A 143,968-nucleotide genomic window follows, 5' to 3' on the forward strand; every position below is an offset into this window, starting at 1 on the left:
TGCAATTCCATCTAATGCAGGTGATGACCGAGATGGAGCCAAAGGATGAAGAGCGTTCGACCCTCTACTTCAGGAAAGGAAAGCTGATGGCTATAATGGAAGAAGGCTGCTTATTCTCTCATGTCCCTGGGTTTGCAGACGGATATGACGCATCATAGCACAAAAGGAGAATTGAAAAACCACAGTTATGACATTTGAAGCATAAATACATTGTACAGGTGACCATACAACCCTGTGTTCCCAAGGGAAATTATCAATACCGGATGATTTTGTAGTAAACAATTTTCGTCCAATGCCAAAGCAGGATATAGAGTTAGGCAGCACGGTAAGACATAACAGGGAAGGATGTTCAAACCCTGTGACCCAGAGCCGAGTGTTAACATCCAGGCTTAGACATCTGTCATATCCAAACCTAAGAGCCAGATTTTCATTAAATGGTGTTGACAGGTTGGACAGATCCTTCATGCCTTTGGTGACACTTTGGCCTATTTACTGAAAACTTGGTCTATCAATGTGCAGTTCAGCCCAGATCAGATATTGATCCAGATATAGTAGATTTTACAATGTAAGCTGTGTCAAAGGTCAAATTTCTGACACTGGCTGTACATAGTAGTCTATAGTCCATAGCAGTACAATGAGTCTAGGAAAATGGTGCTCCCACTCAATGTGAAGCTTAAAGGATGCCGATTCAACAGAATGAAAGGGTTTGCACAAATCTCCAATAGTCATGGATAAAGATCCAGATGAAGATCACACAAATGTACCATGATCAATAGTTATACGTCTCTGATTTCAAGGTAATGATAGTAAATGGATTCATACTGAGAAGTCAAATCAAAGTACTGTGCTTAGACTCTAATTAACAATACCTTACCCATATTGTTGTTTTGACATTATTACACATTTACACTGAATGATCAATGACAGTGGGAGTTAATTTTTTGTTGTCTGTTATGTCAGTCTATAGAAGCTCTTCAAACTCATACATTTACTGGGACGCTTTAGGGTCTCATAAAAGTACAGGAAAATGCAGTTGTTAATGTCAAATTGATAAACCATACTTAGAAGTGCCATTCACATAAACCTTCAAAAGCCACGTAAGCTTTCAAACTGTTTCCCTGGCAATCAAAAGCCACTTAGGCCCTGCAAATGGTTTCAAACAAAAGGCATTTGTTCCTGATACTTCTTTCTTTTTTCTACAGAGGACCTTCAAGTATGTAAAAGAACACAGGCATGGCACATGAATCCCTATGCGCTCTCATTAACACACAGAAGACGTCCAACAAAAGGTTGACCTTCACGCCATGTTTTTAAGGGGAACCTGCAGTTTTAAAGTCTTAACGCCAGATAAGCAGTAGTGTGTTTTAATCCTCTCTCTGCTGAGTGGGGCATCTGGCTAAATAAGTGCCTTTTCACCCCTTTTTCTTTGTAGTAGGGATTTCTGTTACAACTGTGCTTCCCTCCGCAGATCCTCACGACCTGAGATCCTCCAATTGTACAGGCACATTGTGACAGGCTTTAAGCTCTCGCTCCAAACAGCCTTCCGCGGCTCAAGCAGCATATTCCTAACCACGGAATCAACCAATCCTTATTTGCAGTGAGTTGAGATTATAAAAGTTCTTTCAATTATTTCCTTTCCCCTGTACATGTTTACAAAGGCTCCTCTTGGTCAGTTATGGTTGAATCTCAAAACCAATTAACTTTTTTCTTCTCACATTCTAACAACACTTCTAACATTATCTTTTCCCCCCTTTTTTAATGCTGCTTGCCAACCAATGTTTCCAAGGCAACAAGGCATCATGGGAGATGCTGCAGGCTTGCCATTTGAGGTAACTCCAGCTCTATGTCCAGGTTAATTACTTATTAAAGATTTAGAAAGTGCACACATACATGGGGAAGATGCGCTCAGACAAGTGTGTGGTTCCCCATAATGAACCTCATTATTCTTTCCATACCTTGCACTCCACTCTCTTGATACAATACAAGCCAGGCTACACCCTATAAATATGCATGCTCTGAATGTTTGACTCCACTGCCTGGCATGGTGGATCTCCAATCAAAGCGGTCTCCATGACACATCTCAGAGATCACAGGAGATGTCAGTGTGTGATGGTTTCTGCGCTTGCTGATTTTGGTGAGGCTGTGATCTCCCTCGGGCAAAAGATCTCTGACTAGTTTCATTCACAGCTGATACGCGAAGCCAGCAGATGATGCAAAGTGGTTTAACTAATGGTCCTTTTCCACCACAGGGCTGAGTCGGACCGAGCCGGCGGCCTGTTTCCTGACACCATCACACTTAAAGCTGAGCTGAAGCGTTAGTTTTTGCGGCTATCCTTCGCAGCAGGGTCGAGCCGTGCTGGTATCGGCCTTCAATGGGGCCATGATGACAGGGCGACGCACTAATTGGGTCAAACATTGCATCATGACAACACTCTTTTTGTGGATTCTACGAGGGCGCAGCAGGAGGTTAACTTCTCTGTTTAACAAACCAACATGAGCCAACCAAGCTTACATTTGACTACACTGAGACCATGAGACTGAGCAGTTATCACCTTCTGCATGACTTATGGAGTCAAGATGAGGAATTCCTTTCATTCGTAAATTATTTGTTACTTTAAATTGCAGCTCTGAACAGTTTGCCCTTTTACATTACAGGGCTGTGAGCTGTACAGCGTGTTGGATGATGAAGGTGCACGGCCCTGATTAATGCAAAACTGCAAAATTAGCATAATGAATCATTTGCCTGTACGGTGAACTAGCATGCAATGTGTAGGTTTAATGCTGCAGTCCAATGAGTTATGCAGAGAATGAGTAAGTGACAGTTAGGAAACCTGTTTTTCCGTGGAGGAAACTAACAAGATCACGGCGCGCTCCATAATACATGCAGAGCCATTCATGGTCGCACCAATGCACCAGTGCACGCTCCTTACTGGAACAAAGCCCATTTCAACACGTAGCAGTCCACTATCTTCCATCTGCATTACAGCCAAAATAATGCAGAGACAATTCCCTCCTCATTCATGGCAAATATGTGAATGCATTATAACTGTGGGAATCTTTAATACCATTCAGAGAATAAATGAGAACACTTGCAGCGGAGCTAACAGCACATCATTTGGAATGGACATAATGAGAAAGTGTGCGGAAAGGCAATTAACATTTAAAAGAGGAGCCCGGCTCGTTGGTAATGACCATGATGCTTTGCCTCTGTATGACTCGGCACACAGCAAATATTTAACAAGCTTCCAGCGGAAATGGATGAATGTAAAGACGTGATGGAAATTTCATGTCCCACAGAGGAAATAACACAACCGCTCTACGTGATGGTTATATCCAACTTTTTAATCTAACAGGGAGAAACGAAAATGCTCCGTCTTTATGATTAAACTGATAATGCTAATACTCGTGATGAAAAAGAATGACTGCAAACCGCACGGACACAAGCTTCAGGTTTGACTAAGGGCAAGGCTAAGTTTCTCATGAAGTTTGGTCTTTTGGATTGCAACAGCTTTGGATCCCCACTGTATTGTGTTTGATGAAATGTGTTCAGATCAGTGACTTTTCAAACAATGTGGGATAGTAAATCAAGCCATGAAGACGAGTAGTTAAGCTGAGGTTGTCAAATATCTTATACATTTCATTCCAATCCATTCTATCTTTGTCTTTAATTTGTCTATTTCATACCAACATTAATCCTCGGTGATTATCTCACTGTGAGCGACTTCCACTTTGTCTGAATTTGCAGAAGCACACTCAAGTTTCCTGCATCTTCGGCACTTTTGGATGAGCATGGAAAAAAGCTAAACGACACTGTCAGAGTAGGGGAGAGGCGGGTGTGTGTGTGTGTGTGTGTGGAGGGGGGGGCGGGTGTATGGATCCAGATCTCCTCCATCCATCATCATTTCCAGCAAGAGCCTCATTCCCAACTAAAGTCAACACAGTGGATTTAGTTCAGCAGCACTAGCAAGAGCTCGAGCCCGGCCCGGCTTTGCTGTCCTTCCCTGCCCCCTTTTGCGAAGGACACTTCCCCGTTCATGACTGGCCAATCAATCAGGGTCCCGCACCGAGAGGGAGCCTCCTCGTCCCTGTCAAAACAAGTGATGGCTCCAGGTTAATGCCAACAGAGTGTCCAGCTCTCGGCAGCTCATCATCGTCCTTGCCTGACAAAAGCTATGGCACAAGATTCAGGAATGGTGCAGCAGCAGAAGGAAAAGACATTTTTCAAAGCATACATTACTTTTTTGATTCGTCAACACACTTTGCTTTCTGAAATCTAGTTGGTTAAAGGTTCCAGCTGATGCATATTAGAAGCTATCTTGCCATGATTGATCCTCCTCTGTGTTTTTGTCTTTGTGCACTCTCTGTGTCACCTGATATGATTTAAACATCTCCCATCTTTTATCGACATATTTCTTATCCATTGTCCTGTGGCAGCGCTTACAAAATTGCTCCTCTACATGAATTATAATGCTCGTTATTCAGATTAGTATACCGACTGTGATGTGGCTGACACAGATTGGCCAAGAGGAGGCGCTAGAGTAGTTACTGAACATTTAACAAACGTTGAATTTCAAACTCTAGTGTGGATATAAAAATACAAACATAAATCCCCAAAATGACTTAACATCGCCATCTGATAATCGAGCACTTTTTCTGTGCAAGAGGCCCGCAGACTGATAACGTGCTTCATTTAGCACCAGGCGGTGTTATAATGGGCCACACTATCAACAGAACACGCTGCTGATAATTTGAGTTTTCTTACTTTTTGTTTGCACAATTTTGGGGAAGAATTGATTATTTTATCAGTAGGCACCAGAGCCTAATGAAGGGATGAGCACAAACTCCATATCTGTCCCACCTTTCCCATGTAGGCAGGAAAAACTCCGTCTGTCAAACAAATGGCATTCTAGAATTTCATTCTCCATAAAAAGGGGCAGGAAATAATTCAATCAAATGATAATTTTCAAAACACAAGCCTTTGCCTTCACCATTCAATGAACCATGGTGACAAAGCTCCGGCTGCATCTCCATATATGTTTGGTCGTGTTTGTCCATTTGTCTGTCTGTTAGCAGTATGTCTCAAAAAGTTACTGGCAGATTTCAATGAAACTTTGTGGTTAAGTTGGTTATGATGCATTCAAGTGCCTGTCAGCCCGATGGTGGGGATGAAATGATCACATTTATCTTTTCTGCCTAAAACCTAAATCATACAATCAAAACTTGTGTCTGCCTGTATGATGGCTCCAATTTGACTGATGATTTATGATTTAATTTTACTGTCATTGTGCAAACACAACAAAGTCACAGTTGTAACTTCACCATCAACGCTCAACATGCACACCATTTGTATGATAACCTCTGTTTTCAGGTGTTTGATGTGTGAGCCTTCCATAGTTCAATGGTTAAAATGACATTTAGTTCCGAAAATAAATACATAACTAAAATGACATTTAGCTGTAATGTCTTGTTTGGCCTGTGACTGTGAAGGATGCTTTTTTGGAGAGAAGGCATGGTGTGTGTGTGAGTGTGTATGTCATGAAGGTAGTGTAATGCTAGAGACAGGAAACAAAGGAACAGTACAAAGTAGGAGTGAGAGCTTTAAGTGCTATTTCTGTCCTTTTTGAATCCAGGTGAGTGATGTCAAGCTGTTGGTTGTCTGCTCTGTTCAGCTTCAGGCACCATTACCCCCCACCCCTCCATCCCCCGTATCACTGCACCCCCCCTACTGTGGGAGGCAAAAGCCTTTGCTAGGAAAGTACAAGTAATTATTTACTAAAATAATCTTCAGCTGCACTAAAGCAAAGCCCGAGCAGATAATATAGGGTTATTTTATTTATCAAACATTTATTTATCGTAGATTTATTTATCCTGTCCTGTGGCTAAAAGCATCACTTGTGCTGTGGCATGTCTTACGATGGCAGTAATCCAACTCCAATTATTAGCTGTTGGTCTCAGACAATGTTCCGCTCTATACTTGCTCCATAGGTTTATACCCTAAAGGTTTCTTGGAATTACCAAAAGATTCTGCTTTCATTTCCCATCCATGAGCCATCAGACCTCTGTTGTGCTCACTGGAAAAGAGAATTATGGTCACATAAGTGCAGCATGTGCATGGTGGTAATAATGAAAAGCAAAGCTGAAATGAGTTTTGGGGAGAAATGTTTTCCTGTTTTTGCTTGGCAGTGCATGTTATACAGGAGCACGAGTGCGATCCAGATAACCTTTACTGCACACCCGACAGGAAATCCTCTTCCATCAGGGGAGCGGGAATGGAAAGCGTGTGTCCCTGTATATTCCCTCATATCCCAGTGAGGACGACTGGACAGAAAGATCTGGGATAAAACAATCCGGGCAGAGATGTAATATTTCCTCAGAATATTTCCTCTACTCTATTGGATCTTTAGCTGTGAATTACAAAGAGAATTTCCTCGCTATCCAGCTTCCATCTGTAAGCGCAAACAACGGCGAGAAGGGTCCATGTCAAGTTTATTTGTTTCACGTTTGTTCTCCTCCCCCCGTGGGTAATAGTTTGCAGAAGTGTCATTGAATAAAACAGACAAACATTTAAGCTGAGAGCTGCTCTGACTGTAAAACAGTCTGTGAAACCGACTTTATCGATTTTTTCATCCTGGGCACACAAACACAGGGTAGAGTACCGTCTTTATCTCGGCCTTCCATCGCTATGGTGACTGATAGGAGCTGCCCCGGGCTAACAGGCCTGTTCTCTACATACATGGACAGTTCACACTAGCTATACATTGTCCTGCCAGCCCCCCTGAGCCAACACTTTACAGTATTTGACAAATGGACTGATGCTATCTGGCTCAACAATACTCTGACTTCAACAAAAAGCAATTCACACGGACATTTCGGTATTTATAAATGTCAACTTAAGTAAAAGCTAAGGTCTCCTGCTGCAAAGGTTTTGTAATTAAAGGTCAGCTTTTGTGATAAAGCTGTTGTTTTTTCATACCGTTCCATTTTCTCACACAGGGGGAAAAGGACCAAAAAACAATCTGAGATTAGACGCAAAGGTCTGCAACACTCAAAAAGCAGGAAAAGGCAGCAACAGATGCTACTGTATGTTAAAATGTTGGAATGATATTTGTGAGGCGGTGATAACAGAGTCTGCACCCAACCTGGCCAATCTGTGTAACATTTGTGAATCCTTCAACAGATGCTATCAGCTCAGATGATGGATGAAGTTTGTTGGGTTCCATCCTGGTTGGAACGGATTTTTGATATCGTTCGCTGAGAGGTTTGTTGTGTTTTCCTAATGGTGTTCCGTTGCCTTCCTTGTTAGATTTCCTCTTCCTCTGTGGTTACATCCCTGTGGACTGCACTGAAGTCGTGCGTACCACTTTACCATATGGTATATACAGTACCATCTTCCCTAGAGCTGCTTTATTGCTCCACTGGACTCCACTGTACACTACCTGGATGTGTTGTGACAGTTATGCCTTAAGTTACAGGCAAAGTTAATCATTACGACAACGACAAATAAGCAATTATCCTAATTGTGTACTTGCGTATCACTGTTCGCAGACACGTATTGGAGCACTTCACTGATAATGACCTTCCGAGTAGATTTACATCGTCTTGGGGTTTGTGTGAAATCTCATCTGCTGCCCATCAAGCTTTTCCCCTGGACGTCTCGGGAGCTGTCAGCCGCTCGGCAGACAGCACCAGAGGGAGGAACGTCTCCATTTGTGAGAGGAGAACGTGTGCGGCATCGAAACAAATAAATAAAGTCAGAGGAGCCCGGTGACCGTCACATCAGACACCTGATTTCACTGCGGTGACAGCACAACAAGGCCTTTTAGCTAGCCACAGTCAGACATCCAGAGCCACGCTAATGCATGAGCAGCAGAGTCTCTAAGGTAAATCTGCCTTTAGCCCCTGACTGTGACCTAAATGTAAAGAAACAAAAAGCTCCCAGCTGACTGCACATATTACACACGACTCTCCGCTTAAATTAGCTTTTAAATGATTTCACTCTTTGGCACATCAACGTGTCAAATCTACCCTTTGTTTTTTCCGCGCTTCAGTCAACTCACTCCTTCGCGGTAATTGAACTCTCCTGCGCTTTGACATGAAATTAGTGTCTGTTAAGCGCAGCAATTAAAGCCTGAGGTGCATTGATTGTAGCCTACATGTGTATTTTCATCTGACATCAAACGACTTAATCATATCGTGTTTTCCTCTTCGGAATTATAATGAGCGAGATCAATACTGATAATACAGTACAGGTAACTACCACAGCGTATGCATGTGTTATTGAGGCAGACAGTGAGTGGCATCTGCTGCTGCTGAGCTGACAGCCTGCAATGACGCTTCTCGGCTCTATCATATTGCATTTTCTGACTCTGGCACGAGGGAGGAGGCAAGTTGTTTTTGTTCGTCAGTACTTTTACATTTGCAGTAAGTATTTCCCCTTACTGCCAAACAAAACTAATGCAAGGAATCAATAGGATTCCTCTGTTCTCTGAGATGTTACGCCCAGAGAAAAACACATAGTTTCATTCTTCAATTTGTTCTGATTCATCGCAGTTTAATCAAACTATTAAAGTGCTTGTATACAGACTGACTGGTTACTAAGACTAGATCAACATCGTCCAGTGAAACAGGTCCTGCAATTGGGGAGTGGATGGGGAGGAGTAAAGGAGGTAACAAAATAAATGGTTGCTGAAAAGCTAGTTTTATATTTATGGGCAATGCACTCTGCACAACTACGCCCGGTTTTGTTATTAATTCCATCGAAAAGACTCTGATTAATCATAATATTCATGAGGCTGCGGTGACAGAACGAGTGTGACCTTGACTCCGGTTCTCAATGTGCTTATGAAAGCCCTTGAGTCAGAGAATATCAAAGGGGACACGGTCCTGGAGATCTGTGGCAGAGACATCTCCCGCATCCGTCACAAACCCCGGGGGCTAAAGCAACACTAGGACAGTCTGTGCTGCACTCTGGCTAAAATGTCAGAGTCTTAACTTTAGGTTTGGGTCACATCCTAGAACACTGAAGCAGGCAAATACACCAGAACACAACATTATGACACACATCTCAATCTAAAGTACCAATCATAATAACCTCATCCGACTCCTCAAAGATGATTAAACTGTTGACACACTTGAAAATGGATATAAGAGGGTATCGCTTGGTACTTTTCATGTCATGTGCCACAACGTCAGTGTGTCTAAAGCCTCCCTAGAGATAACAGTGATCTCACCTTGTCACACCTCGCGAGATGCTGGAGTAAAATCTTAGATGTTGTCAGTGTCAGAATTTACAATATCAATTTTCATGCACTTCAGCTTGTGAATGACTGTGAGTGACGAATGTGTGGATCAGCATGTCGAGCTGAAGAGACCATGCAGGTGGAAACACATCATGGTCTTGTGAACCATCTGCTCTGATCTTCAGACATGGTTTGTTTGACCGAAGATTTCATCATGATTCTTAACTTACTTCCAAAATTCTACTACTTAAGGTTTATACATCAATGAATCGAGACGATATTAAAATAAGATAAAACTCACAAGATAGCTCTAATTTAAATTTGTGAACATAAATCTAATGTGTAAGTAACCTCACCTTCCATTTCACTATAACTGAACAATGTGTGATTTGCTGTATCCATCCCATTAAACCAGGAAAAGTTCATATCTTTCCGCACATTACCTGTGTCACTTGGTTCTTTTCCATTTTTCACCCATTATGCTGCAGCTGAAATAGAGCACTCTTAGTTTCAGGGTTAATTTGAGTGGCCACTCTTAAAAGAACAAGTGCCCCCAGTCTGGCCCCTGTGGATTAAATGGCCCAGAACCCCCACAGCACCACTTTGGCACCTAAACTGAGACGCAGGAGAATAGACATCCTGATTAAATTGCTCTTCTTCTGCTGTTTTTCTCAATAAGCTGCATGCAAGCTTGACATTTCTGAAATAAACGTTTCAAAAGAGTATTTTTGACATGTGGGTCCCGGCAGATTTAAGGCTACAGGACCACAGGCCGCTTTGATGAGCGAGCGGAACAGAAGAGAGACTGTCACACTCACTCTCACCCTCTTACTGTCATGTTTCTTCTCAAACTTTCTCTCCAATACCTAGCACTCCTTCTGATTCTTCTCTCTCTCCATCTGGTCGCCCCATGGGAGATTGTTTTTCTTCTGCACTTGCTCTCCGTGAGCAGCTTTCACTGAAACAACTCCCACGTTTGAACATCTCATCCATACAGGCCGTTCTGCACTTCTGGGTTGGCGCTCATTTTACTGAATTACCTGCACACATTTCTGTCAATAAATAAGTGTTGTATTTTTTGCAAATGTGTGCCAAAAAAGTCAATGTACTTACTGCCATAGACTAACCAGAAATAGATTCCAATAAACTACAACGTGCCAATTTTAAAGACAAGACAAGACAACAAACGACTGGAAAATGTTACATGACATTACTTGATAAACAGCAAATTCAGATTCAAGTTTCCAACATGGGCCTTCCTGACATGTAGCTTAAGTGAATGGGCTTAGGCGAAATTGCCCTTAGGTTAAAACGCTGTATCATCTTGCCCTTGTATGATGTAATTTGTAATCATCTACAAAACATTCCAAAAATGATGAGCTTGGTCATCACAAGCAGCAGGCATAGCAACAGCTCCAACACCACCAGCTGCACCACAGTGGATCAGATCCGACCCGGCTTGCTCTGTATATGTGGTGTAGTTCAGCTGTACAGTTTGTTTGTTGTTTTTGCTTTACTGGCTATTTGCGTCTGACAGTGTAACATTAAGAATGTTTTTCAAAGAGAATATCACTCATCCCGGCTGTATCATCTATTCTGCAGCGCCTCCCGATTCTGTCAATTTCTAGCACTCCAAGGGAGACACCTGATGACCAGATAGTCCAGCTCAGCCTTTCTTGACGTCCACGTTGTGCAGCGCCAGCATTGGCTGTCAGGAACATTTAACAACGAATTTGCATTATTTATGAGGCTACCTATAAAATGCTTTCCTTAATTATGTTTCAGATTTCTCTGCTCTTGCTTTTCCAGTTAAAACATCTGAGAAATACACGCCTAACACAGCGTTTGTAGGAAAGGGAGCTGGGTGTCGTAACAAATTGAGTTGTGTCACCGTCGCTGATTGATCGTGTTTACCTCAACCATCTCGCACCTCACATTACGGATAAACGAGTTTTAACCAATTTACAACACTTAAAGCTCTATTGTTTCCTTGGTTACTTTTTCGTCCAATCACAAAGCACAACGGCTGCCGCTTCCCCCCCAACACTCAGCCTGTAAGTGGCAGATTAAGTTAGGGCACTTGGATAGATCCATTCTAAACAGCCTGAGGTTACACTAAAACAAGCAAAATAAGGCAGGAACTAAATTACCTCTGTTTGTGGCTGTGAATGATATCAGTCACTTTGATACAGTACATCCCCCTGACTCTTTAGAAACATTAGGCTTATTCTGGCCAATTTCACAAAGTATCTTAACTACTTTGTGGATAATCCAACAAAGTCCAGTTTTTACATTTGTGGAGATTTACTTCTGTAATTCACTGACACAGAGAAAATAGATTAGGTCTTCATGGTCGTTTCATATAAACACCAAAATTCGGCAGAAACTATCATTGTCCTCAAGTTTTGAATATTCTAAGCAGAAAAGCATCTTTTGTGTGGAATGCAAGGATTTCTGCTTCTGAAAGTAAACTCTAACAAGCAGAAAGACAGAGTTCTGTTCAGAGCCTCTTCAGACTGGATCTCATTGCCAACTCATTAGAATCATTATTCCTAGAAACAACAGTGTCTCCATTTTGAGCCTTTGTTTGGTTTCCCTCGGTTACTTCAGGTTATGCTGTTGGGGAGACAGTTTTAGCTTCCTTCCTTCCTTCCTTCCTTCCTTCCCTTTTATCCACAGGGGTCATTAGGGTTTAAGAGTTAAAAAATCCTATATAAACCTATATAATTTCAAATGACAGAATAAAACAAAATGCATACCACAGTCCTGTCCAGTTCTAAATTATTGAACTATGCTCCTGAGTTTACAAAGTATACAATGTATTTAAGATTTAATAAATGCCAACGGTGTTTTGGTGAATAATGTCATCTTATCAGTTGTTTTCTTCGCTGTCTGCTGTTTGCCATTTAAAGGTGCCATTTAGTTTCTGTCACTGTGAAAATGTCCCTGGCAGGAGCGAAGTAAAGCAAAGCTGAGGCGGCAACAAACTGCTTGTACGAGATCTGATCTGAAAATGAGGTGAGCTGGCAAAATATGCAGTACTTTCTGAATAAAAATATGCCCCCGAAAAACCCAAACAAACAAGTGTTTATGTGCTGTGGTTTATACTGCAGTGTGTGCGAGTGTGTGTTAAGACAGTAATGCTCAGAGAGAAAACAAATGAGTGAATATTCCACCATAACAACATTTGGTTGTAGATCCCTGACGTAGGCCTGAGTATCGCCTTCTTTCCAAAATGCAAAGAAGTAATCAGCAGCTCCTTCAGCATCTGGCACGATGATTCATTGGATCATTGCATCCTCAACCTAGCTTTTAATGTATTTAATTAAGTGGATTCTATTTACAAACCGATTCGTTTTTTGGTGGGTGGCAGCTGGGCGGATGTTTGGTTTCATGTGACATTCAGGGTGATCCCATCAAAATGCAACAAATCCTCAGCTTATGAGAGGGAGAGAGACACAGGTATTTAATTATGAATGAGAAATCTCAAAATATTTGCACTGCACAGGCTGTTCAAGAGTTGAAAGCAAGTCATTTAGATCATATGTAACTATAATACACTTTTGCATTTTGAACAAATGAACCCTACAAAACTATAAATAAGAGAGTGTGTTTTACTCTGCTGGAGGGAAAATTCAAATTCATCCAAGATTCCAAAAAGGTCAAATAAAAAGCAGAAGAGTATATCATAGTAAAGAAAAATATTCATGTAATTTTGTGGCCAGTAGGAGGGGTTTGTAACAAAGACTAGATCCACACACATATTTCTTTTCAGATCGATTAAAAGGTAATTTGCAGTACGGGATAGTAACAATGATACTCATGGCACTACTCAATTTCAACTATTTTCCATAAGAAACTGTAAAAAAAAAAAAAAATTCTGTACAAGAGACGGCTGAAAAATATGCCTGCGCGTGATTTATCTGTGATTATTTATCATTTTGCAGAGATGTGTAAGGGAGCTCAGCAGATGTCAGGCTGCATCTGCTCTGTCAGCGTGGCGTTGGCTTTGACGGCGAGGCCACTTCACTCTCGTTGAAGCTCCATCACAGGAAACAACTGCGAGCCCCTTCTTCCCAAGATGGCGCTGCACACGCACGCACACTCCCAAATGACAGGATCTGAGAAGCGCCGCGTACAAAGGCGACGCGAGAGACGCACGGATCCACTGTGAGAGTGGGTGGTGTGATTCTGCACAGAGGAGACGGGGCCCCAGAGAGAGGAGGGAACGTGAGGAACAGACGAGATGGAGGAAATGGACAGAGCGAGAGAGAGACAGAGAGAGAGACAGAGAGAGAGAGAGAGAGATGTGGGAGATCTAAAATAAGAGTGACATTGTCTCCAGACAGCACTCATTATTTCTCTATTCTGTGAGCTCAGGGCCGAAGCGACATGGCTGAAATACAACTTCACAACAGATCTGACAGTGGGAGCAGAGATGAGACGGTGGATTTACTGTGCCATACAGTATCACCATAATATTCAACCCCTGTCATCATAAATCACAGTGTAGCATCCACGGCATAAATCCCACAACTTATTTCCAGAGCAGAGATATTTCCTGTTTGTTTTAAAGGGAGAAGGGAGCCGAGATAAAGGGCGTTTGATTTAGCTCAGCTTAGATCAAACACAATGCAACAAACGGCGGAGCAGAGTTGAGATGATGTTCCTCATGATTTCACGACCATCACAGCAAAGAGTTTACAACATCAGTGCCAACAAAGCATAACATCCCACTGATTATATAGACCTTTAACGTCGAGCCACAGAAACACATTCCCAACAATTAAGTTTAGATTGAAGATACTGTAAAGACATTTTGACTCACAGGCTGGGGGTCCTGGGTTTGTCCCTCGTCCTTTTCTTCTGGAATTTGCACGTTCTCCCCTCAATGCTCCTGCCATCTCCCTTGAACAAGGCACCAATCTCTTTAGGTCTGGAGTTGGTCTATGTGTGTCTCGATACCTCAGATGGGTCAAATGCAGAGAGCGGATTTCCCCACGGGGCTCAATAAACTAAAAGCACAGCTGTGATAAAAATTAATGATGGCTCCGTTCCATTTAGCTGTGCCAGTGACCCAGCATGCACAACCAGAACCCTGCCCCTGCAGCAACTAAATGGAATGCAGCCAGTATGAGCATTTTTGTTACACCTGTGCTTCTGATGCAATGAAACTTCAAAGTATCTGTCACAACAAGGATCAAATGGCAAATGTGACACAATTATCTGCTCTTTCCAAAGGGGCTTAGTCATTTTTCTTGTGGGGAAACCATGAATGTACAGTCGAGTGAAAATGCCAATCATCTGCACAGCATACAATAAGATTGCAGGGCAGATTTCTAAATGTATTTTCATCTCTCATGGGCAGCAATTAAATGGAAATGAGGTGAAAAATTTATTTGAGTTCCCTGTGAAAACACTTGAACCTTGCTTGAGAAGTTGACTGAATGCTCCTTTGGTTTGGTGTCTCATCAAACTGCACCTAACATTACGTAAGAGCACAGAACAGTTTAGTTGCTGTGCTGCTGTGCTGCTGTGCTGGCGAGACGCTCCGGGGTCTGAAATCTGACAGCTGGCCGCCAAAAAAGCACCGCGATCAGCAGCTGCATGTGAGGAAGCAACCTAGAAGACACACAACAAACAAACACGGATGTCGTGAAAATGATAATGTTAATCTGACAGCTGCTTGCATAAAAAGGCTGTTCGGCAGCCAACTGCTGTTATACTGTCACTATACTTCATTATTGTAATGGATGACTGTACAACAATGACTTAAATGCATCAATGTCACAACAGTAGGACAACAAAATGCAAAAAAAAAGAAGAAGAAGAAACTGTCTTGACAAATGTAAAACACAAAAAAATGACATCTGCCCCTTTTCAAAATGGGGGAAAACAAAGTGAAGTATGAAGATGTTGTGGGACAGTGAGTGTTTCTGTGCCACTCCACGCTGTTTACAATCCACCAGGAAGGTGTTGCAGGAAGGTAAGAAGCACAGAAGGAGCCGGTACGATCACCCTCTAAATCAGGGCAGGAAGGAAGATTTTTATCATTTTATTTGACGTGTTGCTCCAACAGCAGCAGAATACGGAATGAACCCAGACACAAGTGGAGCTCAGTGTGCTGGAGAATCACGGGCGCCACAGAGAAGGGGTCTAGACGACAAACGAGCCAAGAATCATCACACGCCGGGAACTTTCAAGTATGTGTTTGGGCCTTTTTTTCTTGTCTCATTGGCAGATTTAAGGTTGATGAAGTGTTTGTCTCGACATGCATAGACTCCTGTCACATCAGGGTTCAGTATGTGGAGAGAGACACAAAATGGAGGACGAGGAAGCAGTTTAATTTCAGTCCTTGGTACCGAGACGTTAGCTTTTTGCTTGGGTCTGTTTGTTTTATTAAAGCAAGATGAGTCAAAAGGTTATTGACGGATTTTTAACACATTTTGTGGAGAAGGGGATCACAGGCCAAACAAACAAATGATTCAATTTTGAGGTGGATAACTGAATTAATCAGTTCATTCTTTTGGCCACGTACTTATGTGTTCTGAATATTTTCAGCAACAAATACCATTCAATCTGTCCAACCCTGAGAAGATGACATTTCTGTAACCTAGAGGAACACGATAAGACACAGACAATTCCTTTTGTTCCAAGGATTTGTTCTTAACCAATGAATCAACAATAATGCGGGAAAAATACAGAACGTTCTGGAGGACGGAAATGCATTTTCAGACGAGGAGCGCTCACAAACATGCAGCAAACCACCATCACCTACATCAGATTGTGTCTATTCAGTAAAATACAAACTGTTTTGACGCACTGTATCTTGAAACGCCACAGAGCTAAATCCAGAACACTTAGCCATTATCGACTAACTGATTCCCATTCACAAATACCATCTAAGTTACAGTCAAGTTACTGTACGAAGGTTTTGAAACCCAGTGAGTCAGATTATAAATGTCACATATACTTAGACTCTGTGTGTGTTATGGCAAAAGTGTTTGACCTTGGTGGAGGTTTATGCTCCTGGGGAGTTTTCCTGTTGACAAATAACATAGAAGGCATCAAAATGGATTCAGTGCAGCTGTAAATTAAGAAGGAATTCTTGAGTTTAAAGTGCTGGAAACAAAAAGGGTTTGTCTGGGTTTTAGAGCCTCCACACCTAATTTTAGCTCCATTGATTCAAACTGGTGTTGACGACACCAAGGAGCCTGTGTGTCTGAGGTTAAATCGTTTCCCGTGATGACATGAATAAGTAAGTAAAACAAATCCGTCCACAAGAAGTGAGCGGCTGTATTAATCAACTAAATGCCTGCGTGTGAGTCGGCCTTTAAATCCCAGCTGTCCCTGGGGAAGAGCGGGCTGTTAATATTTAACACGTACACGTGTAGTGTCACAAATCAATCTGTCATACAAATTAGCTCAAATTAATTCAATTGGTGGTCAAAAAGCCATCGCATTAACACAAAGTGCTGACATCGGCTCTTCTGAGATTTATAGAGTGTTTGATGTTGTCAGGCACAAACAAAACACAAAGTCAAACCATTGTTTTCCCATTTTCTTCCTCTTTTAACGAAGATGAGATTGGAGAGTCGTTCTGTGGTTTGTTAAGTTTAATATGTATCTCTCCCTCCCTCCCACCCTCTCTCTCTCTCGCTCTCTTTCTTTCTCTCTCTCTCTCTCTCTCTCTCCCTCTCTCTCTCCCTCTCTCTCTCTCTCTCCCTTCGACCAGGCCAGGCCGGGTGTTAAACAGATATTTCTATCCAGCGCCAAGGTGGCAGCGCATCATAAATATGTATGTAGCTGAAGCGCTCATGGAAAGCAATAAGACATCATCATCACAGAGATCACGCTGCTGTCACTCCCCTCTGCAGGGCCCATTAATAAACACTGACAATCAGAGCCCTTGACCTGCCCCTGCCACCTGGGGGGTGAGGGAGAGGAGCGACACCATCCCCCCCCCGACGCCCCAGACCAACACTTAAGACGGTTTATCTCTTGACTTCTTTCAATTTGTGACCAGGGAGGAGGAAAACTGAGCAACAATTTCTAGCAGAGGAATAGCAGGTCTTCCTCCTAGAGTTTGTAAAAATTCACTTCAGACATTGTAAAGTATAAATATAAAAACACATAAAACATATAGGCTGGGATATACTGTGTGTGACAGAAAACACACACTGTGTCCTATCAGAGCCGTTTTAAGTCAAGATTAGTTCAATTAAATAGATCTGATCATTTGTTAGAATTATGTCGACAAACAATCAGTGGCATCCGTGATATTGGACGTGATAGATGCACACAGCTGGTCCAGGGTTTAGACAGCTCCCAATTTCATTACAATTGCTCACTGTGGCAGCAGAGAAGCCATATATCAGGATTAACGTCACCAAACAGAATCAGAAAACTAAGAACTCAGAAATATATTTCCCTAATTCTGTAATAAACGACACTGGCCTGAAATACCAAAGGCGAGCTGCTGCCATGTAAAGACACACGTGTGAAAAATGTAGATACAGCAATAGGAGTATTTCTGCACTTATTTGTTCATGGTGACAGATACTTAGGCGAGCAAACAGGCACATCCCCACAAGTCCGTAGCAGCATTTCAAAATGAATTTCCATTCAAGGACCACAAACGTCTCTCCGTGTTTAAACAAATAGTGTTTGTGGAGCGACGGGGAGGATTGTGCCTGCAGGTAGCAGAGGCCGTGGTGGATGAATAGGAAGCTGTCACACCTGAGCGTCCCTCCTCTGCCTGTCTGTGAGGATTAACCTTCCTTTATCCCTGACTACACTCAGAGAGCCACCACGGCGAACCCGCTGCCCGGGAGCACCGGTGGCCCGTCCTCAGGCCTCCACCTTGACTCATCTTCGTGAAACGGTTCATTGGCGTTTCAGTGTCTCGGAAGCTGTGTCTGACTTTTAATAGCTTTTTACTTGTTATTTCAGGGAAGGAGGTAACAACATAAACATGCTCCTCTTGGTTTGCGAAAATGCATGTGTTTGCTTATTACTGTAAGTAGATCTGCCATAGGGTAGTGAGGCGTGTCACATGATGATTTGTTGCAGCACTGAGGGAGCCTCGTGGCCGCCTCGCAGCCTGGCCCCAAGCTAATGGAAGAGCCCAGTAACTGCTTGGTATAAGAGCATAAAACAGCGCAGCCACAAGGGAGCAGCTTGTCACACTATTGAACATGCCTCAGCTTTTACACCATCCAGTATGACGATATGATGATTCATCTTCAATCAATTTTTGGGGGGCGTGTCAGCAGCAGGGCCTTCGCTAAATCATTATGGGGGGAGGGGCTCCATCTTTGTTTCACGCTGAGCCCGTTCGCCCCCCTGGTGGAAAACATATTGATTACACTGTGGCTGCAAAAATGGCTCTAACTTTAAACTTAAAATAACAAGGAAGCTAAAAACAACTAAATTAAACTTTGACTGTTGGAAATCTATAAATTCCTATCATAAGTAAGAATAAAAAATATAATATTTTGTTTGTTTTCTGTCATTTTCTCCGCAGGTTTGGCTTGTTAATGTGTTTTTGCAGAATTGTGATTGAAAGTCAGGTGAACACAATAAATGCTATTAAATCAGCCTGCGTATATCATAGTGCACCAGGCAACACCTACATGTATATCTGAGCTGCATAAAACCCATGTACCCGTAGTAAAATTATATGGGACTGTAAATCAATGTAAATCTTCGCACAGTTTGTAATTCAGAAGTGTTGCTGTGATGGCCGTGATGAAGATGTCTGCAGAGATGCTGCGGTTTGCTGACTCACACAAAAGTGCTCTGGCCGTACAGCATGAGGTCCAGCACCAATCAGCAACATTTATGCAATCAGAGGAGCGGAGGCGTGCAAAAATATTCCTACCTCATGATTAATATCTCCCAATGGCAATTAAAAGTCAGTAACATTCACCATGTCAGAGGGATATTTTTTATGTTTTGTATCTAGGTTGAGGATTTGAGTTCAAGCCTTGACAGCTGCGTTAGAAACTGTCAAATTAAGATGCATCCTGGTGAGATACAGTGACACTGAGATGTTCTTTATAATATATGAACCGGCCGCTTATATGGAGAGAATCCTGGTGGTACCACCAGTCTTTCGTCTTTCAGCTCAACTCCGCTCCCTGGCCTATTAAGCTCTGATTTATGGCTTCATAACTGTAATTGGTGAAGGGCAGCTGCTCCGTTGCACGATTCAACCTCGTTTCCAGGGCGTCAACTGCATCACCTGCTGTTCCGCATGGAACTCGACATCACAGGTAGCAGGCTCCTGATAAATAACACCGGCTTTATCGTAGCTGCAGAGATCATCCGGATTGAAGGCACAAATCACCACTCAGTCTTTCTTTATTTTGTGTCATCTATCAAATACGGACCCTGGACCCCCCTGTGTCAACTCTAAGATTTAGAGAAGTAATTAATAAGATCACTGTATGCATCCTAAAAGGAGGAGCGGGATAGAGGGGATGGCTGCCTGTAGAGTGCTGTCATACTCACACACACACCTACATTAAGGAATAACTGATAAGACCTTGTTTGTGAAGTTGGCTTTACCTTGCAAACTGCTGGCAATTTAGCAGCCCGTCTGCTTTAAAACACTCCTTGTTTTGCATTTCAAATGCAATCATGGATAATTCTGCCACATTTTATATGAGTGACAGCATGAAGGTGAAGTAATGACTGCAAAAGAGCAGTTCATCACGTTGTCATTTCATATTCCAAATGAAAGATGACATCAAGGGATCCAGTTTGTGCCAGTAGAAACTTTAAGCATATTGACTGTATTGGAGGGGAGGCAGTTCATGAGCAGTCTTAGGCTCCACTAAAGGTTTAGAAATTAAGGATGAAGTGTCTAAGCAAGCCAAATGTCATTTAAAGAGGGAGCTAGTACCTCCAAACCCAGTTAAAGTGATTTAGATGAAGCAAGTGCTTTCATTTTGCTTGTTCTATGCACCAGGTAGGTTAATGAATATGGCAGCAGAGTGCAGTTCAGCCAAAAACTGTTCTCTTCCATTGAGGGAGGAACAAATGCGTGTTGTTGTGCATCCTCTTTAAATGATGTTGTTTGGAGATCTTTATCCATTTGTATTCATTTTGGAGCAGCAAACCACCACCAGTGGAGTGTGTTCTCATGACAGGGAAGGAGTTAATGGTTCAATTACACTGGTAAGATGCAGCAAATACGCCTGCATATGTAAAATTCCTTACTGTCACTTTAAACTGGATTGATGCTTCTGCAAAGCTACGCATAAATGTCTCTACGTCTGAAGGGTTGTATGGGAAAATTTACAGGTGCACATCGCTCTGCACGCCTGCCAAGTCTCCTCAACGTGTCGTGGTTCAAACCAGACGTAAAAGCAGACAGCACAGAGGGGGAAACGATGAAATGGAGCAGATGAAGTCACCGGGGAAGTTTCCTATTTCGGATTTCATCTGTGGTTTCTGTACATTCTGGTTTAGTAAACGTGACACTGCCTCCCAGTGGACACGTACATGTCAACGAAAGACACCTGCACATCTTCACTTGACATGCACAACCTTTAAAATCAACAAGCTCGGTACAAACTTCCATCTACTGCCAGCTGGTTGGTTTGCGACCCTTTGCAGACGCCTCAAAGAGATAATCGAGCGGTTAAACCAACATAGAAACCAGGTCATAAGTACAGCTCATTGTAAACTACAGAACTCTTGGTTAACCATCAAACTCTCTCGTTCCAAAGGTCTTATGCAGCTCCATTGATGATCTAACGCATTAGAGGGATGCTGTGACTTCCAAATATATCTAAAATGAAGTCCTTATTGTGCATTTTGCTAATGCCTTTCACCTTTGAAACATCTCAGCTTTAAATGGCAAAGTGCTCGGCAGCGAAATAAAACTCATGACAACATCAATTTTCAGGTGACTAACTGCAATTATGCATTTAGTCCCCGAAAAATGATTAATTACAAAATTTAACGGCATGTTTAAAACATGTAACCTGGATAATATGTTCTCAAATAAATCAGTCCATATAAAAGTGCTGAAAGTATTAAAATGTGAAGAGTCGACTCTACTGACTCCAGCAAAACGGATGCATTATGTGCGGCTGTTGATGTGTTTAGGCCAGACAACATAATTAATCACTGCAGATAGGCTGACAGTTACAACGGCTCCAAACCCAAACAGGATAACAGAGATGTGGAATGATACTTTTTCCCCAGCATTCTGGAGACATTTTGACAGAAGTTACTGATCACTGACAGAATGATATTGGCACACGAAAACTCATCCTGCCTCATCCTGCCTTTCCACACACAGTTCATATTTCCATCAGCAAAAAACTCAACAAAGATGAAGCGTAAATTTGTGTCAAAAACTAGAACATACTTCATCTTGTTTACGTAACAGCGTTGTATTTTCTGTCCTGGTAAATATGTTTTATTTCTCAGTTTGTAACTCGAGCCGTAATGTCACAGCAGCGTGATTCTAACTGGGTCAGGCGTCATGGAAGACTAAATGACAAACAGGTCTGTGCAGCGTTTATGTTCTGTGGAATAAGGTGTGTGTGTGTGTGTGTTGGGGGGGGGCGGGAGTCTAAAGAGCTTCTGGAATGTAATACATCTTATCTATTGATTCCTGGGCATCGGAGCCTTGTGTTTAAACAATAATTGATTTCTTTCCTCACTGCGTTTCTGGATTCATTGATTTGAAGACATCAGCAGCTGCTATTGTACAATACTAATCTGTTTGCGGGGGAGGGGGGGTGTTCAAAATGTCATTATGAGTAAAAATACAAATATAAATGGAAGAAAAAGTAGTTTGAAACCTGTGTTTGATGAAGCAAACAAGTCAAGGGGTTATTTGCAGATAATTCAAAATCTGATTCACACTTTAGAAATCATTTTGACGTCTGTCTCTTGACCCGTTTACCCTCATAGGCTGATCAGCGGGGCAGTTTATGGTGGCGAGAAGCCGGAAATAACTGCATGAGTCAGACGGTAATGAACATGATGATGGGGTCATTTAAAATCATCTCTCCCCAGCCTCCACTGTTCTGATCTGAGCATGTGACGAGGTCAGAGCTTAAACACCAAGAATAACTCTGTTCTGACTTTCCATTGACATAATCACAAATGGCTCCTCTCCTGTCTGACTGACTGAGCTCCATCAAACTAAATTAAACTATTTCAAAAGGGCAGCAAATGTCTCTAAACACAGACGTCCAAGTCACAAATCCTCAGATAAAACTGACGGTGTATTTGTAACCCAGAGAGGCTGTCCTGTCCGTGCAATTGACAGCATTGCTCCAGCACTCAAATGCATTAAAATGACTTATGCTTTCTGTCAGGAAGTAGTGTGAGATGGTTATAGTGCAGCAGAGTGACAGAGTGGACAGGCTGGTGGATGGATGTGTCTTAACTTATGAGTCAAAAGATTCTCAGTCGGGAGCAGAACATATGAGCAGAAGAGTGTGAGGCTACAGGAGTGAGTGCATTACAGCTATCACACACAGATGGAGTCATACGTGAACAACAGTGAGAGAGAGAGAGAGAGAGAGAGAGAGAGAGAGAGAGAGAGAGAGAGAGAGAGAGAGAGAGAGAGAGAGAGAGAGAGAGAGAGAGGATGATTTAGCATCGTGCTACTGCATCCTGCTACATCTCATTTCCAAAGAAGCCTGACTCACCGGATGTGGACCACTGCCACGACAATCATACTGGCCGACTGCTGCATTGTGTTTCCGTCTGTTCTCCTTCTGCTCTCTGTGTGCTGCTGCTGCTGCTCCCTCAGTCTTTACGGGGAAACAGCGACACATGCTCCAGGGAACAGGCTCCACGCTTAAGATGGATGATGTTAAGAGAGATTCTTTGGACTGGTCCGAAGCAACTTTCGTCTGTTGACAAAATGGATGTTCTTGGATGTTTGCTGAGGGGTTTTGGTAGGAGTGTAATTAGGCAAGCATATAATGTTCCACAATAATCTGCTTAATTAACAACAATTAACTTAACATTTTGTAATTGTAATGTAACTTATTGTACCACTAGTTCGGTTAGAATTTGTTAGAATTAATCTTTATGACATCCCAATAAGAAACCATAAATGATGTTCTCTGAAAAATAATAATTGTCCCTGTAGCGCCTCCTGCTGATGGGGAAATGTAAACCCCCGAAAAAGCCCATCTTTAACCACATGGGGGGATGACTATCTCAACTGTCAATCACGTCTCTCAGGTGGGAGGAGTTGTGGAAGCAGGACTGGGGGTGCAGCAGGTTGGCAGTGAGGAAGAGGAGGGAATGGAGCAAACTAATCACGATGCAAGTTCGAAAAGAATCGCAATCCCGAATACATTTTCATGTATCACTGGATGAAGATGGGTTCGGAAGAAATGTTGGTCCTCCGCTGTCATAGCATGAACGCTGTAAGTGGATCTACAAAGAGGTCTGAAAATGCAATGCTAATTAGTTACTGGGATATTCAGAGTTGATTTGGCAGCACAAATAGGCTCTGAAGTAATGGAATTCAACACAGGCCTAATGTGTAATGATTCAGTTTTAGAGGAACAATTACTCTGAATCTATCCTGACATTTAAACTGGCAAACACATAGATGTGAGATAAACACTGCAACAAATACTTAGTTTGATTGGTTGTTTAATACACATTGGATACATTAAAGGGAGTTTTATGACAAACTATTATAATGTGAAATAACGGCTTTACAGTCAAATGCGACCGTCCCTGTGCTGTGTTTTATGAAATCCTACATATCTGTTGTGAATTTGAGAGCAAGGTCTCTTTTCCTTTGGGAGGCTCTAATGGCAGGTTTCCATACAGCCTGGGCTGTGACGCCTGCATCCCTCAAGCAGCTGGGGATTGGAACCTGCTAATTCAGTGGGGACCAGATGCATAAGAATTCTGCAGAGTGAGAAGTCAACAACGACCTACTGTTAGCAAAGCAAGTCACTCGTGGAATGAGCCAGAAGGACGCGCCTCATTGTGCCAACAAACACCATTAAAGTGCAGAAAGCAGTTGGTGCACTATAATTCAGACAAGCTGTCAGGTCAACAAGTCAACAAAGAGCAGGAGCAAAAGAAATACTTCCGTGCAACATATTTCTGCTAAAACTGTTCTTATAAATGCACCCTTCGCTCAGCCTGTGTTTGTTAACACAGCCTTCTTTCTTTCTGGTGTTAAAGGCTTTTTCTCTGTATACTTTAGTTGTGCCTGTCGTGTCATTTGCTGGGATTGAAACCTTCATTCAGACTGTGCACTTGTGGGGGGGCTGTGGTCAATCAAATCTGTAACAAGCTGGAACAGACAAACTGACAATCACACCTACCTCATGCAGAGAGAAAGTGAAAGTGTGGACTGTTATCCCTGTTGATATAGCCAAGGCTGAGGGTGGAAAGCTGGCAGAGGGGTCGAGACTTTGGGCTCCTACTGGTGGGTTATGGCACATGCGTGAACACACATTATGGCCTTCCATGGAACCCTGGAGTCCTGCAGCTGGAAAGAGGCGGCTGGCAAAATTGTAACATTGAATGAAACACAAACCCGTCAAGAACAGGTGCAGACATGGCTACTTTCTGCATCTTTTTTGTCTTATGCATCATCTTTTATTGCTACAGCTTTACTTCCTTTTCTATCTGCTTTTATCTGCCATTTGGGGAGAGGTTGAGTTTTGGCTTGCTGTGTGGGCCTGTAGAGCGTTTATGTGCTATTGAGCGCTACAAATAAACTGGGCCTGACTTGGCAAAGACCCAGCTCAGTTGCATTGGTTTTTATTGATCCATTTATCCGTAATTACAGTTGATAAGATAAAACTAGACACATTGTAGTTGTCGCAAGTGTTGGCTTTTAAATTACTGTTCATTGAATCAAAGCTGCATCTCAGCACATGTATCATTAGTTCTATACAATGTTCATTTAGTTTCACCGCCTTAATTATGAGATCACTGACAGCATCATTTTTTAAAAGGCTTTCGAGTATTCACAGATCCAGATTCCAAAGAATTCAATGGTATTGTTCACAACCTTACATGTTCTCTGCCTGAACATCTCCTTCAGGATGTACTAAGTACTACTTAAATAGTTAAGAGAGCAATACTCCGAGGGGTTTAAGTTTATGGAAAATCCTGTAGCTGTGACCGAGCTGCTATCCTGCTTTCCTGCCAGGAGAGTTACTGCCAAGCTGAGGCAACGGCTGCTGTTCAAGAAGCTCCATTAAATGCTGCAACTGATTCTGTCGCTCTTTGCAGTTATTGCATGTGGTGTGATTCCGTTTGCTTCAGCAACTTGTGTTGTGTTATTTTGTCAGTTTTGGGGGATTCTGTTATGGCATCACAGGCCATAAATGATCAGTTATGAATTACTATTGTTGAACTTTAAGTTTGGATGGATGGAGTTGCATTCATACCTCCGCCAAGGACGTTATGCTTTCGGTGTGTCTTTTTTTCTGTAGCAGGATATCTTCAAAAGTTAAGATTTCATTGATACTTGGTGGGCAACTTGGACTTGATGCAGGAAAGAATCCTTGGCATTTTTGCCTGTAAAGTCTGAACTGTAAGTGATCTAAATCTATTTTTTCCTACTATTACTTTTTTCCCTCTCCCTATATTTTCATGCATTCCATCTACCCGTTGATTTGTTTGCAATCATCAGTTTAAAGTCATTGGAATTGATGATTGCCGTACAATAATAAATAGCACAGGAACATGAAAGCAGCACAAATGAGTGCAGAGAAAGATAAATATGTTAACTGTAGTTGTTTTTCTCCAGTGTATGATCAGACAACACAGATTGCGCGTACACTTGTTCTGCCTTGGTGGCGGTATGAGCTCTAATGAGTGCCCAAAATATTCAACAAGTAAGAAATATTTTTTTAACCATGTACATTATAGAAAGATGTTTCTCTGATGAAATATTCATGTAACTCTGCTCATGTCCACAGAAGTGTATCCAGAAGAAGCTCTGCATTGAGGTCTGAGGCTCATTTGAATTCAATAAGGCAGACGCGTAAATGAAAGCGTATTTACATGGACACCCAGTAACTTCACAGACTGGAGACTATTTGTTTGAAATACCGAAGAAAAGGAAAACCTATCCATTTGAAATAAAGCTTTCTTCCAGGCCTATCAAAACACAACTACAGGCTTGTCACCACATGATCCAAGCATTTCAAAACACGTGTGAAAGGTCAGCGCACTGTTGTAAACAAAACCAGCGATGAGCTCCTGTCGATGTTGACAACTTTGACGCCGACATGTCATAACAAACCACAGAGAATCGGAAGGAACCACGTAGGAGATGCCGGTCCAAATGCTAATGTCTGAGCATGTGTCTGTACACGCGTCAACGCTTACGATGCAATCAGCAAAATTAAGCTTGGAGTCAATGGACATGATCAGTTGTCACTAATCTGACAGGCTCATTCATCACCCAGTGGCAGAGAGCTTCCTGTCAGTGCCAGCCTCTCAATCTGTTCTGCTGCACTGCGCTGATTGAAATATGAAAGCTTTGTTTAGTGCAGGTATTCCGACGCCTTATCAGCTAAAAAAAAAGTGTGAATCCAGTAAGATATTTAGACTTATTTTCTCGAAAGTTGATGAGAGGGAAAATGCTTCTGTCGCCTATCATTTACTGGTAAAGAAGGCACAGTGCAGAATGCAGAAGCAGGGCTACGTAACTTATCTGAGTCCATTTTGTTTGTTTCATTTCTTGTGCCCAGGCTGTGGACTGTAATCTGCAAATGAACATTAAAATTACAAAATTAGAGCATCGCCAACTGTGCATTCAGTATTTGCTGCTAGAAATTAATTCCTAACCTGAAACCCAAACCCGGTGATATGCAGGTCGAAATAAACATTACTTATCAAATAATTTACCTACACCCTTTATATCCTAATTAGGCATGTTTACTTTGGCAATAATCATTTTCAATTTCACGCCATTTTAACTTGAAGTTAATTAAAACAAGGCTGTTCATTAGCGTGGTTCCAGACCTTTCCCAAGCCACTGCACCTGCACCATAATGCAATGCAAATAGGTAGCAGGGGGGGAAGCAGAGGTACTTTCACATTTCCAGCGAGGAAGTCTCCAATGACACGCTGAAAAATTGGCAAAGTGAAAGCAAACAAAAGATTAAAATGAACTTCAAATATGTCCTCACAGATGGCAAAAACGATTAGTGTTTGAATAAAACTTCACATACAGTAGAAGTGTTCACATGTATGAGGAAAGTGAACCTTATACGCTTGAACCAAACTAGGTTTTATTCCCGCCGCTAAAGAAGCAGAGCAATTTCTTCGGCGTTAGATCATAAAAAGGCTCATTAGCATATTCACCACCGCTTTCATGCCATAACATCACGCAAATAACAAGCACGGGGGACAATCAGGCGCTTATCAACATTTGAAATGACACAGGCGGTGCAGGGCTGTATGTCCCATGGAAAACACAATTAACAGAGACTTGACAAATGACCTTTGTGAAGGTGAGCGTAATGAACAGAGGCCAGCGTCAAGGTTGCATGATTTACAGGAGCAGTAATGTAGAGTTTGTTTCTCGCTCTCTCTTTCTCTGCGGATGACGGGTTTGTTGCATTTCGGATTGTCTGAGCTATATTTGGCCTGCGATCGAGCTCTGCGCTGATCTTTAAAAACAAACACACAAAGACACAAGCTAGCATAGCAAACGGTGCGGGATATCTTGAGCTAAACCGCTGCATTTCAGGGGGGGAGGGTTATGTGAAATTGCTTTATGGTAACGAGCTCAGGTTCAACCGAAATGGCAGCTAAACCAGACACACCGGGAAGATACCTTATGCCGAGCTCAGAAATACAAAACCTCACTGAAAACTCAAATTACACCACAATCTTCCCTGTAATCTTATGTCTGGATGGTATTGTAGTATACACACTATACAACTGAAGGCAGACAAAGCGCAGAAATCACAAGAAAGGCCTTCAAACACTTTGTGCAGATGCGCTGTAGATTGCCGTCATCAGCTGTGACAAGCCGAGTCTGACTGGCACAGGATCATCTCGCACTATGAAAGGAAGGAAATTCACTCATCTCGCCAATGTTCTCTCTGCATTTCAGTTTTTGCCGCACAGTTTGCTGTGAGAAAAGCTGTTAAATGTCATGTCATGAAGTAATTCACCAAGCTGGAATAGAAACAGACTTTGTGGTGACGTAGGACATGAAGTCTGAGTGTGTTATTTCCCACTTGGGGCCATGATGGATGATTACAGGAGCACGCTGCCTTTTGTACGGACAAAGAAGAGACTGGGATTTACATGAGATTAATGGTGGTACAGTGGAAGTCGAGAAACAGCAGGAAACTGTTGCGAGTTTTACATCCTAACAAGGCACAGTGCTCAGACAAAGGGAGCTGTATGGGAACAGCCGATGAGATCTTGTTTTTTGAACCAATGGGGGAGACATCGTTGTCAACAGGCAATAATTACTCTGCTCTGTTATGTTCAGGTGATGTTGACGTGATTCATTTTTGGCTTAATGGCCTCGGTGCAACATGTCACCGTAAACCAGCCTAATGGCCGTTTCGCTCATTACAGCCAAAGCATTTGGTCTGTATGACGCACGGACAGATTTGAGGATGGAATCATTACCACGGTGATACAACACGGAGCTTCACTTCAATGGAAACACCGACGCTGTGCATTTAACTGTCGCCTTTCTTTAAAATGCACATACATCTCTCTCTCTCTCTCCCCCTCTCTCACTCTCTCCAATGCAAATGAGAGTTTAGTGGCGAGCGGTCAGGACAGAAGTGTGTTTTACCTTTGGGGGGTGAGCACACACATATATACCTGTGTTTGAGTCCAGCCGCTAGTTTTAAAGGTTGAGACTACATAAAGATGATGTCGTAGAAACTACTGAACGTAAACAAAACATCCTGCGGGGTTCATTGAAGCTACAGTTCCACTCTGGGCACACTTCTGTCCCTGCCGTCACTGGTTCATATTCAGAAACAAATACATAAATCCAGTCTATAAACGTTGCTGCTGCACTGTGAAAACGCCACTCTGAGCCTCATGATGTTGGTTTGTAAACGACTACCGGTTCGTGGTTTGTGTGATCATCCCCCGCTTTGATACGCTTCTTTTCTGTATGTCGCAGCTTTGCATGGCGTCAGTGTCTTCATTAAGCGACCCAAGGAACCCCGCTTCCTTCTGAGGCGAGCCTTGTTCACAGAGTGGAGGGTGGGGGTGGTGTTCCTGTGGTGTTTCACAACCCCTGGCTTCACAGACTGTGCACCCTGATTGATGTTTTTATAAGTAAGACCTTGCACTGCTTTCCCCCTGGGCCGTGCCTCTGCTTCCTGGCATCAATCACACATCATTTCCATTCTTGCGCCGTCGCCTGACAGAAATACTGTAAAGGTGATCTATGAGTGTGTGTGTTAAGTAATTATTAAGTGTCCAGCTACGCTAATAAATCATTCACATTGTACAAGCTCCCCTCCCCCTAACCTCTCTCTCTTTTGCCCCATCCCACCACTTGCCTCTTTACATTTTCTCTCCTGATTTCTGAGCCGGGGAACAACAGAGGGGAGCAGGTATAGGAGGTGAAGCCCTTCTATCTTGCCCTTAAGAATAGTGAGTATTCAGGGGAATTTTAATTGCAGTGCTGCAGCCTGAGTGAGGGAGGAGGTGCCAATCGGACATGTAAGGAGGCCTTGGGCTGCTGTGGTGTTAATGAGATGGCTGCCATCAATCAAGGGCTGTGGGAGATGACTGTAAATAAGGCTGTGATCATGGGAGGTGTGCAGTAGCTTGGCCCACAGTACTCCCTCTCTCCCTCCCTCCCATGTATGTTATGTAAACATGTGATATCAGGGGTCTAGGGCCAGTATTGGATCCTGTTAGTGAAAGTCCTCACACCACAACATCCCCTATGTCCTCCTATGAGAGGTCTGGAGGGACTTGTGAGGAATCTGTTGCACAAGCTGCAGAGCAAAGGTGGGTCAGAGAACATACAGCCTCATGTGTGGACCGCAGGCTTCAAATCACCTTCAGAGGTTGAGTGTTACATATTCAGTTAGGTGATATATACTGTGTAACGCAGGAGGACAAAGGCTGAAGGGGTAAAACACACTCATGGAGACTTGGGTTTGCTTCCCAGTAGCGGTACCCCTGGCTTGGTTGTGTCCACAGGTGCAAAGCAGCCAGGAGAAGCATCTAATCATGGTTGTCAGGCATCTGGTGGTTCACGACCTGTAGGGATGAGGGAAGGACATGGGGTGATAGAGTGAGTCTCCATGGGAAGCCCGACTCCCGCAGGTGAAAAGGGCCGAGTAACAGCATCTGGTGTCACAGAGGTGATGTGCGACTGTCTGTACCCCACCTTAGAGAACCGTGGGGGGCAAGCAGAGGAAATGACTGCAAGAGGAAATGGAAATGGGTGGGGGATAGGAAAAATCCAGAAAAAAACAAAAAACGCAATGACAAACACGAACTGTCGGACATTAAATCAGTAACGATACAGTATATCATTAATTTTCAAAAATGCTTTTCTTGTAGCATTAACTGAAACCCTCATTACATCCTGATAGGAATCCATAAATTAAGAGCTTAGTGAAAAATATCAGGTCTCCATTGCGTCTCCTTCTGATGGAGTATATGTAATATATGTACCGTCATTTACCACAAGGGGGGGCACAACCTCAATTGTCAATCAAATCTCTTGTTCTCTGGTGGATGGAGTTCTGGAGGCAGGAGTGGGGTGCAGCAGGTACTGAGTTTTGTCCTCGCTTCTAACCACAATCTCACAGACTGCTGCGATAAAACAGATTTTCTGATTACCAGTGTTGCTAGATTCACCGGCAGCCAAGCGGTCAAACAGCCCACTAAGGAAAGCCCACAGCACCAGATGGCCAGTCCAGCCCTGCTGACAGATTTGTACAGCTTGTTTCTTCGGCTCAACATGATCATGAGGACATTTACATTCCTTGTTTTGGCAGAAGCTTGAATCCAAAGAGACCATCAAGTGAGGTGCAACACGGGAAGCAAGCTGATCAGTAATCAAACATCTAGAATCATCACACAAAGCAAAGTTTCGCCTCCACAACACTTTTTAGGAACTGCAGGATATGTTATACGAGAGTGGTTTCCTCCTTGCTGCATGGAGGATCATTTTTCATGAGCTCATTGTTGTCCCCTCTACAGCAAGCCAGGGCTCCTGATTCAAGAAAATTAATAACTAAGATGGAGCAGGGTTTCATGATTCGATTTGTGGGTGGATTTGTGAATGTGAATGTGTCCCAGCTGTACAAATATAGAAACCTGGAAAGTTGTGACTGAGACCTGTTCAGTGTCATCCAACCCACATCCTTATGTGCCTTCTGATTGCACAACCTCTTGTTAACATGCATGTTCCCCTATCTAGATACAGCTTGCCTTGCACGGCAGCTTATTGTTAACCGTGTAAATTCTGTCTTAAAATACTAATATTCCTAACAAAATCCATTGAAACCGTATTCTCCTCAGACTTCATGCAAGAGTTTTCCTTCCTTTTGCAAGCAGACAGTGAAAATAGCTGAGAAGATACTTCCAAAAGGAGGAAAAGTGGAAAGTGGAAGGAAATGCAAACGAGATGGTAATTATGGACTAGAGTTCCTCAAAGTAATTAAAAAACAATTAAACTACTCAGTGTTTACTCTGCAAATGTGATTTGTATAATCCCATTTCCACCTGAATTTTCTATTATTGGGCTTCAGAGATTTGCTTCAGCTGGGATGTTGCCAATGTGGAAGCACACGCTGAGTCTCAGGGGAAATGTGGGATTCTGGTCTGTTGTGATGAAATCCTGAAGTGTGTCTTTAAAGGGTCAAATCCCAGTCAGTTGCGACTTTTGAGGAGGAATTAGATTAAATAAAGATTTCACCAACATACTGTAACAAATTGGGCTTTACTAAGGCCCAAGCAGAATGTTGAATATACACAGAGGCAGCCAACTCCACCATACTTCAGAGACACGCCCACATCAGGAGAGGCACGCAGAGAGACAGAGACACATCCACACCAATTAATGCTGACTTTGATTGACCTTGGAACTCGGAAATGTTCCAACCTCAAACTTGAAAAAGTGCAATGGAATGGTCTTTTTGTCATAATTTGAAGCCAGATTCTCAGGGTTCAAGATCTCCAAGCTCCAGAGCTCTGCCAAAAACAAATCAGACATGAAAGCAAGATGGCAACCTTGACATGTTGTTTTAACTTGAAAACACATTTTAGGTTCACATGAGGTGTGCTGCTGTTGTTGATGTAAATACTTCTGAATTGCTTCTAGAACTCAAATGCTCGCCAAACAAACAAAAACCTCATCTGGAAGTCAACATTTTTCCGAGGCTATGGAACGCATTTAACCTGGAGGCGGGAACTTCCAAAGCGGAAAAACAGACTTCCGCCAGACTTTCGATACTTCCAGACTTCTACAACAGGACAAACACCATACATGAAAGAAGACAAACCCACATTATTAGACACTTCCCAACAAGAGAGACATCATCGGGCCCTTTCTGATTTTAGATCAATCACCACGTTTTGAGTGGATTTGCTGCACTTCTGTGGCAATACACCAAAACTAAACCAACAAATAAACAAACACACACACACACACACACACACACACGCTGTGCCGCTCAGTCATTCTTCTACTAAAATGCCCAATTGACAATATGACCACTTGAGATAATTATACATTACTGTTTAGGCCGTCTGTTTTCAGAGAAGCTTGAGTGAGGTGATGAGGTCACTGGAGAGGGGTTTATATCATGCATTAACATGATACTATTACAAAGCACTCAGCACTCAGGGCTCAGGATTCATGACCAAGTGTGCAAGCATGCTATTTCTCATGCAAATAAGCTGGTGACTTCTCCATTATCTATTGGAATAATAAAGAACAAAAATGTGTTTGTCCACTCTTGAGATCACAAAGCACTTGGATTTCCCCGTCTCCCGCCTGGGATCAAATCAATCAAATCAAATCATGATACAAATGTTTGCTCCAATGATGTACAGGGCGAGCACAGAATTGTTAGCGTGGGAATTACACACTACCAAGAGTCCAAGTGGGGAAATATTAGGAACGTTGGGAGCTGTCTTTCCTTTTGTACAAAGAAACTAGGAACCTTCTTGGGCCCCAAACTTTCAGAATCCATTGTAGCTCCTAAGCCGGTTACATGCTCTCAGTTAGCTCAGAAACAACTTAGTGGATGTCACAAAACCAAATATTGCTCTTTAGTCAGATCCCCTCTAGACAAATGTCATTTTCACAGACCCACATTAATAACATGTTTGTACATTGTGAAACCAAAAGATGTCATTGTGTTTTCTGGAACTCTTTACTGGAACTACAGTCACTACAGTGAAGCACTAATTACACAATAATTGTATGAATCTATACACTGCTTCCACTATTCAGCAGCCCTTCATTCAGAGTTTCATTTAGAAAATGGAAATTGTTCCTAATTGCTTCTTCCTGTTCATTCCTAGACAAAGAGCCGACCACCGCTGTGTGCGCATCTCATCTCGGAACGGCTTCCAAATGGAAATCGGAAATTATTTTCACATTTTCACGCGTCTGAACAAATGTGTCGAGCGCTCAAGATTTACTGATACATGTAAGAGGGAAAATTGGAGCGCACTGGTGAATGTGGTGGAGCGTGACAAGCTTCCATTTCATCCTCATGGTTGGTTTCGATGGATGCGGGGAGGTGTGTGTTTCAGCCACACAACAGGCTTTAATGTGTTTTCCTACGGCTCCAAGGTCACAGTTCAGGCTCGGCATGACCCCACTCCTCTAACCGTGACTGCACTGGGTTTGCTTTATGAAGCATGCGGCTCCGTGTGATGCAGGCCCGTGTGAGACCACAGCGTACACCACCGCTACACAACCGTCCCCTCTGATGAAGCCTGCTCAATCTGTGCTCGGTGCCCGCTGGTTCCTTCTTTTCACCGCTGCCACCGTGACCCTTCATCTCCATTAACATGAAGATGATATCCCTTACACATAGATGCGACTCATGCCTCAGTCTGCATCCTCCTCTCCTCGCAGCATGCATCTCAGTCTGCAGAAGAAAGAGAAAAAAAAACAAGAAGCATTGATTTTCTAAAGCTGCCGCCTGATGTAGAATGATTTAGTAGCCCCCACACCCCTCCCTGGGTATGAACTCGATGGTCGAGCCTGTCCAGAGCAGGCCAGGGCTGAATAACTCAGACGTGCTGATGGATTTGGATGAGACCTTGTCCGCCCTCCTGTCTCCATGGCAGCAGTAATGATGACAGCAGCGCCGGTTATAGTGCACACCATGCAGACGGCCATCCATATAGATAAGAGGGACAAATCACAGCTAGTGTCTTTCAGCGTAAATTTGTGTCCGTCCTCTTGAATTACTCAGCCAACTGGTGCCTTATCTGCAATTATCAACACACAATGACCACAGGGTCTGCTTGAACAGCAAGAGTACAATAAGCAAGGGGCTGTAATCTGATTCACTGACTCCAGGGCCTAACTGAACAATTCACTGCATTTACATTCAAACTATACTCCCATTTGTGTCTGCCATGTGATATGGAAAAAAGGGAAGTAAGTTTCCATTGATGGAAGTAACCCTTTGAGCTTCTTGGCATCACCAGCAATCAACAGGAGTGTGTCTCATGAGTGTCTACTCTGTGTTAAATCTCCACCGCACAGACACAGCAAGACAGTGTGTGTTAAAGTGCAGCTTGTAGCTTTGATGCAACTGTTTTTGTTTTTTGACTAATCGATGCAGCAAGTTGCACCATCTGGCAGTGATGAATTTCCAGGTGTGTCACATGATGATGCGGGACCACCTGGTGTGATGCAAAAAAAACAAAACAGGGCCCCACAGCTGGCTCTCAGTGAGGATCAACACTCATAAAAGTGTCCAGAAGTTACATCACATAATTGAATAAAAGAGCTCCGCCAAAAGGGAGCAGCGTTTCACAGAGATGAACATGCCTCTGGGCAGATATCCACTGAATATAATGATTCTTTTTAGTTCATTTCCCTGGTTCTTGTCGGCAGCGGCAGAGGGGCTCCATTCATTCAGCTTTATTTCATGCTGAGCTCCGGTCGAAAGTACCAAACCTGCAACACTCACTCTAACTTTATGAGGAAAAGGTTGAGAATCAGAATCTGAAAACACCTAAATGGAACAGTTTGGGTCTATAAAGCTTTAAAGTCCGGGTAGAGTCTTAACATAGAGGGCAAAATCAGTGTGTTTTTATGATAGATTTTCATCATTTTGGTTTATTTTGAAAGCTTGACAAACTGGCATCAACTCCCAGACCTCAAAAGCCTGACAGGATTCTGTTGTTCTCTGAATATACACGACTTGTTGCTTCAAGAGAGGAAATACAGCCGGTGAAACAATTCCAGAACATTTGCAGAGTGTGTAAACCCACAGAGAGTTTACGCGCTTGTGTAAAATCGATTTCCAATCACGTAATCAGGGTCAGTTAAAGTATTTAGAGTACATCAACATATTTGATTCGACTCTGAGTAGAATCAGTTTTAACACGCATGTAAACGTAAACGAGTGGTATTGGCATTATCATAAAGTCAACACCTTCTGGAATTACACATCTACTGCTTAAACTAGTGGCAAATTGTGACTTAATAGCTTTGGGGGGGATAAGTGGTTTGTTTTTAAGCGTATTGACAGAGCTGCTGCCTGCATGCTGAGCTATGAATAGTGGATAATAATGTTTCACAGGAGTAAAATATTTGGGCATCTTTTTAAATGGCTACATTTGCTCACAACTGCAGAACACAAAGATCAAACTCAAGAGGACTTACGAGGGCAGAATGCAAAGAGTGAATACATACATGTTGTGAATAAATATGCCATATACAGCGCTGAGCATTGTAGCTTTAGGGAGGATTGGATTGTATAGAGGCCTGGGAAAGTATAATCACTCTGGATGTTTGAGCTGTTGGGTCTTCATCCCCTTAGCTGCTCTAAACACACTCAGACATGAACCAAAAGTGGGTGTATGGTGATTTTCCAGTTCTAACGCAAGGGGAAAAGGGAGGAAGCTTTAGAAATGGGCTGTATTCTTTCAACGCTTTAACATTCTGAGCAGGCAGTGGCACAGAGATGAGAGAGAGAGGCTCAAAAGGTTTAGTTTGGGCTCTACAGACTGAAAGAGCCTCACCGGCTGTATATGTAGGAATATAAATGTTGAGGTTACTCTACAATGATTGGAGAAAGGATGGTTCAGTGGGTTTAATAATATTTTCCAAATCAATTTAGCATGGCTATAAATGAAACAGACTGCAAAACAGACAATAGGTCATGCAAACCTCATTAGACTTTGCTTTTGTGAACACGTGTCTGCAGTAGTTATTGCATTTACTATAATACAGATTAATGTGATAATAGCCTATTAAATTCAAAGTTCACTGTGGTGGTGGAAATTAATTTCAAGCAGCGAGCGCACATTTCTGCAGTGTTTGGGTATGGAAGACTTCCTTAATTGCATGACAAACAGAATTAGCTCAGCAGATAAGCTAATATAGAACTACAAACCTGCAGTGAGGTGAGCGGCGCCAAAAGCCTTACCGTAGGCGGCAGAGACGAATCAGATCATCTAGAACTGTTGCTCCTCTGTGGTGTGTTAGCTTTTAAAGAGAATCAAATCTATGAAAATTGTGTTGTTGTGGCAAATATCACATTATCTGGAACCCAAATTTAAATTCAAATTACAGGCTGAAATCTCCCAAATGATACTTTTTTCTGTAGTTTTTCTGTGACAAAGTTTGGATTTGTTCCACTTGCTTGCAATCATAAATCTGATCGCTGGACCCGTGGTCATGTTTTTGTTTTACTATAAAGTCTCATTTCTCTTATATATCAGCGTCATCATGGTTCAGAATCGCCAAATTGCAGCACAGAATAAAAAGAGGACATTTACTTTGTCAGCTATGTATGGAGAAGCTTCCATCCAAGCCAAGATGGATGTGAAGTAAAAGCAGCATTTTGATTGACAACCTAAGATTTCATGACGATTCTCTCATGCTCGTTGTTGTTGCTCCTCACCACACACAGTAAGTTTACATGCAGGTTTAAAACGATGCAATTAACCCCCAAAAAAGTGTTGATTCTGCCGTTGTAAACGTCTTAATCAAAGTAAGCCACCTCTGCAGGGGAGAGGCCTCATACAGCGATCACACACTGCATTCTGTATACTGAGGAGCTCTGATTACGTCCGTGTGCAATAACCAGCATAATAGCACTTTTACTCTAATTGCGCTCAGGACAAATAATGGTACGGCATGCATGCAAACTTAGTGAATCTAACAGAATAATGCTTTAAGCAACACTACAAAGGTTTGTAAGCACGGCAGTAAAACAGATGGATATTTTCAATTAGGAGCTCACAGATGCACGTATTCACTCTGTGCCCATTAAGTTCACGTGTGTGTACTGTATACATATGCAAGTTTAGACACCCGTGGAGGCTTTTTGCTCAGATGCTACGTGGAAGGTCTCCTCTACTTGTACCCATCTTGGTGAATAACTATCACTCAGGAACCCATTCAGAGCTCTTACAGTGGAAATGATTTTAATACAGCTGAGGTCTTCTCGGACCATCGCTCTTCTGAGTTTTCTGATTCAAGGCTAAGGAGCTGAAAGCCTCTTGTGCTCTAGGAGGACTGCCTACCGCACATCTCTTTCCATTAGTTGTGTCAGCAGGTCCCTCTGTGATCGGGGCTGTACACACACACCCACACACACACATACATACACATGCACGCAAATGAGCATATACATATACACAATACAGTTGGGCCGTGTCAGATAGCCTTCCCTGACAACCATGCTAGGTGAGATGACATCATGCCAAAACAGGACATTAAATGCTATTAGCCTGTCATTTCATCTAAGTGAACCTCTTCTCCATCCCTCAGGTCGGAGCTAAACGACGGGCAAATAGAGCAGGACCACTCACCCGCACGGTGCTCTGGGGACGGATGTGCGGGATAATGTCTTGATGCCGGTGATCACGGAACACAATTTGAGTGCAATTATGCAGAGAGAAAAGCAAAGGACTTTGACATGATCGGCTGTGTGTGTGTGTTTGTGTAACAGCTTCCAATGAGCTGTGTCACACAAATCGCATGTTTGGCAATTAGACAACATAGTCACGGGTCAAATGCAAATGTCAGCAGACCACAAAACCGGAGCCCTTCATCAGCATCTTTCAGTGATCAGCAAGTCTATTTATAGAACATTAGTAATCCATAAGCAGATGGAGCCTCGTGCATATAAGAACATGAAAAACAACAGACAAAACCACAATGCTGTTCAATTCCATATAAATGAGTTACGGCCTTCATGCATCTTTCAATGGAAGGATAATCTATAGACCCACGACGCCTTCGATACAAGCCGAGTCAGCAAAAACAGTCAGCCCTGAGGTACATCTTCATTACGGGAAATTTACTGCTATTCTACCGCCGTCTGCACTGCAATTACAAGGCTGCGGTAGTGGCGACATGGTTAGAGCATCTGTCTGGAAAGAGGACGGCCCGGCTGACATGGTGTTGAAGTCGCAGCTGCATCTAATTATCAATTAAGCACAAACCTGTTTTTGTTTCTTGCGCTAAGAGTCCTGGAGGCTGGAGAGACTAAGTGGCCTGCTTCCATTTTTTAGAGCACCACTGTGTCTCAGTTTGAAGTAGTGTAGTGAATAGTGTGATGAATGAAGTTTGGCATGCATCTCATCCCCCCTGTGTGTGTGTGTGTGTGTGTGTGTGTGTCTGTGTGAGTGTTTGTGGGGCTCCAATGCCACTGAACCTGTTCGAACAAAGACCAAAGACTCTATTCTGTAAAATATAAACAAGCACATCATGCGAGTTTTCAGGTACTTTCTCCACAGCATCACAACATGATAAAACACACACCATCTGTCACCCACAGGTCCTGGATAAACGGACACAAACAAAACAAAGCCTTCATTATCAGCCTGATGATGGAACCTATTATTGTATCCTGACATATCGGTTGCGATGGTGCCATTCAGCCCAAGTTTTGAAAAGCTATTGTCTGGTGCCTCCATGCAGACTGCATTATAAATCAATGTGACTCCAGAAAGTCAGACCGCAGCCTAAATGGAGACTAAACATATGATTAATATGGCTCAAGGTTTTGATAAAGGTCAATTTGGTAAAAGTATGCATTGGTTTGAAGCAATTACCACTCAGGATCTGGGCCCCACCTGAAGAATCAGAGTTGCCATGGATACTTGCTGAGCAGGAAATGGTGATGCTTACCGTGCGTGACAACATCCTAAATGTATTCATTACATCCTTATTTACGTGTGGGCAAACCTGGACGTGTGGATTTCTCCTACATATTCAACAAGTGAAAGCGGCTGAATTGTGAAATGATGGTGTGGTTTATCTTTGAACAAAAGTTGGGAAGGTTGTGGATGCGTCCTCATGCTGCAATACCAGTGTCATAATGTTATTAGTTACACCTGAGTTTCATTCGACACACGTCCACCTTGAGAAAAGTCAACTTTAGAGCTGTTTGGGTAGGACGATGATTCCCTACGACTCCTCACCGCCTGAATGTTAGTTGTGACATTTGTGTCCCTGTGCAATATTCCTAAGATACGGCTCTCATCAATATGATTTACCAACATTGTAATTCAACCCATATTACCACAAGGTTCTGACAATCATGATGATAAAACCAGTTTTTTTGGGAGATATCTCCGCTGCGCTGACACGGGCTTCTGAGTAAGCGGGCTTTTAATTAAACGCCTAAACACAACAGCAACGGATAAAGTCTTCACAAGTTAATGCCTTGTCAGACGCTGCCACGGGTGTGACGGGGTTGGTGAGGTTATTTACACCATGGGGGCAGAGTTAATCTGCGTTGATGCTCTTAGATCTCTAATCAAATACAAAGAGGTCGTAAATACCAGCGAATAATCCACCCAGACGCAGCGGCAATGAGTCAGATGGCTTCAGAAGTTTACATTTAAGAAAAAAAAGACTTAAAATCTGACAAAACAGGGATACATCCAACATATAATTTGTGCAGTAAACACTTGAGTGTGCTGTCAAAGTACTTATAGAAATTAACTCTTGCCCAAAGCAACATCAGCATATATACAAAGAAAACTCTGCCTTATGTTGAATGTGATCTGCACATATCAGTAAGTTACTATAAGCAGCTTGACCTACAATGGACCTATAGAGGCATGTAGAAGTCAAACAGAGAGACCAGAGAATAGTCAACACCTTACAATACTACTTAGCGCTCGCTACACTACTACAGCTCTGGCCTTGGTCCATTCACTGACTCATGTGTGACGATGATGGTGAGCAGGAGCCCATCCCATCGTTCCCACAGGTGTGGTAAACAAATTAACCCACAGCAATGAGCAACAGGATATTAAAATGCAAAACTCTAAACTAAAGGCCAGAGAGCTTATTATTCCTGCCTGTGACATGCTGAGGTGAGACAACCAGCTCAAAGTACGACAGGGCGATGCAGACGTCCTGCAGTAGACAGTGACATCAAACAGATTTTCTTCTTCTTTCGGTGCTTTGAAGTCCAGTTACTGCCTCGCCGATGTTGTCAATTGTTCTCAGTGATGTTTGAAATGAGGCAATGTGCACATTCTCTATACCGGCAGAGAAATACCACCCCATTGTCCATCTTCTATAAAACCAATCACATTCTGAAACCAAGTAAAAAATTAAAGCGGAGGTCAGTCTTTGATTCTTCAATATAGTGTGACCTGTATGCATATTTCTTGGTTTATTCATATCGGCCAGACAAATGTGAAAGCCTTGAGGCCGGGACCTCTGCTGAAAGGATTAAGTTCAAAGGCAAGCGAGGAAATTACTCACACACTCAGTCGTCAGCCATGCAGTCGGCCTTCTTAAAGTGACAAGACCACCGTGGCCCACAGGCTGCGAGCTCAGCGGTCACACGGACGATTTCCAGCCAAACTGGCCACAGCATGAAAGCTTCTGCTTTACATCCATTCAGCAGCTGTTTCAAACCGACTCTATTCACATCATACATGCGACATCTGTACGCTCTGCGGGTGCAGCTCAGGATTCCGTGTCACAGCGAGAGGCAACGTATTACAGAAACACCCAGTGCTCCCAGTTACCAGGTTCTATTCCGATTTCAAAGATATCAGATATCAGTTTACATTTGAAACAGACAAGATTTGTTGTGAAAACAGCTCCATGAATTAAAAACAGTTCAATTCAGGATCCCTTGTTGTGACCATATAGATATGGCTTAAATATGTAGAGCTCTTTTTGGCAGGAAGAAGGCCCAGATCTCTTGTTATGTATTTAATAATCATCCAACAAAGTTACATTTGCATGAGAGCACTTTTGTGTTTTAAAGGAAACACCTTTGCTAGTGGGAAAGAAACAACTAAAGGAGGTCATTTCTATTCAAAATGCATTATCGATATTAATGACAAAACCCTTTTATCAAGGCTCCATCTCACACAAACAGGAGGCCATGTTCAAATCTATGCAGCCTATTATCGAAAAAATAAAAGCCAAGTTTATGCAAAAATGGAGGCCAATAAAAGCTTCTGTTAAAAGCTTTCTTTTGTTTGAGTATGAGCAAGGAATTTGCAATAGTTTTTGTTCCCACCGGTTCTGACAGAGAGGCATGATGAAGGTTCATTGATCGGCCATTAAGTTTAATATCTGTACCCCGGCAGCAATGAATTTCTGCATTCGAAAATGTAGTTTTAGCCTGAAAGCACTGCGGGCAAAACAAATGCGTGGCGTAATTGTTTTCACTGACAATGGCGTTGGTAGAACTCAGGCTTAATAAGAGTAAAGTCTTAAATTAAAAATGCATTCACAAAAAGCATGCATGTGTTTGTGTGTCGTAGAGTGAGAGAGTCGTGCGCACACACACACACACACACACACACACACACACACACACACACACACACACACACACACACACACACACACACACACACACAGACACACTGTATACTGTTGAGTTACTTCCATCTATAGGCAGGTGGCATTAGATTAAAGTCCTATACATAAATGCAAATTCCTGTCTATAAAGCATTGCCCAAGGGTTTGTGCCTGCAAAATGACAGCAAAGCGCCACAGCTGGGATTGATGCCTTGTGTATTTTAGGCTGTTCCAAATGTAGAACCTGAAAAACAAAAGAGAAGTTGAAGAAAACAAACTCTCACAAATGGCCAATGAAACTCAAAGGGAGAGGAAACCCGTCAGAGATGTAACACCTTAGGAAAAGTCAAAGTTCATACATCTTGCACCACAATACTAGAACTCAATCCAAAAAGGCCACAGTGCAATAACAGCTTTATTTCCCAATCAAATCTCTTCATTACTGCTTCCGCCTGTGTCTTTCGCTTGAATTCACATGTGGCAGTTTGCCAGGGCTTCTATAGTTCAGGCAGACAATCGTAAACTTCAATCGTACAGATTTCTTTATATCTCCTAACACCAATAATCTTCAGTGGAGGAGTGTAAACATTTAACATTCGCCTAAAACCTCCTACACTGCTTTTTCATAATTCCATAATCCAGTTTCTGACCTTTTTGATGAGCTGACAGCAGCAATATTTAACCAATACTTAACGGCAAATTAGCCTCCTTCATGCAGGGTGAGTACATATTTGCAAAACTAAAATAGAATCAGACAGTGTTTTTCGATTTCAGTTGGTGGAAAACACTCTGGCTCTTGTCTGTTGCCACGGTAATCAAGACTGCTGAGTCAAAGCAGCGGTGTGAAAGATTGTGGACTTGGGGGAGTTGGGGGTATTTTGGGGGTTCAAAGGTTTCACCATCAGTGGGAGGTGATAAACAGACGTGATATTTCTCACAGAGCGCTCAATTTATGAGCAAATACTAGTGTCTCTTTTAGTAGATTTCAACTTATTTGCAGGCCAAATAGTGCAGTCTGAAGGAAGGCCTGAGGTTACTGTATGCAGGACCATTGTTCTTTATGTCATCAAGATAATACACTTACAATGTTAAACTCAACCAAGTTTGTTTTCCTCTTCGGTAGCCGTTGTTAATCCGCATCCCAGCAACTCATCACCACCATTTAGTTCCCAGGCCTCTTGTCATTCTGCAAGTCTTTTGGAAATTGCAGTCGGATACACGGCCCCAAAAACAGTTTGCCCACCAAGACAGGAGTTTAATAGAAAGTGTGCTGGAGCTGGTACGGCCTATATAGAGAGTGTCTGATCATAAGATGTGCAGGAAGAAGACTGATGCTTGAGCATGTCCTGCTGACAGGGCAGTCCATCTTCAGAGTATGAGAACTCCTGCAACCTGGCAAGAAGTGAATTAAAATAAATAGAATGGGATGCTGGTAGTCTGCTGGGATGAAAAAAAAGCAACTCAATGTTACCTCACCGGTTAAAGGATGTTGGTTTATTCAAAATGAAAAGGCGTCATTTTTGAAGTTACAAAAGACCTGCATAATGGCCCTGAACAAAAACTGTTAAAAGGGAAATTAGTTTGTCAAATAAACGAGACAGACGCTATCTGGGAGTGTGAAGCTGTGGAGCTGCACCTTCTGCTGCACTATTTCAGGGTAAAATGAATTTGAAAATGTCAGTTTCAATCGGTTGGCGATAAAGATGGGAGTGTTTCTCATGCCATCATACATCAGAGATTTAACATTTTCAACCCTTACAAACCATCCAGACGGCGTGTGCCAGTTCTGCTTCAGCTTCAGGCCGACTGATGCAGATCGGGGTTACGCCAAGATCAGACGGCACCAAATATCATAACAATCATTCAGACAATATGACTTCATGAGGCAGAGGAGCTCACGACAAACAACTGAGCACAAACAAGGTGCACAAATTGGAAGATCTCGCACGCCGTCTGGAATCGGCCCACGCACAAGACACAACACACACAAGACACAAGACGCCCCTGTGATTTTGCCAACATGGACTCAAACAAGACGTTGCTGTTCAAGTCTGCAGGAATAAATAATTAAAAGTCAGAATATAGATGCTCTCTTGCTGTGTGTGGCTTCTGCCTCCTCACACACTCTGGCTCCTGATCACTGGACTCGTACTCATAGATCTAATTCAACTAGACAAGCATCTCTGACCTTGTAGCAATAAATAGAATCGCATACTGTAGTCTTGAGCTTGGCATTAAATAGACGATGATGAATTATAAACTTATGATTATTGTTATGGGGGTTTGACTAAGGCATTATTTCCACTTCCATTATTTCCATATTTGCATCATTTCTCCAAGCGTAATTATTTAAAAAACAGAGCGCAGGTTTGCTCTCTGAGGCATGAAATTCTCAACATGAATCTGTGCTTCCTGTTTACATTCCATTTTATAATTCATTCCGTTAAGTCAGGCCATGGACTCTAACATGGCTTGGAAGACCGGGCAGGAAAATGGAACAAAATAAGAACGACTAATCTTCTTACTGTGTTTGTTTATTACTGGTGCATTGTGTAAATATTAAAATCGCAGGATAACAATGCGCGTTCATTAAACAGCGATAATGATTTTTTAATCTCTGTCAATTTGACTTTCTCCATATTGTTCTAAAATTACCCTGGACTCGCAGTGCAGAGGCAAGCAGCTTTCTGACTCCTTATCGTGGCCGCTAAGAGAGGGAAAAGCATCTTCTTTCAACGTAATTAGTCCCAGAAAATTATAACACCCAGCTAATTAATATTTCCATATCTGTTCACAGCAATAGCATGATGAATTGGATGAATTACGTCGTCCCTCCGCCAGACTCTCTACTGCCGAGGACTCATTACCAATATATGCGAAGGGAGGATCTGCGGGGGATATTTGAAAAGGTAATCAATTTGTTTCTCATGTAGTTTCTAGGAAAGTGATGACTCAAAGCGACCAAATACTGCAGGTAGCAAACAATACATTTGCTCCCTTAAAAAGGCTTTCAGATGGCTTTTGTGTTTGTCTGTTTGATGTATGACAGCAAAGTATTCCACAATTCGGGGGCATTCAAAACACGGAAAAAGCTGAATCCCCAATAATTTAACCTACAAGTGAGTCTTCCACAAGCTGAAGTCTCATGCAGGGACACACTCAGGCCGAGCTGCTCAGCCTTTTACAGTTTTATAAATAGAACTTTTATAATCAATTGTTAACCTAAGAGGGGGGCCGGTGTAGTGATTGTTTTTTTGCTTATTTAAAAAATGTTCCTATATTGATCTAGACCCGCTTGGTTCAAATAAATTGGTGAGTCATGGAATTGGACAAAGGAGAGGACAAGGACAAGGACAAGGACAAGGAGAGAAGATTCCCAGCATTCTCCAGTGTGCAAATACCTCCGTGCTCTTAAATGCCATAGTTAAGTGGATGTAAAAGCTCAGGAAATGGGTCCCCATGTTTGCAAAATGACTCATGTTAGACTAATGTGAGTGAAAGTGTCTCAGGATGAGGAACTAAACCAGCTGGAGTGTGAGGAAGCTCTCCTCGCGTTCCTGCCATCACTGTACTTTAACAAACAAGACTAGAAATGTGCAGCTACAACCACGTGATGTTGACCCATTAGAATAGAAGTTTAGACTTATTTTCACAAGTTTTTTGTGTGGATATGCAATAACTACATGAAATACAAACCTACTGGCACGTTCAGCCAAGGAGAACATATGGTTGAGTTCTGGCTCCAGTCATGCTGAAACTCCTGGAGTTCCCCAAAGCAAGGCAGAGATATAAACATCATGGCATTCAACAAACACTGCCTCTTTCTACACGAAATGAGCTTGAGCCAGAGTTGAGAAATTATTCAGCACTCGCTGACTCATGTGAAAATGAGACCCACAACATGACCCCAACACCCAATGGGACTCATTTAAAAAAACAACCACCAACAACAACAACAAAAACTTATGCTATGTTGAGTCTGCCACAGTTTGGGCTTGGAAGTGAGGTAAGCAGAGAGAATACATCTGAGCAGGAACATTTAAAAGCCAAGATGTGTCGACTCACAAAGACTCCAGAAAGAGTCACAACTCACATTGAGGTACACTACCAAGTACCTGAGTGAAAACAACGGCAAACTACTATTACTTTGGAGAGCAAAAAAGACAACAGAACCAAACCCATGAAGCAGCAGCAGTAGGATGCAGGAAGCAGGACGCTGGCTGGAGTTTGAGATTGACATCTAACCCCAGGGGGCAGAGTTGAGGCTTTGACTGTTAGGTTGATCACAAGTTCATCAGGATTTGGCCAACAAAACTGATCCATTTCAATCTTTTATTTTGTCTCCCTCCAATTATCATCTTGTATGTTTGTTTCATTTCTGTTCTTATTGGACACAACACAAATGTGTGACAGCAACTTGTGCATTAGCAATTAATAATTTGCAGTAGAGGGAGTATTCTTTTTTTGTGGACTTGTACATAGGAACCAGGGGTATCTAACAAGTACTGGTATACAAACAGTATTGGGGTCAGACCTGTATTATATGGGTACAAAGTGCTCATCAAGAACCAAAATCTACCAAAAATGGTATCAATGTTGTGAGAGTTATTACGTTTGCCACATTTTCCTTTCTCGTGTCATCAGTCTTTGGAGCCTGAAAGCAGCACAGAGCTGAATTTGGGTCCTATAAGCCACCTGGAAATCTGCCATCATTCGTGAATTATATGTGAGGGAAATTTCCTCCTCCTGGTCTGTGGGGATCATAACTTAAGCAGTCTAATGTAAGTGGTCTTGAGCTCCACTCAGAGGTGGCATATAGTCTGGAGAGCTCATTGTATTTGGAGATGTGCCCAAAGCCTAAAGGACCGACTTTACATACTGTATCTGGAGTGCTGTGTCTGCACAGAGCTCCAAGAACAAAACACACAATACTTGGAAATAGACACAAACACGTCGCCTACAAAATAATGTAGGCGTGTGGTTGTTATGCTGTTTTTCTTCCTTGAAAAGAATCCTCACTGCATTTAGAAACAGATGTATTACATTTTCACAGTCTTAGTTCTTTTGTTTAGTCATCAATAGTGTCTTGTTAACCAAACGGGACGGCGAATACCATCACTAAATACGACTCTCCTAGGATAATGTCAAACACGCTATTCTCATAAGTCATTAATATACACACCAACACCTTCTTTATTCAAGGCTGAACAAAGACATCTAACAAAGATTTAAACGGCTTCTGCATACTGGTGGTTAGGAATAAATTATCAGTCTTTACGTCCATTCAGTGGCCGATCCCTTTGGCCTTTGGTCCATTGTTTAAATGAGCTTTTGCAAAAATTCTTTTTTTCTAAAGCAAAATTGATATTCTCAATAGAGATGTCTCAGATGAACACAGAAAATGTGATTGATAAATCACCGATACCTCAAAAGTGGCCTGACTGAGTCTGAGCTTCAAAGTCAACGATTTGTGTGTGTGTGTGTGTGTGTGTGTGTGTGTGTGTGTGTGTGTGTGTGTGTGTGTGTGTGTGTGTGTGTGTGTGTGTGTAACAGACACAGGACAGCTTTATACAGGACATTACCTCTGCCAAAAGCTTCTGCCCACATTTGCTCCATGATGGATCTTTTCTCGTTCTAACTCTCGGGACACTCATATCCATCTGAAGGATTACATTTATACCCATCAGCAGGGGGCAGTGTAAGGCCTGATTCAAATCAATCATGCAATGGAAAGACTTTGGGAGCGACCTCTGATTTTGCTCAACAGTGACACGTACCGCGTGTGTGTGACTGACCAGTGGGAGACGCTGGTGTCTTCCCAACCACAGACACACAAGACATAGTGAACAGGAACAGGTGAGACCTCTGTACCATCTGCAGGTAATTACACCCAAACATATGGAGATCTTCATCAAATAGGACCTGTGACTTTGCATCTTTGTGATGTGATTGACCAAATTGAGTCTGGATCCCTACAAACATCTGTGGTTTTAACCAAAGCTAAAGCTGCAGCCGCACACATTAGATGTTCAAAGCTTATTCGAATGTTCAACCTCAGCCCCTAAGCTTCTGATTGATTATTTTGAAATGCATCAGCTTTTAAAAAAACACTTGTAAACTCACCTTCTCTCCTTCCCCCGAGTGCAGTCAGTGTGTTGGCTGTTGATTTAAAACTCGTCTAATTAATTATTCAGAGGTATTATTTTCTACATTGAATCCATTTCCTGCATCAGCGATGCCAATAATGGCTCCCAGAGGACTGTGGAGTGCCATGCTTTCACCTCCTCTGCTTATAACACACTGCTTTCATAATCGTCCTGCAAACAAATTCCACACACACACACATGCACGCACAAACAGTTCAATGTTTCAAGTGCTTGCGGTGAAAAGTAGATCTCTAAGTGAATTTTCTGTTGGTTGGCACAGAGAGGAGTTTTTGCCAATGTTCTCCCACCGACTGAAGATGTTTCAGAGATTTGATACAGCTAGAGAAGCCACTGCTCGGAGCAATTCACACAAGCAAACATGCTGAATACCAAAACAGCCTTTTGTCCGAAATAAAAGTGTGTGAGACTCACAGGAAAAGCCTCAAACTTTCTCTGAACTTCCTCTTTTCACGGAGGTGGGATCACTTTCAGATCAGCATCGCCCACATTTTAGACAGCTTTTTCTCATAACTTCTTTTGTTGAATATCTCATTGAAATTTCAAACTATACTGTTCACTCAACTCTAGGGCACTAATTTCAATTTAATTCTGTCCAGATTAATATCTTGTGTTTTGTGCAATTATAAATGTGGGCACTCGGGATCGGGATTTTACATGCAAGCTGTGAGTGTGAGGAAGCAGAATCACAATGAATTAGGTTGGATGTGAAGCAAAATACATCAGCTATACACACACACACACACACACACACACACACACACACACACACACACACACACACACACACACACGCCATTTAGTGCATCAGCTTGCAGATAATTTGTGACAGAAGTGCCATTTTTACAAATAAATCAGCACAACCATCAGCACAGATATGAGCAAATATTTTCCTCTAAATCTGTCACTGCGGCTCTTCTCTAAAAGGTCAAACAGGCAGAGCACAAAGTGGGAACAAATCTTTCATCATATTTCCAATAAACTCTGCTGCCAAATCAAACTGGAGTCTAATTAGAAACTGTCCAACTGCTTATGTATCAAACAAAGTCTGAGAGTCAGTGTATGTCATACTTCACATATTAATTATCATAAAGACAACAAAATCATACCTCCATCAAGGGTGAACAAGACTCAATGGCTAGGTTTGTCGGGGAAACAATAATTTAGAGTTTATGTGAACCAGAACCAGTTTACATCGATTTCTGTCTCATTATTTTCGTGACATTGGTGCTTTAATTTGGAAAAAATAACACAAATATTAAAAACTCACCAGTTGGCCGTACGTTAATGAGTCATTCATGAAAGTCCTGGATCTGAATGGGCTCCTCTCCAAAGCTTAATGGACTCTTCCCTGTGCCGTGCACCGGCCTCCCGTCAAAGTCTCATCAAAAATCTGTTTCTGTCATCCATCCATCAAACCATCAAACAAACAAGCGGATGCAGGTGAAAACATCACCTCCTTGGCAGATGGACCAGAGGAACAGAGACAAATGAGTTATAGACACACAGTTTGAAGGAAACAACAAACAAACAACAAACAAACAACTTGTGTCTGATCCTGCACGCCGACTTTTTAATGAATTTATGAAACTGCCCTCTACACATCAGTCTGCACCTTTTCTAGACATTCTTTCTTGCTATAGCAGACAGACATTCTAGACATTGTAAGTTGCTATAGCAGCTACAGCAACTAAGAATGTCTGGGGAATCTGATCACATATATTTAGTTTTGTTATATTCCGACCTTTTTATGTCATTTATGTCAGGCCAAAGCCAAATTTCCACAACCCTGGACTGTAAAGACAATATACTGTATTACATATTACCCTACATTATACTTATGTAAAGACTCCAAGCAGCTAATATTCCCACAGGAGGACGAGCCGAGATAATAGAGCCAACATCGTCTCTGTTGGTCTTTATAATCATCTGATATAACCCGTTTACAGTGTGTGTGTGTGTGTCCAGGCGGTGTGTGATGACACAGGCAAACACTACCCCTGTTAAAGACTCAAGCGCAGTTAAGAGGACGATAATGAGCGATGTCAGTTTGCGCAGAAATCATGTTTCTCTCATTTCGTTTAGACAAAGCTGTCGAATGAATCCGCCGTCTTATTACTGTCAGCTGATTGTTTGGCCTGTTCACTAAATCCAGGAGCGTTCTGCAGTCCACACAACCGTCCCCATCATCATCATCATCATCAACATCATCATCATCATCATCACCGTCATCCCAATCAACCCAGAGCCTTTAACATGAGAAAACTCTGTCTCTTCAATAACGATGGCCGCATACACTTGGAAGACAGATAAGAATAATAAGAATAAAACCAAAGTGAGATCGTGTGTAATTACGTGCAAATAAGGAGAGCTAGGAGGTAAGAAAGAAATAAGTGGGTAAAGAGAAGATACATCAGAAATTGCACTTTTCAGAGAGCCTGCTTGTATCGCTGTGGCCGATTCCCATTTCTACCTTACAGCAACATGCAGTCTTATCTGGGGAAGTTAACCGGATGCTGAGATAGCGTTCCAAACCAAAAGGTGAAAATGCTTGCAGAAGGCATTGTGCTCAGAATGCTCTCTGATAGAAAGGATCCATACTTAGCTCTGTGTTAGTAAGGCAGTATAGTTCCCTTTGGTCTCTAAACAGAGCAGAGAGGAAAGTGTTCTTCCTCACACACTCAACTTCTGCAGCGTTTCCAGCCCCTCAGTTTGTCATTTTCCAAAATAGCCTGTTACGGGTGTGGGCGTTGACAACATGCAAATGAACTATGGCCCTGATTGGTTCTCTCCAAATTCCTGCCCTCTGAAAGTGACACTGACAGTAATGTGTTGTCCATGTACCCGTTTGAGTGACAGGTTACACCAGCAGGCTTTTCCCTCATTGCAGGTTGCTAAGTAGTAACATTATCAGATCTAAGTGTAATTCTCAGACGGTCCCAGGTGAACAGCACCGAGTTGGGTGTAACTCATTTTCACAAAGGTGGGGGTCCTGGACCAGCATTCCCGGGTTGTTGCAGACAAGGATGGTCGACAAGGATGGGCGACTTGTGTGCAGAGGGACGAGGAAGAAGCGCTTTAGTGTAATATGGCTCCTTACACCGATGTGGTCCAGTTTGCATTGTGATTGGATCTCTGTCACACATTCATGAGATAACATCTTCCCATCTCGCCTTCCTGGCTCCACTCCTGCTCATTCAGTGGTTTGAATGGGAGTTGAGACTTGCTGTACGTGAGCACCTTCACCTGGAACGACGGCGACAGCTCATACATAAAATACATGATGATCATCCACGGAGGGAGGAGGAGGAGGAAGGTCGGGCTTAAATATTGCAATGAACATTCTTCTGACATCCAATCAGATCATGTAAACGCCAAAAAATGCACGTCCTGTGATCGGATGTCACAATCCAGAAAATGCATCCAGATAGTGGGATTGTTTTTAATACAAAGTGTAAAAGCAGCCATAGTGGAGACTCGTCTGCCACACTGAGACTCAAAATGCAACAATTTTACTCAAATAAAAAACAAAAATCACATTTTATTGACGTGGCACAAGCTGGCACAGCATCTCACCGCCAGCAACTGTTTAGGTTTGATTTGTGTAGGTTTATGTGCAGACATGCGAAGCGATGCCGTGTGTGTTTGCACTTTGGAAAGTGCTGCAGCTGTGTCGTGCAGTGTAAACACACAACTGCGGGTGTTTTATAGCGAGCTGGCGGGGATTGTTGTGAGATGGAAATGTAACTGATGTGGTCAATGCTGGACGATAGTAGCCGCTGGGGTGTGTGTATGTGTGGGTCAGTGTGTGAGTGAAATACATTTATGTACGTGTGTGTATAAGTGCATGTTCATATTGGTGTGTGTTTGTGTGGGTGTGTGGGCCTTCAGGATGTCTTTATATAACAGTGGAGCAGTCTAACTGTGTGTTTTCCTCTTTAGGGAAACATGTTCTTAGATTGTAGCTGTGTAGGTTCAGGTACTCTCTGAATTTAGCTACATCTACATATTTATAAGCAGTAGTAGGTATATGAATTTGTAGTTCGCCTGTGATAGTAGAGCCTAATATTATTCATTTAAAATGTACGTTTTGTTTGGTCTTGGATATTTGTGCTGTTGCCATCTAGAATGAGTCAAATCCTTCTTGTCTTACACACATGTGTGTTGCGTGGTGGAGTCCAAGCTGTATGATCTGCACGACATTAATGAATTGGAATTTAGAGGAACTAAACTAATTTTGGGAGCTCTTTTAATTTGCCCTTACAGGTGTGGAGAGATTTTGATAGAAGAAGAAGAAGAAGAAGAAGAAGAAGAAGAAGAAGAAGAAGAAGAAGAAGAAGAAGAAGAAGAAGAAGAAGAAGAAGAAGAAGAAGAAGAAGAAGAAGAAGAAGAAGAAGAAGAAGAAGAAGAAGAAGAAGAAGAAGAAGAAGAAACCCGTGATGCTTATTTACAGAGTGGCACAAAGTCAAGCAAATACAACACAGCTTTGCTCAAACATTGTAATCACTGTGGGGTCTCTCTCTGTCTCTCTCTCGCACACACACACACACACACACACACACACACACACACACACACACACACACACACACACACACACACACACAGATAGCCTGGACTGAATACCCACAGTGCCCTCTAATGGGGACAGAGGAACACACCTTGTAACCTCCCATTTGTCAGGAGCAATAATGGAAAGGTTCCTCACAACAATACAGAAGAACAAACAACGGTTAACTTCCTACCTGTAACTTGTATCCAACCTTATTTGCAGCAACTTTGAGGCAAAATACACTTTGGTTCGGCAGCGGAGCGGAGTCTGGACCTCTGGCAGAGCTGAGGAAATGAACAAGAAATGAACAGGAAATGTGAATTATTACTGAGAATTCTTAAATGACAAACCCTGGTAGAGTTCATCTTCTACCAGGAGGAAATAAATACAGTGGAGAGTCCAGCAATTTCATACATTTCTTTCTCGTTTGGTAGAGAGGTGCACTATTTGGCAACTGTATGACGGCTGTGCAAAGTCAGGCAAACTGACCTCTATGACATCACAAAGAACCAATTGAGAATTTGATGTGTAAAATTCCTCTTATACGTTTCAGTTTATTGACAGTAACAAACAATAGATCATAACTAAAATGTCAATATGATAACAGCGTATTATTAATGAATTATTTAGTTCTCCCTTCTCAGCTTCAAGTCAAATCTTTTTCATGGCTGTCAAAACCAATATTCTCTTCCAAAAATCAGTTTCAATCATAAAAACAGAAAGTAGATGAGAAAATGAAGTTGAAAGTGATGAAGTATTTCCTGGTGTTTAGTGGAAACTTTTGGTGCCTCCTTCTTCCATGAGCAGCTTGCTAAGCGGACGAGAATCTACTGTGTGAACACACTTTGACAACACATCAGTGTAAGTGAGGCTTATTGTAATGCAGGAGCGGTGTGACGGCTGCTGCCAGCACAGCAGAATCGGCTTCTGCCCCGCCTAGGACAGAGGCTCTCCCTCCCTCTGACCCTCTAATCTGAAATGTACAGAATGTGCAAAACGGTGATCTTATGGAAATGGTGCAAATAATCACACTGCCATCCTCCATAAGTATGCGAGCGCCTTGCATGATGCGTTGCAGCGAGCGGCAGTCTGTCTGCCCGCCACTATTGCACTGAGAATGCAGAGTGATGGTGTGCATGTCTAATAAATATTGCAGGAGGATACATTTGGACCATCTACCCCTCTGCATAAATCAAAGAGCTTTTCAACACACATTATGGAGGCTTCACTTAGCTGCATGCATGGCTGCTTTGGCCCTCTGCTGACTCCACACACACACATGGCCAGGCTACTCACAAGCTTCTGGTAGAGTTCGAACAGACCTCCATTTCACTCCTTCTATCGAAATCCACTCTTCTAACGAGTTGTTCAATATAAACTACCCAAGGTTTGTGTTTTATTGGTCCATTAAATTATTTTATTCATCCTGGAAAATAACCAGTTCGGTTTCGTTGTGGGCATCAAGCATATGGACTATAACTGGTCTGGCCTCTGCTGTTTGACTGAATACTTGTTCACTACATTAGCACCTAAGAACAATATGATATTTGGAGTATTGTGTGTGTCTTTCTACTCTATGCTGGACCGTAGATGTGTGTTGAAGTAACACACATAGTGTAACTTAGTGTATGCACAAGTTACTCTTACGTGTCCAAATTGTGTCCAATCAGTGCACAGCTCATGGTGGATGGGCTTGTCTTTTTTGTAATGCTTACTTGACGTTTGACTATTGTTGCAAATGACTGTTACATTTTAGCATGTACTTACACACACATGCACAACAGGTGGAGTTCATTCATGCCATTGGTGTAGAGGCTTCCATTATTGTTACATCATGCTGGACTTATTGAAAACTGCAGTGATCCAATGATTGCAAAAAGTAAAATACTCAAAGCCTTTAAAATGGCAAACTCCACCATTCTAACATCTCGTATTTATGTCATTCTGTTTCTAATCCAGAGAACAGTGATTTGTTTAACAAGAAATCTGTCTGTGCACATTTTTGTAATCATTTTGTTTTTGCTTTAGAATTACAACAGCAGAAATGGAGAAACAAAGATGGAATTTAGGAGCTCGCTCTGTCACAGAATCAAAATATAACCTGATTGTGTCATTGATGTTTTCCTTTAATTTGTCATGTTCTAGACAGACTGCATGATGAGATGATACATGGACCACACAATTATTACTCTTCATATTTTCTCCAAATGGAACAGGCTAAAGATACGCACGAGCTCTATATTTATTTATAGAAGTCAAGTGAAAATGAGCGGATACATGATAATGGAGATGTTGTTTGCGTTACTTTTTCAGTTTTTTTTCTTTTTTGTTGTTGCAAAACATGGTATGAGTCCATCAGTGGTCCAATATCCAACCTTCACTTATTAGAATACCAATTATGCACTAAGATACCTGTGACTGTTGGACAATCTCAGACTTAGATTACTTAGATTCGAAGTAACTTCCATTATAGTAAAGCACCAATGTTGTTATTGCGTTGCTGTACCTTTAACGAATCTACATGTGGCATGAACAAAAACTTCAAGGGCCAGGTAAGACCTAAGCCTGGCCGAGACCGAAGCCAAGCTGAGGCGAGCTGTGACTGAAACCTGCCAGCCGCAGCAAAAACAAATGAGTAACAGTCAGAGCAAAAGACTCAAAACAAATTCACAACTGAAACAACAAATCCCTTTTCCTTTGACACTTCTGCAGATGAGCTCTTAACAGCTGTTGCTCTGACAGTTAATTTCCCATGGCAACGCCCAGCAGCCAGAACGCTGACATTCACAAAAAAACATTTTATTTACAGAAGTTTGTACACTAATACACTTTACCTCTCAAAACAAACTACAAATAGCTCAGCAATTAATCCAGTGTATAGTAATGTGATACAGTCCAAAGTAAGGCAGCTGGTGTTTACAGTGTGGAGGATGGATCAGTGCTGCTACAGGGGCGGACAGGTAACAAGAAGTGCAGCAACTATGAATACCAATTGAATCAACACCTTTCTGACAGTATGGATGTATTTAAAACATAATCCACTTTAGGAAAAAGGTAGAAGTTGCAAAGATGCTGCTGTGGTTGTATTCCTTCTCCTCCTGCAGATCTAACTGGTAAAGACCTTGATCTCTCTCATTTGTCACACAACACAGAACATAGTGTGACTTTGTATTACAACTTCTCTTTGTTGACCTTTCCAGCGGCTGCCTTTATTAAAGCATTAGTTCAAAGTGACACCAGCATGTGAGAGCTTATACAGTAATGGGTGCCGGCAGGTTTCACACACAGGAAAATGTATTAGAGTATATAAAAAAAGCGTATATAAAGAATGGTAGGAAGCTAATTAGAGGGTTAAAAGGGAAATTCAAATAAAATGTCAAATCAAAAACAATTCTCAGTATTTGCAGTGCTTTTTATTTTAGATTGGAAGGTTTGAGATTTTACCTGAAATGTCATAATATAGGGATTGAAAGTGTACTATTGGAGATGTGTGTTTGACATGACAACCACTTTACACCTGCACAATACAATCCAGTCACTTTGCAATAAAGGCTATTATAACTACTACACAATGTGAAGTTTTTGTCAGCGCTGTGTGAGAAAAACTCCCTCGGGTTATATTTGCAGCTATTGTCAAGATCTGTGAGTATTGGACGCCATTATTTCTGATGGTTTGTCCACCTACATTGACCAATACAGGATTAGTATTCCAGGACAGGGCTTGTTTCACACAAAACACATTGTGATGTCATTTGAATTTCCAAACTACTACATAGAAGAATAACAGAGACAGACTGACAGATTCTGACAGACTAAGAGGTAATCACAGCAATTACAGGGGCCTGCTTGGGTAAAACACGCTTTTGTGCTTTTGTCTGGTGGATAAATATAACATGCGATTTTCCAAAGGGTCTTTCATTTTTCACAGAATGAACATCGACTTCAAGCAATTAGAAAGGAATCCAGTGTAGAGCGCATCAGCCCTTTGTACCGACAACACACAGTGTCAGTACAAAGCAGTCTGATGCGTTTGTGGGTAATCCGAGTCCTGATTAACACCGTATTATTTTTCCGCCACGTCTCTTGGGAGGGGACCAAACACTTGATTAGGTTGTTCATTTACGATTCCCTCTAGTACAACGTATTGCATCCATAAGAGCCCTACACTGGATCTCTTAGAGCCCTGTGCTTTACCTGCCAAAGGAGTAGAGACGAGAATATACCGTACTGTATATTGTGCCTTACAATACAACTTTGTCACAGTATTGTGAGGGGGAAAACACGATGTTCACCCAATTTTAAGTGCTGGCACTCAGAAGAGAGATTATGCTGCTCCGCATTTAATGATTTCCCTTGGTTTCAGGGATTTGATGTGCTAAAGCGACTGCTCACAAGCATTCCGGCACAGAGAAAAAGGAGAGCAGCTGAGTTGATGAAAGTTCTGTTCAGTCTGCTGAGAAATGAAACCAAGTCTATTTTTTGCTTAGCCTTTCAGTTTTGATCGTGCCAATGCATACAGTGACGGGCAACAACACACAAATAGCAACCCTGGCTACTAACAATTACATTTATATACAAGTAATCTGCTTAGATGCCACTCAGAACATGTTCTTCATCAATATATGGACTCAACATTCAGGCTAGATATATTGGAGCGTATCTGCATCCTAAAATCCTGACTGATCTTCACACACTTGCTGCTGCGACACTGTCAATGTCAAACTTTCAATTTTCCAATTTCCAAGGACGGTCACTTTAACTCAACACTCTTTCCCACCAAACCTCCACGCTCTTCATCCTCCACTCTTCATGCACGCTGTCATATATTTTTCAAAATTGTGTCCCGTATCAAGAGGCTCAAACTGTGTGAAAGAGCTGCTTAAAATACAACAACGCAATTTTGGAGGCAGGGACGATTCGAAGCACTGAGTTGCTTTTTAGTTTTGAGCATCAGTAAATGCCACATTCAGGGTGAGAGAAAATGATTTGGGAAGATTACGGCTGGCGTGCGAGGCTTCGATTGAATCTTGGCGGTGGTCTGTGGCTACGAGGCTTTGAAAAGGCAAATTATAATTATTTGAGTTGTCCTGACATAACATCACACTGGTGAGAAAATGAGGAACGGAAAAGAAAATGGTTATGAAGCTTCTCTATTCATGCAGCTGCATGGAAAATAAATGGACTCCTGTGATTCTCTAATCACGTTGCCCCATTGAGAATGAAATATTAATGCAGTCACAAACATCATCAAGCAGGAGTACAGAATTACGATGTGTGTGTCTGTGGACAGCGTATCCAGACCATTATACACATACAGTCTATATGTATGTAGAGGTAATGAAGTGATAAATATTGTGCAACACGCGTCCACTTTGCGTACAATCAGTGCACAGCACATGAACAGAAGAGAGTCCAGAGGACGACGAAGAGAAAGAGGAAGAGGCACTCACTCTTCCTTCCTCCTGTGAGTGCGGAAATCACATGCACATGCACAAATGCACATTATCAGTTACAATCACACACATGTCCGATATTTGCTCATATTTAATGGGAGAAGAAACGTAACCTATTCGTTTCGTGGTGCCAAACATCTGAAACTCTCTCAGAAAGATGTTTTGTTTTATTCAGAGGGTTAAGATTGATTTTTAAGGACATGCAGAGGTTAAATTGCCCTGTTTTGACGTTTGAGAAAGCTTCAATGCGGTTTGATGATTTATGTCTTCATGTTAATGTGATTTTACACAACTCTAGGAAAAAAATGTGTCCGCTTGGCATATCAGTGTGAGAGGGCACAGCCATTGCGTTTAGGAAGCCATAAACTCTGACGGAGCATTCTGGGAGAGAAACGTTTGCTTTACACCTCTACAGGGAGCTGGGAAATGGCAGGCTGCTGTTCAGAGCTCACTATTGCCCAACATTTGCATTCGGTGGTGAAGCGTGACAGCCAAATCCTATTTTTCTTTACCATATGAATTTGGCGCTGTGAAAGTGTCGCTTTCTGTTCGACAGCTCATTTGTCAGTCCTTTGCTCTTGTGTTAGGCATCATGCTCGCAGTGTACAGACAAACCTTCCACCGCTCCTCTCAGGTGGAAACATCCCTGGACCTTTGCCTGGAGTCAGTCTGCCCGCTACTGGCACACATCCATCCACACACACACACACACACACACACACACACACACACACACAGGCATAGGATGGAACCAACAGCTACTCAACTCAAAGCTGATTTAATTGTTCATTTGACTTTTACTCGAACAGAGAAAGTATTGTTTGTCTGTCGAGGTTGCAACTTTTTCATGCACAGCTCAGTGTGGACGCCATTTTCTCCCCACCAAAATATAGAAAGGTCACATTAGAAACATGTCACAACCTTTAAACTCCTAGCATCAAGAATCCTGAGTTCATGACTTACAAATATGACTTTCGCATTTCGATAGCAATTCCTTCCAACCCCTTCCTCTTACTTATGCAACTCATTGTGTCTTCCTGCCTCAAGCTGCTCCACGTTGCACCTTTTCAAAAGGGGTCTGGACTTTGATCCACAAAGCAAACAGCGTTGTCTGTTTACATCTGGTGAAATCCTCCCAGTAGCTACACATTCAGCACTTGGCCTGTAATGCCTGTGAGTGGATTCCCCTTTAATAGTTTGGCTTTACACTCTGTTGGAATGTGGAAAAGTGAAGCTACATCTTCACCTCAGAACACCTTAGTGTAACACCAAGGCTCTTATTTGATCGTTTCTCCCTCCTCAATACTCACATGACCTGGACATCGACCATCATCTGTAAAGAGTTCTCCACCGCTCTTCTTCTTTCTGCTTTGAGGATGGAGGAGGCTTGCTGGACGATCGATGAGCGAGAAAGTACCAGACCGTCCTATGTGGAAGAATTGTTATCAGACAGAAAATGGGCTGTACAGACGCCTTCATAACAACACCATCAAAACGTGTGATTGGGACAAATAAGAGCAACAACCCAGGTGTTCCACTTCTCCCATTGTCTTGATATTGATGAGGTTTCATAAAATACCCTAAGTGGAAAAGTTACCTGATCAATGGCTGCGGCTGATGGCGATCCGAACATCTGAAGTCTGTGAACACGTGAAGTTAAATCCTGGATCGTTAGGGTTTTCTCTCAGATTGGCGCTCGTATGTGGATGCCTGTCAAACTGCTCCAAACTCGGCACCCAGCTGGGCCGCTGTCATCGGTAATTGATGTCGCTTCAGACGACGCTGGAGGACTGCGGATGTTTCATTTCTCTTAAATTGTGGTTTCTTGGCTCTCTTTGTGTCTTTCCATCTTTACTTTGCATCTTAATTGGGCAGGAATGATACGCAAAGGAAATATGGAAACCCGTTATAGAGCTTCAGAATGCACCGTATGTTTTTGAGGAGATGGAAGCGCATTACAGCTTACTCAACCTAATCCTGCCCTGCACATAGACCAATATGTGTGTGTGTGCCAGCAGTCTCACTAAATTGCCTTTGGTGTAGAAAATTTACAGCCACTTTAGCTGGTTTAAGCCTTCATCTTCTTGTGTAGTTACATCGTGCCTGCACTGTCACATCTGTGTGACCTCTGATCAACCGCTAACAGCTACATGTGTCCACACCACAGATCTGTGTTAAACTACTGAGCCCAGTGTGAGCACGATGTATCTGTGCATATGATCTTTACACTAGCGCTAATAGAGACACTCTGGCTTTGCTCGTGCTTCATTTACACTAGAGACCCGTTATGTCGTACTGCTGTTTAACACAAACTCTGGCACAGCGATGATTTGTTAAGGAAAGCTTGAAATAGCACAGAACTGTACACACATCACGGGAATAAAGAAAATGTACAGAATATGAATCAAATAATAACAGACCTCTCCAGCGGATACTGTATAAAGCTGATACCTTTGTTTAGGCGTGACGGGGGGTTGTAGAATTAATGTTGTGTGATTGTGATGTGATTTCAAACCCCTGTAGGTTGAAATTTGCCTGCAATCGATTCACAATCACATCATCCAGATCTGTTTGGAGGAGTAAGCTTACTTTGCTTCATGTCGATTTCAGTCAGTTTCTGGTTTAAACATGACATTTACAAAATACACCGATGGCCTTAATCCCACTATTATCAAGGTTTTAACGTGCATGTAAACGTACTGAATGAGCGGCTCAGAATCTAACCTGGGGATTTACAATGATTGTTTCTTTTTTGTGATTTGAGTCATTTGCATAAATGTCCCCCCAAAAAAACAGAGAAAACATTGAAATACAAAGAAATTTAGTGTGCAGGTGGAGACAAGAAACCCAGAGGGGTTCCTTCATGACTTCAGTTTGGTATTCAAATCTTAGTAAACAGACACACACACCTGCCAAGGCTAAACATTTCTCCAACGTGCATGCATGTGTATATTTGTCAATCTGCCCGGTATCATTGACTTTGACATCCCTGGTAACTTGAATAATATCTCTGACTTCATTAGTTTAGAGGAGAAACCAATGGAAACAGATAAGCAAATAATGGTGGGACTGTTCAGGATGGAGCTCTGCAGCTGTTGGAAGATAAAATACAACTGTTTGTACTTTACTGAACTAACAAGATGATGTCAACTAGACGATGGTGCTAGTTGCAGTCCATCGTCGCCGCCATCAACAACTATTGGGTTAAGGGACGATGAATCTGTGTGAGTTTAACTGAAGCTGCACACAGGGTGACTGAGGCTTCTGATGCCCTCCAGGAGGAGATGACACACACACACAGACTGAGCCCAACGTCTGCATGTTTGGACTGTTAATGAGAGGAGCTATAACCCAACATCACTTGTACCCCTGTCTGGAAAGGCGGCAACGGCGACACCGGTGAAGTAATTGCTTTTAATTGCTTCCAGGAGCGTCTGATGGTTGCTATACGTCGTCAAACAAAGCGGATTTGTCTTTCCTTTCTTTTACCCCTCATTTACAAAACGATTGCGCAGGAGAGGCAGACAGATTTCATTTGGAAGGCAGAAACTTTCAAATTGTGTTATCCTGAACAACCTCAGCGTTTTACCGAGTCTGATTGCATTTCAGGTCTGTTGTGTTGTGTTGTGCTGTGTTGTGTTGTGCTGTTTCTTCCACGGTTTGAGCTCTAGGTACAATTTTGACTTGAGAATGTAATCTTTATATTAAAGCAGATATATTATGGTCACAGGTGAGGGAGAAAGGTCCAGTGTTCATTCAAATAAAGCCCTCCTGTGGTTTTGTTCTTGTGATATTATGTTCGCCTCTGACAGGTTAAATATACAGCAGCGCCAAGTGTGTCAGCTAGTATGGTAATAGTTATTACCATATTACATATTAACATAACACTATGGTAATAAGTGCATTAATAATTTCCAGAATTAACTTGTTACTTTAAAATTGTAACAGGGTTCGTCTGGATTTACGTCGGCCCGGCAACATCACAGATCTATTTGCATTGAGTTCATTCTAGTGAGAATATTTATGTTTGTGCACAGGATACTATTTAGCAGTGTTTAGTATTCAGGATTGACATTATTTGACATGATTGAAGCAGAAATATGTCCACGCCAGAGTAGAAGGTTCTTTCCTGGTCTGTGGTCCTTGTGGTTGATCTCTGCTTCACTCGACTGTCAAGTTCGCCACCAAAGTAAACAGTGTCTGGGCAAAAATGCATCTCTTTGATTTACCCAAATTCATTTTGGAATTGCCTTTCAGTAGAGGAAAGTTGAGAAACCAATGAGAGTTTAGATTGAGCTGGATACAAACTGATACTTTGTGAAGACACTTACCCATGGAGACATGCTCCGCTTTTAGTTTCCCCATTTAGAGACAATTCTTACATCAGTAATATAAGTGTTTTGTGTGTTTAGTGTTGTTCTTTAATAGACACGTTCATTGTCATAATTAGAACAAAAGCATTTGAAGTGTTTGTGTGCTGCAGGGCTTAATAAGTAAATGTTAATGTGCCTTATCCATTAATGGAAACATTTTTCCGGTGATTGCAGATACACACACACAGGCCGGGGCCCCTCGCTAAGTTCACATTTTAGCAGGCGACCAGACTTGATTGTAACGTAAATCTTAAACTGACTGATTTATTTTGAGCGCAGTCACTGCATGAGACTAACATTGAAGGTGATGAAGCTTTTAATCAGAGCCCCTCACAAATAATCACCTTGATAAATTAAACACTGCAGCCACTGACTTTGATTTTTTTAATTCCTCCTCTCACGCTATTGTTTGCAGTAACAGGTTCCTGAGCGGCGATGCCCTTGGAGAAACAGAGCGTGATCACCTAGGAAGTCTTCGCTACACCGTATTACTTCCCCCGCTAAATATATTACACTAGAGTCTTCAGTCATTTTACAGTTCGGTAAAGTTAATAAAAAAATCCAATATAAACTTATGGGCATAACTGCACTTTTCAAGGTGAATCAACATCGGTGATTAGCTTGACTTTAATCACTCTGCTACTGCTGCCACCCGATGATACATGGAGACTTAAGGACAAATATATAAAAATCAATCTCTCAAACCACTACATGAACGTCCCATATCTTCTGTTTGGACATCTTATATACAGTAACTCAGAGGTCGGTGTCGGTGCGCCCTTCAGCCGCATCCTTCATCCGCTGACACTAAGTGGACGGGGCAGGCGCAGGAATTAACTAGAGAATAATTTGGTTTTTGAAGCTGCGGTTGAGGTCTTTGTGTGGGAGGACGATGGAGTTGAGTATAATCACCTCCGAGGGGATGGTCACATTACAACCTGGGGAGACAAAGAGAGACGGCGTTTAATCTGCAGTGCGGCGCCGCGCGGAGGAGCAGAAGATTCCATTTGCCTCACAATCTCTTACATCATAGAGTTACGGGAACAAGTATGGAACCAGGAGTCTGTATACACTGAGTGTTGACTCAAACTATTAGTTTTGGCGTCATAGGTCCTTTGGTAATAATCCTCTAACTAACACACACACACACACACACACACACACACACACACTACACTCCAGTTGCTTCATAAGGACGTACAGACAGACAACTTTACAGGAGTGTGAGTGTGTGGTAATTGGAGTATGAGGTGTGTAAGTGCATGTGAAGGCGTCTCACTCACTTTGTGTTTACATGCCTGAACAAATTCATTTACCACATAATCAAGGTCTGTGTGTGTCAAGCGTGTGTGGAGGTACGCCTGCTTCAATCTAATTATTTACAATCATTTAAAAAGACATTTGAAAAATAAACAAATCATTCCGTCGTTACAGTATGATTTACATTTTAAATACAAGTTTGCATGTAATTGTTTAGAATGAGCGTGTATTCGACGCATGGCAGAACTGTTTCACCTAAAGGTCTCGGCGTTCTTACCCAGAATAGTGATGGAAGGCGTGAGTTTGCCGTCTCTGAAGAGGGTTTCACTGTCAATCTTAGCGTAGGGGTCGTTGGGGTTGGGGTCACTCGGGGTTCCTTCTACTCTGGACCACTTGCCGATGGTGCTGTCCCATCCCACAATGCTGTTCAATACACAGCAGTGATCCTTAAGGGAAGACACGGCGTCAAAGAACACAGGTTCAGTTTGGAGGAAAATCATCAGCAGATCAAAGTTACAAACTGAGACATAGGACACGGTTCTGTTGTGTGGAAAGGTGGAAACTGTTCCTTCTTGTGTCAACACTGCTGAGAGGCTCACCTGTAGAGTTGCACCATGGAGGATGACTGATTCTCGAACTCTGACCCCGGCGCCGATCGTCACACCGGTGCCGATGGAGACATTGGGACCCAACTGCAGAGAGAAGAAATGAAATGAGCTTTAATGACACTTATTACGCAGATGATACTCTCGAATTAGTTCTGTGTGTGTGTGTACAGTGCAGCATAACAGGGAATGATCCTTACCATAGCGGTGGGGTCAATATTGGCAGTAGGATGAATATAGACGTTACCTATAAAGACGGAGGATAAGTATGAGGGGACTTTGAAAGCACGGAGGCAGAAAGCTTTGAAAGGATGATGAATGTACCGCTTATTTTAGGCCCTCCCTCCTTATTAGTGGCCAGTCTCTCAGGATGGGTTGTGTGATACTGGTTGAGGTACAAGCGGCTGGCGTAAATGGCAGACCTGAGAAAAGATGAGGAGCCATCACATCAGGAGGTGCCAACACTGAGCGCTGATGCGATAAGTGATGAGTGACATCCAGCTCCACATGAATTACAATCTGAGCCTTCTCACAGCGGCACAGAGCTCAGACGAACTGGGTCAAATGTCCGCCCAGCTCCACACCTACACATTCATAAAGGGAGCCCGCTAGTACAAACACACACTCCTGCTGTTGGCCACTGTGGACTTGGGAGCTTGGGTGCTTGGCTGAACGGCACATTGGCACATTCACCATTTCAATCAGGCTTCTCTAAACTAAAGCATACACACACGAAAAGGTGCGTTCACGCTTGACCTACACGGGCAGCACAAACGGGTACAGAGTCAAACTGACACACAAATTCAGTTACACAAGACACACATCTGCTAGAACTTTGTATCTCGTTGATGTGACACACGCACACACGTACACACACTCACCCAGCAGATTTGATCTGGCTCCAGAAGCTGAGGGTTTTGTACACATAGAGTTTGCCCTGTCCTGCCATGGCGGTGAAGATGTCCTGCTCCAGCCTGATGGCCTCTGCTCGGTGCCAGCCGTTGGTCGGCTCCTCTCTGGAAGGAACGGATCCTCGATTAATGAGCGCGAGTGAAACGGCAGGACCAGGGGCCTCGTTCGAGTAAGAGTAGGTTCGTTAGTGGAGTGGAGTTAGTTTATGCACAAAGTTTGAGATGAGTGAGGAAACAAGTCCAAAGCTTTGTTTGAGACAAAGCTGCACTGAAGTGACTCAATCTCCACTGCAATATAAAATGACTGAATGAAACCAAGCCACTGCCAAGTAGGAGTTGTGAAAGCTGTGTATCATTTCTCCATTTTCGTGGAAGAACAACATGGTTTAAAAAGAAATGAGGCACCTGGTTTCCCAAAAAACTCATTCAGCTGTAATCACTTGAATAACAAGAAGCTGAAGGGTCCCGGCCCAGGATTTCCATCTACACTCATGCATACTGAGGCCCTGTGTGGAGCAGCTTAACCCAAACACACCAACAGTCAACCCCCTTTTAACTCCTTCATCGCTGCTTAATCATTCCCTCTGACCATCTAATGACCTGCTTTAATATTTATGGATTTACAGTGTGTGCTATGCGTCATTTAATAGGAAAATGAATAATGGAACGTGTCAGGAATGCGTCTGTATTTAAGAAACCAACACCGACGTTTCTGATTCAGCACAGAGATAAATCAGGTCAGTGCTGATAACCTGAGTCAGGAGATGGAGGCGGTGAAGACGTGATGGTGGAACTGTAAGGGCGCCGGGATGAAACGGGACAGGAGCGTGAAATATTGATGAAAAGAATGAGATCAAAAACAAAGGAATATGCAGAGTAATGCCTGCGTGGCGTGGCGTCTCCGTGGCGTTTCACATCTTGCTGAATTGTTGCTTTGCTAATCAGCGGGTCAAGTAAACGGGCGGTGAATTAGGCCCCTGGAACGGAACGCGTCGGGATGAATACAACAGCAACAACGAGGAGAAACGTGGAAAAAAGTCCAAACAATCACTCAGTTTTATAGAGATGTATGCTGGAGATGCTGCAGCGTTCAGGCTGTGATCGCATGGGAGGCTTTTTTCCCCCAGATAGAACAACAAAAACAGAACAACAACTCATAGGGAGGGAGGAAGAAGAGAGCATCATTCTCACTCTGTGCTTTATAGAATTTCAAGAAGCATTTGTGAGCAAACCCCAGAGATGGAACATAAGCACGGACGAAAGGAAGGTTAGTAAATGTTCTGCTTTCCCCCAGGAAGGTGAAAGAGACAGTGGTACTTGGAGTGCCCCCTGGTGGCGAGCAAGAGGAAGTGTGTGGAAATCCTGTTAGTAAATAGCAGAAAATACTGAACAGGTAGTCAAATAGTCACATATATATGTTTATAAGCATATATATGGATACAGGTTTTTGTATATACCCCAGATTTAAAGTTGGTCTGTGACTTTATATAAGTTGAAGCATTTCCGATAACATTTGGCGCTCATTTGCCAGATTTGTAGACCTTTGAATGGAACCTACAGTGGTGAAAATATAAGCATCTAACTAAATGTATAAGGTCGTGTAGTGAAGCTTTAGAGGCTTTTCCACGTGTTGTTCCATGGATCGTGTTCTGTGGTTCCACAGGTCTACTTACAGACCTAATATGTTCCAAATTACAAAAGAAAAGAATGTCAGTGAGCTGTTTCGGATGCAATTTGCCGAAAAATCCTAAATGTTTGGTGGCTTGTTGATGAGGTGGCTTTGCTCAGAGGCACTTAGTTCAAAAAGAAACGATGCAAGTGGAAAGCAGTCCACTGAAAAAGCATCCGATGCGATCACAGCCTCCTCGTGGGTAAACTCGTCTACCTGGCACCACACAGGAAGTATTCTACTGTAAGCCCACACCGTGCAGTCTAACCAACTTACCCATCGAAAGGATATCTGATGATTGAGTGAGGAAACAGAAATCATGGCAGGGAGGAGAAGGGGAAAGGGAAAAGGGACAAATGAAAGGAAGAGAGCAGAAAATGGAATTAATGGTATTCACATGCATTCCCACCCACGGACCACCAGGAAGAGTCCGCCCACTCACAGCAACATGTCTTGCTGGTTTTTCTGGAAGACGGCGCCGATGTGCTGGAATATGTCCGGGTTAAAGAGGTACACGCCGCAGTTGATGATGTCGCTCACAAACGTGCTCGGCTTCTCTACGTAATGCAGCACCTGAGGAAGACGGAGCGGGGTTTAAGTGTGGATTTAAGGGGAAATCCTCACAACCTTCGCATGAATAAGGCTGGGATTGGATCCATACCTCGTGCGTCTCTTCGTTTTCAACTATACAGCCGTAATTCATGGACTGCTTTCTGTTGGCCTGATAGAGGAAATGGTGATAAGATGGAAGATCAATTCTATTATCCACACTAACATCACGATACTCATTATTATTATTAAATACATTACACAGACTCAAAGCTGAAGAAAACAGATAAAACTTCTAATAGAACACTTCGATCTCACCGTCGTCCCGAGGATCACAAAGCTGTTTGGTTCTCCGTGTTCTTTCTGGAAGCTGAGCATCTCGGTGAGAGGAAACGCCGAGCAGACGTCGGCGTTCAGGACGAAGAAGGCCTCCGGACCGCCCGAGACGATCTGATCTCTGAAGTGATAGATTCCTCCTCCGGTGCCCAGAGCTGCATATTCCTGTAAGTACCTGTGGGGCAGGACATTTTACATACAAATCCTTTTAACAAATGCATTTCAACAAATGGGAACAAGCTTCCTGGACTGTGAAAGAATTGTGAACCACACCGTCGCAAGACATTTACAGACGACCCAGAATGCCTTATGCTCAAGGAGAAATGTAATTGCTGCAAATCGTATGTTGCAGACAAGAACCTTGCATGAGCAGAAACGTTGCTGTTTACCTGCTCTGATGTTGTTTACCTGATCGAAATCTTGTATTCCTGCTGTGCGTTAAACAGGAACCTGGTCAGCTCTTCGTTTGGCTGATAGAAGCCGATGAGCAAAATCTCCTTCATGTTCGGTACCTTGGATGAATCATGAATCACAAGACAAAAGTCATTTTTGCATGTATGAAAGGGAACCGGGAGATGAATTAACAATGTGGAGACATTTTTGAAAGTGCTTTTGCCTTTTGTGTTAAAACGTTTTGTTCAATTATTACAGCTGCAGCGTAACTGGTGAAACGTTTGAATTGACTTAACAGTGCAGAATATAAAGTTAATCCTGATCAAGACCGGGACATTTAAGGCCTTTTAATGCAAATGTGAAATCTAATTTAATTTACACCACTCCAAAAGATTCAGAGGAGAGCTTCCACAGTAGAGACAAATGCAACATCTTGAGAGAAGTGAAACTTTCAAACACATTTAATGTAGTGTGTGTTGTACAATGAAGCCTCCTAAACACACACACACAATTGAATCTCTTGTGTGTTGCTGTCACACTCACCCTTGCACATGCTTCGATGTGATGCTGCAGCATTGGCACGCCTGCTACTGGAAATAAAGGTTTAGGGACTTCAAACGACAGCGGCCTGAACCTCGTGCCTGCAAAACAAACAGTGATTACAAATCTGATCGTTTCCCTCACGTACCTGCTGCTCACTGAGAGTAAACAGCGTCTCTGCACACTCAAACAGCGACTATCAAACTTTAAAAACAGTACAAGCTCTGAGCAAACCTTGTGTTGCATGAGGGTAGGGATGGAAGGTAAACAACATATCATGAAATGCTCAAAGAAATGGTCCTAAAGAAGGTCTTATGTTTATTTAATGGAATAAACATAGACACAGTGGAATATGTTTCTGTTAATGTATATTTCTATAGGATTCTGATGCATTTACAAGAATTTACTCGTGAATAACAGCACTCAAGTAAAATTGAGTTTACAGTCCAGAAATGTTACCTGAAAAAGAATTACTATTACAAATTATTAATTATAAAGGAAAATATAAATGAATAATTAATAGATAATGATATTATATTAATACATTCTATATTTTATTATAATTTGACAAGATAATGCAGAGTTCTCAATTGTTTTGATTCTCAGCAGTTAATTTCCAGTGACACTTCAAGTAGCATGAGTCATACATGTACCAAAGATTGGGAAACATTCTCTCAAAATCCTTCCTCATCCAAGAAATAATATTTTACAATGGTCTTCTATCATATTATATACATAACCCATGTAAATAAATATAAATGTTAATGCTCAGTCCTTCATAGTAAAGTAATATTCCAGGTCATACCATTACACCGCATGAAAGTAGGTTAAACTAGTCTTGTTCCATGAGTTTACATGTACAAAAATGAGCATAAACATCACATTTGTAGATATTTAGTTTAGTATAGTTTTGTGTCACTTCGGCAAAAGCTCAGAGGTCGAAGTTTATGTGGTTGTTCCTGCTCTCAGACAGTAAATGAGGATTAAATCAGTCGACAGGTGATCTGATCCGGCTGCTGTCTGTCCGTTACGCCACGTCAGTGTAAACACGGAGCTCGTTAGCGTTAGCATGATAGCTCGTCTTTAGTGGTAGCGCGCGCGGCGGCACTGAAACCATGGTAACGCGTCGGCTCGCGCTCACCTTTCTGCGGGCCTCCGATCAGAATCACAGCCTTCAGCATGATGACACAGGAGCCTCACTGACACACCGAGCTGGAGGAAACCTGCTGCTGCTGCTTCTCCTCTACACTTCCGCGTCCACTTCCTGTCTGTGACGTGACGGGATCTTCGCAAAAACGTGGACAAGATCACAACAAACTGGACTGGACTCTTTTTGGACTTATTTGAACCGAGTGTTCCCTTTGTTTGTGAGCAGGATTACTCCAAATTGTGAGCAAACGTGGTGATGGGATCCAAGGTTAACCAAAAGGTCTTAATTTTAATTGTGTAAGAATGACAATATTCATTCCATCTTAAAAGTAAATTCACCAATATAATGGGGAAGGGGAGGTCTGGTATATTTATCCAATAATCGACTATCAATATGTCTAATCTGGCTTTGATGCAGATATGAATGATGAATGAATGAATCATTTCAATATCCAAACAGTAATAGGCTGATATACATATTAATATAATAATCTCTTCTCATTTATAGACTATTTCCGATCAGATACACAATTTTAAATTATTTTTTTATAAGAAATGAAACAACTGAATCATGTTATGTGTTTTTCTATTAAGGGCCAACGAGGCAACATCAGAGACATTGTGTACAGGCTGCTTTGGCCTTGGTGAATATACAAGCTCCTACGAGTGACTTTATAATCCCAAGTCATACATTTCATTCATTCAACACTTTATCTGGAGCACTAAGGACTTGTTTCATTGCCACCTGCACCGTCAATAATATCCTATTTTTGTGGCGATCTACACATTCTTTCCTGTTGTTCTTTCCTGGCGGTACACACCTGACATATGTAACTATAAATGATACACCAGTTACAAAGGGCAGCACATTCTCTCTGGGAGCCGTTTAATGTTTTTAATAATGCACTTTCTAAAGTATTGGGAGCCTCTGAATACTGGAAGGCAAAGCCACAGACTGTTAACTTATTCATGTGAAAAACGTATTGCTGCTTTGTACTTTCTAAGGGTGTTATAAAGGTGAGAGGAGATCTGCAGCCTTTTCTGCCGCTCGGTTTAATTGTACCATAAAAAAAAACAGGGAGAAGGACCCAAAGTTTGAGACTCAAACACCATAGAACGAGTTTGTAAATCCACTAATGTGTTGCTCAGATGCTTTATTACTTTGGTCAACAACCACAAAGTTCAATTAACCTTTTCCCGCTTCCAAAGTATCTTTTTGTTTATGTTGTTGTTGTCGGGAGTCGAGAGGAATTATAGCAGTGAGGAAAATAATTCAGTTGTGTGCTACAGTAGGAGTCCTCGTAAAGACAACACGCACACTGCAGTAATGTTGTTAACTTTTATACCGCCTCATTAAAACATAACCTGAAGTGAAACAGGCTCCCGTGTGTGCGTGTTTCTATCTCAAACACATGCAAATGAAGACGAGTCTGCATCAAACACACAGAATCAAGTTATAGTCAACAATCGGCAGGGGAGCAGGTACTCTGCTAGAAACCTTCTGGAGGAGCAACTCAACAATCTGAAGAGCTTTTGTCTCAAACAGTACAAAGATTTATTCCCTCACATTCCACATTCCTCTTCATCTAAAAATGACAAATATATCTGAAATATTCAAATATAAGTGGTGATAAGGCTGCGTGCCTGTTGAAGAGGAAACGTTCCTCCACTGTAAAGCACAATCGTTTTTCAATGTCTTTTATTTGCATATAAAACATTCCTTCTAAAAATTCCAAACAATTTGACAGTTTGTATCACATTCAAGTTTTCAAACGATCCCTTTATTCACCAGCGACATCATCCCCAATAGTTTACAGCTTTGAAGCATCAGTCAAGAGAAGCTCAGAGCCTCTGATCGCTCCTGAATAGTACATTTAACACTGTTGGACAGTTGTGAGTAAATCTATATAGGCTAAGAAAAGTAGTAATTAATTCAAAATCAATTCTGCAATTTTACACTTCATACAATATAATGCACCTAGAATCCCTGCGTACCTTAATCAAACTCTTATTCATATAAAAATCTGAACTAAAACCTGTCTAGTTAGGAAAAATGTCTTCAATAGAATAGAATAGAACATTTTACACCCCAATAAATCTTCCTTTCTTCAGTCAATTAAGAAAAACAAAAAGCTCCTTGATAAATACACAAACAGAGCCAGCAGTAGACATAAAGTAGTTAAAGAGGACTAATCTTAAGAGTTATTGAATAAACATAACAAATACTCTGGAGGGCTGAAAACAAGCCTTCACATGAAAGAGCAGACACATAAAGCGGCTTTAGTTGAGGGATAGTAAGCTTTTAAACTGAGATTAAATCATTTTGTGATCGATCTTTTGCAGCTGCCTGTAGAGCAAACGAAGCAGGTAAGAGGTCAAACACAAACGCGTGCAATCAAGATCAAAGGGTTGCTACAAACTACGCCGACATACCGAACAAGTACAAAAATATCTCAACACATATTGTGCACGTCTGTAAACACAATGAACCTGACGATTTATTATTTTAAACCAAAAGCATTGTATCAACTTTAAATGGTACCATTAACCGTCACGAGAGCGAAGACCATCTAGGGTCTAGACGTCTTCCAAGGCTCAAAATGCAGTTTCAGGCTCTTTCTGCAGGGCTCCAAACACAAACTGACGCCGTTTTCGTCCAGTGGGAGGCATCAGAAACAGGACAGACAGCACACAGGAAGAGTGACAGGAACCAATTACCTCTTCCTCCAGTATATAGACGGGGCTAAACGCATTAGTACCACCCCAAACAAACTTTCATGTCTCCTTACAACTTATCATTTTAAACAATAAAACAAATGAAAGTCAAAGCTCCAAGCAGCGAGCCTTGTGTTGTTCATATGTTCATACGCCTCTCATGCACGCCTACATGTTAACGTCTCTATATGAAAGGGGAAATAAATAAGTATTACAGCACACCGTCCCCAAAAACACACAGTGATCATGGGCTTAATGGTCTACTGAATGATGTCATTATTAAAGTGGGACTTAAGTGTCCATCCAGTTTATGTAAACGGGTTGAACCTTTTACAAGTTTTACCTCAAACCAGCAGACAGCGCTCCCTGTTTCACTATCACACCTGTGCTGCAGTACCAAAGTCCACCAGAGGGTGAGCTCACGCCACTGTGCCCTCCCGGTGCTGTGTTACCTCCACTACCTCCTGTTGAAGAGGTCTTTGCGATTCCTCAGCGCCTCCAGCACGCGAGCTCGGAACTGGGTCCAGTCCTCGTCCTGGAACTGCTGGAGGCCCAGGGCCAGATGGAGCTCAGTAGAGTGGCTGCGCAGAAAGGGGTTGTAGGCCTTCTCTTCCCCGACAGTGGAGGGACACTGAAAAGGAAGTGGAGAGAGACGGTCATTCCCTGGAGAGGAACACGAGCACAGACCAGCAAACCAGCACAGATTGACACTTTGCATCTCTGGCTGCGGTCTCCTGCTGCACAGCTCCTCACTAAATGTTTCTGATGTTACTTGTCAGTCAGCAGTGTTAACTTACTTGTTACAGAGATGTACAAAGCAAGTCGAAACAGCAAATGGAACCATTTCTGTACAATACAGCAGCAATGTTTGAACTTTATCTTCCTTTTTCGTGACTGGATACAGAGTTTGGATGACAGAGGGGTTTTTATGTAATTTTAGAAACGATTTAAATTCTATAATGAGCTGTTATCTACCAAGTAGCACTAATAGGAGCATAGCCTTCCTCACCTCCTCCTCAGCTGTCTCTGCTGCAGCCAAGGACCGTGTTAACGTTCCAAAAAAAGATTTAAATATCTTACAAAAAACCTGCTTGTTGCACGGCACCGCATACACCATTTTGTGTACTCGGCCTTCACACCATAGAGAGAAACCAACACAGTCCATTATTGGAGTTATCTAGGTAGAAACCTTTCCACGTGCTGCTCAGGTAGATAAAGCATTATCTACATCTCTACACATTGCTTGTAATGCTTTTCCGGTATGAAAGATGTCAAGTATGAGTTTGAAGCCGTGTGTGCGTGTGTGTGAACCCGTCGTGCCATACAGATGTGACGGATAAAAACTCATCTGGATTCCGGATAGCCCTCTTCTCTCAACACTGAACATTTGCACTGCTGCCAACTGTATCATAGATGAGACTCCACTGAGACCCTGGCAGAGGAGGGTGAGTGGGTGGTGGGGGGCGGGGAGAGAGAGAGAGAGCGAGCGTTCAGGCATTGACAGCACATACGCTGTAGGCTGCTGATAAGCCCCTTCTCCCGGGCACGCTGGACAACGCGAATCCCCTCCTGAAATGCTGTGCTGGAGACGCATAACAATAACGATAGATCATCCTCACCGTGCACAGCTTTTGGCCTCGCTGCTGCAGCACCCACTGATATTTGTTTTCTCTGGCAGTGTTGCGCGGCTCGACCTCACCGGCAAACAGCAGGTTGTCCTCTGCATACTCATGACCTGTACACACACACACACACAAAAGAAAAAAGAAAAGAAAATCATGGCCTAAGTGCATAACCACACACAGATTCAAACAGATAGCGAGGTTTACCTACCTGGCCATAGTAGGGTGTCGTCACTTAAAGAGCCGACGGTGTCCAGAGACGACAGCATCGTTGTGGCGCTGCCTTCGAACATCCTCCCTAAGACGACACAACAACAGGTTCATACTGGAGTCCATGCAAAGTTGAGCCGTGTTGAATTCATACCAGAGTATCTGCAGGTAAGGTCTTTATATTGCCATCAGGAAAGAAGTCTGGAGCTCCATTAAAGCCTCAAGGATCTTTATCGTTGCGTTGCTTCGGCTCCTTGAGGAGTTCTTGATATTTAAGTGTTTAATTTGCTGTTCGGCGTTACACCTGTAAGAACCAACCAGACGAGCCTCTGAAGGAAGTCAGACTAACATAACACACTCAGCCATAAAAGAGAATAATCAGCAGATAATTGTTGATTTAGCAACGCCAGAATGCTACTTTTCCGTGCATTTGTCAGAGTGGAGGCCAGAGGAAAACTTTCACTCTGTGGTGAAATAGGCAACGGTATTGAGCCTCATTTCCTGCGAGCGGTTTGCAGGTGGGATTAATGTGCATCCATTGTTTCCATTACATTACTATCATTTGGCAGACGCTTTTATCCAAAGCGACTTACATTGCATTACCACCCTTTGCAGAGGGGGAAGCAATTGAGGGTTCGGTGCCTTGCTCAGGGGCACCTCGGCAGGGGCTCGAACCGGCGACCCTCCGGTTCCCAAGCGGAAGCACTACCCACTGAGCCACTGCCTCCCTATTGAACTCCTTGTTTACGGTGTTAAACCTGAGTGGATGTGACACAGAGCTGCTGCTCTCTGGTGACTGTGGAGTAAAGTGCTCAACAACACTGTTTGTTTCAGTAAAATATTAATCCGCTCGCTGGCATATTTGTTTGGCCGTGAAAATAAAGGATCTAAGGATGATGGGATGAGTGGAGACGGCAGTTTTAAATGCTTTTTTTCCCCTGAATTAAGAGGTAGACCGGAGCTGTAGGTCTATCTGTAGTGTGGACACGCTCTGTGTGCAGTCACATGGTTTATATATAACTGTCGCTCTGATCGGTTGAATTGCTTAACTTCCTGTCTGGATGCGAGTTCGAGCCCGGAGGACAGGAAGACAAAGAACAAACAAGACGGAGCTTCTGATCAGTTCAATCATTTCCAGTCTTGTTCTGTTTCATTGATAAAATCCACAATGCAATTCCTTTCACTGTTTCTAAAAGGTTTCTGTCCATTGTGTTTTACTAAATGTGACACTGCCCCCAAGTGGACAGATAAATACCTGCACTAGTCGACACAAAAACACCTGCGTACGTTTGCTTCATGTGCCAGAGGAGAAGCAAAGCAGCGCCTGAGGCCACTGTGCATCTATAGCTGCGAGGGAGAACATGTGGGCTACTCACCACATCCCGATAAGAACACCAGGTCTCCGGAGAAGAGGCTGGAGGGGGCATCGAGGGCCCGGCCATCCAGGAGGTAGATCGTGTGGCCCACCGTGTGTCCGGGAGTAAAGAGGGCGTTAAACTGCAAAAGGCCTACTGTTATGGAGTCCTTGTTTGAGACGGGGCTGAGAACACAAGAGAGAAGAACCTGTTTGGATGGGAATGGCCGACCCTCATCACTGCCAAACTGCAAACTATTCTAGACCCTTCTAAGCCACTGCTGACTGAAGCCTGTATACAGCGGTGAGAGAGGTGCTGATTCATGGAAAACACACAGTGAGCTTTAAATGAAAACTATAGCGTGAAGCCGCCATCATTGTAAGAAACTCTTCTTTCCTAAGATTTGGATTCCATTCTTTGACATTTGACTGTTGCAGGGGACCAAACGGGGCCCGGGGGACTTACTGTGTGAGACCAGGAATGTTGTCCGTTGCATTTCCATAAATACGACACGAGCTGTGGAGCCTTTTCAAAACTTTGTTCCCCCCGCTGTGATCCCTGTAAATAGAAGAGAAAGCTCAGCACTGTGGCTCCGGCCGTGTCCACAATAACGTAGCAGGCATATCTTTCACCAGTTTGGCTTTAAAAAATGAAATGAAGGCAGTGTTTAACTTTTTCGAAAAACTCCGCTCCAGAGTGGATACAGAGCCGGCCTGCCTGGAGTGCCGATGAGGAGAACAAGCTTCTTAAAAATGTATGCTTGCAATTTCCTAAAGGTATAACCCTTTCACATAAATGGATAACTATTTCTCATCTTCATCTCTATGCATTTCTTCAACTCAGTAATCGTGCACGATAGCACAACATGCATTTTGTAAAGCATGCAGGTTTTTAGCTTTCACATCTTACTTGAACCGTATCTAGTCTGCACCACACACCGTTCTTACCAATGTTTGTGCGTGCAGAGGATGGCCTCCAACATCACTCCCTCTTCCTCAAGCGCTGCCTGTTGAGTCAGAATCCTGTTAACACCCTTCATCACAACAGTGAATCCAAAGCTCAGAAACACAAGCACAGAAACGTGCAAGAGTACATGCACATAATAAGTACAACATAATAAGTACACACAATAAGGGGCGAAGTACGTTCAATCGGGGTACAGTACATGACAGTACAAATACATAAGGAGGACAAGGGTAAGCTCAGAAAGGCTCATTTAGCTGTAAACAATTCCTGCAATGGATACCAACAATTTAACTGCTGAAGATGTCATATAGGTCAGTTTCCCCATTGTTTTGCAGGCCCCACTACATTGTGATTGAAGCTCACCAAGACCAGTTACAAACACATTTATTATAGATTATATGAACTGTAAAGTCACTCACCTGAACTATTTGAGGGTCTGCAGGGTCGATGACCGCTGCAACGCTGGAGGTCGTGTCAATCACAAGATAGCTATAGTTGTCGGAGAGCACAGACATGGGAATGATTTTGATACCTGCGGGAAGAAGAGATGTAGAAATCAATGAAGATACATTGTTTATTGTACTGTTCATTGCCTAGTTTGCATCAGGATCTCAGTTGTCCTTTCATCGGTCTCTTTCTGGCTCTCTTCCTCATTTCCACTTTATTTATAAGAGAAAAAGGTCTCTCTCTACATCAAAAACTCCAAAAAATCTCCAAAATGTCCCATAACTGTAAGCGCACTGTCAAATGTTTTCTTCAATAAAAATATACAACAAAAAACTATTCATTTTCATTTTGAATGTTAAAGCATTCATGTCCTTTGAAAAAATCTTTGTAACTCTATACTGATGACAAAGCTGTTGAGGAAGAGTATGACCCAATGAACTGGGCATTTTTTGCTGGCCTGTGTTTGGGAGCCATGGCCCACACACACATAAGCTCCCACACACTCAAAACAAGTCTAGTTCCGTGAGGGTTCCTACCATTGAACTCCACAGGCTGCACTCTGGAGTGTCCGGCGGGGAAATTCTCCCTGGCCTTCCTCATCTGCCTCTTGTAGAACAAGTAGCCCAGCCTGGTCTTGGTGTAGAGTGTGTACCTGCAAGCCAGCAACAAACAGCATGCAGGTCAATACATACATATACCACCAGGGGGCGCTACAGGGACTACTGGTGGTACACATAGCACAGTTTGAGAACTCCTATGTTGAGGTGAAATCTTGAAATAATGGGAATGTAATTTTTCTTCACAGGCAAATACGATTCATCTTTACGTGCCCCACAAATCTGACGTCATTTAAGCCCCTTCAACGTATGTAAGAAAGCGATACAACTTCGTATAATACCAAACAAACAGGTTCGGTTTATTATGTTAGTGCCGAAGGAAACAGCGGCTGTTATACGTTTAGGAAATGTCCCGATTCGAACTTTTACATGCAGAATTGATGTCCTGCCGGTACCGCAAAGTTTAAACCGGAGCAAACTGGATGGAGTTCGGCGAAGATGCGGCTAAGCTACGCTAATGCCGGAACCACAAATATCATGTTCAATGTTTCACCGCCTCCGCCCGCCGCCCGGGCCCACAATTCACTTACGCAATTCGGAACAATGGCTTCTCTGTGCGGGCCATTATCTTAGAAATAAATCTCCTCCAGAGTGTTTGTCCTGCGCGGCGGAAGCGGAGACATAAGCCCAGGACGCAGCAGAGGGATGCAGTGACAGCCAACGTTAACAACCAGTCTGGACCCGCCATTAGTGATGGGAGTATCGATTCCGTGGTATTGATATATCGATACTGACATGAGTATCGATTGAGTATCGATGACTCTCATAAAATATCGATACTAATTAATAAATGAAAACCGCGCATGTGTCACTTCCACATCTTTTAGGGTAATGTTAATACACACAGGCTTCTGTGCTGCAACACCCCCACCCCCCACAGTTGCGTCAAATTGAACTGATCCATTCATGTCACGTGACCACTCCACGGCGAACGGAGAAAGTGCAACAGCAATGTCCTTGCACCAGCGAAAACGAAGTGCGGTGTGTGGACCCACTTTACGCACTTTGCGCACCCCGAGGCTCACGACACGACACAACAAGACTACTAGTTGTGATGTTTCAAGCACAAATCACATATTTTTCTATTTTTTCCCTGTGCAACCTACTTTTTTATACATAATTATTTTTGATCAACGTCAGTTTTGATATTAAATACCAAATATTTGATTTCAAATATTCTAACCGTCATAATCAGGACTGAAGTTGATCAAAATATATTAAAAATATTATTATGGTTTTTGAAGAGGATATCTTTGTCCCTTAACGGTAGCAATTAAACTATTTAGGTGACATTGGGTTAAAATAAAGTAATGTAATTTGTTATGACTCATATGTCGTGAAAAATACACATTTAAGTTGTTACGCCAGTATTTGTCATGTGTTTTATTGGGGTAAAAAAAATCACCCAAAGTAATCGGTATCGGTATCGAAAAAAAATATTCTATGTATCTTATTCTATGTAAATGAGGCACCATTTATATTTCATTTAACAAATTACTGTTGTTACATTCAGCGTAACAAGCTTCCTGGATCTAAGCAAGGCTATTTTTTAAAAGACGGGGCTCTTCTATTATGACCGGCGCCGCTTTTACAATGTTTACGGTAATGGCTTAGCGCGTAAACCGCAGAGACCAATTGCATGCGAGTTTAAACCATCCCACGTGATACTACTCAAGCCAATCAGGTTTGTGCCTTTTGGCTGTAAAGAAATGTGACTCTCCATGCAGACAGGTGACGTCTCCGGTAATAGTTCAGCGAGGAAAAACTCAGAGACCAATTGCATGCGAGTTAAGCCATCCCACCTGATACTACTTGAGCCAATCAGGTTTGTGCCTTTTAGCGGGAAAAAAGTGTGACGCTCCACGCAGACAGGTGACGTCTACGGTAATAGTTCAGCGAGGAAAAACTCAGAGACCAATTGCATGCGAGTTAAGCCATCCCACGTGATATTACTTAAGCCAATCAGGTTGTTGCCTTTTAGCGGGAAAAAATTGTGACGCTCCACGCAGACAGGTGACGTCTACGGTAATGGTTTAGCGAGGAAGAACTCAGAGACCAATTGCATGCGAGTTAAGCCATCCCATGTGATGCTACTCAAGCCAATCAGGTTTGTGCCTTTTGGCGGTAAAAAGTGTGACTCTCCGCTCAGACAGGTGATTGCTGAGTCACAGCGAAGTTGAAGACGGAAGCGGAAGAAGAAAGAGCGACACAGGTAAGTGAAAATGTTGTGCTTTAGCTTGTAATTCTCTGCTTTAGCATAAAGTCGGAACATTTTGCTGACGTGTGTTAAAACATAGAGATACAGACGACTGAGCCGGAGAAAGTTGAGAAATAGGAGTGAGGCGGAGAAAGGGAGGCAGTGGCTCAGTGGTTAGTGCTTCCGCTTCTGCTTCTCCCTCCGGTTCCGCTTTGGAACCGGTCGCCGGTTCGAGCCCCTGCCGAGGTGCCCCTGAGCAAGGCACCGAAACCTTAATTGCTCCCCCCTCTGCGAAGGGTGGTAATGAAATGTAACGTAAGTCGCTTTGGATAAAAGCGTCTGCCAAATGATCGTAATGTAATGAAAGGGAGACAAAATGGTGCTCTCCAAAATTTTGTAGGCGACATACTTGTTCAGAATTGGTGTTCCGTATTAATAGTGCCAATGTGAAACAGCATTATGAGACAAAGCATTAGGGTTTTGAACAAATATAGCCGCTAAAATCCGAAGTGAGATCGTAGAAAACAAGTGGTCTTAGAGCCCAGTATAAGCAGAGTCCACCGGGATCGCACATTCAATGTTCCCTCAGAGCTGCTGGTATTATTCTTTCCTCGTTTTGTGTTGAGATTTATTATCTGTGAAATCAGTTGAGTCAAGATGTGAAACAGAAAATGGGAGTTCAAGCATTTGCTTCCCTTTATTTTATATAAGTTGAGCATTTTATTTGAACATGCTGAATTATATTTTGAAATGCAGCCCTACTTTAACTTGGTACATATATGTTCTATGTTACGTTACAATGAATATTGTCAAAACGTTTTTGAATGTACTAAATTCATCTGATTTGACAGTCGAGTATTGATTACAAGCAGATGTTGATACAATGGGCTACTTAAATATCACACTACAAAGTTAGACATTATGATCTTCCAGACCTTTGCTCCAAGAAATTGTCTCTACTGGCTCTTTAAATTGTAGTTGAATCCCCCTGCTACTCTACAACATAAACATATCTGCTCCATGACGGAGCCCAATCCAAACAATTTTATTTCATTGTTTTATTTTGTTTTATTAATATATTTATAACTTTAATTATAGGTATGTATTTAATGTATTAAATGCATTTTGTATTTTATTGTATTAACTTAAATGTCTTTTATTAGATTAAATTACATTTAAATTACTTTATTTTCATTAAATTTATTTCATTTCATGTGGCATGTTGAGCTTGAAATTCTCTGCTTGAGCATAAAGCCAGATCATTTTGCTGACGTCTGTCTGTTTTCTTCACATTTTCCAGGGTTGGTGGTTCGGTGACCCAGGGACGAAGCAGCGGTACATCGGTGTGATGATGCTGATGCTGACGCTGACACAGAGGTAAATGCTTCGAAGTCATGCTGTCTGGTGGCTAAGCTGCACAATATCTCACCATCAGCTTTGACGCGTTTTGTGTGTCTGTCATTTCACTCCAGCATTGTTGCCGAGCTAAAGCCGAGAGACCCGATGTTCCCAGACGTGGCTCACAGCATCCTGATCCACAGGGTCATGATGGGCTCTCCAGCCAACAGGTTAGCATGTTTACAGATTTGTTTAGATTGTTTACAGATTTGTTAACGTGTTAATTTGTTAACGTGTGCATCTCTGCCCTTTAGGCCGACCCGACCTCTGCTTCCCCATGCTCAGATTTCAAACTAGACCTGGTTGAGAAGCTGTTTGCCATTGATAGACAATCCAGGACGCCAGTCACCACACAGGTATGTTACGGTTAAGACAACTGTACTGAGGACATCCTTGATCTAATGTAGGAAAGGCTTCCTCATCCCTCATTCACTCATTGTATCTTTGTCTGTGTCTCAAAGGCAATGGAAGGCTTGGACCTGGACATGTTGGCTCCCTACATCCCCATGGACGATGACTTCCAGCTGCGCAGCCTGACACCGGAGGAGCCCATGTCGTGTGGATCACTCACATCTATTGAAAGCTCTTCTGCTCACAGCACACAGGAGGTGCACAGCTCCCATCTCAGCTCGCCATTCAGCGGACAAAGCAGTCGCGCAGCATCACCGGCCAGGCGCCGCCCGAGTCGATGGATGCTCCCGATCCAGCCGCAATGATCGCTAAGAGGTAAAGTAGGTGTCGACAACCTCTACTGCATTTCCTGCGGCAGATCTAATTTATGTTGCTAAGTCACTGTTGCTGTGTTGCAGGGTCTCACAGTTAAACCAAGAAGCGTCACTCAGGACCTTGGCAATCTGAAATTCTTGGACAGGTGAGTCATCAACAGCCAGACATTGTTCACACATCAGGCTTTAACATCTACACATGCAGGGTTTGAGCCTCTGTGTTTGATGTTTTCCCCAGGGAGCATTGCTCAATGACCAACAAGAGCAGAAGAAGATTTTGAAGGTCTTCGAGTCAGCGGGAACCGGCTGCAGTCTCCCATCGGACCATGCTTCTACTGCCCACAGGTGAAGTAACCCATCATCCTGACAACGCTTTACATGTTTCAGCAAAGCTCTGAAGAATCACAGTGATGATCTGTGTTTTCATCTCTTTCAGATTGGGTGAGTCGTCTGCTGGGCAGCACATCAGAGAGCAGCTCCCTCTTCATCTTGCCGCACCTGACCCGCGACGGTCAACGCCCCCCTGCAGGGCCGGCAGTACCTCCTGCTGGGAGAGGAGCTGCTGCTGCTCTGGACCATGTTCACTGAGTCGATGCTCAGCCTGCTCACTGCTGGACCAGACTGGACACTACAGTTTCTCCCCACGTTCTCAGTCCCTCTCTAAGGCCCCGCCCCTTATTTATGTATCTGTATGAGTCGGACCTTAGTTTGGCTGCTGCTTGTGCGCTTCATGTGATATCTGCAGCATTCCACCGTACAAACGCCACAGCAGTGTCTTGGGTTTTGGTGCAAAGGATTCCTTTTTGCAGCAGGTCACCACTGAGTCTGGGGCTGCTGACAGCAATGTATTGTAAGCTAAAGTCTCACAATTTCTATTTTCTTAAAAAGAAAACTATTACCAGCAATATATATCAAGCCTTTTTATAAGTAGTTGTAATGGGATTTGAACTGTTTTATTTTCCTCGTAATTGTATGTTGTAGTACTTGTTCTTAATAAATGTGTTTACTCCAAAATTATAAACTTATTGTTTAAACCTTGAGTGGTCTGAATGTTCTCTCCATTTAACAGTTATCAGTCTGAGGTAAATACATTGAATTGTGTAACAGTCCAGTACATGCCTCTTTAATACATCACTGTAAGTGTGTAACTGTACAGAAGTTCATTCATATTTTACTTGTGTGCGAACTAGATTGTGATGGAGGAGGTGAGGATGGACTCCATGATGGAAGAGTAGAAGTGCACCATCATTGTCTTTGGCAGGTTGAACTTCTGCAGCAAGTGGGAGCTGATGTTGAGCTCGGGGTCCTGGGAGATGATGGATCCCAGGAATCGAAAGGACTCCATGGTGTCAGCTGGGGAGTCACACAGAATGATAGCGGGCGAGGCTGCGTTGAGTCAGAAATCCACAACCATCTCCTTTGTGTTCAGAGCATTAATCTCCAGATTGTTCTGCCTGCACCAATTCACCAGACGGTCAATCTCCCGCCTGTAGGCGGACTCGTCCCCATCAGAGATGAGTCCAATGAGGGATGTGTCTTCCCCGAACTTCAGGAGCTGGACTGACAGATGACTGCAGGCGTTGGTGTATAAGGAGAAGAGCAGAGGAGAGAGAACGCAGCCCTGATGGGAACCGGTTCTTAAGTAGCATTTGTGAGTTGCTCAGTTAATGGTGGTCAGTATAATACCATTGATCCATGCCCTGCTCTACAACATAAACATATCTGCTCCATGACGGTCTAGAAGTGTGTGCCTGTAAATACGGTGTGTGTTTTGGGTCTAAATCCAAAGGAGAAAATGTTATGTCATTGTTTTATTTTTATTTATTTATATATTTATAACTTTAATTAAATGTATTTTAATGTTTTTAATGTTTTTTTTAAATTTAATTTATTGTATTAACTTGTGTTAATTTATATTTCTTTTATTAAATTAAATTACATTTGAATAACTATTTTCATTAAATTTATTTCATTTCATGTGGCATGTTGAGCTTGAAATTCTCTGCTTGAGCATAAAGCCAGATCATTTTGCTGACGTCTGTCTGTTTTCTTCACATTTTCCAGGGTTGGTGGTTCGGTGACCCAGGGACTTAGCGGCGGTACATCGGTGTGATGATGCTGACGCTGACACAGAGGTAAATGCTTAGAAGTCATGCCCTCTGGTGGCTAAGCTGCACAATATCTCACCATCAGCTTTGACGCGTTTTGTGTGTCTGTCATTTCACTCCAGCATTGTTGCCGAGCTAAAGCCGAGAGACCCGATGTTCCCAGACGTGGCTCACAGCATCCTGATCCACAGGGTCATGATGGGCTCTCCAGCCAACAGGTTAGCATGTTTACAGATGTGTTAACGTGAGCATCTCTGCCCTTTAGGCCGACAGTGGACTACACCTCTGCTTCCCCAAAGATTAAAACATGAGCTCAGATTTCAAACTTCAGAAGCTGGATCACTCACATCTTTCTAAATCTCTCCTGCTCACAGCTCCCATCTCAGCTCGCCATTCAGCGGACAAAGCAGTCGCGCAGCATCACCGGCCAGGCGCCGCCCGAGTCGATGGATGCTCCCGATCCAGCCGCAATGATCGCTAAGAGGTAAAGTAGGTGTCGACAACCTCTACTGCATTTCCTGCGGCAGATCTAATTTATGTTGCTAAGTCACTGTTGCTGTGTTGCAGGGTCTCACAGTTAAACCAAGAAGCGTCACTCAGGACCTTGGCAATCTGAAATTCTTGGACAGGTGAGTCATCAACAGCCAGACATTGTTCACACATCAGGCTTTAACATCTACACATGCAGGGTTTGAGCCTCTGTGTTTGATGTTTTCCCCAGGGAGCATTGCTCAATGACCAACAAGAGCAGAAGAAGATTTTGAAGGTCTTCGAGTCAGCGGGAACCGGCTGCAGTCTCCCATCGGACCATGCTTCTACTGCCCACAGGTGAAGTAACCCATCGTCCTGACAACGCTTTACATGTTTCAGCAAAGCTCTGAAGAATCACAGTGATGATCTGTGTTTTCATCTCTTTCAGATTGGGCGAGTCGTCTGCTGGGCAGCACGTCAGAGAGCAGCTCCCTCTTCATCTTGCCGCACCTGACCCGCGACGGTCAACGCCCCCCTGCAGGGCCGGCAGTACCTCCTGCTGGGAGAGGAGCTGCTGCTGCTCTGGACCATGTTCACTGAGTCGATGCTCAGCCTGCTCACTGCTGGACCAGACTGGACACTACAGTTTCTCCCCAACGTTCTCAGTCCCTCTCTAAGGCCCCGCCCCTTATTTATGAACAGTATCTGTATGAGTCTGACGTTAGTTTGGCTGCTGCTTGTGCGCTTCATGTGATATCTGCAGCATTCCACCGTACAAACACCACAGCAGTGTCTTGGGTTTTGGTGCAAAGGATTCCTTTTTCCAGCAGGTCACCACTGAGTCTGGGGCTGCTGACAGCAATGTATTGTAAGCTAAAGTCTCACAATTTCTATTGTCTTTAAAAGAAAACTATTACCAGCAATTTATATCAAGCCTTTTATTTTATTTTCCTCGTAATTGTATGTTGTAGTACTTGTTCTTAATAAATGTGTTTACTCCACAATTATAAAGTTATTGTTTAAACCTTGAGTGGTCTGAATGTTCTCTCCATTTAACAGTTATCAGTCTGAGGTAAATACATTGAATTGTGTAACAGTCCAGTACATGCCTGTGCGATGACTTCCAGCTGCGCAGCCTGACACCGGAGGAGCCCATGTCGTGTGGATCACTCACATCTTTTTAAATCTCTCCTGCTCACAGCGCCTATCCCAGCTCGCCATTCAGCGGACAAAGCAGTCGCGCAGCATCGCCGGCCAGGCGCCGCCCGAGTCGATGGATGCTCCCGATCCAGCCGCAGTGATCGCTAAGAGGTAAAGTAGGTGTCAACAAACTTTAGTGCATTTCCTGCGGCAGATCGAATTTATGTTGCCAAGTCACTGTTACTGTGTTGCAGGGTCTCGCAGTTAAACAAAGAAGCGTCACTCAGGACCTTGGCAGCTCAGAACCTACAGCGCAAAAGAAAACTGTCTGAAATTCTTGGACAGGTGAGCCAGACATTGTTCACACATCAGGCTTTACATCTACACATGCAGGGTTTGAGCCTCTGTGTTTGATGTTTTCCCCAGGGAGCATTGCTCAACGACCAACAAGAGCAGAAGAAGATTTTGAAGTAACCCATCGTCCTGACAACGCTTTACATGTTTCAGCAAAGCTCTGAAGAATCGCAGCACGTCAGAGAGCAGCTCCCTCTTCACCTTGCCCCACCTCACCCGCGACGGTCAACAAACACTAAACTAAGTAAATAATTTCTGTCTAACTTTGGTGTGTTTCATATATCTATTTGTATGTCTATTACTTTTTCTGAATGTTCTGTTAACGAATTGTAGTAGTAATAAGATGTAGTTATTTATAGTGATATTGTTGTAAATGTTATGAAAGCTATTGGGCACCATAGGAAAGAATGTGTGTGCTATGGATGAAAACTCCTTACTGCACGATGGCAATTTAACAGGGATGCCCATCCCCTTCGCTACAGGAGAGAGTAATAAAAAATAAAAAATTAATAATAATAATAAAAACAAAAAAAAACAAACAAAAAAAAAAAATGACGTCATTTCCGGACCTGCGCAGACCCCGATTGGGTTTTCCTGCGCAGGTCCGGAAGTGACGTAATTTCCGGGAATTACGTCACTTCCGGGCCTGCGCAGGAAAACCCAATCGGGGTCTGCGCAGGTCCGGAAGTGACGTAATTTCCGGGAATTACGTCACTTCCGGACCTGCGCAGGAAAACCCAATCGGGGTCTGCGCAGGTCCGGAAGTGACGTCATTTCCGGGAATTACGTCACTTCCGGACCTGCGCAGACCCCGATTGACATTTTCTGCGCAGGTCCGGAAGTGACGTAATTCCCAGAAATGACGTCATTTCCGGACCTGCGCAGACCCCGATTGGCTTTTCCTGCGCAGGTCCGGAAGTGACGCAATTCCCGGAAATGACGTCATTTCCGGACCTGCGCAGACCCCGATTGGCTTTTCCTGCGCAGGTCCGGAAGTGACGCAATTCCCGGAAATTACGTCACTTCCGGACCTGCGCAGACCCCGATTGGGTTTTCCTGCGCAGGCCCGGAAGTGACGTAATTCCCGGAAATTACGTCACTTCCGGACTTGCGCAGACCCCGATTTACTTTTTCTGCGCAGGTCCAAAAATGAGCAATTTCTGAAAATCTGAAAATTGTATTATTATTATTATAATTATGATTTTTTTTTTTTTTTTGATTCCTTTAGCGAAGGGGATAGGCATCCCGGGTTACATTGCCAAATGCCGACGGGCAGACAAGGAATTTATTCATAGCACACACATTCTTCCTTATGGTGCCAATAGCTTTCATAACGTCAACAACAATATCACTATAAATAACTACATCTACATGTTAATAACATCAAACACTTCTACTAATTGTTAACAGAACATTCAGAAAAAGTAATAGACATATAAATACAAATATCAAACACACCAAACTTAGACAGAAATTAGTTACTTAGTTTAGTGTTTGCTGACCGTCGCGGGTGAGGTGGGGCAAGGTGAAGAGGGAGCTGCTCTCTGACGTGCTGCCCAGCAGACGACTCGTCCAATCTGAAAGAGATGAAAACACCGATCATCAGATCATCATCATCACCGATCTTCAGAGCTTTGCTGAAACATGTAAAGCATAGTCCACAAGACTACCAGTTGTGATGTTTCAAGCACAAATCACATATTACTCTATTGTTACACTGTGTAACCTACTTTTACGTACATAAATATTTCAATCAACTTTAGTTTTGATATTAAATACCAAATATTCTAACCGTCATAATCAGGACTGAAGTTGATCAAAATATATTAATAATATTATTATGGTTTTTGAAGAGGACATCTTTGTCCCTTAATGGAATAAACTGCAGAGATGAACACAACATACAAATTAATTCCTGCCTCCTCATACTCTTTGTATAAAGCCAACATCTCGTGTGAACTACAAGCAAACAAATATCCTAAGCCAGGCAACATGTTCAAATATAATATCATCATCAATAATGTAAATATAAATAAATAACAAAACAAACAAAAGTGAAGATATGTACGTTGGTCTTGCCGTCAATGCGATAAATTGAGCTGTACTTTAATGATTGAGGCAAAAGTGTGGACGATCTTGTGCTCATTTCTAGATCTTTCAGCGACCTCTACTGGTAGTATATAATATCGCAAACTCAGAACAAATAAACTATTCTGCATTTCATTGATGTAGCTTCTTCACTCAACACTCAATGACAAGTAAAGGAAACAAGGAAATCACTGCACAAATAACAACAACAACAATAAATTACTGCAAAACAGGCAAAAAGAAAAAGAAAAAAGAACCCACACTGTGAAGAAGAGGAGGAACCACATTTGTGACACAGTGACTGTCGGTGCCTTCAGGTTTCCCGAGACGCATCAGCAGCAGTGTGTGTTTCACAGAGCGAGTCAAGTTACAGAGATGACATCCTCCTGCGGCACAAGTCTGCAAACCTTCAGGGACAGAGAGAGAGGAGTGAGAGGCACCCGGCTCCCATCCGAGTCGAAAGCCACCAGGTAAAAAGACTTTTCTTCCTTTTACGTGTGTGTGTGTGTGTGTGTGTGTGTGTATGTGTGTGTTCCTGAAAGTACTTACAAATACATATATACAAACCATGTTGCTTACAACAGTGTCAGACCCTAAAGATACTGAAATAAACAATAGTGGCGTCATCAAACTCGTTCCAACAGTGATGTCATCCAAAGTAATACAGGTTACAATGATGTCATGCTTATACACTGCTAAGTTTAGATTGTCAACCGGATAAGATGACAGTGCCTGATTGTGTGTGTGTCTGTATGTGTGTGCGGGTTTAATTTATTTAACATAACCTGGTGGCTGTCATCATCTCCTCCTTAAGGTGGCCCTGCAGTGTCAGCCATGCCTAAAGCCGACAGCCCTCCAGCCTACGAGGATGCACTGCACCATCCCAAGTTGGGGAACAACCCACCAAATCCACATCCACATCCTCCACCCCCCGCTTACAGCTCCAGCCCCGCCATGTACGAAGGCCAGGCCGGCTACTGGGCCCAGGATGGCTTCTACTCGCACGGTCCGGCCAGGGCAGCTCCCGGCCGCTCACCGTCAGGGATGCCCACCGTCATACCGACCCTCTCTGGCGGACTGCCCCCATCCCACGCAGGTTCTGCTGTAATGATGCCGAACTCCGGTTAGCACATCCTGGATTACATGTAGATTCTTCCCCCCCCTACCTCAAAGCGTGATAAGTTTGTAATACCACGTCACTATTGCACATATCTGCAGGGGAAATGGACGATTTACTGAGCTCCCCGTGGGACAGCACGTCCGTTCGTCATGGCTTCATCCGAAAGGTAAGTAAAGCTTTTACCCTCCATCATGTCACACATCAGACTGATCTCATCTATGTGCACGTAGGAGTTTGCATCTGTGCTCAGCAGAACTTCTTGACTTTGTGTTTTTGCTCAGGTTTACTTAATTTTGGCTGCACAGCTTGCCGTCACCTTTTCAGTCGTAGGTGTTTTCACATTTGTGTAAGTGTCATTCCGGTACAAACACCTCACCCCCGCACATCCTTCTGTTTATTCAAGTGCTTATTAAAAGTTTGTTACTTCCTGGGATCTCACAGTGAACCAGTGAAGCTTTTTGTCATCAGATACCCGGGCATCTACTGGGCATCTTTGTGAGTGACACACCGAGACCTAACAACATTTATCTTTGCCATTTAATAATCTTGTCCAGCTTTTTAGAACACAATAACAGACTCTGTCATCTGTCTCCCTGTAGTGCTGTTTATTTTTTGGTTTACTGCATTCTCATCTGCTGCAAGAAGGCCAGGTAGGCATCCCGCTCTGCTTTAGAATACATTTGAATTACAATAACTTACTTGACTTACATGACCAGATGTGATGCTCCTGTTTGTGTATTTTCACCCTGATGTGTGTTTAGGAGGCGTGTGCCATGGAATTTTTTGCTCCTGGGAATATTTGTAAGTAATCTTAGTATTACACATCATGCCTGTAGGTTCATATCCTAAACCCATGAGAATCAAATACTACTGTTGCACATTTGCCCAAAGTGGATCTTGTCATCTGAGCTGTCATCTGAGTGTTTGGTGTTTTGTCTTGCAGACTCTCGTCCTGTCTTACATGTCTGGAACGATTGCAAGGTTTGTTTTCTGGTTCCTGGTCAAGGCCGCCAAAGTACCACAACATACAAGCACGCCGTGTTTAGTGATAATGTCATTATCACTTCTTTTGTGTTTGCACAGTTATTATGAAACCAAAGCTGTGTTCATTGCTATTGGGATAACAGCAGTTGTTTGTATAGCTGTCACAATCTTCTGCTTCCAAACTAAGGTAGGTGGAGATGTGTGTGTGTCTGTGTGTGTCTGTGTGGCTTGTCAGAGAACATCTTTGTTGTCAGGGTAAAAGAACGCCTTTGTCTCACGTTACAATGGGCCTCTGAGTGTCCTTCAATATTCATGACATTCCAGGATAAGATGTGATCCCGATGTAACAGGAGATTAATAAGAATGTTGGTTTAGTTTTATGCATCTGACTGCTGTTTATGTTTGACATTATTTAGATCCTCCCTTTTTTAGCTTTGAAGCCCTCACTTCCATCCTGCTAATGACTTGGTTTCTGATCCCAGGTGGACTTCACCTCCTGCGGGGGCGTCTTCTGCCTTCTTGGAGTTGTGCTTCTGGTTATTGGAATAGTTACAGCCATCGTGCTCTCTTTCAAATATGTAAGGACACTCAAATTCTGCTTTAAGCCACTGCCTCTGCTCGTGTCTCTCAGTGCGAGGAAGCTCAGTGTGTGTGCTGTGTGTGTGTGTGTCCTCACGTACAGAAGCCCTTCTGTCTGTCGTTCAACAGGTCCCCTGGCTCCATATGGTCTACGCTGCAATTGGAGCCGTCATTTTCACTCTGGTGAGTCCGACGTTCACGTGGATCCCTGAACTGGAAGCTGTGGAATGAATTAGAAGGGTTTTGTTGAAAATTCAGACTCGGGACCGTCAACATACTTCAATCTCACTGCAAGCTTGTGCATCACAACCATAACTGTTACCAAACATTTCAGTGTTCATGAAGGATTAAAAAGTCCACTAGGGGGCAGATCAGAGCCAAACCATGCCTGGCTGTCAAACTGTCCTTGAGAATTTCCAATTTTGCACAACATCAAAATCAAACCTTTGTACTGCTCCTTTCACAAGGATTTGCTTTGCTTAAACTTCTCTAAACACTCTTCTTTTCATTTGCAGTTTTTAGCGTACAACACCCAGCTCATCATTGGAAACCGGGAGCTGGCCATCAGTCCAGAGGAGTACGTCTACGGAGCCCTTTCCCTCTACGTCGACGTCGTTGAGATCTTCCTCTTCATCCTTCAAGTGAGCGGAGGAGCGTGTGAATGAGCCGGAGTGGAGCTGATCTTCGTCTTCCATCACTGTGGACTCAGCGCTACATGTACACAACCTCATCAATTAGGCTGTAATACCATCAGCTATATACGTCTTCAATGTCATTTATAATTTTTATGTTTATTTAATAAGTGGGCACTTTGATTCTTTTGATTCTATATTTATTTATCAAACAGGGAACATGGAGACCAAAGTAACTGCATGTTTCTTTATTCAGCTCTGTCTTGTGTCAATCATAATCACGTTATGTTCTTACAGCCAAGGTGAAATGTGCTTTATAGACTGATGACTTACATGAGGAACTCTAATAAACAAATATTATTTTGAAAAAATGGCAGAGAAGTGATTTGTGGTTTGAGAAATCATTTATTGGCGTTTTAAGTCCAAAAAGGATCGCTAGTTACAAACAGGTACTTTGCTGGAAGACACGACCGTGAGCCCTCAGTCAGTGCTGGTGGATGGGACTGAGGTGTGTGTGTGTGTGTGTGTGTGTGTGTGTGTTACAGTATATCCCAATAGAAAAGAGCAAATTATTAAGAAACTAATGATTGTGTTTGTGCCTTTACTGAATCAACTTCACATCACTGACCAACGCCTCTTTATGTTAAATGTTTCTGTAATTTGTTATTGTGCAACTCTACACCGATCAAAGTGGATCCCTCATGTTGCAACTGCTTTATTTACTCTTTCATGATTCATTAGTAATCGTGGCACTTTAGAGTCGTAGCATGACACCGAGTCTACAGGTGGTTGATTAGTATTGTTTCCCATTTTTTGTGTGCGCGTGTGTGAGGGTCTCAGGGTGTCAGGCGCTTAGGGTCGCGTGGGAACATGGAGGTCTGACGCACATTGTGGAGACCCAGGTACAGCATGCAGACTCGCTCCAGGCCTGGAAGAGAGAGAGACACGTCAGTCACTCAGAGACAAGAGTCTATATGTGTACGGATTTTTTTTAAATGCCACTAGAAATGCCAATGTGTGTCTTACCGATGCCTCCGCCTCCATGTGGGGGAGCCCCGAACCGGAAGGAATCGATGTATGACTTGATCTTCTCGAGATCTGTGAAAGACAGAGTTTAAAATTGTAATCCAGCTGTTATGGAGGAATTATCGTCATACTCATCAGGCCTCGAGATGAGATCTATAACCTGTAGCCTGCTCTGTCTCACATCTTCAAAGGATTTACAACTGAACAAAATATGACACTTTCAGAAGAATGAAATGTGTGTATTCTGCCATTTTCCTCTCATCCGTTCAGATTTTGTAGATTTTGGATCTGAATTGCAGCCCGTTTCCCTCAACTCTTTGTTGTTGTGGCTTTTTGTTTGCACTGCGCCGCATCCATGAATATTAAATGCCACTATAGGAGCGGGCTCGGCGGGTGCGTTCCATTGCTCGTGAACGCAAACAACCGAATGTGGGCGGTACATGCAGCTACATGTGCGCCGCCTCAAAGGGAAGAAGAATATGCTGTCCTCTCTCCAGCAAACACTCATTTGCATACCAAAGCCCCTGTTATTAAGTCAACCTTTCATTTGCGTGGGAGAGAACGTGCTGTTTCTTCGACACAAACTCGGGGTTCGTACCGATCTGGTGATGGACGGCCCTCTCAGTCAGCAGCTGAGCGTCGTGGACTCGCTGAGCTCCGGACAGGATCTCCTCTCCCCTCATGAACATGTCGTACGAGTTGGAGTATTTCTGCACGGAAGCGAGAACAAACGGCATGAGTTTGATCCGGCAGATTTTAGGGCTGAACTACAGTGCAGCTCAAATGTGTGTGTAAGCGAGAGACTTACAGAGTCCTCGGGATCAGGCATTGTGTAGAAAGGTCGCACAGCCAGCGGGTACTTGTCCAGCACGTAGAAGTCTGTGTCATACTGAAGGGAGACAGAGGAGGAGGAGCGCATCATGCCGTTTGTAATTCAACTTCAAACACAAGATTCAAACTTCACCCTGAGACTTGTGCGACATCTGAGCTTCTACGTTTTCATCTGCTCAATACTCCCGTTTGTTTGTCTGTGCTGCGATTGAGACGAAGATGGGGACGTAATGAATAGATTTGTACAGTTAGTTGAATATGCATGAGGCGTTGCTTAGCTGGAGCACAAGGAGAGAAGAACTGAGTCCCAACAGAACAACTCACACTACGGCTACATGCTGCATACTAATGTAAGGAGTGAAGTGTATTAGGCAGTAGTGTGAAAATATGTGGATGTACTACTATGTACTGTCAACTGTACTTATTTATTTACATTATGTGACACTAACCAAGACATTAGAGTTACAATTTAGTGCACAGATGTGGTACAGCACAACACAAGTTAGACTAAAGTCGTTGTTCAGTTTGTGTCGATTCCATTCTAAATCTACTCATAGTGTGTATGATTTAGAATCAAAGTACCTTCTCTTTGACAAGGCGGCCGAGCAGCTTTTCATTGGGGGTGCTAGGAAAAAGAGAAGGTCAGACTTTAACATGTAAACTTCAATCTGCCTGCAAAATCATGGGAAACTTGTAAACAGTGAATCATTTAGCAGCGTGTTGAGACAAAGGCGACAAAGGAGATGGTGTGTGTGTGTGAGTGTGTGTGTGTGATGTGTGGTGTACCTGAGGTCGTCCTCGTCGCCCATCTCCACCCCGGCCTCTCGCAGCATGGCCACGCCCTCGGTGTACTCCAGCCTCAGCGTGGGCTCCAGGAACTTGAACGGCTCGCTGGGGAACTGCTTGTTCACCGTCTGGATCTCCGTCTGGTAGCTGCACACAGACACACACACACACACTTATTAGGAACGCTACTGGGAAAAAAAAGGAAAAGCTGGGACTGGGTAACAAACCAGCAGAACAATCAATGGAGATTCTGCTTGTAATGCATAGAGCAAAGGATTCTGGGTACTATAGTTAACTCTCTGACCATCAGTCAAAGCAGACAAAGCTTTAGAGGCCTGTATGTCTCCCTGCGCTGCCTTTAACAGGACGATAGCGTGCATCTCTAAACACCGTGTTCACACTTACAAACACTCCAACACATGAAGGTCTTACTTGCCCGAACGGCAAAAGATGAGCGTTCCTGATCTGGCAACCTGCCTGTTTAACGAACGCGACGCGACAAGTGACAGAACTCCACAGAGGAGAAGTCGTCTGCGCCTGAGATGCAGGAGGATCAGTCAAACACACACCGCAACCTCCGCCCAAGAGACACAACGAATCCAAAAGTCAAAGACGGAGGAAATTGCAGCATCCACCCGTGCTGCGCCGCATCACACCACTAGGAGGCAGTGAAGCTTCACGGCAGCAGGAGGAGACGGGCGGCTCGCTCGACAGAGAAGCACAAGAGCTCACAGTCGATTCGTCATAAGATCATTCCCCTGAAATTTACAATGTCTTCACTTTTTGGCAGAGCAGAAACCCATGGCCGTACTTTGCTTCGCCTTGATAAAAAAAATGATAACAGTGTGTGAGGCATTTCTGGCATGGTTTCCAGTGTGATCATCATTCATGGATCCACACGGAGTCTAGAAAGCCTTTGCAGATGTTTCAGCAATAAGGAACAGCTGGTTGCGTGTGGCCTTACTTGTCGCGGAGCCCCTTGAAGATCTGCACCATGGTGTCGGTGATGGAGTCGATGACCTCGTGGTAGTGGTAGTTGAAGGCCATCTCGATATCCAGACCCACGAACTCGGTCAGGTGACGGTGGGTGTTGGAGTCCTCGGCTCGGAACACTGGAACGATTCAAGAGATTGGGTTGCTGAGCACGTAGCCGTCAGATGGTGGCGCTGTTTATTTATGTTAATGGGCTTTGGAACCGAGAGCGAGCGCGGCGCCATCGTCCAGACTTTTACTAGCCCCGCCGAGCTCCATAAAAAAAACTCGGACCACAATTAAAAGTAGCAGAGGTCTGTTAAAAGTGGGAAGAGTGCGAAAAAGCGCTCGGAGCCGCTTTGAACCGGTTTAATGGCCCCCGGACAGATTTCACGGCGCTCCTGCTGCTCGTTTTCGCCGTTAGTCCGTAAGTGAAGGTAAATGGGCGCGGGGGGACGCGCTCTCACCTGGACCCACGCAGAAGACCTTGTCAAAGTCGGCACAGATGCACATCTGCTTGTAGAGCTGGGGAGACTGGGCCAGGTAGGCGCTGGTTTTGAAGTACGACACGGTGAAGACGTTGGCTCCACCTTCGCTGGCAGCTGCGGAGGAGAGACGGAGACCAGAGTCAAGTTTGAAAGGGTGAAAGAAACATCAATATTAATCAAACGCCAAGCGGCAAATGATGTAATCTGCAGGGGGGTTTGTGATAATTAGCCTTGGCAGGGTGAGAAGTTTGCTTGTGTGTGAGACTTCTATAACTCCACAGATGATATTCAGTTGGATTTGCGCTCCAATTAGGCAACTTTTGCTTATCTTTCTTACATTTTTGAACAGTTTTCCTAATAAGAAAGGTGGAACAGAACACATTTCCAAACAACAGAACCCACCTTTGCTGAAGCACAATAAGAAATAATAATAATTCTCCTGAATGTTCCAGATTTTTGGATGCAGGTTGTGTTTAAAGTTTCTCAGAGCTGAAATCTGTGTTTCTTTGGTGAGGAAAACTAATTAGCTCACTTAATTGTCTTTGTTTTGAATGTGCTGCGGCTGGAGGATTAGGCAGAAACATGTCCAAATATTGCAAAACTAAGCCAACAAATAAGACAAACAGTGGATTGCCTCACGTTTGTACCGATCAAACAAACGCAAACGCAGATATCAAACTGTACGCTCACATCTTATCTTTGATCACTTGGGTAACGCACTAGTGTTCCCTATTCCACTCTGACGTCAAAGTCCAGTATCTGATCTGATTGTACCCGTCAAAATAGGGTGGGGGCTTCAAACACACACCCACACACCCGCCACAGAGGGTTCAGTGTACATGCACTGGGGCGGTGGCAGGAAGATGCGGTTTGTGCAGAAAAGCACACAATGTTAAGGAGACAGTTGGCGCTGAAGGGACAAAAAAAAGGCGCCGATTTTGAAGTTAGAGATGACAGGTCGGGCCTCTGATTGGCTGCTGGGGGAGGAGGAAGTGAAAGTGACACTGGCTGCTGACGCCACCGATGTTCAAATCGGAGGAGAGGATTGTTGACAGTTACACCGCAAACACATTGAGATCAACACCCGCCCGTTAATGTGCCGCTGTGCTCGAGAACTCATTTCAGCTTTAGAGTGGAAAACAAAAAGCTCTCAACCTCTCAAACCCTCAGAGGATAAAAAAAAAAACGATACCAAGACGCTCCGATAACTGCAGAGAGAAATGGAGCCGAACCGAAAGCTTTTCATTAATCTGATTTCCTGTCTTCGCTGGAGTTTGGGTGAAGTCTGTCGGGAGAAAGCGTCACGATCGTCTCGCCTCTGCGACAGGAGGGACGTACGGAAATTCTGAGAGGAGCCGATATCAGTGTGTGTGTGTCCCCAGGTGGGGTCGGAGAACAAGTCAGATCAAGCTAATGCCACAAAAGGAAACTTGGTTATATATTCTCTTTCAAACTCCACAATCTATAACTTAAGACACGCGTGATGCCGTTCCCATTCAGGATCTGCCTGTTAGCCAGAGAGACAGGGAGACAGGCAGACAGACAGAAGCCTTGGGGAAGTCAAATCTTTTTCAACGGTCACACTTGATTCACATGACAACTGGTGGTTGGTGTCATGGAAACGCATCTGCCTACGATCATAAATAATTCATGGGGCGTCGCCGCTCACCCGGGTTTTCCCAGGGGGGGCGAGAGAGGAGCGTGACAGCCGAGTGTGAATTTACCCGATATGATTTTCGGGGTCTGGATCTCCACAAAGCCCTTTTTGGTGAGGGTGTCCCTGAAGAGCTGGCACACTCCCGACTGCAGGCGGAACACGGCCTGGCTGGTGGTCGTCTGTACAGGAGAGAAACACAAACACACACACACACACACACACACACACACACACAGACACACAGACACACAGACACAGAGCACCGTTACAAAACGTGTGCTGCAAATTGCCAGATTTCTTACACATTATTATACAAGAGAGCCTATTCCTTCTCAGGTTAAGTCAAAACTTCTAAATTAGATTGGATACTTTTTTAAATTAGAGACTTTACATTAAGAACCCCTGAACCTGCATCGCTACGGTGACGGAGGAGAACAACACGCATGGCAACAGTCTCTATATTTTGACACTCAGTTAAAAAACGATGAGATTTCTAGAATTTCTGCTCCAGTGGATTTCTTTATGGTCTCCAAATCTAAAGCAGCTTCATGAGGGATCTGAAAACGCACAGATCCACTTTAGATTCAATTGTTTGATTACATAAGTCAAGGAGGCTTTGTCAACGTGAATGAATGATTTTAAAAGTGCTCACATAACTTCTGTGGGGAGCATTTTCTTGTTCAGCCTTGACGCTTTTGTTGGTTTAACTAATATCACATATGGTCGTGTCTGTGTCGGGTTTTCCGCGTTCTCCGCATCGATGTGTCGCCACAACGGGAAAGGCCGGGGCGTAGATTCAACCGCAGAAATGTGGGGACGACCGGGCCGATCTTAGAAACAAATCATATTTTGTCTGGGCTTGTTTGGCCTTGGTGGAGGTATGCACTGTAATCACCGTCCTCTTCATTTCACTCCGTCTCGCTCGGTCTTGTTTGATCTCCCCAAAAGTGCTGAATGGGAAAGTGATTCTGTTTGAGTACCGCGGCGGCAAGGTTAGCTTAGTCTGCAGGCGAGCTTCAAGGGTGTCTGGCATGTTCCTTCTATCGCCGTGACGATAAAAGGAAAAGGCCGTTGCTAAAACAGGTAAAACAGGAGTGGAGCGAGTGAACCGCGACGCTCTTTTATGTCTATTTAGCAAAGCGTGGGCTGCGGCGTGTGTTAAACCCGGGCTCTCACACACACACACACAGACGTAGATCCAGTGCAGACTCAGAGGTACTTCCTGTTTACACTGCAGCTTGTGTGAGAGAGTGTCAAAGCGAGTGGGTGAGTGGTTTTTCTTGCCTTTTGCAATGTGACAGCTCTCGTGATTGTGTGTCACCACGTGAAGTGACACAACCCCACACGGCCTCGGCAAAAAGTGAAGGTGGAGGCGGCGGCCGTGGCGGCGACCGCGGTGGTGACTGAAATGGCTTTGTGGCTCTGCTTTGGAAAGCAGGTCGCCACAGTCAAGCTTCAAAAGGATCAAATTCACCTCTTCACATATTTGCCAGGAGTCTATTTGTATTAAATTTCCAACAAAGCTCAGGGTTTACACACATTCATGCCCGTGAAGTTCCAAAACCTTTTCCGTGGCTTCCGTGGCATCGGGCTGTAAAACTAAGCGGCGATTTTGAAATGAGCCGTCATCCCAAGTAAGTGGGAACGTTTGGGGAGGAAGACTGTGAGTGGCGTCGCTTTGGTGAACAGTGCTTCTGTTGTTGGACATAGAAAACTCTGTTATACTAATAGAAAAGTGAATCATAATGAAGGAGGGAAGTGAAAAGGTCTTCATTGTTCAAACTTTTCAGGTTCTAGTCTCAGTTTCGATCATCATTACACACTTCCACATCTTTTGGAATATCGAGTCATTCGGAAGTTCAGTAAAAGAGTTTTCGAGCTTCGTAACTTGTTGTTGATTGGCAGTGTTGACGTGGCAACACTGTGAAAAGAACCTGAAGTTGGATTTGCACGTGTTATTATGCTAAACACTGATTTTGATCTTCACTCTGGTCGTCTCTTCTCTGAAATCTCTCGTCTCTGATCAGACACCTTCAGTTGGGACCGCAAGCCTGAGGTGAAGAGGAAACGCTGAGGAGAAAACAATTTACGGCACACTTGGTTGTTTTCACACCTAGACGGCGCGGCGGAAAGCGAGTGTGACAGTGTGTCAGTCTTCGAGGAGATACAGAAATTGGGTGAGGCGGACCCCGACCTCGTGTGAACACCTGACTAAAAGCTTTCCATCACCTTCAGACAAATATGAAAAGAGTTCAACTAGGAGGGCGGCTCGTTCCTCGGCCAAAACTGAACGGGGAGACGCATTATACGTCTGGCGCGGCGACTAGGTTATTATGGAAAGCAGCGGAACGGCTCCCTGAGTGTGAGAAGCCACTTTATGGCCGTCCTGAGCTCGGCAGTGCGGCGTGATGACAGACTCAAGACTTTAGAGCGTCGGTGAAACAGGTGTGATGTGTGTGAGCAGACCCAGACGGGCACTGTTGCCGCAGCGGCATTCGCGCAGGGAGGCATACATCAAAACCCGCTAGGCGCTCTGCGGGTCTGTCTTTCCTGTCTTTAATACGTCTCCTGCTCTGCGCGCAACATCCGTCACAATCTGTGCACCAAATCACAACACTTTGTTTTTGCTCTGTAGATGAAGCGGTTACCTGCGGGGGTCCATCTGCTTTCTCTTTCCTTTGATTCAAATCTAGTATTGCAAAGAAAAGAACCTAACGTGCCTTTAAATGTTTCAGTGTGCCGACAACTTATTGGCAACAGTAGACGCAGGATTGAAGCAAAAGCCTGCTGTGATATTTAAATGTAAAAACTGCACATCCAGACACACACTTACCCTCAGATCAATCACACGGTTGTCCAGCCTGGTGTCCTGGTTGACGGTGGCTCGGCCTTCCTGAGGGCAACAGCACAACATCAGGTCACCACAAACTCTTTTTCTGTACAATATTCATCTAGGAAATTATAAAAGATGAAGATGAGATTGAGGTTTGCTTGTGGCAAGTGAGATTCTAATTGTTATTCCGTTTGCATTGTAAAAGGAAAAGCAGCCCATTATTCACTGTTGACATGGATACATTCAAAGAGATCACGACATAAGTGTCTGCTTTATAAATAGCTTTCAGGCGTCTGCTAATTTTACTAATTAAACCATAAACAGAGCAATATCTGTACATGTACTGAAGCAAACAATGCATTTGCTTGTTGTATCAAGCCGCAAACGGCAACAAAAGACATCTGCGTGGCGTGACAACCCAACAATGCAAAATGAAGCAAAAAAAAGGAAGAGAAATGCAGTGAAAGAGTAAATGTTTCATCGCAGGGTCACCGCTGCTTCCAGGATCATGGATGTGGAGCTTCCTCAGAGGAGCCGCCGGGGGACTGAGCTAATAGCCACATCCTGCTGAGAGCGGCCCGGTGCAGCAGGGACAGGAGGTCAGACAGTCAGACAGACAGGCGGGCTTAGCTCAGCCTGTGTCTCCTGGGAGGGCAGGTGCTGCTGCTGCTGGAAGTGTGGCTCTGTGTGTGTGTGATTGACGTGCAGAGTCCCTGCAGAAAACACCTGGGTCACTGCCGGCACCGCAGGGATCGGCTTAGTGCGCGAACAAAAGACAGGATTGTGATCGGGTCACGTGACAAACCGGAGTCCTGATCGTTCATAAATATGGAATGTCAGCCGGTCGTGCCTTCTGCCTCAGCAAACTGAAAAACCCTGTCTGTCTCCAGTGTTCCAGAATTCCCCGTGTATCATGGAGGGAGGCTGATTGTGCTGCTCTTATTCAGCGTCAGCTCCAACACGTCTGCCTGGTTTTTTCGCTCCCTTACATCATCTAATGACAGCGCCTCCATGTGTCAGCCGTGCCATATGTGTCCACGGCCCCCCGCTGTGACCCGGACCGTCTGTTGGCCTGCGGAGGGTCTAGACTGATCTGACACACGCTGGGTCTTTCCACCGGACACTGAGGAGTCTGACCACAGTGTCGTGCAAGTGGAGGTTAATCTTGTTCCATATGGTTTGAGCCTCTGACATGTGAATTATAATATAAGATCGATTCAAGAAAATATTTCTACTTTAATAGCTTTTCTTTCTTATACATTGTGTCTTTACAGTAAAGAGGGACTTTCTCCAATTCCCATCACCTTGGGTGAAGTACAGCATAACCACGTCCACATCCCCTGTCACACATCTCTAACGCTCAATCTCACCTCCTCGCCGTCTCCCTCAGGTCTGACCGCATCCTCCAGCTGCAGGGGCAGGCGAGCTTCTGCCGCGCTGATCACGAAAATCTGAGAACGCAGAAGAAAAAAAAGGGATCAAACTTTTGTCAAGCTAAGTTGCCCGCGAGGTGGAAAGTACCTGGACTACCGAGCGATTCTGAGAAGACAAAGTGAGCGACGCTGTAACCCGAGAGCCACGTGTTTCATCTGCATAAACTTTATCACTGTGTGTGTGTGAAGTGGGAGTAAGAATGGTGTTAGTCACAGTATCATAAACAGCTTTACAATCTAACACCGCACAGCATAACAGCCTTGCCTCCGTGAAGCTTATGGTGCTTATCACTTTGGTTGAGACCTTGTTAGAGTCTGTACTTTCTTTATATGATGACAGATGTCTAAGTCACTGACACGCCATAACGCATTCTCCAGCTTCCTCTACCTGCTGCGCGTGGGTGTACGGTGGCCGCGTGCTAAAGCAGCTGTGAAGTTGCCGAGATGTGCATTTAGTGTACCTGCGTCGACGGTAAGGCTGGGTTTACACTTGACATTAAACACACACATGCTTCCGCCCACGTTAAGTGCTCGCTGTGGCTCACAAACCTGCTGGCACGAAGCGCTTTGTCAACCTGGAGGATTCAATATGATATTAAAGGATCCGTCTGTCCCTAATGGTTCTTGCAGATATTGCATATTGGACATTGCAGGACATGCGTGGCGAGTGTGTGAACTTGGCATGAGAAACGTGCGAGTTCTGCTGGCTGGGAGCAATTTGCTTACAAGTAAACGTGTGTGTGTGTGTGTGTACATGTAGACACATCAATCATACAAAATGTGCCAGTTTGTATATCTAAAAACCCAAAATTTAGGATCTGCACACACACACACACACACACACACACACACACACACACACACACACACACACACACACACACACACACACACACACACACACACACACACACACACACACACACACACACACACACACACACACACACACACACACACACACACACACGGGCGAGCTGGAAGTACGCCAACAAGCCTACCCTTTCAATGTGGAGCTCCACATCCTGCTGGGAACAGCTCTCAATCTTCTGCTCCACTTTCCTCACCGTCCCCTCCACATCCACGATGCTCTCCTTCGTGATGCTGGCAATGTTGGTGTGTTTGTGGGGGAAGGGAGTTGGGGGGGGGAGATAACACACACAGCACTTAGAAACTACACAGGTAAACACTTTCCATTGTAAAGTTGCTCAAGGGTAACGTCAGGTGAGGGTGGGTGGGGTGCCTCAGTGTTTGGTGGTGCAAAAGGTAACCACAAGCAGAGAGAGAGAGAGAGAGAGAATGACAGACATATCTTAACTACCACACTTCCTAAAAATACAACTGCTGCAATGACATTTGCTAACGGTGTGTAAGGGCCCACTGATCACATTGCGGCATTATGTGGCTTTCATAACCCGCCTTCCTCAGCCGCAAACAAACAAACAAACAAACAAACAAACAAACAAACATCTGTCTGTCTGTCTGTCTGCTTTCACTTGGCTCAACTCCAGAGGTCCAGACGGGTCGCTTCATTGTTCTCACACCAGTTATGGAATAATTGTTAAAGCAAAAGACGCTGACACAACGCAATTTCACTCGCTTCACATATCAAATATAGGGAGCCCTGAAATGTGCCTCACAAAAGGGGAAACTCCTATAAACACATCAGGAGAAAAACATGGATGGATGTTTAAGCGGCCATGTCCAAACAATGGCTGCTAAAAACTGCTTTGAGTTTTTAAGTTTTGAAAATAGCACTCCGTACAAAAGCATTTGCTTAAATATCACATACTGAGAACTCCATTTAAACACAATAGCTCTAAGAACAATGAGAACATATACTCTCTCAGTAATGATCTCTCTCCAAAACTCTACAGAATACATTGAGGGGAAACCACACTATGTTTTTAATTTGTCATGAATTTTTTAATCATTTCTCTACACTGGGTCCTCACTGGAGCATTATCTGAGATTTCAGAAACAATGGCGACTGTCATGCAGCGCGCAGCCAGATGGGAAACCCGCTGTAATCCTTCACTCCCTCTCATTAAAAAGCAGTAATGAGGGACTGACTGCTGAGGTGCTGCTGCCCCTTCAGCCCCGCAGCAGCTGCTGCTACACTCCTTCCCCTCCAGCAGGAGATCAGTTAGATAAATAAATACCCACATTAATAACCTCCGCCGCTGCTCCCCCAGGCTGGCAGCAATAAATCCCCCGCATACTGAGGGAACTCGCGATTAACTCAAGACCTTAAGTAAACAATATCACGCGGCGAAGTTCCGCTCGCGCAGAACAGGCACTTTAGCCAGATTTGTACGGCTGTCTCCGGGTGTTGTGGAGGTTCCTTAAGCTCCGTCAGCCGCTCCAAAGTTTTAATGACACGTTGAATCAACAATGGCTCCAAAAAACGCCATATGGAAGCCGCGGCGACTGTGATTGATCAGCCCGAGCAGACTGTTTTCTGCTATTTCTCCCACCCAATGCTGGTGACAATTGTTAGTGACATAAACACAGAGAGGGTCCACATGGCAGCGTGATGACAAGCTCCTCTACATGAAGTTAGAGGTTCTGTTCCATACCAATATGTTCCCCGAAACTGTTCTCCAGTGACATTTTAGCCTTACACGTCTGTATTTTCCACAGATTGCAGTCCTGTAGTACTGTCCTGGGGGCCTTGTCACATCAGGTCACAGCTCGCACAAAGTCGTCCCATAAGGTGAGGAAGAGGAGAAGAAACACCAGTGACGCGGCACATATCTCTACTACAACTGCCCGAGCTGGGACACAATTGCCTCGAACATCTCTGCATTTTGTAAAATCACAATAAATAGGAGCTGGATTGGAGGCTGCCAGACTGCATCACACCTGATTTGAGTTAATGAGCTGATCAGAGTGTGTGACACCGTGAAGCTACAGTATTGACCTTTTACAATATTCTAATTTTCTGAGATACTGAATCTGGGCTTTTCATGAGCTGTGAGCCAAAATTAAAACAAATAAAGGCTTGAAATACTTCACTTTGTGTGTAATGAATCTATAATACATGAGAGTTTAGGCTTGAGGGTTTGTTCATTAAGAACTTGGGCGCGAAGAGGATGACTTGGACTTCCCCAAACGCTGTCTTCTGCATAGGGAGGTTATTTACTTGTAGTCCAGGTTTCGCACTCTGTCAATCACAACAAGAGTGTGAAATGAGGCTTGAACGCTGATGTGAGACAGAGGAGCCGTAGAAAAACAGTGGCAGGAAGTGATGGCTTCACAAGGTTCAAGTATAAACACCAGATGTTCTGACGACAAAACGATTCTAGTAAATACGCCAGAACGCGACAGTTATTTTAGGGCTTGTTGTCGTATAGAACGTGTCATCACGTTCATTTGTAGTGGGGGGGCAATGACTTGCAAAACAATCCTAACCGTCTAACCACAACGTTGCAGAATCTGATTAATGAGGAACTACTACCAATGACATGTGGACATCACCTGACACAAAGAAATGTTACGTAAGAGACGTCCTCAAATGAGCTCGGGTCAATACGGGCCAACAGGCTGCATTTAACACAACGCTTAGCTGCCCACACTGGCTCCAGCCCCTATGAGAACACCATACACACACACAAATTCACAAATATGTACCAATTGAGCTCTTTGTGGACATGACCTTCATAATCCTAAAGTGTAATCATCATCATCCCTCCTTTATCCGTCCTAATAATAAGCCCAGCTGTGATATCCGTGTTCATTTTCGGAGTAAAATAATTTGGCTCCTGTGTTGACTAACGATGCCTGGGGTCTTTTAGTGTTCCTACCACCTCAGATCCAAGCCGCTTTATCTGCCATCTCGACAGGAAGCTCTCCATTAAAACGCTGCTGTATCTCAGCCCTGTTAACAGCCAGCTTTTGTTGCCAAGTGAAAAAATGATCGATTCCCTTGCCCCCTTGCCCCGGCCCCCGATGTGTGAAAATGGATCGGACGGCGATTAGTGCCCAGGATTTTCCCACCATTGTTCTCGCCGTCTCCTGACAGGAAGTGCAGTCTGTGGTACTCACTTTGCGGCAAACTTGACCATCTGCTTGCTGGCACGGTCTCCCACTGCGACAAGTGCCTGCACGTTGAACTGCTGTTGACGCAGGACCAAGAAGCACTGCTTCCCTGGAAAAAACAACAACAACAAGTGAGCGCCTCGCTGTTGACGGACAACCTTTCAAGCACACTTAACTGAGCTAATGGCCTCGTCGCCGTAAAAAGCCCGGGCTCTCCGCGTGGCGCCGCACACACAGATCTCCCCAGTTTAAAAGCACGGCATGAGGAGAAGGAGCCGTAAAGGTCAGCACGTCCCCCGTCATCCGCAGGTGACATCTCAAACAACCTTTTCTTTGAAGGCAGCATGGAGCAGGGGTGATTATTGCCTTCATACACACACCTTGGGAGAGTGTAAACGAGTCAGCCGACCTAAACCTGGGGCAGTAAACGATTAGACCACCCTGATGCTTTGATGTTTGCCGGCTGTGAGAACGGGAGTGGTGGTGGAGGAGAAAAGAGTGATGCCACCAACAGGCCATCCTCATCCAAAACCAAATCAGGAGGCTATTCTGGTCACATACACACGCATCCTTTAGTGACCCGAGAGAGTCAAGAGACGAGCTGAGGGAAGTGGCTCTTGATATGGAAGTTGTCTTGAAGGGAAAAGGTCACTTGATCATCAGACTGGAGTAGACAAGCCAAAGCTTTCTGACTGAGATGTGACCAGCTGGCACAGTTGAGTAAGTTCATTGTATTCAAATTAGGGAGCTTTAGATCTGCCAGAAGCTGGAAACAGGCAAAGAGAAGTTATCTGATCTCCATGTTGGCAGTGATGAGCCATTCTGACAATACAGAAATGATATCAAATCCACCTTTGAGTTTTCTGAGAGTCTACTGTACGAGACACAAAGGAAAGATATCTGCTCCCAGTGTCGATCCCACAGAGAAATGCATGTAAATTCGAGAAATGAACTCCGGTTCTCAGACCACACTGTGGCACGATGCGGTGTACGTTTTCAAGATACAAGCCGCTCGCTTTTCTCGATGATGACCTGAAGCAAGAGACTCGTCTGGAACGTCTCAGTCGTCCAGGTCCCAGCGTATCGAGGAATCCACGTCAAAGACAACCCGACTGGCTGTTTGCTCTTTGAGAAGACAGCGGAGTGAAAGATGGAAATTCTGTAACGTCAGGCCCAAGGGCAGAAGACGACAGTACACTGAGGATTAGAGTGGGGGTCATGTGATCTGGGCTGTTTGCTTTGCTGGCACAGAAGGAAGATTAATCTCCCAAAAGTGTGGAAAGATGGAGGGTGATCTCACCTTTGGCTCTGCTGGTGTGGACTCTGGCACGCAGCCAGATCAGCTGGTCAGCTTTGCCGGGAGTCAGGTCCTGGACACGCGTCAACACCCTTTCTGTTTACAAACACACACACACACACACACACACACAAACACACACACACACACAGATTTAAGTAGGACTTCAAAGGACTTATCCTCTCTTTCCCCACCTCACCTCATCTCACTCACTAGCTGTCTGTGCACACTCCTAAAGGCAGAAAGAAATGTGAATCAGCATGCATGCCTCTGTGTGTGTGTGTGTGTGTGTGTGTGTGTGTGGGTGTGTGTGTGTGTACACATACACAGACAAAACGCGGTCAAATTACAAGAGGCACAGATGTGCCTAATAAATAAGACACTCTATGAGGGCTGGTGAAAAGCTGTCTACCTTGCCCATTTTCTTTTGGCTTTATGACAGATTGACTCCAGTTTCACCTGTGTCACTCAGAGGAATGCTTTAACCTTATTATGTGCCAGCAGACACCCAGGCTGCACTGGGGAAAGCAAAGCCGCCCGTTTGGCTGAGAACTCTACCTCAACCCACATGAAAGTCCCCACCCCCATCCCCACGGCAGCGCTTGGCATGCAGGTGAGTGAGGCCCCACTTTGTTTGCTGCCACTGGAGCCGAAAGAGCATCCAGACAGATGGACGGCCTCCACGGGCCTGCTGGAGGCCGCCGCCGTGTTACACCGGGAGTTGAAACAAGGTGCAATTATCACAGACGCCGAGGTAACTGTGATGTGAGGACGAACCAAAACATTTGGCTGGGAGATAATGGTGTTAATCAGGTTGTAATCGCGATATTTGTGACACTTTCACACAGAATTACCTTGCACTGAGGTAATTTGTCAAGGAGTGCTGTCTTGCATCAAAACGTCCCATTTCAGGGCCCCAGCACTAAATGATGTTGGCTTTTATTTCCATCATGTTCACTTCCAAACATCTAGATTGGGTGTTAATGGAGAATAAAGGTGTGGTGAGGCGTGAAAGTGGGTAGAGTTTCTATTCTCAAACTTTTTGGTTTCTGTGTATGTATGTATAAGCACGCCGAGAACAGATGTGAAAGTCAAAGTATGTGTCCTCATCCCAATTTCTCTTCTATTTTTAATTGTGAAGCGTTTAGAAAAAGCACACTGAATTCCCCTTAACTACTTCTGCCTTCTCCAAAAGTGAAAGTATGTTCTGTTATCCCCCTATATAAATCAATCACATTGAGATCACACACACACACACACTCTCACACACACACACACACACACACACACGCACACGCACACGCACACACACAGAATGAATTTGGGCATTTTTCAAGGTTTTTCAAAAGCGTGCAGGCCATTTGAGTTGGGATGTTGCTAAGTTGGAATGTGTAAAGAAGTCACAATCGCCGTACTGACCCAGCTTTTGTTGGGATTGGACCATGGCTGGCACGCCGTATCTGTCCTTGGCAAAATCCTGAAACAATAACATTCACCAGTCAGGATCAGTCATTTCATTTCAAACCACCCCTCTTCAATCACATTACAAAAGTGTCTTTCTTTAGCTGGAATCGCAGCTGAATAAAACGCAACACTGCTTCCGTTCCACTATTTGGCCCGTAAAGTCGCCTCCACCACTGTTTCCTGAGCTTCTACATGTGAGATAACTGGGGTGCATTGTATCTGTTTATCAGGAAATTGGCACACAGGTTACAGAATGGGAGGCCAGCATTGTAGCCATTTGCATACAAACCATTGCAAAGGCGTGAAAGCGGAAGTAAGAATGAAGGTCAGACAGAGCGGGGGGGCATTGACCTGAGCTACTGAGGAGTTTGATCCTGTGGGGATACTTACATCTTCCTCTGTGCTTTGTTGCTCGGTAGCCTGAAACAAAAAGAGGAGAGCGGAGGGGGTTTTAAAGGGCATCGCCGATAGCCAGGAAGTAACAACAAAGAGAGGGCAATCCATTACATTCAGACATAAAGGAAGGTTAAAAACATTCAATTTTAAATGGAGCACCCACTCTGTTTTTGCTACAAGAAAGCCATGTAAATTGTGTTTTCACCCCGTGCCATCAGAGACTTGAATGCAACTGATAAATCATACGTCTTCCTCCAGCCAAGCCGCCAGATCCGGGGGAAACGCAAACTTCATCCACACGTGACTCCCGACGCATCACAGACAATGAGTAATGGCAGCGTGAGATATTGCTTTGTAATAGGAACAGTGTAAGTGGACAGATATTCTTTATCTCTGCGCTGAGGCGGGCAAATGACTCCCCGCGCTACGAGAGCCGAGTGTTGGCGAAGTTGCAACTCCATTTTCTATGCAAATTGATATTGGTGTGCGGAAATGGCTGGTGGCGATAGAGTGAATTGGAACCACCCATCCTTGATATGATAAAGCATCGAATGATGGATGATATTGCGGCTTATGATGAACTGCGATTGGGGTAAAAGCGGCCGACCAGACGCGCAATCCCCTCCCAGTAAACTGACAAGTGACATAAAGACATAACACAAACAAACAGAGCTGAAACTCACTGAGTCAGCAAACCTCCTGCTCGGCTCTCTCCTCTGGGTTATATCACCGCGCTACACTGACACGGTGTATGAAGGCCCTGATGTGCTTGATGCAAACTGGAGCTTACAGGGCAAAAGGACATCTTGGGAGACAGGGGATGGAGCTCTGGGTGTTCTTTGTGTGGGACCCCCTAGGTAAGCTTTTGTCCTCCTTACTTCTTGTAACTCCATCTGTCTATAACTTAAGAGGATGACTGCCGCCGCCTCTCCAGCCCATTTAGCGCCCCCTACTGGCTTGGAGTGCTTTGTTCTTTTTGTCTCAGGTCAACAAGACGCGTCGATTGAATGTGGGAAGAGATAAAAATGGATGAAACTGGAGGCAAGAAAAAAGGTTAAACGCAAAAAGCTGTTGTGTCTGTTGGTTGATTCCACAATCGGCTGCTTGCTTGGTGTCAACTTAGGGACACATGTAGTTTCCAGGGGCTTTTGAGTTTCTTCCACATGCAGTTGAATTGGAAACCGAACTGAATGAGTGCGAGTGACTTCGTCTGTGTGTGTGACTGGCATACACACCGCTGCTGTCTGCATCCTTTTTGGCGCGTACAATCAAAGGCTTGAGGGAGACTCCAGAAGGAAGCCAGGATACCTCAGTGCTTACATCTGCAATTGCCTCCTAAATCAAAGTCTAATCCAAACATCATAGGCATAAACCAGCTCCGGGGAAGACGACGTTTCATTATCATGCATGCAGGGAGAGGGAGCTGTTTGGAGTTGGCAATCCGCCTCTGATGCACAGTACTATATCATGCACATTTTGCTTTATACCTGTGGTGAAAAATCCAATCCCAAAAATCCTAAACCAGCCGCACCTGTGAAGCTGAAATAACTCAATATCGGCGTGTAAAGCTCTGCGTGGTAAGAGGGCTCTGCTCGTATTCGGAGCATTCATTGTGTAGGAAAAACAGCTCTTTGTTTGGGGAGGAGATAAACAAAGCTATAAAGACAGGAATACTCAAGACAATGGATACACTGGGAGCACCCCCGCGCCACCTTCCAGGACCCAGGGTGCCCAACTGATAAGCGCGTCACGCTGCTACCATCTGTGAGTGGGAGCGGCGGATGCAAAAGGCAGAAACGACAGAAACAAACAAACGAAGCACTAACCAGCTTGGCCTGCTTCTCGGCCTTCTTTGCAGCTTTCTCCGCTTCCTTCTGCTGTTTCTTCAGGCCTTTCTTTGACTGGGCCTGCTGCTCGTCCTCCGTTGCCCTGAAAAGCAGGAAGAGAGGCAGAGAAACACAAACGCTTAAGTCAACTTCCGAAAGCTTCTATGTCTCCCGCGTTCCCCCGGAGGAAGTCGGGGCTACCTTTAATCCTATTGTTTCTGCGTAACAGTGCGGCTCTAGTCTGAGTAAATGGAGGGATGGGAGCGTGAATTGTGAATAGCTAAAAGCAGAGACATACAGACACACACACTGTCCAAACATGAGGATTTCATCAGCAGCCTGTAAACCATTAATGAAACTGGGATGAATACAAGAACATAAATTATTCTTTAATTTACAAAGAAGAAGAGAATTCATACTGTCATGGAATCCACAGAGGAAAGAAAAACACAGATGTTATCCCCGTTGGGATTAAAACCGCACAAATATTTAAAATTGCCCCTTGAAGTAGCTTCGATGTAGATCACTACTTTCCCTCAGGGGCTTGGAATGTAGCTGAGAGTAGAGGAGCTCGAAGCTTCAGCAACACTGAATACAAATCAGCAAACAACAATGATTTAATATTTGTGAATTGAACTGAATATCAGGCAGTGAATAGATGTAATATCTATTTATCTATACAACAATATGATACCGGAATTAAATGGAAGTCTTTCAAGCCTATTGAATGACTCTTCACACTCTTTACATGCATGTTGTCATCACTATTACCCTGTGCTTAAAGCAACACACCGGCATGGATCTAACTATGTCTGCTCTCAGAAACAGACCGAGGTGATGAGACTGGAAATGTGTGCGTGTAAATGTAAATGTATAGACACCAGCAGAACACGTTTCTTCAATGGGACTCTGACAGAGCCTGTGTGTCTCTGAGAGCAGCTGAGGCCAATCAGGTTCTTAAGCACAGCACAAACACATCATCCAAGTATTGTAGGCGTGATTTATGTCCGACCACAGTCGGCGCGGTATTATACTGTAAATGAGCATAAAGAGCGCAGTCAGTCGTTTACTGGGAAAATGATGACGCCGTTTAAGAGTTCAAAGACGAAAAGGCAGTAAAAGATAAGAGCGCAATAAACTACAGGATCGCAGATTGAATATTAAAACAGTGGGATCTTTGTTCGCCTCCTCATGAGACTCTGAGCGCAGTTTGACCAAACCGTCTGGACCTGCAGGAAGACGACAACCTGCATGACAACCAGGAAATAACAAGGACCAAAGGCCGACTATAAATACCAATAAAGTCTAAACAAGAGAAAAACATCACAACAGGCGATGACTTGGACTTCCGAGGAGGGACAGGAAGCCCTAATAAGGAGTTTCCACCACCTTAACATGTAACAGCAACTTCCATCACACACAAAGAATCAAACTACACTGTTACTGTGTTAATTACAGAGCACACCAACAGAGATATGCACGCAGTGATTTGTTGGTTTTACACAGTAACTGGTTGAGTTTGCTAAACCAGATTTGCAGGCTCCTTTAACCTCATGAGACCGGGATCATCCTGCAGCTGCCATCCCACAGCATGCCATCAAACCAGTCCACGACCGCAGACACACACTCAGCTGTCCACCCATCGCACAGAGAGACGCTGCTGAGATGGATTTAGACAAACGACGGCACAACATCCAGAGTCGAGCCTTTAACGCCTGCTAGTTTACGATAAACCTTATAGTGTGATATTGAAATCAGCAAATATGAGAGTAAACTTAGTAATCAGAGTATAGGAAGCGTTTTACACATTTGCTTCAAAGTACAAACTATTAAACTATTCACTTTACAACTGTATAAAACACAGCATAGCAGTAAAACCTCCTCTGATGTAGTCGCAAAATGTTATTAAGATATGTTTCTGCTTGATTGATTGACTAATTGATCAGCACTATGTAAATAAATGGTGTGTCAGGTAATCTATGTTAAACCTAGTTAGCTATTCCACATCACACATACTGTAACTACTGAGGTATTGCAGGATGTGTTTACGTTTCTATCCATTCTCTGCCATTACAAACATTTGCTGGAGAGGTTTGGGAGGTTATGTTCAACTGTCTCTGCTCTGTGGCCTGCAGCCAGAGGGACAAACTGACAGGAATGTACAAGAACGAGACCAGACAGGTGCTGATTCACATATCACATACACTCACACGTCAGATACATGTAAGGAAACACGAACCAACACCAGATTAAAAGCGCAGACATCTGCATTTCAAGTCATTTAAGCCAAACTACTTCCACTTTCTTACGTCTAGGAGCTTTAGTTCAGATGTGATCTAAATGTTTACAGTCTAGATTCTACTTCGGTAGCATTTTAAATGTTTACATTGACGTTCCAGTTCAGAATTTGCCGTGATATGTGTCAAAGTTGTTATCTTATTTATTTATTCAAGATCTACAGACGTTCATGCATCTTCGTGTATAATATTAAGATTCTAACCATGTTTCGCTCCTGGACTGAGAGTTATATCAGCTTTGTACTTTTAGATGATGCAATCTGCTGCATGTCAGAGTAACACTAGGGTTAGCTTTGATGCTATCGCTACCATATGTGAGTGTAAAGAGCCGGCTGTGCAGTCATGGCGTGTGTGGCGGAGCTCTCTTACCCCTGCACTTCGTCTTTCGTCATGTCGACGTTTTATTCTTGCAGAATGCAGAGAAACTTTGAACGAGTTTGTAGCAGAAGGAAGAGGACCATCAGCTGTCACACACGCACGGCTGGGGGAAAGGAAGGACGGATTAGGGGGTAGCACCACTCACCGGATACCGTTTTGTTATCCGGGTAGAACCGGGCTGCAGTACTGACGTTCCTGTATGTGATCGTACCGTGTGAAAGTGTGGAAACTTTGATTGACAATAAGAAATAAACAACTAATCAATCAGCATGAATTAAAAACAAAATTCACCAGTTATCCGACAAACCATACAGACACAATAGGTATTTACACATTTAAACAACTGTTTTTAAATTGTATGTATTGAATTCTTGGCATATTTAAAAAATAAATAAATAATAACAATATATTCAAATATATTACCGGAGTATCACAATATTCAGCTCATACATAAAAAAATAAACAAGTAAAAAAATATAGTCATTAATGTTAATTCAGCAATCAGTTTTTTCTTTAGTAGAAATGTAGTATGTTTTGGATGCAAAATCACTTCATTAGTTTCTGTCAATCATATTCATCTAAAGACAATTCTTACATTTCTTCACTTTTAATTTATGTCTCTTTTGACTCATGAATATTTATTTCATGACTAATTGAGGTTGTAAAATGTGTTATCTTGACGTTTTTAAGATCCGCTCTCTTGTCAATCACTGTTCTGCTGTAAATGGAATTCTGCACCTGGGTTTAAACAAACAACAACAAACTGTGACATCAGCCTGCTTGGGACACAGACGGAGAGGAAGAGTGGTCACAAGCTGAATATAGCTGCAGGATGTGACCAACATGGTTTTAGGGGTTTGATTATTGCTTCTGTCTAGATCCCAACCTTTATTTCATTATTATTCATAGTCATACCTCCACCAAGGCCAACCAGTCTTCTGATTTGGTTTATTTAAATACATACTTCTACGCCGGCAATATGATCAAAGTTTTAATTTGCATGTAAAGATACTGAGAGTGTGGTCAGTTGGTGAGCAGTTGGCATTATTTCAGTTATCCGGTGTTCACTCAGTGCCGTGATCCATGAAATTACTTTCACCCCTTCAGTTGAGTGCGCTGAGTGCAGCCAAGTATGGGGGCCGTTGGTGCACAGCAAGCCGCGATGGTTTGAATACAGTAGGGAGGTCATTAAACCTTTTCTCAGGATGTTGGCCTCCTGACACAGGAAACAGTCTCCCTGCAGCTATCCTGCCAACCAAAACAGTGTCACCATTAGTGGAATAGGTCAGCGCCCAAAAGGAGCCCCGTGTGTTTCTTCCATTACTCTCCAAATGTCTGCACTACTTGTTGCTGTGTGTAAATTTAAGCACCTTAACAGGGAAAGTCACTGTACATTAAATTCCAAACCGGACGTAAAATTCCGGTTTGAGCACTCGGCTAATGAATCACCAGCGGAAACTATTCCCAATCAGTCAATTTCAACAGCTTTAGCCTTTAACCCATCAGAGCAAAGAAGAAAAGCTTTCAGGGCTTCTCACTACAGCACAACACATTCATTCATTTTAATGAGTTTGTATTAAATGATTCATCAGAGGTCAGAGGGAAACTAATACAGATAATTTATATGAGAGAAGCATGACAAGGTTATAATCATACGAGAACGACTAAAGCCTATAATGCACGCTTTTGTTAGTTGATAGTACAGGAGTGCGTGTGTTCCTAACCACACGGACAGAACAAAAGCTTTAATTGTGAATAAAGGCTTAATTCCCAAGGCGGCCATAGGGAATTTATGCGCACTCCAAGTGGGCACTTTGGACAATTTGGATGAAAGCATGTTTCAGATGTGTTTTTACGGTGATGGCGGCTGCCTATTTAGAGAAACGTCGCAAAAAAAATATCAACAAGAGCCACATAACCAGACGCTTACTTATCTGATACAAATGATATGGAAATGTGGTGGATTAAAGGACAAATGTTTCCTCCCTCTGTGTTTCTTTGACATAAACTGTGCTCGTAATCCCATTTGTCCATCCTGAACTCGTGTCCATCTGCACGTGGGAATGTAATCAAGGTTCTACAACAAGCCGAAGAACAATTGAAGAGCTTAATTGCTTTAAGTTAAAACAGCAGAGTTCTTTTTGTACTTTAATTTTCCTGCACCCCAAACATAGACAGGTCATCTTTCTTCATTTTAATTGGAAAGCTTTGCATGGTTTAAAAGCAACATATGCAATAATTCAGTGTTTCCCCTGCATGTTTGGCATTTAGATTTGTTTTTTAAGTCGGTAAAGCTTTAATTTAATGTAGCTGGTAGAGATTTGTTTCATTTATTTTGATATATTCTTCATCACAACAACAGTAGATGACACTGTTTTAGGGCAAACTCTGATATTTAATGTAAATATAATCCTGCTCATACATTATACTGTGTGTTCCAGCAGCAGCGTGGCGGCAGCAGATGCGACGCTGGAGCTCCACCTCAGCTTTCTTCAGACGCAGATGAGGATCCCGAGCGGCAGTGAAGTGTAAATCATCTCTCATCCCCGCTGCAGCTGAGGCTACTGAGCTTTTATGCTAATGCTGAATCTTCTGGGATCATTTCCAAATGACAAAGCACCTCTTGTTTTATCCTGGTTCACTGTGAGAAGCCAGGGTCCAAATGAGCCATTCACCTCATTGCTTGATAGGGCCACTTAACACCTTTTTCTTTTAGTTTTGTTTAAATGTTAAGAAATGGAAATGTATCACTGCTGGAGTCTTGAATGAATGCACTGAAACGCACATCAGCCATTTGAACGACTTTGCTCTCCCTGACTTCTATTGTTCTCCGCTTCCTTTGGTCTCCTTGAACATCCCTCGTTCACACAGATTACATCTCTGCTCTGCATAGCGGCTGCAAAGACAAAATGAGTGTGAATGTGTGTGTTCGAATGGAAACATGGCATCTTTACGTCTTATTTGTGTAATTCTGGCAGATTTACAGCCGATGATATATCGTGTACAACCCTGACAAAAGCTTAACAATACAACATGAATTCTTGCATAGTATTAGATTTGTTTTGTGAGTGAAGGAATGGACACGTTGACCCACTGACCCGTTTTGTTAAGCTAACAGGGACTAACACTAGTTTACAAGCCAAACATAATAGAGGCAGTATATCTTAACAAGTGCATGGAGCGAGAGAAGTTAAAGGGGACTTAACATGCTATTTTCTTCGTTAAGGAGCCATATGGGTCCTAATTAAACCTGAAGATTTCAGCTTTTGTGTCGTGGCTGCTTAAGATGTAAAAGTGCACAGATGTTCTTGCAATTACAGGCCTGTCTGCTCCGTCCTTCTGCTTCTCAGTCAGATCAGGTGGAGACGTTAGGAGACAGAATCCTCCCACCCGCCCAACCCCCCCACACACCCAACTCCACCCCCCTGCCCAGACCCCCTGAGGGGAAACACTCAGATAAGGTAAAACGCACACCACAGAGTCATTATGTGAAGCAGTAAAAAAATTTATTTTCACACACAACAAACAAACTTTCAAAAACATTCCAGCACAATTTTCGAAAAGAAGTAAAAACAAGCAGCATGCATTTGACGCTATTTAACAAAAGAAACCTCCAGTGTGAGCGACAGCAATAAATAACATCTCTCAGAACATCACACAACTTAAGTGCGAAAAGACAACAAATGCTACAAAATATGTACAAGTTTCTTAAAAAACAAAAAGCAGCCTACAATCCCTGAAAACAGACGAGTCGTCACTTGTCAATCATCTTAAACAGTTTTAGAGATGTGATGACAGTAAAGCAAAAGGAATGAAACTCAGACTGGGCACAAGGACACAATCTGCAAAATGCAACACAAAATGTCTTGCAGTAACTTATGCATATTATACAAAATGTACAAAAACTCTTTTTTTTTTTTTTACATCTATACAAAATGTAGTAAGTTCGAGGAGATTAAAGCTTAAATTTTCCCTCCTGAGAGTCTGAAGTGAAGAGTGTTAACTGGCTAACACACTTGAAGACTCGGACTCGGTGGACACAGATGAGATTGGCCCCCGCTTTTTTTGCATGAGATTGACTTTCTGACTTGATCGGCTGCTCACGGTCAGTGCATTCTTGGCTGATTTCTTAAATTTGACTCCCAGGAAAGCGTAGAGGATGGGGTTGAGGCAGCAGTGGAAATAAGCCAGGGCCTCCGTGATAGAAATCCACTTCTCCACTCCCTGCTCTAGTCCACAACTGGGGGAGATCACGTTCAGCAGGATGAGAGTGTCCACAAAGATTCCCAAGCAATATGGCAGCCAGCAGCCGAAGAAGCACAGGATGAGGATGACCGTGGTCTTCAGCGCTTTCTTCTTCAGCGTCTGGCCTTTGGAGCCTTTGGAGAGCTTGGCGATGATGATACAGTAGCAGACGAGGATGACCAAGCCAGGCAGCACGAAGCCCACCAGGATGTGCTGGAAGCGGAAAACTGCCATCCATATGGTCGTGGCCTCACGCGGGTAAATGCGCTGGCAGATGATCCTGGACTCAGCTGTCTCTAAGCTGTCGTCCATGGTGAAGAGGAAGTTTGAACTCCCTGTGTCCTGCACTTGGGCAAACACCAGGTCAGGTACGGTCAGGACGGCCGCGGGCAGCCACACGCCCACATAAATCACCTTCTCCGCCAGCAGCTTCCTGGTGGCTTGACTGTTGGTGGCTCGCACCACAGCCAAATATCTATCAAAGCTGATGAAGGCCAGGATCAGCACGCTGCTGTACAGGTTGACTGTGTAGATCATGTGCACAGACACACAGAGGAATCTTCCAAAGTACCAGCTTTTGGCTGCGTCCACGGCCCAGAAGGGCAGCGTGATGACGAACAGCAGGTCAGCCACAGAGAGGTGGAGCCGGTACTTGTCAGTCATCGTTTTCACCTTTTTCTGATAGCCCATGACAACAATGACTAATCCATTGCCAATAATCCCCAGGCAGAAGATTATTCCATAAACGGTGGGCAGGAAGATCTTGTTGAAGTCGGTGCTGGTCTGTCTGGTGCAGAGCTCCTGCAGGTCCATGTCAAAGTCTCCAGACTCATCGGAGCTGTTGTCTGAGGAGTTGTCAAAGAAATCCATCTGGAAGAAGAAGAGACACAAAGGGTTAAAAAAAAATGCGTTAAACTGTGGAAAAATATATAAAATAACTTACAGAAAACACACGGTTCTCATTTACACTTTACTTAGAGTTAAGAGTATATGTACAAAGTCTTACCTCTAGGTTGTTCATGCTGATAGCTGATTACACTGCGACCTGTGTGAGTCTGTGTGTGTGTGTGTCTGCCCCTGAGCACGCTGATGAGTCTGTGAACTCCGGGGCCCCCGCGCATTAATAGGGGCTCTCCTGGCCCCGCCCCTAAGAGGAGGAGACACGCCCCGCAGGAAGCGCGCGGCTCCAAAACGGTCTGACTATAAAAACAAAGCAGCGCGTTGCGAAAATAAAAGCAGAGAGTCCGAGGCTGTGAACAAACAACCTGCCAAATACTGAGACAACTGATAGATAGATAGATAGATAGATAGATAGATAGATAGAGAGAGAGAGAGAGAGAGAGAGAGAGAGAGAGAGAGAGAGAGAGAGAGAGATCATTATTATGTTTTTATTATACAAAATTATATATTATATTTATTATATATATTTATTATTATGATAATAATAATTAGTTTTTTGTTTAATATTTTGTATTTATTCCTTTAGTAATTTAGTTTTTTTAACCAAACCTTTATCTAACATAATCTCCTATCATTTTATTTTCTGTGTTCTGTTGTGTTTTGTTCATAGTTTCATTATTTATGTGTGTCTCAAGAAGAAATGCTACAAGTTAAAGATGTAAGAGATGTATGGAAATATCTGCATATTATAGGGCCTATAGATTGTTATCATAAATTCATTGTTGACCCGTGACCCACTAGAGATCATTACAGGACTGTGTTTCTGACAGTGTTATGATAACAGACAAAAGCCATAAGCCATGTTAACTCCATATTAAAAAGAAAAATACACTTTGAAGTCTCTGCAGGATAATACCTGCACAGCGATATCATCATTAAGACCCGGCTAACGAGTGCCACTGACACATTTTATGTCCCTACAGGAACAGGAATGAATGAGGAATATAAGAGTAATTACAGCCTTCCAGACATTTTCAGCTAAGCAGTCACATTGTCCTCGTGCACACAGAGGAGTGACAGCCTGAATGGTGTGTCGGCCTCGTATTTCTCTCGACAAATCACTGTATAATTGTGTCTGATGTCAGTTTTCGTCAGTGGAGGTCTGAATCTGTCCTCACCTTTATGCACACTCTGTCACTTCTCAAGCACTGTTATGTCTGCACGCCCCGGTGCTCAACGACCCCCCCACCCCCCGCCCCCCCTCCTTCCCTTCACTACGCTGATTTGAAAAGAACCCCACACTCCATAATGTGGGATTTCTGTCAAACCTCTTGTAGCGTCGGCGTGCAGAGGATCTGTTCCCTCCCGGCCCCAAAAGCCTCTCTGATTTCACTTACGCAGCGTTGACAGGGCCGGGCCACATGAAACTCCCCACCCTCCTCAGCCTGGGATCTTCACAGACAAAGTTGTGGGTTGTCTGAAACCAAATATGCACCATGTGGCCCGCAAATGCTCTTTCATCTCTTTTGATATATGATAGCGGTGATTGATTGAATGAGCCTATCTGCATCATTGATTCCATTTATGTCACCTCCCTGCTGGAGAGCGATGCTTGGAGAGCAGCGATATCTGGGTTGGTTACATATGACATCACATTGTCATATTAATAACTGATTTAGAAACACAATGATGATGTTCTATCTGCAAAACGCTCACACACAATATTTCTGTTACGATGACAACCAGACAGTTGACCTACAGTTGTGTAGGTGATGTTTGTGTAAATATGCAAATTTGTATAAATAGACTCTGATACCATGTGAACAGGCTGTGACCCCGCCCCCTCCCTCTCTCTCTCTTGACAGATCAGAGTGGTTGTGTAAGGAACAACCTGTGCTAATAAGAACAAGACCTGTGAGTGTATCTTTAAGGAGAGAGAAGGCTGGAGGTCATTGTAAAATAATAAAAATGTCAGTTATTTCAGAGGGGACATGACCCCACACCTGCAGGTTCGAGGAGTTGTGCAGTTGTCCTCCACACCCACTCTCTCACAGCAAAACACACACTATATGACTATTACGCCTGCCGAAATGACACCGAAAGTTTCATTCTGGTGATGAAGCAGATCAAGCAGCTGCATATAGTCGCGCGACCCGAAACTTGTGTAATGAATGCTTTTATATGTGCATTTGTTTGGTCTCTGCTGTGAGAAATCCCCTGCAGTTTGCAAGGCTGCGTGTTAACCCTACGATTTAGAAAAGCGACACAGTCAGAACTGGATCGTTGGTATGACAACAAACAGTGAGACAGAGAAAAGGGAGCGACAGACTCTGTTATTAGAAAATCACTCACTTTGCTGCCCGCACCGTTTGACTGAAAAGAAACCAGCGCTGAGAGCCAGAGATTGTGCTGATTTTTGGCTTTCATAACACCAAACAATATGATTATCTGCTAAAAACAATGACAAATCAATAATCTCATAATCTGCAGCTCTTTAGCATTACTAAAACACATTAACACCAACTCATCGGGTGTAAAAACATGTATTAAGAATTACTTATCAAAGCTGCTGTAGATGAATAGTATGTGTTTTTGCGTGTGTGTGTGTGTGTGTGTATGTGTCTGTCTTGCTGGTGTCCTGAGGAGAGGAACAGGAGGCTTGAGAAAGGCCTCTGTATTGGTATGATGCTCTTATCAACGCCATTCAGACGCAGTCAGGCGCTCTGTTATCTGTCTGCCAACACAACTGGTGGATGTCGTCTATGAACTGAATTACATTCGATACTTCATCGTCTTCCTTCCCCAACTCACTTTCACTTCTGAGGGTATTTCACTGACTCATTCTCAGAAGTTCTTTTTTTGAAGTTTTCTGATTTATATTACTACTGAATGTTTCTTAACTTTTCCGTTTGAAAAGTACACAAATCCATTAAAGTTCCCTTTAGACCGGTACTGTATATATATTTATATTTTTTTGGGGGGGCTTTTGGTTTGAATGATTATATTTGAATTATGGCTCAATCTAGATGTGCAGCACAGAATCACTTTCATGTTCTTAGCCCTGCTCGGCATGTAGAAAACACATTAATATTCAGCTTTAAATGAGACAGATACTCACTCTTCTAATTTTCCAATTAAGTTTAAAGTGTAGAAAATGCAGATACTGAAGAAATGATCCTTAAATATTGTGATTTAGATGAAATATGTAGTTGTATGTAGTTGTAAATACCAGCACAGTCTGGGAACCTACCAGTAAAAGCATTTTGTTGCCCGGATACTGGTACACTGTTGTGCTGCGTATGTGAACAATAAAACTTCTTGAATATTGAATCTTGAATATATCCACATTCTATTATCGTTTATTTACTCCATATGGACGAGAAACGGATCTGCCAACTTTTTTTTTTATCACATCTGCCATCAAATATCTACTTTGAGGAGCGTTTGGAGGTTTTTTGATCAACTTCTGCACGACGATGGGAGAGTTTTGTCGATTTGGAGTTTGCAAAGATTTGAACAAAGAGATTTTAAGGAATATAGATGGCGTGGACTTCTTCAGGAGTCTCTGCAGCCGCCTGTGCTGTCAGTGGCAGGATTCAGATCGCTATCAGGGTGGAATACAAAAGATCTGTGAGCCACTTAGAATACAAACCCAGAGAAGAAGTGTGAACAGCAGTGAAGGGGGGGCCCTCAGTGAAGAATGGCTATTGAAATGAGGCAGAAGAATGCTTGGGAGATAAAGCTGCTCAGTCAATGCCAGGCCTCCAGTTCCAACTCATCCCAGCCCCTCAGCAAGTCAGCGCTGGAATCATTTTCATAATAATACCTCTACTCAAATATCACCTTCACTTTTTTTTTTTAATCACCACATGGAAAATAACATTGGGCTTTGTTGTTGAAGATGACTTTCAATCTCATCCTTATACGCCACAAAAGGTTTTGAGTAGCTCATCCCCAAATACTGGCGTCTGGAGACTGTCAGAGTGGTTAATTTGATAACAACCTGATACACCAGCCTCGTCTCATTGTCAGGAGACAGACTGACACACACACACACGCCCACACACACACTTCTTCATTTACTGTCGACTTACCGTACATATTTCTGGGGGTGTAATGTGTTCACGTGTATTACTCTGTGTATCTCCTATTAAATCTGAGCATTGTGTGCATGGAATCTAATCACTACGCTACCATGCCCTCAATGCTCACAGACGTACGGTATATACATGGATGGAATCAATAGGATCCTCTTAATATACATGTCACATAATCTGGGTTAAAGGAGAGTTCGTCTGTGATGTTTACATGGTTGAATACCTTTACAATCACATAATCTAAATCTGTTAGATGGAGAAAGCAAACTTCAGTTGATGCAGATTTCAGTTGCATCCCTTTGTTGCCTGAATCGCAATATAATCAAAGTTTACTGGCACCTAGTAACTCACTCATTTGATCTAAATCTAATCTAAAGACTTAAAGATATGACAGATCAATGTAGGAGACCACATGATTACAAACACACTTCCCAGCATCCATTCCTGCAATGTTACTCCCTACTCATTCTGTCACTATTTGCCTGCAAATTGAGGGGAAATGCTTTAGAAAGAAAGCTCTGTGTGTGAGTGAGGCTCTGCTGTCAGAATCCTTTGAAGAATATTGCAATAAATATTAAATTGTTTTACAGCATGAATATTTCCCTATTATAGACAGTGTAAAGCGTGTGTGTGTGTAAAGTCATAAGGGAGAAGAAAATATGTTTTTGAATGACTAACAGGGATCAGAATGTTCCGGCGTGTTTGTGCACTGAGAGATATTTTCAGTATTCGCATCGGAATGCACAACAATCTGTGTGTGATATCGGCCCAGGCTCCGTTGAGGTTCCTCAGGTCTCCCATCTCGCCACGGTCTATGTGTGAAGTCTGTGGGCGGGGTCAGGCTTCATCCACACACACACACATACTCTCACTCAGGGGCTCCATGTGGGCCCTTTGTCTTCAGGCAAGACGTGATGCATCCAGGCCTGTGCGAGTAGAACATGACGCGTGAAAAACAATACTCACAAACACGACCTATCACAGGACTGTAATCAGGACTACAGATACCGTGACCGCAATCTCACCGAACATCTCTGCCGGGGTTTGACTGACACATTTACCGTTTTACCCTTTTTCTCTCTCTTCATTTATAGAAATATTAGTAAACGCATCCGATTTGCTGGGTTTAAGTGTTTGAGTTAGACGTAAGAGGGTGAATGTGAACAATAGGTGCTGTTTTTTGTTTTACTTCCTTATCTTTGGTAAGCACCTTCGGAAACTTCCTACATCTCAGTGGTGCTCTATGCATGTGTGCTGCTCAGCCAAAACTCAATGTCTGACCTCAGCCAAGGTCACAATAACAGTCATTTATTATAACACACAAGCTGCTTGCACAAAACTCAAAGAATAGAGTAGAATAGAATAGAATCCCTCCCGAAACACGACTCTTTATGACTGTTTTATGCCCTAAGCGGCTCTTTTTGTGCTGTTGTTGTGTGACAATAGGTGGACGCTCACACAGGACTTCATGTCTGTCACTGAAGGCCGTCTGTTTAAAAAACCTCTCATCATTCAGAGTTCAGCGGTGAAGTGATCTCCCTCATGCTGCTGCGGGATCACTGCTCTGTAGTGATGATCACTCATACACAGGCACCAGTGTGTGTGTGTGTCTGTGTGCTCCCTTACAATGTGCGAACTGGTGATTTATTTCCACTTTCTCACAGGAGAAAACCAACCTGGTAACTTTTCACCTTCTGCTCTGACAGTGCTGGTGGGTGCAAAGAAAAACATATTTTCATGCTGATTACACAGAAACCCGCCGCTGCCTGTGCCGACACGGAGTCGCAGCAGAATTAGAAAACGGGGCCTGGACCAATAAAAAGTGAAATAGGTGACACTACCCTGGAGCGCGCAGGGTAGAGAACATATATTTCCACTGAAGGCACAGATCCAAAGCCACGAGGCAGGTTGAGAAACGGGCCGTGTTGCATAGGAAGGGTGTTTCTATGAGTGCAACCGGGGTTCCCTTTCCTTTTTTACTAACGTCTCTACTGTGGTTTTGCTTTGCAACAGTATAAAAAAAAGCAGGGAAACACACTCCCCCTGTGCCTTGTGGCGTCGGTGTGTGATATGGTGTGTGTGAATCTCTCACACACATTCACATTCATACACTCAGACAAGACTGGAAGGACACTCAGACTGTGCTTTATTACTGTGTGTGTGTGTGTGTGTGTCTGTCTGTCTGTCTGTCTGTCTGTCTGTCTGTCTGTCTGTCTGTCTGTCTGTCTGTCTGTCTGTCTGTCTGTCTATCCATCTATCTATCTATCTATCTATCTATCTATCTATCTATCTATCTATCTATCTATCTATCTATCTATCTATCTATCTATCTACCCAGCTCTCCTGTATCTGCGACTCATTTCCATAACAGCAGAGAGGCTCCATTAAAGTTGCGCTCTTCTTCTTGTTTGTTAAGGGAAGCGGCTCGTATAACCGTTGTTGGCTCAGATCAACAGACGTGACTAAGCATGAATGTGAATCACACCCCCCTGAGTTCCTCTTCAGTGTGGGGACCAGGAGCTCCACTCTGCAACATTTGTGTAGAGCAGGATCCCAGCGAGAGTTCATTCAGAGCTCTCTGCAGGTGGAGGTCCTCCATCTGGCCCTGCCCGGGTGGTGGGAGGCTGCCTGATCCGGGGCCCCGATCACCTTCACATAGCACAGACAAAAGGGCCAGATGATAGCAGATAAGCTTCCAGGAGTCAAGTGACCACAGAAGGAGGGAAGGAGAGAAGGAACCTGCAGCCAACAAACAAGACTTTTCATCATCACAGCTCAGTCGCACAATTATATCTATATGATTCTATTCCTTTTTAATTCCAATTTCTCCTGTTTGGTCCTCCTTTTCTTTTTCCCTTTTCTTTTCTCCACTTTGTTGAAAATTCCTCTACACTGGAGTGAATGAGATCTAAACAATACAGTTACACGCCTCAATCATTCTAACAATCACAATAAATCTATTGCGTCAAAATGTCATATTACTGTAACCTTAATCAGATTAGAAGAGGCAAAAGTTGGATTGTATAAACTCTTTACAGTAACAGATTATGTGACTGTCAGGAATATATTCACCATTTGCAGAGTGTCAATCAATTGTCAACAATTTAAAGATTAGACACTAACTCATAACAACAGATGAAATACTTAAATGTTTGACGCTCATTTGGTGTTTGATTGATCATTTTTACCAAATAATTAGCTTTACATTCATCATATGTTCATTTTGTTAAAACAGAGAATGAATCTGTTTGGTAATTTTCATTATTTAGCCCCGTTAAGCAAAGCAGCACATACAACTCTATAACTCAGCACTCAGATTATGACCACTTATGCATTTAAACACTTAAGTGGTCGTCTAGTCCGATTATTGCAGTAATTCTGACATTCTGACCTCAGCCCTCCTCGGTCTGTGTGTGTGTGTGTGTGTGTAAAACCCCCTTTGGCTGCTTTGCTTTTACAGCTGATTTATGGCGGCACTCAGCACAAGAAGACCGGCCTCATTCATTATTCAAACGTCAAGATGGGAAAACCAACATGCCGTCTGTGTGTACATGAGCATCCTGTGTCCCGTAATGAGCGACATTAAGCTGCTCTGGTTCGGCACGGAGTGACAAGTGTCCAGCACCGCCGAGACAGAGCAGCGGCCTAAGAATATCTGTCAGCCGCTCCCCAGAGGGAAGCTTTTACGCCTCTCTGGTGCCTTGTAGTCTGAAAGATGACACCGTCTACGTGACCCTGCCTGAAGCCCACGCAAAACAAATAGTGTTTTTTTTTTTTATTTCCCTCTTCCTACAGTCTGCAGGAAAGAGAGTGGGACGTAAAAACAAGTCGCCGGCAACAAAACATTTTTGTTTTTCTCCAGTGGAGCTCACAGGTGAGGTTAGTCACAGGCTCGCTGCAGGAAACGGCGCTCTTAATCACCGAGTGCTCATCGGCGCCCGCCGCCAACGCCGAGAGCGCAATTCAATTGACGTGCCAACTTTCTGTTTCACCTGCCGCACGTATTGTTTTGGCGAGGCTTTTTGTCCACGAGTTTGTGGCGTTGGTGAGCATTCCAAGGTTTCTTTCTGATTTAAATGTGTTCTGTGTGATTCCAGACACCAAAACAACAACAAAAGACTCTCCCTCCCCGCTCTGTCACATGTGCACTGCACAGTTGGGAAAAGTTCCTTCTATTGTTTCAGGAGGCTAAATTCCTTCCCACTTTGGCGAAGGCGTCACTCATGAATATTCACTGCATGTGGCTGACGCAGCAGAACCATAACGGAAGTGATGCAAATGTATAAATCCCGGCAATTTATGGTTTCTTAGGGTGAAAGTTTAAGTGTAGGAGCCTGAACTTACCACCCAGCAGTATGGAGGCAGGATCATCACCTCTGACCAGGAGGAGCACAGTTGCGGCAGCTTTCTCCTGCACTTGTCTGCACGTGTGAAAGAGATGGGGGGGCGGCGGAACATTCCCACACCAGGTAGTCCTGCTTTGTTCTGCTAACATGCGTATAAGGAGCTGCAGAGCCGCTCGTCAACCCGTGAAGCAATTCAAATGACGCCAACTTTCAGCTGGATCAAACAGATGTGCACCCATTGTTTCGCGAAGATTTGTGATGTCGGAGTGTTTTCCAAGGTTCCTTTTAGATTGAAATGTGCTCTGTATGATTCCAAACAGAGACAAAAAAATAACTATTGTTTCGCCTGGCTGTGAATGTGTGTGTGTCTGTGTGTGTGTGTGTGGAGCCAGGGTCCCTTGTGAGTAAGAAAATATGAGGATAAAATGCTAAAGCAGCCTGTGTGCTCCCTCACACCCGTGACAGAGTTTCCTCCTCCAGCAAACTCCCGGGTCAAATCCTTTGTACTCCACCGCCTTTGGGTTTATTTTCTCAGCACAATTGAATTCTTTTCTTTTCTAAAGACTGTAGATCTCCTCCACTGATACAGAGCGTTGCATTTCTACCCCCTCCGCCGCCCCAAATCTGTGAGGATTATTGTGTTTGTGTGTAAACAAAGATGCCGAGTAAATAATACATTTGCTGCGCAGAGACCAACAGCCACTCCGCAGCTTTTTGATTATTTAGCAGGCTCGAGCGTCGGAGGCGTTTATGACAGCAGGCAGGGCGGGCGGGCGGGTGGACTGGTCGCCCTGACAGTACAGCAACACAGCGTTCCCTGGAGGAGAGCGGTTATCGATCAGCATGTCTTGAATACTGCTCTGGGTAGAGAAGGGGCTGAAGCTGAAAACTCAACCGACTGACGGAAGGCCCTCTGTAAAAGCCCCAGCACGCTAAATTATTAACGGCAGGTGCACGCCACTCGTCACGGGAGCGGGATTTGATAGAGTGTCGGCCCTCTGCAAACAGACAGAGCGTTTCGGGGCCTCCGGTGTGGAGCGAGCACCCGCGACCTCATATTGTTTACACTGATTGTTATCTGTCAGGCAGAGGGACACTTAGATATTTGCTTTGGGCTGTGGTGGCCCAGATGAAGTCAGGCCCGGGGGCGATGGGCAGACTGTGTGTGTCATAATAAGCAGCGTCAACAGAGGTCCAGGGTTATCATCAATAACATTCGTATGACTGGAGTGTGTGTGTGTGTGTGTGTGTGTGTGTGTGTGTGTGTGTGTGTGCCTCTGTTCTCTGTTTGCTTTACCCTTGTACCCAGATAAAAGCTGTGTATTCGGATGTGTTTACTGCACATTCATTCACAGGCCGGTCGGATGTCTTTGTGTGTTTGGATTGGTCTTTTCTCAATGAAGTGTTTCCCTGCTTTTACGTTTCACCGCTCACCTGTGAAACAAAAACACTGTTTGCCATGGCGACGTCTCTTTTGTTGTGTTCTCCTCTGATTCATTTTGAGTTTCTCCTCCTCCTTTTCCCCCATATTTAGTATAAGTGCCAGTTTTGATGCTCTTGATTTTGGACAAAGCGAGGTACGCTGATGCATCACAGGGTTTTTTACTGCTGGCATGAATTAGTTATAGGCTGAATCATTATCGTGGCAATTGAGAGTAACAATGGCAGGCATGGATTTATCTCCACTTTAAATATTTCACACAGGCAAAACACTAGAAATGTCACTTTGTAAATCAATTTAACTCTGTTAGCTCAGATTTACAGGCACGCTACAGTAATTTACCTTTAACACGAGTGAAGAGCACATTATGATTTGTTAAGAGTTTGGGATTGATATCAGTCTTTAACACGCTTGCAAAGGTACAGAGTGATGACACAAGTACGTAACCAAGACAACCAAAAACACAACTTTGTATCTGCCCTCTCCACCTTACAGACGGCGCTAAGAAAAGAACGCTTTCTCAGATCTGAATGTCTTTGTTGTGTCCATAAAGCAACAACTGGAGATGTCTGGTAAGGGAGGGGGAAAAATAACTATGTGTTCTTTGTGATTGAAGAAGCACGAAGTGAAGCGGCGGCGGAATAGAAAGGAAGTACAGCTGTGGGTTTGTTTCTTTCCTCTCCTCTCTGTGAATCAACAATTCATTTCCAATTGATTTGTACAATAGGTGATTGTTGCGAGCAGGTCCAGCATGTCCACTTACAGTTTCCTGAGTGAACCCTCCAGACAGAGCATTGCTCAATCACAGTTCACCTCTCTGGCAGGAGGGCACGGACTCCAGCTTTCACACTCTCTTCAAATCAAATCAATGTCTGATCCATCATGGGCCTCTTGCCTTGGGGGGCAGCTTAAGATCTGTAGGAAGTACTCTGTTATATCCACTTATACACTGGGCCGGCGTGTGTGTGTGTGCGTGCGTGTGTGTGTGTGTTTGCACAGAGTAATAGAATTAGAGGGTCGTCTTGTCTCCCCCTGGGGCCTTTCCATCTGGTTTGATATGTTGTCTGACACAATTCGGAGACTTAAAAATATATAAACAGATGTGGTCTTGGCTGAGGAGACGGATCTGTTTTAGATGTGGAAGACACAGAGCCTCCAGAGCTTCAAGAGCTTCCAGAGCTCCTTTGTCTATTGCAAACCCCTGAGCCGTTACATTGAATCAAAACTACACCCTTGTGCACGCCAAATCTTAAAATGTACTTGAGATGGTAACCGGAATGTGTTGTTCCATTGGATTTGTTGACTCTGAGAGAATATTAGACCTTTTTTTTGACCATTTTAATGACTCAGCATAAAATACATCCAGTGCTATTCTTGAGTTCCTGTGTGTTTGTTTCCCTCGTGCTGCTAGTGTGGCTGTTTGCTTAGACTGGACACTCGGTGAGGGGGAATCCGCACACACACGAGGGCTTGTTCGGGTTTAATTTGTCACTGAGCAATAATATTAAGGCAATAAATCAATACATGCATACAGCTTAATCACAATCTTCTGACTTAATCTCAGTTTGGATGAGTAATCATGCTAATATGAGCCCCGTTTGTCATGTAAGCGTTTAATCAGCAGTATTTATGGTTTGAACTCTGAGACTGGTACTCGACCTCACACACCTCGTTGTTGATCAAACTCTGACAGGGCCGATGACTCACGCGACACACTCCTGCACCCCCTCCCTCCGCCCCACCTCTCTCGTTCCCGGCTCCTCTCCCCTCCTCCTTTCCTTCGCACTGATTCATTAGATTTATTGTCTGAATGCCCGGCGGCTGGCTGCCATCATAATAGGCCGAGACAGATTGTTTCTTCTGTCATCAAGTTTCTAAATCATCTGCAGGGCTTTTCTATTTCTCTTACATAGATAATGATAGCACCCTGGCTTTGTAACACACACAGCAAAGTGCCATAAATCACTTTCTTTTTTTTTTTTGCAAAGAATCCATTTTACATTTAGTTATATAATGCACATCTCCAAAGATTGTGCCGATCCATCTCCAAGCTGTCGCCGCTCTCTGTCCTCTAATAACGCGCTCTGCTTTCATTTCAGCTCTTTTCATTCTAAACTTTCAAGATGAACACAAATCGAATGCCTGGCCGCAAAGAGCCGCCGCGTCCCTGTCGTGCGTGGCTTCTCGCTTTCTTTCAACAGTTTCATCAGCGGACAATCGGATAAATCTCTCAGTTTCAGCCAAACTTCAGGTCAAAATCCTTTAAAAATATGTAAATCCGACAGTTTGGGTTCATCTCCCCAGATTGTGAGGCATCCGCCCATTACTGCACTTTTTATAATGTCGGCACATCTGTGATTCTTGGCCCCGACAAGCCCGTTTTCCTGTTCGATGAACTGCCAGACACACAGCTTTTCTCTTTTACTGCTGCCTCTCTTTAAAAACCATTCAGCACCTGTTAACTCACCGCCTGCAAGTAAACACATGCAATTGAACCCTCGGAAGGATAGACGGAACTATGTTTACCTGCTTTATGTTACAGCTTCAATTATACTTAGGCTAAGGCATCAAAATGGTCTATTCCAACATAATGAAAGCACTTGATTGGATTGAAATGGCTATGAATCACCACAGGCTCACACTGAGTACAGACATTTACTCAAGCATGTAAATGTTATGATCAGAGCCAAACACCTCACCACCTGAATGACCTCACCTGGTGACTCATAGTCTGATTAACACATCCACAAACATGAAACATTGCCAATGAAAGACTTTATGACAAGAAATAAACCTGTTTGCGGATTTAATTAATGTTAATCTCGTCATTTGAGGGACCAGATCGACTTGTTTCTAGATATTTGGTCTCGTTTGGTCGCATTGAGATGTGAAATGTATATTTTCTCAGTTAAAGCTTGTAAGAAACAGCCCTGCAAAGTTGATTTGACGGTTGCCACATTCATTTTCTCTCCTGAGTGACAGATGTATTTGTTTATTTGAAGGCTCTTCCTCTGCTCTGTTATTTTCTCGTCTTTTTTTCTTTCTGAAATCTAAAGCAGTTTTACTTTTTCTTCTTTTTACTTGACACTGGCACATTTCAGCCGATCACAGAATATTCGATTTGGTTCGGTGTTTGCAGTGAGGAGGAGGAAGAGGAGGAGGAGGAGAGAAATCGAAACAAATGGAAAAAGCTGAGGGAGACACAGGAACAGTTTGACCACGTCGGGCTGTCAAAGAAACAGGCTGAACTCTTATTGAACCTGTTTGTCTTGTTGTTGTTGTGTACCCACTTCATCTCACTCACACACACACACACACACACACACACACACACACACACACACACACACACACACAAACATACACACATTCGCTTCAGTCCACTCTGCCCCCACTTCCCCCCTCTCTGATAATTGACAGGCCTGAAAGATGCCACAGATGTCCACAGTGGAGATCAATAGTCCCTCCACCCCCACTCCACTGGACTGTGAGTGACTGCTGCAGCCTGAGTCGTACTTCCCTCATCTCAGATTGCGTGCCAGCGACGAAAAGATGAACTATCGACTGAGTTTTGGTCTGTTCACACGCTCACATTGGTGTCAGACTCACAGCCAAAACACAAGCTCTTCCTCCGCTCAAATCCAATCAGGTTTTGTCGAGACGCTTTTACACAAGAGCAAGATCTGGGCTGAGCTGACGTGGCGTTGACCTGCGCTGGTTTGATGGTGATGAAGTCATCGGTGGTGCTCAGCCTCCCCACATGAACCCTGAGCGGCTCTCACAGCTGTAATGTGGCTGAAGAGGCTGGATGAATTTTTAACTGCAGCACACAGTGGATTCCTCTGATCAGCTCATTGTGCTGCTGCTCCTTAAGGCAGATGGCCAACCCCCCCCACCACCACACACACGCACACACTTTTCTCTTTCTTGACTTGTCTCACACACCCACACACCCACACACCATCCCCCGCTGTGTTTGTGTGTGTGTGTGTGTGAGGGAGAGAAAGAGAGAGACAAAATGTTTGTTTCTTCTCCGTTGTTTTTTTGTTTCTTTTGTGTGTTTGTTTTTTCCACTTCTGTAAGAAAATAGATGATGTTTCAAGATTTTTCTTGGATACAATCGTTGTGTGTATTATTGAGATGCTACATGACCTGATAATATTGCTTATTTTCATTACAAATAATGTTTTTGTAAACCAAAAACAATCTTGAGTTCATCTTCTTGTCATTTTATTTTTCAGTAGTTTATTTAATAAATGTTTTATTTGCAGCATTTTGTGCCTTTTTCTAACTTTGACCTTTTATTGCCTTGTTGAATTTCTAAACAAAAACTCCTGAAATGACAGAAACTGCAGTGGGAAGAAACAGATTGATTCTCTGCTGTGAGGTTTTGTTGTTTTGATAGAAATGAGTGTGAATATGAGAACAGATGAATCGCTCAGACAGATGTTTATGGATGCCATGGAGACGCAGAGCAGCAGAAGCATTAAGGGTAGTGTGTCTCTACGAGCGGTGTGTGTGTGTGTGTGTGTGTGTGTGTGTGTGTGTGTGTGTGTGCGTGCTTTGTAGCTGGTGACAACGCAGAGCTGACAGCACATCTGGCATCATAGCGGGGCTCACAGAGTTTGACCCCCCCACAGGGTTATGTTCTCTGCACCATTAGCTGCTCGGCAGGCAGGAAAAGAGCCGCTGCTGCTCTGTCACACTGCCACTCAGTCATGATGCTTCACTCAGGTCACACCAGTGCACACACACGCACACACACGCACGGAAATCAGCTTTACAGGCTGAACAGGGACAGAAACGATCTCTGCTGTTTGACACACACCATCCTTCCATCAAACGAGCCTTCACTTTTTTTCCTGAGAACAACAAAATGCAATGGCAAATCTTAAACAGATCACATGATCACACACATGCGCCAGACACACACACGCGCACACCGGAGATCGTACTCACGTCACAAGATTCATAAGGTCACGACACACAACTTCAGCATCACTTCACATCGGAATTATAGAAAGTTCCATTTCTGCAATTAATCAATTCCATAAACATTTTTGGAACTGAGAACTGAGAAGAAGAAGGGACTTATTAGGGGAATTCATGTACTGCCATTGAGGCAAAAAGATGGAAAGGAAAATGTTTCTGCTGCTCTAAACGCTCTAAAACCTGTTGCGCAATTGAATTGTAAGAACAGTAAACATAGGCATGCCGATCGTTGACTTTTGTGACAAACAAATGCAGAAACACAGAAACACAGACAGACAGCATGAATAGAGGAACTTGTGGGACCTTGCGTGATCTGACTCATCTGATCCAGAAATAGGACAACGTTTTTGTGTGTGAAAGTGTAAGAAATCCCCATAAAACAAACAAACAGGAGTGACTCATCTGTGTGACCTTTGTCCAGGCTCAGGGGACTTCAGGTCTTTACCGCACTAATAAGCCCTCCGCCCTCACAGGCCTGTAAGGGTTAACGTGGCTGAGACCGATGGGGCGCTTTGTTTTTGTTCCCTTTTGTCTTTTCTACATTCAGACTTTGTGTGTGTTGGTGTGTGTCATCTTCTCCTCACTTCTAATGAGTTTTCTTTGTTTGTACCGGGCGACAACCGTCACAAGTGTTTTCCTCCCGCCACACACACACCGAGCAAACTCCCAAAGCCAGCGGCGAAAAAGAAGCCCCATCATCAGCAAACACGGATTCAATGATGCCGCCGTCTCAAGGTTAATATCGCACATTATTCCTGGAAAGCTGTGAAAATGCAATCACATTGTGTGCCAGGCTAAAATGTGAAATATGTTGCCATGGCAGCAAGTACCGTGCCATATGGTTTTACACTTTCCAGCGCGCAGGCTTTATAGTGTAAAACCCAACGCTTGTACGGTCACGACGCCGAGCAAAGGAGCCGGATTTATTACCCGGTAAATTCTCTTTCCGGAAGCTTCCGGGTTTGAACATGTGACAGTAGCGGCGTGAATAAGTACTGTCGTGACCTCTGTCAGAACATAACATCACTTATTGGTTAACGAAGACAGATCAGGGTCTGAAATAGACACGGCGGTGATAAAAGTAAAGGCTGGCGTCTCCACCAGAGTCTGTCAGTGCGTCTTACGTGATTTACATCCATAAAACTGCGAATAAAGTAACACTGCAACCACAGCCACATTAGGAAAGTTTACGACATTTGGCCTCACTTGCATCAAAAAGCTGTATAACAAGGAGTTTGCATTCTAGTAACTTCTTCTTCTTGCGTCTCTTCATGTGTTTACAATTTGGGCGATGTTGCCATGACGTGAAGTAGCTGACAAGCACCCAAAGAAATCACAAAGATGTCTTTAGGAACCCACAAAAAAGACTTAAATGCATTAAATCCAAAATTCAAACGTCATGAATACACCTTAATACAATTTGAAATAGGCACAGTAACTCACCAAGATTTTGGATTTCTGAATCAATCTATCCATGCATTTATTTCATCTTGATTCTGTGAACGTATACACGGCTTAGTAGCATTTTTTTTTCCTTAAATCACATTACAAAGACAAAGATATGAGAGGTTACTGAGTGCGTGTAATCAAACTGAGCTGTGAGTAGTTTGACCAGCTACATCTTAGCACATTTCACATCTTTGGGCCGATGCTGCAAATGTGTTTTACAGTATGAATATGTAAGTACATATGAGCTTCAACCCCACACACACGCACGCACACACCCACACACACATACATACAGTACATAGATAGCATATGCGTTAACCAGCTGTGACTCATAACTTGTTTGTTTTCTGTGCTTATCCATGCGTCTCTCTCTCTGTCTCCCTCTCTCGCTCTCTCTCTCTCTGTCTCGCTCTCTCTGTCTGTTGCTCCCTCTCTCTCTCCCTTCCTTTAAGCAGGGCCTAACTTGAAAAGCAGCTCAGCAGACTGTAAAGGAGTCTGCCTTGGGTGGTGTTTTACTGCACATCATCATGTTGTAAAAAGTGAATCCTGTCTGAGCAGTTAGTGACCTCCCCGCTCTGGATTCTCCGCTGTGCTGGGCTGTAATAGCGACGGATCCCAAACGGAGCTAGAGACCTTGGAGTTGGTGGGCTTATTCGGGCTCGTTACATGCAGAGTGAGTAACAGGCGCCGCTCCAGCCGTAAAAGACAAAATCCACCAGATGGTGCTCATCGCTTCCTCGTTTGAACTCATTCTCGGTTTTAATATCATCGTTTATTAATTTTGGGGCGAGTACGACTCTAACCTTGGACACCCGGCCGCTCTCCTCCCCCCCCTCCCACACTCGCCATCCCCTCCGCATGCGTGCTTATATGTTTTCATAGTGGACGCCCCTGTCTGTGGGTCCTCCATGTCTGCTTTAATGACTTATTGATGGACGGCTGCCTTTCATCTAAGGGGCTTTCGGGCCCACTCGAGTGTCCAGCCGTTCCCATGTCTTATGTTTCGCTCGGTCCTTTCTCCCTTTTTGATCATTGCTCCGTCTCCCTCAATCCATTTCAAACTCGAGTAGGCCCACATAGGGACCACCTCCCCTCTGGACTACCTCTTTGAATTCTGCGTGAGGATAAATGTGCGCTGAAAAGAAAAGGCGGCTATAGGGCAAGGCTGACAAGCTTGTGTTACCGGAGAGAGATTTACACGGGGTCGTAAAAGCCAGGGTGAAAGGAGAGGAGGTATAGCCCACACTAAAGGGTCAGAGTGGAGGTGGGTGGTGGTGGCGGCGGGGGATTATGGGGGACGGAGAAGTAAACTGACCCTGCCAGGATGATGGGCCGGACAGCCCACACACACCACCACCTGCACACACTCTGCGTTCACACCCTGCCCTCCGGCCGCTGACTTTTAGTCTTTGGACACAACACAACACCACCACCCCTCCCCTCCCCTCCCCCCCCTGCCTCTCCTCCCTTTCTTTCACCGAGATTCTCTTTATACTGTTTCCTTTTGAAGAATATACACGTTATTTCATCATGGTCTCCAGCCCATAAATCACAGAGAGGAATGGGTCACCAGCTCTCCCAGGGCACAACACACACACACATAGACACACAGCTCTGCTCTCCTCCTCGTGCCTCCGAGCCACATCGAGCCTGGGCACTCCGCTGACGCCCCGGCACTCCCATGTGGGGTCGCTGCGGATGGATCCCAGGGTACCTTGCTGCCAAAAGAAACAAAAGAAACCTTGTAATATTGTGAGTGAGAGCCCAAAGGCTGACCGGTGAGAAAAAAAAAAAGAAAGAATGCCATTTAGCTCTGAGATGTTTATGAGAGGCCTTGGGAGGGAGATCCATCACTGCAGAGAGAGCAATTTATGTCCAGCGCTTGATACTGACTGACATCTCCTCTATAACAAAGACGCTTTCTTCAATTTGTCATTTCAGTCCAGTGTCAGATATTTGGCTTGATTATTACCGGCTGTTTAGTGACACTACCTCAATAGGAAGGGCTTAATAAGGCTTGCACGAGACACGGTTTGCTGAGAAAACCACTTCCTCAATCGGATGGAACATGCTGTACATTTCAAGATGATGTTGTTGTTTTCATATGCAAAGGAACTGTTTCTGACCTTTGCCACACGTGGAAACATGACATAAGTCGTTTGTGACAAGTGGCCAAGCAGCCAAGCCTCCATCATCCATGTAACTGGATTTAAGATTACATTTTAGGCAGAATGAGTGATCCCAAATGTGAATTAACATCCTGAAAATTAATGAATTAAGAATATTCAGTCAGCCACAATACAATTTGGTCATCAGCATATCCAGAAGAAGGAAAATACAACAATAAAGCACATACTTTGTCATTTATAAGTAACCCTACCCAAAACAACAACAATACATATGCAAATATATATTCATACAGCAGATAATCTCCATCTGTATAATGTTTTAAAGTCATATATTCATTCCAGTTCATAAAAATCAAACTTAATATTTCTTGTGTTTTATTTAGTTTGTTAATTTTATTATTTTATAACATTTAAAGCCCAAATAAGTTTGATTGATGTTACCAGTTTTAAAGAAAATTCATGATTTCTACCATTTAATACAGATGAGCTCTTCGTCTATACACATAGAACCAAAGTCTACACTGTATTTATACATATTCAACCAACAAACAGCATAATCTAACAATGTATGATTTGATCCCGTAACAGTTCTTAAAATACCTCAAATAGCTGATCTAAATCTGGTCTGCGGGTTTGCACTATGAATTATCATCCGTTTAGAAAGGCACAAAATATGCAAATTTCCATTTTTAAACCAAAATCCTCAATTATGCGTCACAATATAATTTTCCCTGCATGCTGCTTCCAGAGCTCAATCAGATTACCAGTATGTGTGTGACTCCACAACTGAGTGCAAGGGCCACCTAGTGGGAACCAGTGTGTCATTACACAGATGGGCTCTTAACTCAAATCACACAGCCACACTCACTTAATGCTTTTCACCTTCCAAATGCTCGTCCAAGTGATTGGCTATTCAGCTTTACCATATGATTGAATCTGATTACCCTGTGTGTCAATTTGGCATTGAAAAGAGGACTTCAAATGAACGTGGTTAGGCTGGCAGTCATTGATCCTCTGAGCACAGTGACACTCGCTTTAAAGCACCAAATCACACAAAGAGTGAACAGCTTAGAGATGGGAAATATTTCCCAGCTGAGACGTTCCGGTGACTTTAAAGGCGAGCACCAAAATTTGGGGAAAAGAATACTGGTTAACGTCAGGTTTTTCCATCCCACCATTAACCCTGAGTGAGTGGAGCGTGGCGTCGTCGTGTCCTTGGATCGATTGATGGGACACAAATCTGAAAATCTTTTGTGACGCCTTCAACCATAGCAGAGGCCAAATCCTGAAGCTTCTCTGCTCGTTTTGTGCAAGACAGTGAATGGAATTAAAGGATGGATGTGCTTTACTTTTATACAGTAGGCACACATACACATATGTACAGGTAAAGGTAAAGACCTGGAGAGCTGGACTATCATTTCTCTATGAGTCATGAGTAAATTGTCTCCTCGGTGCACGTAGTAGATTGGAAGCTTTGGTGCACTGCGCTGCTTGGAAGACTTTGTAATTATAAAACGTTTATGGAACAATCGCATCCTCGCTCAATGCACAGCGGTTCTTTTATCCGATGTTCTCCTGCCCACATCTTCATCTGTTTAGAGCATCTTTATCTGTGTTGAGCAACATATTTCCATTTCATTTTACTTGGTATCAACCTGCAGAACTTTTTTTTTTTTTTGCTGTTACTTTCAAATCTCACATAAAAAACAAACTCCAGCATTGTTTTCTTGAGTTGCTGTATTTCGGCTGGAGAAACCTGATATGAGCATGACCCCGGACTCTGTGTGAACCTCTGAAAAGGAGCGCAGAGCAGAACACGCTGATTTTCCTCGTCACTGCAGCGGGGAGGCTTTCAAATGCTGGATGTGCTTTTGTTGAAAAGATTCAGTTGAAAGAGAAGAGAGTCTTATTTTGTAACTAACTCACACATCCACCGTTTAGTAATCTTAATTTTTCCAATTATCTCCCTACTCGAGGTTCATTTTCAATTAGACGAGGCTGTCAAAATGATCAAACACCTTTACTCATGAGGTTCATATTTAAAGTCTAATAGAATGTACATAAAAAGGTGATATAGTATCTTTTTTTATGGTTTTCTCTTGATTGCTTTTCTTTCATTTCAATAATGTCAGGAGGCTTTGAATTCTTATCTCTTACCTGCACACTAAATTGTTTGAATCTTAATCTTCCCTATATGTTTTGGTTTGAGGTGTGCAATTAATCTTAACTCACTTAGCCCACGTAATGGATACACGTGGAACCCTGTGTGAAGGTGCAGTGAGGAACCTCCATTCATTCATGTGAAGAACATGTGTTTGTATCAGGTTACAACAGGAACCAGCAGCGTTTTGGGTTCTGATCCGGATCACGTACGTACATACACCGGGTTCTAACTGCAACCTTTTCTTATTCCCATGCTCCTTTTTAAATCTGTGCACCGGGATGTCCAGAAAAGTTTCATATATCTTTATTATTATTCTATCATTATGAGGTCGTAAAGTGATCAAATGTAATATTTCAAAATTATCTTCACCGCTCATGCTTTTTATACCAGTCTCGGTGCGACTATTACTCATTAATGTAGGAAGACGATGTTTAAATCAGTGAAATATAGTAATAATGCTAATAATAGTCTTAAAATATAAATTATTAATAAAATGCATTAAAACAGTGTAAGATGAAGGTAAGCCAATACAGCAGAATATGTTTTACAAGTTTGTATTTGGAGGCTAAACGGTTCCACTTTGCATGTGTTTTTCATGGAATGTAAGTCTGGATTAACAAACACACAGTTTATTGTTTGCATATTTAAATTTCCCACAATGCTCCTTAGAAATTGCGGTCATTTGCTGGTGGATGGTTGTTATTCATTGGCATGGCATGTTGAGATTGGATGCGTGAACACGCCAACGTGATCGTGTAAAATGGCATCAGTGCCGGAGAATTAGATTCACGACACCCTTGTGTGGCATTAACATGAAAATGAAATGTTTAGTAATGAATCATTTGAATAGAATAATAAACTGCTATTTGAAACGATGTTTTTCATTTCAATTTCAATCAAGGTGCGGCCATGTTATGTTTTCATTTGTGTTTTAATGCCGACATGAGCTGTGCACATGGAAACTTCCATTCCGTTTTCAATTATGTGATGTGTATCTTATTTAGAGGGTGATTTTGTTCACACAATGGATAAGACAAAATACACATCTGATTTGCATTTTAATTTGAGTTATTGTGGGCTTATTATTTGTGAGAGGATGACGGCTGGGTGAATGTGTCACAAAGTGCTGCTCAGTCACCTGCTCTGTGCTGTGCAGCAGATGGAATTCCATCCAAAGACAAAAAGTCTGTGCAGAAATGCTCACAGCACATTATGATGAAGAATTGCTTTGGTCCCTCTGAATTATTGACACAGCCAACTGGCTAAGTGGGCCATTGATACGCACTGTAACGCTAACGTCTTCTGGAGGGCTACTGATTCATTGAGGCATTTTTTTACCTTGTTTCCACAAATGGTTTTGTGTTTACCAGCCACAATTGAGATAAAGTTATCTCATTTACCTCAGCATCCGGTGGGACTAAAGACCCTAAGTACATAATGACGCCTACATCCATGATTATTTCCTTCCTTTATTTACGGAGAGGACCAGAGAATGGCTCGGATTAACTCATTAATCTCTGGATACAGGCGGTTTGTCTGGGAAAATGGCTTTGCACAAATCAAGGGAAATTGCAGATTGTTTCCCCGTCTGTCTGCAAAGCTATTTAGCGAAGTTGTCCCACTAAAGCGTTCTGCGAAAGGTTACCAAAGCCGTTAAATTACATTGTCAGCATTTATTTGACTTGTTGTTGGCTAGATAGTGCTTGTTCCTCCTGCTGTACAGGCGTGATGAGCCGCTGGTTCCAGACTCCAGAATGAGCAAAGGTGTATAAAACCATGGCGACGGGAGCGAATAACTGAATGACTTGGGAAATCTCCTTTAAAAAAAAGCTACTAAAAGCTACATAAGTCAAAGGCAATGCATGGCAAAGGAAACAAAGGAATTCGAACAAGATCCAGAACAACCTCCCACACACACACACAAAATCAATCAATAGTCTCATCTGACATCTTTGGCACCGGATAGAAGGTTTTAATTTTTACATGGCAGTAATTTCAGCTCTGTCCTGACACGTCTTCGCTCTAACAGTTCCCCCTCCTCACCCTCCTCCTCCTCCTCCTCCTCTTCGCTGCCTGCATTCCTTTAATAGTGTGCAGGATTGAAGTGGGCTGGCCGGGGGAGACTGTGTGCCAGCATATTGGGAACAAATTGACAGCGCCGTCTATTCTGTCTCACTCTTCATTTAGACCAGAACGATGTGGACCAGCTGGCCGACAGCCAATTTATCGTGAGGAAGATGAGGCTGTGCGGGAGGTTCTACTTTAAACCGTTCCATAGGACTTCCTCAAATGTGCCCGCCCAGGAAAACGATGTCATTTTTTAAAAACATGTATCCCTTTCACCCAAGTCTGTCTGTCTAATAATGAACTTGTATCTGCTGCACGCCAAAGCAAATAATTTACTGTGACAGCGAGTGAGTTGCTCTCAAAATACCTTCTTCTGTTGTCAGAAACTTGGCCCGTACCTTTGTTTTCAAACATGATTGACATGAAACACTTTCTAATACGCAGAAAACCAGCGTTAGCAACAAAAACAGCACATGACTAATTTCCTGTACAGCTACCTATAAGCTTAAGGTAGTCTCTTCAGAAAGTAGTTAGCTACACTACAAGCTTCTGAGATAAGGAAGCTAACCACATTGAAGCTTCTTCAAGAAGCAACATTTAGAATTTGGACTGTTTACTCTCAAAGCATCACTACTCCAAAGCTACAAAGCTAATAGTAAGTTATTGGAGAAGCTACATTGTTGAAACCAGTAGCCAAATTCTCTTGAAATTCTCCATAATTTGAGTGTTGATACCAGCTCAAAAAGCAGGACAGATAAAGTGGACAACGCATCATTAGCAACCAACCACAGGGGACCATGAATATCTATGAAATATTAACAACAAGCTGTGAATATATCCTTCTGTGGAAGTGTTTGATCCATTCATTCATATTTTAGGTGGTTGACATTGAAACTCAACAGATTCGACTCTCATCTTTATTCATATTAGAGGCTAAAGCGCCACATTTGAACCATCAAAACGTTATCAAATCTTCTCCCTGAGATTTTCATATTTATGTGCTTATTTCATGGGTCCCTGGTGATTTCCAGCGGGTTGTTTGCCCTATTGAGTCTTTGTTGGTGAGCTGTTTGTTTTGTGAATGTTAACTTGCCGCTCGTCGCTCCTGATCAGAGTGCTGAATGAGCTTTGCTTTCCCACCCGCACCCTGGAGTCTCATTTCCACCTCCCCGGGCTATTGCACTTCATTTGCCTGCATGCGAGAGGGACTTTCACCGCCCGACTTCACAGGCTGTACTTAAACATGTCTATTCTACTTCTATTCTCTTCTATTCTTGTATGCTTCCCGTGCTAAATCAAAACCTGAAATAACATAGACTGCTTTGCCAAATGATCCCCGCGCAGACGAGAGACGCCCAGAATATGAGCCTCTCTATCAGCGCAGACTGGGTTATGAGTTTGTGCACAGTATTAAAATGCCACACTTGCAGATTTAGGGGTTGATATGTAGAGGAGAATTCAGCAGTAAAGCAGTGGGCTTAAAGCTGTAAAAGTTGAAGCCGTTTCTGTCATAAACAGAGCTTTTTTTGTTTTCAAAGCCAGTCAGTGAGTCCAACTCAAGATACTATGCGTGTACAAGCAGAAGTCCTTTTTTTTCTGCTGTAAACACGACTTCTCTCCTAATTAAAGGTGCTGTTGTGCTTCTCTGACGGCACATCAATTGAACGTGCTTCAAACGACATTTACAGTGACCATAGGGCAGCGTCACATTTTATTAAACCGCAACTGGCAGAAACCAGAGAGGAAATCTGGAAAAACTCTAGTGTTCAACCTTCTTCAAGTTGGGCAACGCAACCAAGCAGATGTAAATTTGCTGGACTGCATGTTTTTGAGGTGTTGGCCTCATAACGTGTCACCTTTCACTGCTTAGGCCTTCAGAGAGGAATGAAGTACAGCATGTGGGCCTTCGCAGAAAAGTAAATCCAGGCTGAGGTTTTGTTTACAGGAATATTAAAGAACTATTCTGTTTATTTTTGCAAAGTGAAGTCCCCCCTCCCACCTCGCTTGGGAAATCAATGGCACTGCTCACAATCTACCTGAGTTTATCTCCAGGCCACGATCCAAATTAGTGAGCCTGCTGCCCCCCTCCACCTTTATTGCAATGATCTGTCATTTCTAGCAACTGCAGCCATTTGTTAAAGGCTGCACCCAAACTGATCAATGTTGTTTACAAATTCAGCAGGTAGGCCGCAAAATTATCCCTGATAAATCACGCAGCACTCTCGCTCCCACTGGATATCCCCAGACAGATATCCACAGGCGATGGCATCTCTGTCAGACGAGAAGGAGGAGGAGGAGGAGGAGGAGGAGGAGGAGCTGGCAGGCAGAGTCAGCTCTCTGTACTCTCACATGTCTTCTAATTAATCTGGACAGCTTCCAGCAATGTGAGTGGCCCACTCCGCTTCATCTCTCACCCCTCGAGAGAGACAGACAAAGTCTTGGTCCAAACTGTCACTTTTCAGCAGAGTGCTGCACGCAGACGCTCGTGCACCTCACCCACGTCAGCCTGGATCAG

The 143,968-nt window shown here is 43.4% G+C and overlaps 5 protein-coding genes and 4 long non-coding RNA genes across 11 annotated transcripts; 3 read left to right on the forward strand and 6 right to left on the reverse strand.

Moving 5' to 3' along the window:
• Positions 1–3,725: 3,725 nt before the first annotated feature.
• Positions 3,726–24,974, reverse strand: LOC143007711 (uncharacterized). The gene is made up of 4 exons (XR_012964508.1): positions 24,575–24,974; positions 22,922–23,128; positions 14,068–14,861; positions 3,726–4,085 (listed from the first exon to the last, which is right to left on the reverse strand). It is a non-coding gene; the product is annotated as an uncharacterized LOC143007711 (long non-coding RNA).
• A 28,151-nt stretch (positions 24,975–53,125) lies between these two features.
• LOC143007625 (uncharacterized) lies at positions 53,126–60,026 on the reverse strand. The gene is made up of 3 exons (XR_012964494.1): positions 59,983–60,026; positions 59,696–59,811; positions 53,126–53,216 (listed from the first exon to the last, which is right to left on the reverse strand). It is a non-coding gene; the product is annotated as an uncharacterized LOC143007625 (long non-coding RNA).
• Positions 60,027–63,128: 3,102 nt separating this feature from the next.
• On the reverse strand, positions 63,129–70,312 carry gmppaa (GDP-mannose pyrophosphorylase Aa). Its single transcript, XM_076159171.1, has 12 exons — positions 70,163–70,312; positions 69,025–69,122; positions 68,497–68,600; positions 68,071–68,263; positions 67,865–67,924; positions 67,646–67,776; positions 65,505–65,639; positions 64,948–65,045; positions 64,824–64,870; positions 64,618–64,710; positions 64,296–64,464; positions 63,129–63,696 (listed from the first exon to the last, which is right to left on the reverse strand). The coding sequence occupies exons 1-12, from the start codon at positions 70,200–70,202 to the stop codon at positions 63,596–63,598; spliced, it is 1,269 nt and encodes a 422-aa protein (XP_076015286.1). The 5' UTR covers positions 70,203–70,312; the 3' UTR covers positions 63,129–63,595.
• Positions 70,313–73,267: 2,955 nt separating this feature from the next.
• On the reverse strand, positions 73,268–78,989 carry pnkd (PNKD metallo-beta-lactamase domain containing). The gene is made up of 9 exons (XM_076159202.1): positions 78,633–78,989; positions 78,022–78,137; positions 77,458–77,570; positions 77,020–77,078; positions 76,538–76,630; positions 76,094–76,257; positions 74,719–74,805; positions 74,505–74,620; positions 73,268–73,516 (listed from the first exon to the last, which is right to left on the reverse strand). The coding sequence occupies exons 1-9, from the start codon at positions 78,788–78,790 to the stop codon at positions 73,343–73,345; spliced, it is 1,080 nt and encodes a 359-aa protein (XP_076015317.1). The 5' UTR covers positions 78,791–78,989; the 3' UTR covers positions 73,268–73,342.
• Positions 78,990–80,253: 1,264 nt separating this feature from the next.
• On the forward strand, positions 80,254–83,536 carry LOC143007739 (uncharacterized). The gene is made up of 8 exons (XR_012964513.1): positions 80,254–80,314; positions 81,600–81,676; positions 81,772–81,867; positions 81,952–82,053; positions 82,159–82,423; positions 82,507–82,568; positions 82,661–82,767; positions 82,859–83,536. It is a non-coding gene; the product is annotated as an uncharacterized LOC143007739 (long non-coding RNA).
• Positions 83,537–84,474: 938 nt separating this feature from the next.
• On the forward strand, positions 84,475–86,822 carry LOC143007736 (uncharacterized). Of its 3 annotated transcripts, XR_012964511.1 has the most exons (8): positions 84,475–84,557; positions 84,653–84,748; positions 84,905–85,014; positions 85,098–85,159; positions 85,252–85,358; positions 85,450–86,312; positions 86,396–86,486; positions 86,568–86,822. It is a non-coding gene; the product is annotated as an uncharacterized LOC143007736 (long non-coding RNA). The 3 variants fall into 3 exon arrangements; XR_012964510.1 differs by lacking the exons at positions 85,098–85,159; positions 85,252–85,358; positions 85,450–86,312; XR_012964512.1 differs by lacking the exons at positions 85,098–85,159; positions 85,252–85,358; positions 85,450–86,312 and having other exon boundaries at positions 84,929–85,014.
• Positions 86,823–89,417: 2,595 nt separating this feature from the next.
• LOC143007651 (protein lifeguard 3-like) lies at positions 89,418–92,254 on the forward strand. Its single transcript, XM_076159067.1, has 11 exons — positions 89,418–89,679; positions 89,802–89,869; positions 89,985–90,049; positions 90,145–90,198; positions 90,303–90,353; positions 90,465–90,504; positions 90,647–90,684; positions 90,787–90,874; positions 91,170–91,265; positions 91,396–91,449; positions 91,782–92,254. Exons 1-11 carry the CDS (start codon positions 89,418–89,420, stop codon positions 91,929–91,931), a joined length of 966 nt encoding a protein of 321 aa, XP_076015182.1. The 3' UTR covers positions 91,932–92,254.
• A 29-nt stretch (positions 92,255–92,283) lies between these two features.
• Positions 92,284–113,763, reverse strand: dars1 (aspartyl-tRNA synthetase 1). Its single transcript, XM_076159105.1, has 18 exons — positions 113,615–113,763; positions 110,949–111,051; positions 109,117–109,146; positions 108,682–108,739; positions 107,266–107,358; positions 105,972–106,074; positions 102,926–103,028; positions 101,862–101,942; positions 100,492–100,551; positions 97,726–97,837; positions 95,981–96,115; positions 95,506–95,653; positions 94,542–94,688; positions 94,338–94,380; positions 93,733–93,813; positions 93,523–93,634; positions 92,925–92,996; positions 92,284–92,826 (listed from the first exon to the last, which is right to left on the reverse strand). Exons 1-18 carry the CDS (start codon positions 113,635–113,637, stop codon positions 92,735–92,737), a joined length of 1,596 nt encoding a protein of 531 aa, XP_076015220.1. The 5' UTR covers positions 113,638–113,763; the 3' UTR covers positions 92,284–92,734.
• A 3,344-nt stretch (positions 113,764–117,107) lies between these two features.
• cxcr4b (chemokine (C-X-C motif), receptor 4b) lies at positions 117,108–118,955 on the reverse strand. The gene is made up of 2 exons (XM_076159205.1): positions 118,875–118,955; positions 117,108–118,738 (listed from the first exon to the last, which is right to left on the reverse strand). The coding sequence occupies exons 1-2, from the start codon at positions 118,887–118,889 to the stop codon at positions 117,623–117,625; spliced, it is 1,131 nt and encodes a 376-aa protein (XP_076015320.1). The 5' UTR covers positions 118,890–118,955; the 3' UTR covers positions 117,108–117,622.
• Positions 118,956–143,968: the final 25,013 nt, after the last annotated feature.

Source organism: Genypterus blacodes, unplaced genomic scaffold, assembly GCF_046128005.1.
Source record: "Genypterus blacodes isolate CSIRO-AG114 ecotype Tasmania unplaced genomic scaffold, CSIRO-AGI_Gbla_v1 ptg000093l_1, whole genome shotgun sequence".
In the NCBI taxonomy this organism is placed as follows: domain Eukaryota; kingdom Metazoa; phylum Chordata; class Actinopteri; order Ophidiiformes; family Ophidiidae; genus Genypterus; species Genypterus blacodes.

Coding starts and splice junctions, on each gene's coding strand:
- gmppaa (XM_076159171.1), bottom strand. CDS start 70,202: ATGCTGAAGGCTGTGATTCTGATCGGAGGCCCGCAGAAAG. Junction 65,640..67,645: donor AACCAGCAAGACATGTTGCT/GTGAGTGGGCGG, acceptor CGTTCCTTCCAG/AGAGGAGCCGACCAACGGCT. Junction 65,046..65,504: donor AGCCAGATCAAATCTGCTGG/GTGAGTGTGTGT, acceptor ATCTTTTCTCAG/GTCTGCCATTTACGCCAGCC.
- pnkd (XM_076159202.1), bottom strand. CDS start 78,790: ATGGCGGGTCCAGACTGGTTGTTAACGTTGGCTGTCACTGCATCCCTC. Junction 76,631..77,019: donor CTCTGCACGCACAAACATTG/GTAAGAACGGTG, acceptor TTCTATTTACAG/GGATCACAGCGGGGGGAACA. Junction 76,258..76,537: donor AACATTCCTGGTCTCACACA/GTAAGTCCCCCG, acceptor TTGTGTTCTCAG/CCCCGTCTCAAACAAGGACT.
- LOC143007651 (XM_076159067.1), top strand. CDS start 89,418: ATGCCTAAAGCCGACAGCCCTCCAGCCTACGAGGATGCACTGCACCAT. Junction 90,505..90,646: donor TTTTGCTCCTGGGAATATTT/GTAAGTAATCTT, acceptor TTTGTCTTGCAG/ACTCTCGTCCTGTCTTACAT. Junction 91,450..91,781: donor GAGCCGTCATTTTCACTCTG/GTGAGTCCGACG, acceptor TTTCATTTGCAG/TTTTTAGCGTACAACACCCA.
- dars1 (XM_076159105.1), bottom strand. CDS start 113,637: ATGACGAAAGACGAAGTGCAGGG. Junction 108,740..109,116: donor AACAAAGCACAGAGGAAGAT/GTAAGTATCCCC, acceptor TTATTGTTTCAG/GATTTTGCCAAGGACAGATA. Junction 101,943..102,925: donor TGGAGCTCCACATTGAAAGG/GTAGGCTTGTTG, acceptor CTGCGTTCTCAG/ATTTTCGTGATCAGCGCGGC.